This window comes from Amphiprion ocellaris, chromosome 6 (genome assembly GCF_022539595.1).
Source record: "Amphiprion ocellaris isolate individual 3 ecotype Okinawa chromosome 6, ASM2253959v1, whole genome shotgun sequence".
Taxonomy (NCBI): Eukaryota; Metazoa; Chordata; class Actinopteri; family Pomacentridae; genus Amphiprion; species Amphiprion ocellaris.
The window spans coordinates 25,591,371-25,703,298 of NC_072771.1; the positions used below are offsets into that span (position 1 = coordinate 25,591,371).

Here is a 111,928-nt window from a genome sequence, read left to right on the forward strand (position 1 = left end):
TGATAAGAAAAATGAGTGTACAGTTCTGTTGTTGCACTAAGGACCTTTATAGTTACTGTCTAATGGAAACATGGAATTCATGTTCAGGTTTTAGCAACCCACACAGTGCTGACAAAGAGAATTATTTACTTTGTAAAATGCACCTTATGAGCTCAGCTACTCTTTCTGATTGTTTACCTATTGCCATTTTATTCTTATTTCAGTTAAAAGATAATACTGTAAGTGACTATATACATAGAGAAAGATATACTGATACACATAGATGTAAAGAGATGCAAGAAACAGACAGACCACAATTTGAAAGGGAATATATTATTTCTTTGGACAGTGTTGCACTAGTTTTTGGGTTGGAGAACAAAGCAAGCACCCCTCAAACAACCTTCTTGCTTATCTAATCAGATGATTCCACAGAGTTAAATCATCCTCATAATAGGCCACAAATCAGTATCACACAGTCTTGCTATATTTTTTGTAACATCACTCACAATTATACAAACACCTGTAGACTAAACAATCTACACTTCTCACAATAAAAGCAACATCTGAATTTATTAAGATGGAAACAGGAGAAATCACCATCTCTCATCATAGCTCCTAATAGAAAAGAAAATAATTCTCAATATTCTGTGATATATTTTGACATTCCCATTGGAATAATGCTCCCTCACTGGCCAGCAGAATTCAGGCTCATTTAACAGTTAAATAAGAAAATAAATACATAATTTAAGTAAAATAATCTTTGTGGCATAGATTGTCTATTTGATATTTTCTACTATACTTAATATTTGTCCTTTACATACATTTTCTTCTATTTTAGCCACATAATTACAAAACAATAACATTCTGTAGACATTTCTTTTCATCAACATTTCACAATAGATAGACACTGGTCATGACTGCAGTACCAAACATATGTATCTAAATGATCTAAAGTACCACAATCTTTTTTTAAACGTGTTATTTTAAACAAAGGTCCAGTAGATTTTTGATTTCAAAACCAAGAAAATACATGAATGCACTATGAAATGATTCAAACAATTTCAGATTTATGCAAGTATAACTACCCTGCATTTCTTCACCTAACGTTTACACCGAAGTTAAATTTTTATACTGTCCTTACCATGTTTTTCTAACAATTTTCACAGCCACGATTATGACAAAGAGGAGTCAAAAACAGCACTTTACGGCACAAAAACCACAGTACCGGAATGTACAGTATGTCCAGCAGCAAACCATGCAAACACAGTCACACTCCATTCACTGCCACTGCTTGTTACACACAGACACACCTCCATCATCCAAAACACACACACACACACACATGCATCCTTCCAGAAAAACACATACACAGAAAAACTAATTACTGATATACACACTGAGGTTACAGCCACAACAGTATACACTGTCCTATGCTATGCCCAAAAGTACAAAGTGTCTAAGATGGTGGATCAGAGGTCACACAGTAACAATGTAACACGACTACTGTGACGATCGTCACTGTCAGCTAATCACCAGGATCATTAACGGAGGATCTGAGCAAGAGAGGAAATCAAAACACTCTGAACTAAGAGGAGAACGCAAAAGTCAAATCATAAGAAAAATAACCAATTATATAGGACCATTTCATTTATATGAAATATCACATTATTGATGTGATATTTCACTGTCATGGAACATGCCAGCTTTGTATCATACTAACTATAGTATAATACAAATCCCTGTAATAACTCTACATAGTAGAGTTCCTGCTCACATTTGCATGAGATATTCAGATTGAAACTGTTGTTTGGGGTTTTAATGTTGAAAGCACCATGAAAAAAGTAGTATTAAAAATTAAATCCAAACAAGAAGGTGATTTTTGTGTTATGGATGCATTTGTATAATTAACAGCATGTTGCTATGCAAAGCAACCATGAAATAAGGCTTATTAACTCGCATCAAGGTATGTGTGTAAAAGCAATTAGCGCTGGGTCAGGTATTGCTGTAGTTGTTACCACTGCAGTTGGCCCAGCAAAAACAGTGGCCAACAATTAATCAACTAGTTCTGGCACGACAGCAATGCTGTGTCAGCTGACAGCTAGCCTCCCACACCCATCACATCCCACTGCACTGGTACGGCGGTCTATTTAAAGGACTTTACGCTCACACTCACTCTCCACACTGACATGTGTTGTGCTGCTGCCATGGCTAGTGGCTGAGCCCCTGAATCCCAGTCTCCACCTACTTTGGTTCTGCTCTGTTTTTATGCAGCCTGGAGGAATTTTGCTCCCATTGGTGGATCACTTGAAATGCTCCCTGCACATTATGTATCATGTGTTGATGTGCGCTGAGTTTCCAAAGCAGGGAATGTCCACTAGGTTAGAACCATATCGCCAAGTCAAATTGCATGGCTATCTCCATTTGTAGAAACTTATAATGTGAGAGATTGCTGACAGAGCTGGCAATGACTTCATGGATGACTTTGAATGAAATATGTTCCACAACTACAGTGAAGAGTGGGTGATTCGTGGGAAATGTCTGTGTCAAGTAATGTCACAACCCTTGTTGCAAAAGCTTATATGCAGTCTGCTGACATGACTGCTAGGTACATCAGTGCAGAGGTTCAAACCACTGTTGCAAAATAGGGAAGATGGTTTCTAAAAAGTGTTAACCACTCTTTTACTCTACATGACCAGAAGTCCTTGAGTGTTTCCTAATGCAAGGTGTCAGCTCCCTGTACTGTCCACACCTGAGAACGGACAAAGATAGAAGGACAGAGTGAAAGGTTTCTGAATAAAAAGCATACAATGTGCACAGCTTAATAAAACAACTCAAGGCAAAGTAAACCCCTGGACAAACCAGATGGTTATTCCTGAAAAGGATGGCATCAGAAACTGTACGTTTTCATGACAGAAAACATACAGTGGAGTGGATGACAATGATAAAAGACACAACAGTTGGCTATGTGACCTGTGACAACAGCACAACTTCATGGTGCATCACACCCCTGAATCCTCTGTGTTTTTGTCTTTCTCTGCAGCTCCAGACTGCTGGTTGCTGCTGCCCTCTGCTGAGCATCCTGTGGACTCGCTCTCCATCACGGTGCTTGATGGAGGGACACCAGTGATGTTGAGCTTCTTCATTTTGGCCTGTGCGGGACTGCTGGAACGGCTGCGGCTACGACTGCGGCTGCCACTCTGGCTGCCGCTGCGATGGCTGCGGTGTTTGCCCTTACGTGGACTCGGACTGCGGGACCTCATCTTCATGAGGACAACAGTGCTGTCATCTTCTGAACTGAAGTCAGAGCTGTCTGAAGAACTGACGCCACCACCTGTAGTGGGAAGCTGGATCTGAGGATAGATTAAAAAAAAGAGGATATGAATGGAATAAAGGGGGAGGATATAGAAAATGAGCAGCAAAGTGGGAATAGAGTGAAAAACATGTAAAAATGAAGATGGGAACATCAGAAAAAACAGCACATGATTGTTCTCACATCAAGAAAGCACGATTACCTGAAATGGCTCTGTTACACCCACAATGGTGCTCATGTTGTTGCTATAGTAACCCAAGATAAAGTCCCCTGAGCCTTTGGGCAATTCCTCCTCAGTAAAGGTTACCTGGAAAACAGATAGTCAGACATTTATTAAATGCGAAGGAAATTTATCTCTGAAGAGAATTCATCACGCACTCAGGTTACCTGATGTTCTTGTCGTTGAAAATCAGCCTCCTCCTGCTTGGCCCACACATATCCCACATAGTCCTTGTGGTGCTTGAAACCCACCTGTGGCGGCAGCAGCAGCAACGTCATGATCACTGCCTGCTTGATTACACTTGCTAATGCACAGACATTCGTTATGCTACGCCTACCTGATTGTGTGCTAACATGGATTCTTAAAAATCTACATGATGTTTTGTGTGGTGGAGATAAGATTACCTACCTTGTACAGTCCGATCCAGTCCCAAGAGCTGCGGGAATAGTTGGGCGCCACTTTGAATATAGCTGTGGCATCAGCAATGCTGTTCCACTCATCCTCCACTATGAGTGTGACCAGGGGAACATCCACCTTGTACGGGAACTACAAAGAACATATACCACAAATATTTCTCTACTGCGAAAAAGCTGTAAAGTCTCCAAAGTGAGCTTAAATGATAGTGAGGGCTGAGTATAAAGCATCAATTGTCAAAAAGTGGGAAAGGATGCCTCCAAATTAGTTGTTCTTGTGTGTATATTCTTTAAATATTTCCTGATCTTAAATATAGCTCTGTGATGTTTAGACAGTTTTTGTGAAAATGTCAGGATTATAATAATTGTATTAGCACCACTATCAAAAAGCCTTAATGATAATCACGGGCCAAAATCATCTTCATAGTGTGTCCTAGTGTGTCCTAGTGTGCCTCACCTGCAGGGTGAAGATGGAGGAGACTGGTTTGTGGTCACTGACGATGTACTCCATGTGACTTCGGTAACAGTGCTGGGTCACTTTGGTCCCGCTGGTCAGCCCTGAAATGGATCCACGCTTCCCTGCATTCAGAGCGGCACCGGCAGGTGCGGTGGCTCTCAGGCGCCACAGGATCCGATCAGTCCAAGCTGGTTTACGTTTCTTCCCACTGGGATGGTGCCAGAAACAGAGAGACAACGTGAGACAAGAAAATACCATCTTGAGGACAGAAACGAGGACTTTCATGGTCGCTTAGGGCTACTGAGGACCTTTCAGAGGGTACAGTGTATTAAGTATTACTGAGTTCTGTGGAATCTGGTCAGTGGCCTAGAATAAATAAAAGCACCTCTGGCATCACCAACCTTGTGTCATATGTATTTGTTCCAACGTCAAACTTGTAGGTAGGAGAGAATTTCAGCGGGCCCTCTTGGAACCCTTCCAACACCGTCTCACTGTCTTTAGCCATGTTCAGCTGTAAAAATGACATTATGTAGACATCACATAACCTTTGATAATTACAGATGCCTATAAGAACAAGAGTGTGTTTCTCTATTGCCCTCTAGTGGCATTACTTAGGAAACTACTAAACAATCTGTTATGTACTTCCAGAATTTTAACATATTTTGATCATTTAGAATAATGAGAAGTATTCACAAGCATTTTGATACAAAGTTTAAATTTTAGAGTGGTAGAGCTTTTTGGAAAACAAGTCTCAGTAGGAATCCAGTGTGTAGACACAAAAGTCCAACAAATTACTTGCTATGGCTATAGACAATGTAAGGCACAGCTTCTATCTAGTGTTTTTCAAGGAGGTCAAACAAATTTACCTCCTTTGCATGTGGCCTCCTTGAAAAACACTAGATAGATGCTGTGCCTTACATCCTCTGTAGCCACAGCAACTACATACATAAAGCAACCTATATTTTTACCTGATCCTTTTCCCACAACATGGAATACTTGTTGTTGTCAATGGCTGATTTTACCACTTGCATTTCCAGGTCATCAATGCGGAAATTGAGATCACCAAACCAGAACACTACACTGAAAAAAAGGAGCAGCTTCATGAATTCAAACACTTTTTCAATCCTGTAAATTTTCATCGCTCAAGCTCAGATACGAAGGGGTGTGCATGCATGTGTGTGTGTGTGTGTGTGTGTGTGTGTGTGTGTGTGTGTGTGTGTATGCCTGTGTGTGTACATGAGTTTCTATGCACTGACTTACTCGTGGTCAAGAACCCCAGTGGCAGCCTGGCCCTCAAACTGCTGCTGCTGCAGGATGCTTTCAAAGTCCTCCATGCGCTGATCCGAGTTTTCCATGTGAGCCGGCAGGTGGCAGTTCAGGAAGCAGATGGTATGGCCGAACACTGACATGCGTGCACTCACTCCACCTTTATTCCCCTGTAACATGAGCACACAGAGGAGAAGTTAAATACTATTAAAGAAAAGACGGCAGCCACTGGTGAAAAAACAAAAAAAAAATTCAATGAGAGAGAGAATGAATGAAATTAATATTGTCAGTGATAAAGAAGGCATCTAAGGGCTGTAATTATTATGTTTGTGGTTTCTCTGCCACACTGGAACAGGAAGTTTCCTCATTAAGGACCACTGAGGAACAATATCAATATTTAATGCCAAAGGTGAAGTGCACAGTGGGGGGACAAGATGAGTCGGCGGATTTCCTTCCACTTTTCTCTTAGCTGCTCTGACCCACTAAAACACAAAGGATGTTTCATTTTAAAATCTGCAGAATGTGCTGATGCCTGTCTGAGTATGTACCAGGAGAATTTCACTTATTTACTCACTGTAACTGTAGAAATCAGTCTGAGGCCTGTGATCCCATGCAACAAACCTCTTTTTCAAGGAGAACTTATGTTTGTGTGCATACCACTTAAAATACCTCCAGTGTGTAGTCTGCCTTTGGTTCATTTTTGTTATGCTTGGTTTTCCAAGCATTAATAACTACTGTGTGTGAACACTATCTCTTTCTTTATTCTTACAAAACTGGATGAAGCAGCATTTGATTAACAAATAACAAGAGCTGATATGATGCAGTCTTTCATGCATGTGTTCAGTGTGCCTCAGATTTACATCATTTCAGTGAGAGCGACGCGAGCCTAAAACTAGTACAGAGATGCTGTCCACTTCTCCGTATTGCTGTGTGTCCTTGTGTGAAGCTTTCACAACACAGTGTTGATCACAGAATGGTGTCAGTAGCCATCTCACCCAGTAACCCCCCAGGCCTGTGCGTGTGGTCTCAGTCTGGACTCCACGGAGGAAGGGCAGATGGAAGTATTTGGCAAAGACCAGCAGTAACAACCCCTGCATCCGCTGGGATGTCACCTAGAGGAAAGACAAGTGAGAACGGACAGACATGAAGAACTAGATAGGATGACATATAACAGCAGGAGAGTTATGAGGAGGCATTTTGCATGATTCTTTAATGAGGACAGCTGTAAGGTTCAGTTGCACAACAGGGTAAATGTTTAAATATAAAATATCTTCCCTTACAGTTCCATTGTGCCCTGCAGATCCCTGTGGTCCAGCTCTCCCGCTATATTACATGAAGCACTGGTCATTAAGGATGCTATAGCTTGTGGTCGACCATCACTGTAGACCACACACTACAGCATTCCTGTACCACTTCGTAGAGGCAAGTCTACAGTGTAGGCACTTGGTAACTGCATCTTTCTTTTCTCCAAGTCCTCTAACATCCTCCCAAGCACTTCTTGTAACGCTACATAATAATATGTAGATTGTGACATTTGTGCATGTCACATTTGTGATATGTGCATTTGATAAGTGGAACAGGACAACGCATTTGCATGCTATGTCGACCCCCTTCCCAGATATAAATTTTCATGTCTCTCTCTCGCTTGTTCCAGTTGCCAACACATCCCAACCCCCAACCACAGTCTGAAGAAGCACAATCACACCCGGCCTGAAATGCCCTGTGGACAGTAATGGAGGCATAAATCTCCACGTGACAGAAGACCCTCTTGCTTGTACACTGACTGGCTACTGGGACGACTTTGTTGCGTAATGGATTCTACTGAACCATAAAGTGGACTGACTTTATTTTGTGGTATGTGTGTAGACATGGAAAACGAGTGTGTGTATCTGTGTTGCTGAGTAAAATCAGAGGGAATGTACCTTTGCCTGCGTATACCGGGCATGAAAAACATTTCTTATCAACTTCAGTGAACATTGGCAGCTTCTGAAGGCTGCCAAGCTACATTTAGCCTTAGAACAGAAAGACACTTAAGCCCAAAGACAAGTGTGTGAGAGACAGCGGGAGAGAGAGAGAAAGATAGTATGCATGTGTGCAGCTGCATGTGTTGACCTTATTCAACACACACATGACCGAAGAAATGAGCTGTGAGTAACAAGTGTCATATTAGCAGGGCAGCATGGAAATTTGGACAAAGTTCAGCACAATAACAGCTTCTTCATCCTATTCTCTAATACTGATGTCCATAGAAATATCAATATTTTCCTCCACTATTTTACACAGTATGAACTTAAATCATTTGCTACTTGCTGGATTACCGAATAAACCTAAAGTTAGATCAAGCAGATGTACAACCTACAATGCTTCCTACATGTTTTCTACTACATATTGTGTACTTTGTATATGAAACTGCATTATTCTAAGTACAACTACCTTCAGAAAGTCATGCTATAACACATGTAACAGATTTAACATGTTGCAATTACAGATTGATGCTAGAAAAAAAACTGCCTTTGCTGATACGTGCATATAAATTGTAGCCTACTTGAGCTGAATTCATGGTGGCAATCAGCAGCATGTGTGACAAAAAGCTAGAATACAAGGTTTGTAAGCTCTGTGGTTATGCAGTGAAAGCCTGATTTGAGTAAGCTTTCTTGTGCTTGCATCAGGTACAGTTTAATTCTAATAGTGGGTCCTGGTGAGCAGACTAGGTACTACGTGTCTGTCCACTATGTTATAACTGGACAGATTCCTACTGGCACAACCATTTACCTCAACTTAATAACTTGACAAACTCCAAACACACTCCTAAACCGTTCACAGCATTAATATCCACAAGAAGCGCACAAAAAGGTCACATCGAGATGATTTTAACGAGGTTTAAAACTAACGAAGCACACCATGAAATAGCTGGAGGACAGCATCAGTCTCACTGTCAGGGGTCCATCAAGACTGACAATAATGTGATCCAAAAATAAAATAGCACCCTGGGAGGCATTTGTCTAGCTCCGTCTTTCAGCTCGACAGCTGATTCACGCTCTGCGGCTCACCATGCCAACTGAGCCAGGCGTCGTTTCTGATGCAGCCTGACGAACACCAACCACAGCTGCAGTGTATGATCTCGACAAAATGAAAACATGGAAAACACCAACACACCAGACAGATTGTAAGACATTTTTGATATGATACATAATTGTTTTATATAAGTGGATGGCTAAATCTGTGCATGCTGTTATTATCTTTGTGAAGACACACTACCAGATTATTAAATTCCTCTGGCACTTCTTCTTGAATGTGGGGCCATAATGCAGACATGCATATAGACACAGCCCATAGATCCAAAACAAAATTTCCGGTGTTCACAAAACATTTTACAACCAAGTTCATGCAGTTGAGGTGATTGGATATCACAGGTGTTCTCAATTTTGTCTCAGTCATCACAGGTTTTCTAATTTGTGCGTCAGTGATTACAAGTGTATTTGATATTGTATTATTGAGACTATATTTTTAATAGAGTCATTACAAAGAATTTGCTTGTGATTGTTCATAAGAACAAATACTCCATTTGTCAATACAAGAATAATTTAATTATTGAGGGATAATACAATTTTGAACCATTTTATATGTAAACAGTATTGAACAGAGGTGTATTCACTTCTGTTGAAACATACTCGATTTCTTAGTCGTATACACTGGGTATGTATAGCCATTATGAAATGAAAGCATAGAGAAAATGGGGGCAGTATACAGGTATAAATGTACAAAGAGGGAAACCAAGAGTCAGCGAGAGCTCGACTTTTCATGATCAGCATACAGACAGCGGAAGATGGCAGATAGGCTGACATTACACGCCTCTTATAAATTATCACCTCATCCGTTGCTCAGGGAACAAAATGAGCCGAAACAGCAAGAAGCAGAGATCTCATCAGCGATCACGTGGTGCATAATGAATCTAAGCTGTTTAGCATTTCGCTGAGAGTGTGCATATGTGTTCACAATAAAAGCCATTACTGACCAGCACATATCCAAAGGGGCTGAGTCTCTCCATGCAGACCTCGCTCCACTGGTCTGTGAAGAGGACATCTTTCAGTCTTTTGTTAATCATAGAGTTCACTTCCTGCAGCCTTGAAGAAAAATGACACACAACAGGGCAAAAGGGTCAACAGCAGACAGAGACGTAAGAGGAGCTAATGAGAGGGAGCTTTGATAATGCAATGTTGGATTAATAAATGAAAGACAATTTTTGGCCACAGGGACAGAACCACTAGAATCTGAGCCCGACTGCTCATTAGTGGCATTCTCTGCAGCGTTGATGTGGGACAAGTGAGCACAAATGGACAATCCAGCTATTATGTTGAAGAGACATGGAAACAAGGATGACTGGCCACCACAAAACACTCACCCGATAATGTACATATCTGTGTTCCCATCACCCACATTCAGCCCCAGCAAAGCAGTGATGTCATCAGGCGGCTGCGCTGAACCCACATTCCAAGTGATGATGTGCAGCCTGTTGGAAAAGGGCGTTACATAATGTCTTAGAAACACTTATCTCCTACACACCTGTGTCACAACCTTCAGACTTAGAATGAGACTGCAGAACCCTTGTATATCCCAAAGCATCATATCTGCCCTGATACCACTGACATAGTTACCTCACCATGATGTGTGAGGTCTTGACTGTATTCTGTCTTTTGATGTTATGCCAGAGACAACTGTATGATCAAGCATTTGCACGTCAATTGTGCCACACAGAGTTATTATAATGGAACTGAATCAGCTTGTCTGACTCATATGCAGGTGAAACTGCATTTAAATAATGAACACAAACTGATTTTAGGTAATAAGAACAAACTTAGAAAACACCAAGAATATACAGATTATGTTCATTTACAGGAGATGGTTCATAACAAACACATGTAAGGTGGGCAAATGAGAAAATCTAAACTTGCCAATGTCCCAATGTTTCTGTTGTATGTGTAACATATTTGAGAACTTTTAAACTCCTTCTCTGGTCATTGATTAAATCCCTAAAGCTCATCTCTCTGTATCAAACTTACATACTGATCTTTTTTTTATGTGAAAATAAAGCCTTCCTGCCTTACAATGGTTGTAACATTGGAGTAATTCAGTCATACATGTTCAACTGGAAATCAAACCTAAAAAAAAAAAATTAGACGCAAAACCCAGCTCTGTAAGTTGACGGGACTGGTTCTTTAAGTGCGTTACGAATGAAACCCTGGAAGTCTGAATCTGTGATTTTAAGACGATCATTGTTACACTAAGGTTTTAAGGTGGAAATGCTCAGCCATGGTTTTGACTGGGAAAAGAAAGATTTTCATTGGAGATGGTCGTTAAATTTGATGTGACATTTGCAGCATCCAAACAATGTTTTCTAAATTTCCTTTGGGAATGAACAGACATCGTCTTTCTGTTTACTGACGAGACCATGATTGTGTCACAAAATATAGGACATTTAGGTGTGAACAAGTGTCATAACTGATTAGTCCCAACTTTTTAACATATGCATGTCTCTCACATCTCCCACTAATTAAGCAGGTAGTAATCTTCCCAGGGAGTGAGTAATTTTGTCTCTATGCTCACTAACAGTGACATGATTAAATTTCCACCTCATTCCCCTTCTTACAATTAATCTCCTCACTGCACTAGAACATGCAAAACACAACTGGAGCTGACATAAATGACAAATTGTTAATTAAATCATCTAAGTAAGTACCTTCTGCAGTTGCAATTTTTGTGAAAAAAGTCTCATGTAGGTCAAGTGTCCCCTGAGAACCAATCTACTTAATGCTATAAATCTTAATTTTTGATTTATATGCTCCCTGACTCTAAATATCTTTACGAAATTCTGGCCTAGGATTGTGTCAAAAGGTATTGACTCATTGCGTTCCAATCTTGATAGACTCAGCAACATCATTTACAGAAATCCAGTTTAGCAAGAAAAATGATTCACTGCCTACTGAAATGTGTTAGACACACTTCCAAAGAAAAAGAGTACCGGTAAACACCCACATGTAGAGAAAGATGCAATCCTTACACAGGAAATTTAGGCAAAAATATGTTAATCTTCTGAGGTTTAGAAGTGTTTCAGGCCTTAAAAAGGATCATTTATGCAGTTTTTAAATGTGGGAAAGAGGGAAAATATTCATCTGAGTTAGACAATTTGGTTGTTCAGTTTGTAACAACTGATGTGTAAGTTTATGACACAGAAACAAAGAACTGTGCTATAATATGATTGGTATCAGTACATGCTATAATTATGATTACAGCATTTACCAAAACCACAGTTGAGCCGCATGTCCACTGTGATCATACAGTGTTGTGCACCAAGGCTGATATTTCTCATCTGTCTGGGAAAGAGAGGCCCTGTGGGGAAGCATGCTGAGACATGAATAAAGCGACACGCACAGTTCAGGAAACTTGCCTGAAATCTTCCATGATCTGGGCCTGAGTGTCAGCTGTACCTGCCACAGAGAGGGCTCTCTGAGCATGAGGGTTCAGGTGAGGAGGCACAGGCCTGCTGGCAGTTGGGTGGGGCACTGAGGCAGCCCTGACCGGGTGGCCTTTAGGACCGATCTTAACGCTGGGCCCTCTGTGCTCGCCCAAAGGTTTGACTGCTGCCGGACGAGAGGGTTTGTGACGACTTGCCACAGCGCCATCAGGAGTGCTCTCATCCTGGTTAGCTTGTGGAGCGGGTTCCGGTTTGGGCTGAACTTTGGGTTCGGAGATGTCAATAGAGCCCTCTACTCTGGCGCTCCTGTGGGGCCGCCGAGGCCTGGCAGCACCTGCAGGTTGGCCGACTGGGGGATCAGTGGCTGGAGTTGCTGTGTCCGATGCGGGAGGTGAAGCTGTTGCTGAAGCTTCTGCTCCTTTGTTTGGGTTGTCTTCTTGTGTCTGGCTTTGGCTCAGATTATCTTGGTCCATTTTGTAAGATTTCTGTGACAACAAAAACAACAGTAATGTTGCTTAATGCACATTATTTTTACATTTTAGGAATGTAACTTCCAGAACATCTTTTAACTAACCCTGAAGATACCCTGTCATAAGGAAAACACATTTTAAAGTAGGTGAAAAGGCACAGAGAGGATTTATAACACTGGAAAACTGGACAGCAGAACATGCAGCCTCTTTCACTAGAGTCAAGTCAGTTCTGCTGATGAGAGTAGGGCTGTCACGAGATTCTATTGACCTAGCAAGACAACAGAGTGAGTCATTCAGGCTCCTAACATCATGACTGTTCAATTACCTGCCTTCACAAGGCCTTGGAAAGGACTGAGTGTATTGATTAAGGAAAATCTGAAAGATCAAAATTCATTTTAAAAAAGAACAACAGCTGGAGACCAAGAAGAGACATATTCCCTCTGTGTGTCCTAACTGCTACTGGATGAGGAGATTGGAGCAAAACAAAAAAAAAAGGCTGGACACAGTTAATCATCCTCTCCAGTTGTACCTAAGCTGCCTGCCAGTCCTCCAGTAACCAGGGAGATGCTCAGTCAGTTGATATCAGCTCAGAGCACCTGCCACACACTAACACGAGGAACCGCTGCATGGTCCAGAACAGCAAAAATCAACCGCACGGAATAAACAACAACACAGACAGACAGAGCTGCAGAGATATCAGACACAGTGAACAGAGGAGGACAGAAATAAATGAGGATTTTAAGCCAAAGAATTCAAGCAACAATCCATTCAATTACAGTGTGAATAAATGCTTCCTCTGCATTTCTATGTTGCTGACACAATAGCAATTCACGCTATTGGATTGCTACTGATTGTCCAGTTTCTGATTTAAATAAACCTCACGTGCAGCATCTTGACACAAAAGAAACCCATAACTGAGTAATTATGGTGAGATCCACGATGGCTGAAGACAAAAGGTGTGTCATGGAACTTCAATGAAAAAATATGGCCATGCAATTAATGGAAAATCAAAGGGAGAAATAAATTAGGCACCATGTAGTCCATGATTGTTCATCACCAAAGCAACAACTCCTCAGATGTTCAATAAAATTAGCCACATAATTGGGGACACAGTGTTGTGCTTGTGGAGCCTTAAAACAGCTGATTTGGACACAAAACGGTGGCAGCCCGACCCAGAAACATCAATCGGCGGTGGCTGAAATCTAACACGAGAAAAGGGCAGAAAATACTACAAGGGAGAGGATACTCTTTGGGTGCAAACCATGGTAAACATTAACTCGTCACATTCTCAACACTGCTGAAATGACACCCTGCACTATGGACACATTTTGGTCAGTATAAGGAGAGAGGGCTAGCTGCCTGGGGACACAGAAACAACAAAGCTCTCTCATAATTATTCACATGACCTTGAACTGACGGAGGCCATGACTTTCAGGCAGTGAGGGGAAGGCTGCCTCTGTATTCCACATGTGCCTGGAAACATGGTGGTTTTTCCGTCCACCAATAACCTGGTGTCTGGCTGGGCATAATGTATTCCTATGGTCCATGTATGGCATTTAGTGGGGAGGGGGGAGTGTGGAGGAGGGTAGCAGGGTGAGTGGGCACACGTGGGAGTGGGTGGCTGCAAAACGAGCTGAGGGGGGAGTGGGAGGGAGACGAGACAGCCCATTCAGTGGCAACACTGTCTCTTTGCAGAATGTCTCCAAATTGATCCTCTCACACTTCCCTCTGGCACCGTCTATTTTTCCAAGCTTTAATCCCTCCTCCTCTCTCTATTTCTTATCGTCCAATTTCTCTAATCCTTTCGCTTTCTCATTTTTTCCCACCTTTACCGTACGGCCATTGAATCACTCACCCCCATCGATGTAGTTTCTCCCGTCCTATATTTTTCCTTTCACATCAATCTATTCCTGACCTAAAATCTCTTCATTCCTTCCCTCTCTTATCCTCCTCTGCACTCTGAGGTGACACTTACGCTCCTCCTGCAACTTGCTCTGTATTGTTTCCCCTCAGCCAACCGCCTCTCAGTCACTATCAGTGATGTCAACATGCCACAGTCCCAACGGCCACCATCACAACAACCAGACATGAATCACAATCAGTGGGAATGCATGTTTGTGTGCTTGGCAACACGCTAGCATGTTTAAATCATGTATAAGCAAATGCACAAAAGTATCTGGCGACCTGAGAGATATGTGGGCAATTAACATTGTGACTTTGTATAATTGATAATGAAAGAATGAAATACTAAAATGTGAGACATGCAGAAGTTCTATGTTTGTATTGAGGAAAACATTTTTTGTATTTTCCTGCAAACCAAAATCAAAACACAGAAGAGTTCCTTTTTTTCTAACACCCTGAATGCTTATTTCCTTTATGCATGCAATTGCAAGAGACACACTTGCCTTTCTGGGAACTGTTATGGCAGACAACCACTTCATATTCTGCTCACATTCACAGAGGAGAGAGAGGAACGATTTGATACTAACAAATGTGTCATAGTTTTTACAAGCATCCTCCTGGGGGGGGTGAGAGCGCAGAGAGCCAGGAAGGATGTAGTGTAACCCAAACAGCAGACTCTCGCCAGCCGTCTTGGCTCCTTTGATGGGATTAACTGACAACACAGATAGTTTGGGATGATGGAGTCAGAGGCCATATTGTTACATTCTTTAGGGTGACAGGGAAATTACGTATAGCCTCACGCTGAGTGACCTTTCATCATACATCACCGGCTCTGCGTGGCTGAGCTGCATTGACGCTGTGATCCCCGCCTTAAAGCTGACCACATTTTGCCCCCTTCCAGTGTTTAATGTTGAATTTACAAACCAAGTAGAGTGATGGTGTAGAGGGCCTCTGGAGCCATATGCCCTGTGACAGGGATACTAATGATGACCCGGACAGAGACGACACCGGCAGCTGCTGCCACAGCTGTAAATGGCTCCTCCAGGTCCTACCGCCACTGAGCAACGCTCCCCTGTGTCCAGGGGGCTTCATCTTTCCGATCAGGTCACAGCCAAAATTGCAGGACGTCAAAAGGATTTTGCTTACAGTCGAACACTTAAGACACGTGCTGACAACATACAGTACAATGTGTGCACTGCAAAACTATGTTGTAACTTGCGCTGTCAGATTGTGTAAGCTAACAATTACAGAAATCAGCCAAATGGAAACTCATGCATTCCGCTTAAAAGGCTCTGTGTGGAGAAAAACGGTCACTGAGTTGTTATCGGACACAAAAGCAATGTCTCATTTATCAAATACAAGCATAAGGACATTACACAATGACAAGTAATTAGACTGAACTAGCTATAGAATCAAATTCAATGACAAAAACTCATTAGGGACAAAAAAGAAAAAACAATCATTTGTGCTTGCATGTGAAACAGCCCCCATGCATGCATGCTAATATCTGCATGCGCATGAACTTCAAACGCTGTCTTATTGAGGTTCATTGCCCACATTTTCCTTCCTGTCTTTTCACTGGTTGTTAAAAAGGAGTGAAACAACACAACTTGGTCAGAGCTGCAACAGCAGCAATAGTTACTTTTCCAACAAATACTGAGGAAACTAGTTAGGTGAGTAATAATCACTGCATTTGGACTAAAATTACTTACACTGTTTTGGAATCCAGTGCAGATGCTGCTAGAAGCATATACTTAAGTGTATCAACATTTAGGGCATTTGAATCACGTGTTTACATATGTTTAACATGCACGAAGAAATGTATGACCATGTAAGTGAAATGTAATGATGGTATATAATCAAAAGGTTGAAAATCATGATATGTGAGGAAGGTTCATGTGCTTTAATAAGCTCTCTGTGTATAATTCCACCTGCTCAAACAACATTGTGCACAATGTTCAGGACACAAGATAGACTGAACAGACACATCATAAGGTTTTGAGATAAACATGACATGCATCTCCTGAACATGACGGTAGAATCATGTGATTATGATCAAGCACATTAAGCGGGGGAAAGAATTTCATTGAAGTTAATGCATTCTGTGGCAATTTTTAGTTACTCTCCAAACAAGCTGGGTTTGTTTGCAGTTTCTGCTTAGTGTGCAATAAACCTGCAAGTGGGCCAAAGATCACTGACACTGCTCATTTTCATTGTTCTCAGGTGTGTAAAAATAATTTTCCACTACACCAAACATCATTCCTTGTAACTAAATCCTCACTCGGGGCCAAAATTACATGTATGACAATGTAAAATTAGAGGTACAGGACTACATTTCTAACATGACTTGGTTATCTGAAAGAGATTTTGGACACATATATACATGCAAATATACCTGACAGCCAAAAGAGGACTTTATCACAGGATGTGTCATTTGATATCTGGTGCACAGTGTATATGTAAACACGAGAATACAAGGTCTACATTGTACACTTTGATATGTGGTAGATATTTCCATAGTGGGACAGACATGACTGATACCTCGACTGAAAAAAGGAAAACAGCAGCAGCAGGAGAGCATTTGGCCTAATTACTTTCAAGGACAATTTTTATGGCTGTAAAACAGGATGAAGGTCAATTTAAGTGTGTTTTGCATCAAATATTGTGTCATGAGTGTGCATGCATTCATGTGTATATGTACAAGAGATCATTGAGAGCCTGTGTGATTCATCAGCATGATTTCTGGTATTGCAAAAGGTGGGGAAATAGAGGATTTAGACAGCTTTATGTCACAAACACATCTGTGAGAATCAGGTTCCAGGGTTTTCTTTGCAGCTGCCGTCTGCATGAAACTAAAGTAGACAACAACATCTCCTGTCTTGGTTAACAGAAAGCATGTGCAATTAACTGCAAACAGCCCTGATAGGTTTCAAGCCTGAAACACAACGCATGCGTGCAGCTGATTAATCATCACCTTTACCTGTTTGGGTTCTACTCTGTTGAGGATTTTTGCAGCTGAACGGTTCCTGCAGATGTAGCGATCGATTAGAAAAGATGTGGATTCCTACGAATTGCTCTCTTCTAACCAAAAACTTTCCTTCTCAGCCGCCTCCCAGATGAAACCATCGGCATCTCAGCGTCTCCCTTGCTTCCTTCCTTCCTTCCTCGGCGGGGGTGACGGCAGAGAGAGGGTGGGGGGGAGCAGGTGGGTTTGAACGAGGAGAGGTCTGTCAGTCAGCCTACATGTCTTTAGAAAACACACTCGTTTTCTCCTCCCGCGTGTAAAGACGCAGCCGCAGCAGCACGCCCGCTCCCGGTGCCCTTCAAATTACAGAAGACGTCCGGGACGACACGGGAGGCAGCGCTTCCGTAAACGAGCAGCCGCTGACTGCCAACGATGTCGACTTGATGATTACAGTACAGACTCTGGAGCTCACAGAACTACGGCAACTAGAACGGACGTATCATGGCAACCGACCAACATGGCCTCCCTCCGCCTCCCAACTGATAAGTCGCTGGTACACGCTCGTGCACCGACTCGACACCGGTTTCCATGAGAACGTATGGAACTATGACGTAGGCCGGCGCCAGGGTGCGAGCCTGAGTAATCCTGGTTAGGAGCTGCGCTTCTACATGATGGCAGTCTATGCTGAGGCTCTGCTGCCGCCTAGTGGTCGCCGTGGTGGAGTCACAGAGCAGCAAGGGTGGTGGATGGCCTTTAAAGGTCCCGTATTGTACCTTTTTCAGTCAAGTAATGAAAGTCTCACATGTCCCCAGAGTGTGACTTTCATTTTTCAGCTCAATATACTACAAAGACGGTGTACTATTTAGCTACTGGTTTTTAGCTCTGGTTGCTTCAGTGTCTGCGGCTTTAAATGCAGCCGAGCCTCTTCTGTCCACACCCCCTTCAGGAAGAAGACTCTCTGAGTCCGTGGGTGATTTATTATATCTTAACATAAATTATATGGTATGTCAAAAGTACCAGGATTGAGCCACTGAGAGCACAGACAGATCATGCATTTTCTTTTTACTTTCAGCACGTACTACAACTATGCAGTATACATACAACTGAGGCATAGTACTCCATCATAATACTGTGCCTTAAACTTTGACCTTCATAGTCTGTAATGTGAACTGAACCCCTTTTCATCAAGTTAATGAAAGTCTCACATGTCCCCATTTCTTTTTTTTTTTTTCAGCTCAATTCACTGTAAAGATCGTTCATTTCAACATGACTATTTAGCTACTGGTTTTAGTGTCTGTATCTATAAATGCAGCTGAGCCTCTGCGGTCCACGCCCCCTTCAGGAAGAAGACTCTCTCTGAGTCTGTGGGTGCATTCCAATAGCCATACTACCACACCGTATAAACATTCAGTATGTCTCAGTATCTAATATGTCAAATATAGTATATCCAAAACAGCAGGATGTGATACTATATTAGGTATTCCAGTGTGTAAGCTAACATTCTTTTCTGGCCATTCTGACCCATAATCCTCTGCACAGTCATATTACATCCATAACAGTGTCTCATATGAGTATAAAAGTTCAAGCCACTGAGAGCACAGACAGATCATACTTTTTCTTTATACTACAGCTGCCCTCACAAAGTCCACACTATGCAGTATTCATACAACTGGGACATACTACTCCATCATAATAAAACTTTGACCATCCCAGTCTACAATGTGAACTGAACCCCTATTCCCCTTTACATCAAATGAATGAAAGTCTCACATGCCCCCAGAGTATGTTTTTCCACATTCAGCTCAAAATACTAAATAGCAGCTGCAAAGAAAACCCTGAAACCTGATTCTCACAACAGTGTTCTGCAGTGCAAAGCCAGTGGACAACAGTGGAAATGGCTGACAGCAACACATCAGTAATGGTGGTGGAGGGTGCTAAAAAATGTATGCTACATTTATTTAATTATATTTTACTTTACATTATCCTATATGGCTAAAATTCATTTTCATTGTGTTTTGTGGTTTTTACAAACTTGGATGTGTAAAGTTTAGGCTCTTAAGATATGAATACGTACACTTCTGTCATTACCTAAAACCCCCCACAGCTGGAAAGCCTCCCAGCTTTACAAGCGAGTGAGAATTTAACCTAAGTGCTACATATGACTGTGAACCAATAGTTGACTCATTCAAAGTAATTTATAATCCTGCCCACCCACTCCAGGAGCCATTCAGTATGAGCGGCTGCCTCACAGTCCGCCAGGTTATTTTTTTAAATGGCCCTCTGCAGTGACACCTAATCAGAGAAGAACCCAGCTGTGATTTATTTTGTTGGTGGATGTAAGATTTGGCCCTGTTCCCATTTGATCTAAAGAGTTAGAAAAGTAGAAGAACAAAAACAACATGCTGGTTTAAGGGTCAAGATGTGATTTAGCTGTGTTTTGGATTACATGAAATCAGGGGTATGTAATCAGATTACAAAAAGGGAGTTATAATGGCCATAGATTGCATTTTAAGGTGCAATTAGATTATAGTTACTTTGTTGAGGATTATTGATTTTTTTTGTTTTATCCTCAAAATGTAACCATTTTAAATGCTATGAAACTTTTTCAGATTCAGTTTAAATTACCTTTTTTTGTAACTCGTTGGATTATGTCTCTAATTACAAAAGTCGCCATGTAATTTGTATTCAGCAGCTAAACTACATTTCAAGGTAATCTCACCCAACTCATGATTTAAACACATTTGTAGGAGGACCAAGCCTAAAAAAACTGCTGTGGGCGTGTCTCAATACCAGAACAACAAAAAAACAGAAAAAAAAAGCTTTGTCAAAACTTTATTAAAACCCCATTTTTAAAAGGTCTTGAGCTCACATTCTACTTGGCATTTCAGTTCAGTTTGCAATTACATAGATGTAGTTTTAATTACAAAATAATATCATAACATGCTCTTTGCTGTAGATTTCTCTTTACAAAGTAATGGAGTACAGTGGTGCATCTTTGTGTAAAGTGATCCTTGATTTGAAATTAATATAATTACATTTACCACACATAAATATACCACAATAAAGACTTTGAGCTGATGTGCCTAAAATTGTGTATTAAAACTCTTGTTAATTTGTAGAAGCTTAAACACCTTTACACCTTGCCAAAGCATGGGATAAGATGTTGCTGCGGCAACACCTGAGGGTACCTCATCAGTCTCTGTGACCTCCTAAATGCCTGTGGCATTTACAAAATTAATGAGTCAAAAACTGTACCCGCCTAAATGTGTGTGTGTGTGTGTGTGTGTGTGTGTGTGTGTGTGTGTGTGTGTGTGTGTGTGTGTGTGTGTGTGTGTGTGTGTGTGTGTGTGTATGTGTGTGTGTGTGACCTTTCAGGCCAAAGCTTGCTGGAGAAAAGCCATGTGCTGCAGTTAATGTGGTGAGCTGCATGTTTTCCTGAAGCTACTGGTGGTTTGTAGAAGTAATTCAAATACACTTATTGCACATACTGTACATAGCTGTACCTCCATATGAAAGTAAATTACTTATAGCATGTCTATAGTAGGGGCTGCACAGTTGCTCAGTGGTTAGCACTGTTGCCTTGCAGCTAGAAGATCCCCGGTTTGCATCCCAGTCTGTGCCTGGGATCTTTCTGTATGGAGTTTGTATGTTCTCCCTGTCCATCGGTGTGAATGTAGTGTGCTTGTTTGTCTCGATGTGTAGCTCTGTGATAGACGGGCAACCTGTCCAGGGTGTCCTCTGCCTTCACCCTAAATCAGCTGATAGGCTCCAGCTCCCCGCCACCCTAATGAGGATTAAGCGTTGTATAGAAAATAGATGGATATCTATAGTATTTAACAGCTGTAACATTGTCTGTAACAAACTGCAATATATTTTTTATTTTATTGCTTTTGTAGTCGGGCTGCACAGTGTCGTAGTGGTTAGCACTTTCGCCTTGCAGCAAGAAGGTCCCTGGTTTGCGTCCCGGCTTTCCCGGGATCTTTCTGCATGGAGTTTGCATGTTCTCCCTGTGCATGCGTGGGTTTTCTCCGGGTACTCCGGCTTCCTCCCACAGTCCAAAAATATGCTGAGGTTAATTGATTATTCTAAATTGCCCGTAGGTGTGAATGTGAGAGTGCTTGTTTGTCTATATATGTGGCCCTGCGACAGACTGGCGATCTGTCTAGGGTGTCCCCTGCCTTCGCCCGAGTCAGCTGGGATAGGCTCCAGCCCCCCCCGCGACCCTAGTGAGGATTAAGCGGTGTATAGATAATGGATGGATGGATGGATGCTTTTGTAGTCATTCAATAAAACAAACACTGAGACATTCTCGAGATTGATATATAATAAGAAATTAGCATACATCCTGTATTATTAGTATTCACAATGTATAAAGTATGTCGTACATTACTGTAGAGGTATACCAGTAAAAAAAAATGGTGTCACTGTCTGGCCTAGTTGGGGGCTTCAGCGTCACCTGGTTGATTTTTGTCTGTTTTTATCCTGTTGGTTGGCCTCATAGATCAGCAGTGCTCTTTTCCTTTCTCTTCTGCACTGCTGTGAATCATGGTGACAACAGCACAGGTTTTTGTGCAGTATATAGGTCAGTGTTTGTGTCATAACCAGCTGTCGCAGTACCCTGCTCCCTTCATTACATCCTTTTGGTGTTCTTCCATCTTCTGTTCCTTTGCAACTTATCAAATATTATTCAGATTTAATGTTTCCACTTAAACTGAGCTATATTATTTAGAAAAATATATGCAAAATTAGGCTATTAAATGTTTATTAAAAAAATAAAAAGCATTTACAAAAAAACTACTTAGGCATTTATTGAGTCACTAAAATACTGTAGAGTACAGACCACATCAGCATGATTATAAGCATCCTCTGGTAAATTAACAACCAGATGATAATAATAATAATAATAATAATAATAATAATAATAATAATAATAATAATAATAATAATAATAATAATAATAAATTTTATTTATGAAGCGCTTTACAAGTAACTCAAAGACGCTGTACATAAAATACAATAAAATAAAACAAAACAGTTAATTAAAATCAATAAACAGTAAATCAAGTTCAAGATAAAATATAGTATCACTTAAGGAAAGCAGATCTAAAAAGGTGAGTCTTTAAAAGGGATTTAAATGTGGTGAGGTTGGTGCAGTCACGGAGGGCATGGGGGAGTGAGTTCCAGAGTGTGGGGGCGGCAATGGCGAAGGCTCTGTCCCCCCAATGTCGCCGGCTGGTCCTGTGCGGGATGGAAAGGAGGTTTGTGTGGGAGGAGCGGAGATTCCTGGGGGGGGTGTAGGGGAGGAGCAAATCGGTAAGGTAAGAGGGGGCAAGATTGTGGATGGACTTGAAGGTGAGGAGGAGCAGTTTGTACTGGATGCGGTGTGAAATGGGGAGCCAATGGAGGTTCTGCAGGACGGGGGTGATATGGTCATGGGAACGGGTTTGGGTGAGGAGTCGGGCAGCAAAGTTTTGAATGTATTGAAGTTTATTGAGAGCTTTGGAGGTGGAGCCGAAGAGAATGCTATTGCAGTAGTCAAGGCGGGAAGTGACGAAGGCATGAATGAGGGTTTCAGCGGCTGAGAAGGAGAGGAAGGGGCGGAGACGGGCGATGTTGTGGAGATAGAAATAAGCAGTTTTGGTAATCTGATTAATGTGGGGTTCAAAAGTGAGGTTGCTGTCAAATATCACACCGAGGTTGCGGATGTGAGCGGAAGGAGACAGGGTGGTGTTATCAATGGTAATGGGGGAGTGGGGAAATGGTGTGAGTGATTTAGGTCCAATAAAGATGAGATCAGTCTTGTCGCAGTTTAACAGGACAAAATTTTTCCTCATCCAGGATTTAATGTTGGCCAAGCAGCTGGAGAGAGAGGGGAGGGTGGTGGTGGCGGTGGTGTTGGTGGAGATGTAGAGTTGGATATCGTCGGCGTAGCAATGGAAGTGTAGGTTGTGGCGGCGGATGATGTTGCCGAGGGGGAGGAGGTACAGGATAAAGAGAAGGGGGCCAAGGACTGATCCTTGAGGGACACCATGGGACAGGGGGGTGGTGGGGGATGTGCAGTTGTTGATCTTGATGAATTGTTGTCTATTAGTAAGATATGATGTGAACCAGGTGAGGGCGGTGCCGGTGATGTTGATGGAGGATTGAAGGTGGGACAGGAGGATGGAGTGATTGATTGTGTCAAATGCTGCAGAGAGGTCGAGAAGGATAAGGATGGTGACTTGTCCAGAGTCTGAGGAGAGGAGGAGGATTATTATTCTATGGGATTTTTTAGATGACATATTATACTCTGATGTTTTCTTGAATTACATACTATTTTGACAATATACTGCACTATGACATTTTTTGAACCACATATCATACATGACAATTTTAGGCAACATCCTATCATTTTGCACTTTTTGAACCACATAATAATCTATGTTTTGGTTTTTTTTCTTGCCAACATGCTGTACTATGAACTACAGGCCATACTATGTTATTCTTGAGTAAAGCATACTATACTTTGACATTTTCTGAACTACATCCTATACCATGGCGTTATACACAGAGTGCTTTGGTTACATGTTGATTTATAATCTAGATTTTTTTTTGTTTTGTTTTTTGACGGGATTACCACAGACCTGACCGTGAACACCGTTGACACCCACTTCAGGGAGACGCTGCCTAAGATCTCAAGGCTGCTTGGTCGTGGTCTTTGTGGCACATACTCTTCAAAGATGAGCCGGGAAGTTAAACACTGATGGAATGACACCAGGTCTAAGCCGACAAACTTCCAATTTCTCCTCAACCCATAGTCTCTGGGAAACCTACATGTAGTAAGAAAAGTAGACAGAGAAGTAATTAAGTCTGTACACAACATATTAAAAAGAAATCATGCTAACAAATTAAGTACAAATAACGGAATTCGCCAATATACTGGAGACCAGAGCTATTTAATTTGATAAGTATAACCTTGTTTAGTAACATTTCAATTATTTGAGAGCAGTCCTAAAGAACTGCCTGTAATCCCAATCATAAAATGGGTTTGGAGGAAGAACATAGATGGTAATCTGGATATACATGAGTTAGGCTTTATAACTACTATTGGTAGTACTGGTGGTAGTAATAGCAATGTGACTACTACTAGTAGTATTAGTAGTACACTCACTACTGCTGCTGATACTGGCACTGCTACTACAACTTGTAATACTATTACAAATGCTGATACTACTTCTACAACTCTAACAGCTGTTTATACTACTACTGCTGCTTTTACTTTTAGTATTACTACTACTGCTTGTACAACTATACTATCGCTACTATTAATCGTCTGGTATTTGGTTGTCAAGCTGCTAGCTCGCCTTAGTGTTTTGCTAGTGGCTAACTAGTTAGCTCTCATAGACTGGAAGCTCTCAACAAGATTTCATAATGAAAAAAGAGCCAAAAACTATTCTTACCTATGAAAAGTCATTCCAAGTTTCCTTGTCTCAATCGTACGACGTAGTGTGTAACTGTATGCAGCACAGTCAGCCGGCATTCTTGTTGTTTCCGTTTTCACGCCGTCTACATCAACGGAATGCACTGAAACTTTGCCCCCACTAGCTTAGCCTCGCCGTAGCACGCAGCTCAAAGGGGCGTGTCCTATCTACTCATTCATATCTATGAGAACAACGATGGCTACACATAAGGACGCCTGACGTTGATTAGCTGCGTAAATACCATTATATACAGTCTATGGTAAATACGTATGTGAATCGCATCATTGGCTGCAGCAGCCAGTCACCGGTCACTCACTGACTCACATTGAAAAATAGTACAGAATGAATTGTTACGTGTTTATTTTATTTACAATTTAGGTTGGATTTTTTTTGTGCGCAGCGCAGATTTTCTGTGCGCGGAGACCGTGTCAGCAGTGCTCAATTGCGCACGCGCGCAGCCTAGAGGGAACAGTGGTGACAATATATATCTGAAACTCACCATCAGTCAGAACTGAACAAGCATCTTAGATGAGAAGTAAAACGTCTTGAAGAACCAAATTCAGAAGTCCAGCTGTCCTCTGCTAAAGCTCTTAGGATCCATATTTCAGTCACTCTATTCAGCATTTAAAAAATACATGGATGGAACTTCTGATACCACACATCATCACTCTGTAAACTGAATTTCAGCGGTTTAGAGATTTATTGCAACTGTGTCATAGTGTACATGACACTATTGACTACTTTCAGAAGTGCAATTTTAACTAGTGTCTGCCAATATAGATTCTCACTGTAGTTACATTGGTCATTCTTCACTGTCTTGTCTGCAGCTGCTGCAAGACTCCTAACTGGTACCAAAAACCACCCGTACTAGCATCCCTGCACTGGCTACCTCTTAAGTACAGGATTATTTAAGGTTCATTTGCTTGTATATAAATTCGTACATGGGTGGCACCAGATCACATTTCAGAATTTCTCTTTTCCTATCCTAGGTGAAGGTCTTTTAGTTCCTTGATTTCTGTTAACATTGTGAATTGCTCCTCTTCAGTCCCAGTCAGACTTGGAGTACATCAAGGTTCTATGTTAGGGCACATTTTACTATCCTTGTATTTGCTCTTTTTGAGCTCCGTCATCCACAAACAAACTGAACTTTCATTGTTATGCTAATGACACACAAACATATTTACCTCTAATTTCACCTACATTGCATCTATTTTAATTAGTCTCCAGGAGGTGAAGTACTGGACGGACAAAAAATATCTTTTGCTAAATGACAATAAGACAGAGGAAAGTGGTGTTTGGTCTTCCTAACAAAACAACAACCATCAGCAGTCACTTAGGACCTTTTAAAGGCAACCTTATATGACCATGCCAGGATCCTTAGTGTCATATTTGACTCCATCCATCCATCCATCCATCCATCCATCCATCCATCCATCTATCCATCATCTATACACCGCTTAATCCTCATTGGGGGGCTAGAGTCTAGACAAACAATCACACTCACATTCACACCTACGTACAATGTGGAGTTACCAGTTTCCCTCAGCATGTTTTTGGACTGTGGGAGGAAGCCGAAGATCCCAGAGAAAACCTATGAATGCACAGGGAGAAAATGCAAACTTCATGCAGAAAGATCCTGGGAAGGCTGGGACGTGAACTGGGGATCTTGTAGCTGCAAGGCGAAAGTGCTAACCACCAAGTCACTGTGCAGCCCCCATATTTGACTCAACTTATGAAACTTGACAAACAACTGCAAGTCTGTGGTAAAAGGGTGATACTTTCAACTGAGAAATATTACCAAATTGCATTAATTACTTCAAAGCTTAATGCAATAAGTCTGCAAGTCTGTGTAGCTGGGTAATAGCCACTCTTCACTGTTTCATCTGCAGCTGGTGCAGGGTGATGATGCAACACTACTGAGACTACTGAGACAAAGAAAAAAGGAAAACATTGCACCTGTAGTAGCAGCAATGCACTGCTACTTACAGAATCATGAAGTTGTTTTGTTGTTGTTGTTGTTGTTGTTGTTTTGCTTTGTTCAAGGGTTTGGCACCCAGGCACATTTCAGAAATACACTATTTAATGGCCTCTTCGATTCTCAGATCAACTGCTTTTTAGTTTTTTTTTAATTAATTGGGGCTGAGGGGGTCAGAAATATTGTGCCTTTGCTGCAGCAGCTTCCAAATTTTTCAATAGCCTTCTTTTTATCAATCAAATGTCTCTCCTCCATTGTTGTTCTCCATTCTTATTAAAAAAGCTATTATGTACAGGTTTTCAGTAGTTTTTACTTGCTCTTGATGGTCCTATTTTAGTATTTTAGATTTATTAAAACAAAAGATATGGCCCTGTTTTTCCTTGAATTTTTTAGTATTTTATGTTTATTTTTTATACTTTATTATCTAATTTTATATATTTTATTGTCTAAGTTTAGATTTATTTTTTAATACGTTAATATCTTATTTTGTTTTGCAAATTTAGATTTTAAAAAATCTTTAGCTTGTCTTGATTCTTGCGCATTTTTTTTTTTTTTTTATTCTTGTCTGTCTTGTGACATGGACAGATTTTTGTTCAACTCAGGCTGTTTTAAAACTTGTTGTATAAATAACGTTGATCTGATCTAATGGGCAGGATTTCTATCGACACTGACCGTGTAAGTCGACCTGAAGCCACCTGTCACCTTGCCTGAAAAGAGTAAGCAGGCATTATCTCAGCTTTATTCTGGTTTTATGAGGAGATCTGCTAACATTACGGAGGATTAAGCACAGTTTGCATATGGGATCTGTAGGATTAAGTTTGTATCTCGATGGGAAGCAGTGGATAACCAATGAGCGCCCTCTGCGCGCCTCCTGTCGCCTCTGGAGAAATATTTGACGTGGCAAAGAAGTCCGGACGTGACATAGCTGCTCATCATCTCTCCTCCTCTTCTGGGCTCAGTTACCTTCAAACCTCTGCAGGTCCAACACGGGAGCTCGCCCTGGTCCTCGATCCGAACCAGGACAGAAAGAAAATGTGGTTGATCGTGTTGGCCGGGTTTCTCCAGTGCGCTTCAGCCTACGATGTGGATCTGAAGAAGCTGGACGGGCTGGCCAAAGCGAGGGTGGAGGTACAGTAATCCTGCCTTATACTTCATAGAGGGCTGAATTAGACCGTGTTTTTACAGTAACACTGGGCCGATGCGGTGTTTTCTGAACCAGATTTGTTAAAACGTGTGAATGGGTGCGCTGCTTTACTCGAATTTCCATGTTGGGCGCATGCGTGAAGGAGTCTTGGAGGCGAGTAGGACGGAGCTGTAGTAAGATGAATGGATGCGTATACAGGATGGTACCGAAACAAGCACATATGCTGCCATTTTACCGTTACAGTAAGAATAAATCTGCTGTAAAGCGACTAGGTGATCAGTTTACGTTTTAGGGCAGAGTCGGGGTGTATAACTGTACAAAACCTCTTGAAATCCTGCCCCTCTTTTTTTTGTGAGAAACTGTGCAGTTTTCTCTCAGGGTGTCACCCAATCACCCAACTTTGCCAGCATCACTGAAGAAAAGCTTTATCTGTTGCTACTGTTGTGGCAGCCACACCTAATACCTGAGGCTCAGATATCTGCAAAAACAGGTCAGGCATCCTTTGCTTAGGCCTGAATAAGTCTGATACCAGAACATGACCAAGAGGTTTACTGAAGTGTTACTGAACCTTTGATTCTAACTACAAAAACTGCAGTAAGAAGCTGCTGTGTGTGGGAAAATCTGCATAAAGACACGTCAGAGATGCAAATAAGGACTGTTAAGTAACCTTATTTCCTAAACATGAGAGCTGTTTGCAATCTTTTCCTGTATCTCACATCTCCATCTCTTCCAGACATGCGGTGGATGACAGCTGAACAGGCTCAGGGAGGTGAGTTACCCAGCTAGGAATAAAACAGACGCAACATCGAGAGCCAGTGTCAGACTGAAGCCTAATCCCTGCCTAAAAGTGTTTACTCTCCGAGAAACATTTTACGTCTAACGTTTCACTTAATCCCTGATAGATCTGTCACCAAAACCAGCCTCTAAGTGAAAAAAAGCATTAATCTCCACTTCTGTCTGCAGGTCAAAGCCTTTGTGGTCCAGGATATTCCGCTCTAGTATCCTTTGATTCAAGTACTCAGTCAGTTGCTTTTTCTTAAATATGTTTGTTTATTAATTGCACACTGTTATTTCACATACACACACACACACACACACACACACACACACAAAAAATCCTTGACCATCCCTACCTCAGCCATAACCTGGTGATGAAGCACATTCCTGGAGCTGACCCTGAGCTTGTCCTCCTGAACCACTATTACGAAGAGCTGGATGTAAGACTTGTTTGCTGTGCATTTGTTTTATTGTATTAAATGCATATGCAAAACATACGTTAAATGCAGCAACACTACCTCAAGAAATATCTCCTTAAGGGGACAATAAAGTCTGCTGTATCATACTGTATAATATCTTCATCTATAGAGCACTTTTAAAGACAAGTCTTGTGACAAACAACATGAAAGCAGGATGCCTATAAGTTATGTCAGGTCGCCGTCACTTTAAAGTGCTTTCCAGTAGAGAAATAAGATTGGGTTTACAAATGTGCCTGTTAAATTGAAATATTATTATAGCCCTACAGTATTGTAAATTATGTAATTGTACCTGACAAATTGAAATACTCAAATTTATACCCTACAGTATCATATAAAATATATTATTTATCATATGTTAAGTCCCAGAATCGGACCTTTGAAATCCAATGAATTCTCAAATCCTGCACATGCACATTTTGAGCATCGTTTTAAAGCAACTTTGTTTTGTCATATTGGAGAACCCTCCCCACATTGTGGCAAATGTTGCAGCAAATATTTGTGTATCTGCTCAGCTGACATGGAGCAAATGAAGCATTCATTTAGAGCGATAATATTAGTTCTGTTCTGGTCTCCTGAGGGTAATATCTGGCTCGATAGTACTCTATAGTTGCAAACTTTGTCTGGATTTATATAAGAGCTTCTTCACCAACAATAATTGTCTATTTCAACATTAGTAATGGCAATGAGGCTGAACCAAAACAGGAAATCTGCATGCAAGAAAACAACAACAATGACCCAAAAAGCATGTAAAATGCTCTGCAGAATTGGGGGATAATTCTTTGCAGATTCATCAAAATGATTGACCTTTTTGTATTACACGTAATTGTTAGTTGCTTAATTCAGATAAGAACGCAAACTGTTCATTCTTAATTGATGTCTGCAATTTTAAATCCACTAATGTTCATCCCAGTTTGCATTAAACACAGTGCACTAACAATATATCATGTTAGCACAGTTTTACATGCAGCTTTCAGTAAATTCCCAGTTAATTTATTCTCTAACGCTTGTGCGTCCTCCCCAGCGGATTGCTCTGTCTGACATGACCCGCTCTGAGATTAACGAGCTGCTGGAGAAACTGGGTTTCTACAAGAAGGCTCAGCCAGAGGACGAGGTGCCGGAGGAGTTCCGCTTCTCGCCTGCCAAAGACTCCCCGTTCAAAGATGAGCCTCCTTACAAATCCTCCACTTCCTCTGTAGCCACAGAAAACGCCTCCTCAGAGCCCGATGCAGAAGTCAAGCACACTGACCTATAACCAGTAAGAGTGGATGAAAGTAGGAACGCTAACCCTGAGCCCCTTAGCTGCTCCATGACCCGCTGGTTCCTGCAGCTGATCACAGAGATGTTTGTAATTTCAGAGTGAGGCCAGCAGATCCTGGATCAGCTCTTGGGGACGGACTGAATCTCACCATCAGCAGAAGGCCTTTAAAAAAAAAAGTCCAGTCTGAATTTGCACATAAGATATTTTTCATGCCACTTGTTCCTTTCTTTTGGCAGCATTATAAACCCAGCAGGCCGCTTTGTGAGTGCTTTTCTACGCTCCACACAGAGGCTGGATGTGTGTGTGTGTTTTACTTTGTTTTTGTCAATCATGTGTCAGCCATCTTCAGGATCTTCGCCTCGTTTGAGTTCTTTTGTGTGGCTGTCTTTGCTTCCTACCTACTGTGAAACTGAATGAAGCCTCGGGCTGAAAATCGTCTGACTGGCCTGAGGCTGATGCTGCATGTTCTGGTGGGTTGGACTGATGCACACAAGAAGACCCAAGTGAAGGGTAATAAAATAAAATATTTGAAAACACAAACATGTCTCTGGTCCTTGCTTTGTTGAATGTTCTTATCGTCCTCTTTTACACACCAAAGTGTAAATATGGCAGATTGCAGACTGTAAATTCCCTTTAGGTATAAATAACACTTGATATTCAATAGCAGAACCGCACGTTCAGATAAACACAGGTATCTATTACACATTTAAATATCTGTCAAAGAGAGTTAATGTGAGTGTTAATAGGCCTACAGATGTCCTGTTTGCTGCACACGGCTTTTTATGTGACTGATTCATTGAATTTGACATTAATAAGCAGCAGAAATGATAACTCTCCTATGATTTGTAATGTTTTGCATTCCTCTAAACATCTGACAGATTTCAGGTTTATATGGAGGAATTATTTACAGTAAAGCTCCCTCCAGAGCTGTCATTACATTTTTTATTAACATGATCATCATTATGCATGAAATTAAACTTCAGTGTTTTGTGTTACAGGACTGAAGCTGGTGAACTTTTCAGCAGCTCTAATAAAACCAGGTTTAAAACAGGAGTGTAATCTTCTGTCAGACACTGAAGGGGTTCAATGTCTGACAGAAGATTACACTCGTATAATTCGGTGTGGAAAATGAAAATGTGCTTTGTGAGATGATTCAAAGCAATAATCGCCCCCTCAAATACATTCAGTTCTTCAATTGGTTTAATTGTTAATTCACATTTAACTGTGGTGCACAGAAACATGAAATTATAACGTGTTTAAGCTCTTATGTACAACACTCACTGCTTCATGGAAGGCTTTGTTTTTCAGTTGGCAGCAGTTGAGTAATATCTCAAATAATTTCTCAAATCTACCAGAAACAGAGCTTTAAGAAATACGTTTCATCAAAATCAGAATTTTAGACATCTTCTCAAAAGGAACAAAGAAATAAAAATCTTCATTAAAACTTTTCTTAGCTTCATGCCGATAAATATACAATTAGCAGGTATCAGTCATGATTACTGAAAGCCGGCTTTCAAACAAAAAGCAATTGGTTTCAGAAAACATTGTGGTAGCTTAAGCTTATCGACTTACTTTAAACAAAACTTGTAAAAGCATAATGTACACACTAACAAAAGAAATTCTATATTTTTAAAAAAGTCTACTCAAGCATAAATAAGGAGTCCTCTAGAAGAGCTGTGTGTGAGTGTGTTTGGCAGGGCGACGTCAGCAAACATCAAATAATGATACAAATCAGCTGTACGATAGACTCACTCCTTTTTTCTTTGTACTTACACAAAAAGCTTGTTTAACTGCAGTCGTTTTTGCAGTCAAACAGTATTATGATGATAAGATCACAGAAGACCATAAAACCTCCAACATGTTCTCAGTAGCTCTGTGGAGTTTAGAAAAGAAGTGACATTACTCAGCACTTGACTGCAACAGTAAAAAATCCACTTGAATAATGACGACAAAACATCCCTGTGCTCATGGATTAAAAAGTAATATGCTAATTGATTACATCAACACGAGAATATTAATAATAACTTAATTAAAATACTTCAAGCAAACAGAATTTGGTTTGAAATGACAAAGTACCGACATAAAGATGAAATAATGCATCATGCGGATGGGTGCATTTTTCTCTTTCAGTGGAATTGCCAAAAGAAGTGCCGGCAAATTACAGTAATTTGAAAAGAGCAGAAAAGAAATCTGTAGGTACAAATACTTTAAAAGGGGAAACGCTATAAAAATGTCACTCCTTTCTCTTTTAAGCAGTTCTTTAGTGTTCTAGAAAAGCGACACAACTACTTGTTGAATATAACCTATTACGAAGTGGAGTTTGAGTATAAAGAAAGACGTAAAAATTTAAACCTTAAAAGGTCTTTTAAAAAACTTTGGCTCTCACTGTCTGGAGGGAGTTCTCTTCTGTATCCAGAACAGAACTGCAATAGTCGATACACGTCACCACTGCCAACAAAGATAATAAGCAAACTGACAAAAACAAACACACACACACACACACAATCCCCAATTTGTCCATTAGAGATGTGCAACTATTTGACCCAGCTTGTGAGGAGAGGAGGACCGATGCCACCTGAACACAGGTCAGAGGTCACAGGGTCGACCCATGGACATCTCGTATCTGCGCAGGTGGTTGACCAGAGATTGTACGTAGGTGAAGACACATTTGGAGTCGGGTTTATTACCCATGATCATCATGTCCTCCACTTCCAGCAAAGGCATGCAGTTGGCGTGGGTCCTGAGGAAGAGGCATACAGGACAGTGTATGAGGAAGAGGAGGGTGAGATCAGACAGGAGAGGAGATAAACCACAGACTGACTAAGCACGAAACTCGCAGATTTCTAAACGATCATGTTCGGTCATGATTACTCAAACTTCATCATCCATCTAGAGATTCTCATGATCACAAACCAAACTGGTTAAGCAACAGATAACAAAAGCAGTTTAAAGAACGTACATGTCGGCCCTTCTTTGGTGTGGTTTCGCTCTACTCATACTTTTTAAAATCCCCTTTTATCTCAATTTTCTCTAAACCACTTTATGGAAAACTCCTTAAAAGCCTTGTATAAATAAACTTCAGTAATGCAGTGCGTTTAAATAAACAGTTTCAGGAACAAAGACCTAACATGTGAGTTATGCAGAGAGTGACCACAGGGTGGCGTTATCTCCACACACTGTGAACTTTCTTAGGTCTCCAAAGAGCAACAGGAACAGCACAACGGTAAATCTCTTAGACAGGAAAATAAATGCCAGTGACATAAGATGCGTTCTGTCATTTAGGGAACTGTAAACATAAGTCATTCTACATTTTATTACTACTGTCTCTCTAATAGGGTTTCAAAGCCAAGTATGTAAAAACCTGTAAGGTCCCACTTTATAAAAAGTCAGCGGACAATGCAGCAGTTCCGTCCTCTGCTTTGTTTCTTAACTCCTCTGTTTGAAACGCCGTGATACAGCAGTTCCTTTTAAAGTGTTGAGCTGCAGATGGTCCTGGCTCTCTGCCTGGCCCATAGTCTGGCTATGCAGAAATGCACACATGGACACACACACTGACATACCATGTTTGGTACTTTGGACTTCAGTAGCTTCAGATTAACATGAAGGTTCAAATATCCAAAAAAGCAGCCAGTAAAGGAGTTTTCTGAACCACAGTGTCTGCTATAAACCCTATCAGCTGGTAAAAACATGCAGTTACACAAACTCTCTCCATCCCCATAAGTCTGTCAGAACCAAAGTGAGGTTCCCTCGTGTTTCCTCTCTCACCATAGGTTCAGTTTTAGGTGGGGGTGCGACTCTAGGAGGAATTTTTGGTTTTAACCAGGCCCTTCGTCACCAGACCCCGGTAGAACTCCTGCAGATACGTGTACACACACTTCCAATCCGGCTCGCGCATCTTCACCATGTCGTCCACATCCAGCAGCTGGGGACAGTCCACTAGTTTCCTGCACCCACCCGGCCAGGGAGAGGAAGGAAGGGAAGACCCAAACAGAGAGAAGAGGACAGGAAAGACCAAGAATGAAGGACAGATAAAAAGAGACAGAAGGAACATGACAGAGATAGAGGACAAAGTGTGGGAAAGAGAAAAACACAGATAAAGCAGTGAGCAGCCAGCGAAGAAGATTCACAGTGAAATAAAACACAGCGAGAGAGAAAGAACACAAAAAGAAACAAAAACATTACATTCTCTGTGTTCACAAATATATCCATGAGTTGACATGCATCATGAACATCACGGTACAGTCTGTGGCACATACATAAGACAAAACAAAATGTCAAATGAGCGTCATGTGATGCTCATTCAGCCTTTTTGTTTGTTGTTTTTTTCTGTGCGCTACGACAAGAAAATGTTGACCATGTATCAATACAACTAGTGTAAACACAAGACGCGATGAAAAAAACAACAAGAACTCTGCAAAAACACAAAGCTACAACCACACGGTGACTCTACAAACACACTGGTGCACAGGATGGTGTGTGTGCTGGAGTGTGTGCTCCAGATAACAGCAAACTCTTGGGAGGGTTCGGGGGAAGTGAGTGATAGTGCAACACAAAGGTGGCAAGACGGGGGCTGTGGTTGGGTGACAGTCCAGTGCTGAGAGAATAAATCATTACTAGAAACATCAGGACGAACATTATCCGACGAGGAGCATGTGAACACACAGGTGGGTGGGTGGGTGGGGCGTCACAAGTTGTGTGATGCAAGAGGGATGAGAAAGAGAAAAAGACAAGAGAGGTACTGGGAGTAAAATAGAGGAAGAATATCTGAGAGCTCGTCCATTTTTTTAACCTGTTGGGTTTTTTGGGAAGGGTTTGCTCATGGGTCTCTGGTTTAGAGCAGATGGAGGATGTCGCAGCAGTTACTCAGAGTAGAGGACAGATGTTAGAAGTTATTAGAGTAGTAATGGGCTCACTCAGCCTTGAGGGGGCTCGATACACCTGGGAGAGACGGGGACAGTTAACACTGGGACGTCGGTCAAGGAGCTTCCACATACTGGTCCGACTCAAGCAGATGTTGCCGCTGAATTAAGTTGATCTTACAGAGAAATGAGAGAAGGATGGAAAAATCTGTACTACGCAAAGAAAGGGAAATGTGTTTGTTTGGTCTGGGGCAGCGCATAAACCCGACCTGGACGGTTTGATTCGCTCTGTGTATTCACTCTCAGACTACATATCTTTAAACCACAGAGGACAGCAGTTGCATCTTCCACGGGTTTCTCCACATTTCCTCTGCCAGGCTGACCAAAACAAAGCTTATTTGCAGTTGATGTGGTTTCTCCGACTGATTAGTGCATGTTAACAATGTTAACGTGTCCTCTGTGTTTACTCACTCTGCAGCGCTGAAGGCCACCTCGAAGTTTTGCCTGCGGTTGCTGGGGCTCAGTGAGCTGTAGTCAAAGGCATCGGGGAAGAAATTGTGCACAAGGGCACAAAATGCCATGCCGTTGCTCCAGCTGGATGAAAAGTTCTGAATGTCCACATGCTAGGAGAAAAGATAAACAAAACAGACATGGAGGTAGTGATAGATTAATGATGGAAAATCTCCCAAGGTGAGAAAACATCATCTAAGTCCAGAATATCTCAGCTCAGACCCAGCTACAGCCTCATTGGCTGACATTAAAGATGAGCACTAAACACAGAGTGTGGCCAGTTGGCTCACCTCATATGAGCGGGTCTTGGCACGACACCAGTCGAGCAGCATCTGCTTGATGGAGTTTGCATTGGGTACACCAAAGCTGGTGGAGCGCTGGACCTTGTTTACCTTGGCCACCGCCTGATTTCCAGGGCTAAAAGAAAAGTCAGTTTTGTGTTAATATTTACATGCTTTGATGTGCTCCTTTCCTTTCTTTGGTAGTACTACCTCAGTGTTTATCCTTACCCGCCTCCTTCCTTCTCCAGCTTCTCTATCATGGCTTTACGGGCCTGCATGGCAGACGTCTTTGGCAGCGTCTGAGCCCTCATCAGTTCTTTGCGTCTCTCAGCCTGCCGTCGCTCCACCGCCGCCAACCCACTGCTGCCACTCCGAGACGACGTGTCATCCTCACGATCAAACACACTGAAGCAGTGATATTCACAGCAAGGCAAATAAAGTGAGCGCGCAGGGATTTTAAATTAATTGTGCTGATGCTACAACACCCACCTGCCCACTTTTTTGCTTGTGTTAGAGGAGGAGGAGGAGGTGTAGCTGTATGATTTTGACTGAACTGTGCCTCCTGAAATGATAAACAAACACATATTAATGATACTGTAGCTAAAACTGTAATGATCACTATAATAAACTGAAATACGGAGAGCAGAATATTGACTCACTGTCTGTTTTCGTCACATAACTGGCCTCAACAACAGTGCTGCGTGTTGATCTGCTCCCATCGTCTGAACACACACAAGAACACTTAAAATTAATAATATTATACTGGAGAGGGTCAGTTTTGTGGCTTAGTGTTTTATAAAACCCTTACATCCATTTTCAGGTTTGCTTTTTATTATTCATTGTGTTTTGCTACCCTATTTTCCCATTTTTACTCACCAAATTGTCTAACAATTAGTTTTGTGATGACTTGAGTGGTTAAATACAGGCTTAAGAAAAGTTTAAAGAAGGCTAAGAAAGGCAGAGGAAAAGAAAGGAAGTACCAGACTGAGTGAAGCGGTCTGTCTTGGTGACTTGGCTGAGGGTCGAGCCATCTGCTGACTTCTCCACCTTCCTCATCACCACCTCTCCGGCTCCGGCTCCAGCTCCGGCCCCAGCGCGACCTTTCTGTGCTCTGTCTTCTCTCTGCTGCCGGAGCTCCTGCAGACGGGTCTCGCGCTCCTTTTCTCTCTGGTCTGGGGTGGAGGAGAGAGAAGGAGAGGAGGTGGGGAAGGTAGAGAGATGATGTCAGTGGAAAAAGAGGAGGAGGAGGACAAGAGGTCCTAAACAAGCTGACAGCAGCTCATCTGACTGCCACAAAGACGGATTAAAACGGGGCTTCCAGATTTGAGGCGATACATTTCAGGATTCTTTCCACAGTACCGCAAAATTCCTCTCAACACACAAACACACGCAGGTGGGTGGCTCACGCCAAAGCTGTCAAATTACGTGTCCTGGACAAACATCATACATCAGAGAGAGCAAACACACCATGATCGTCCTCTGTGGAAGAGTGAAATAAACCCAACAATGTCCAAAATACTGATATCTGCACTGCTACCTCTAGCTTTTATCTGAACGGGTACATATATTTAACACACCCTGTAAAGTTAGTCTGAGACACCTACTCTTAAAGAGTTAGTTTTATGTGATACTTCCCCTCATTTTACAGCACTAAGGACAGTATTGGGCCTGCTCAATGTCACTGACTGCGCTGAACTTTTACAGATTTTTTTTAGTGTAGACTAAGATCAGGGAATCCAATTAGGTGGTTCAACTGTCAGCAGCTCAGAGCAACCAAGTGCCAAATGAAACCACACGGTGAGTGCTCACTGAAAAACAGATAATACACTAAATGTGCCAGAGGTTTCAGTGACCATGTTCAACACTCCACATTAAAAAAAATAACACAGGGTTCATGCACATTAACAAAACTGTCAACATATCCTTCATCATCCACCAAATCTGAGAGATTCAAATTTGCAGTGGTCCGACAATGACAGGACGGTGCTCACACAGAGACAAACGCAGGCAAATATCAATTATTAATGCACACTGCACACCACCTGTCCTACCTATTTCCTCTTGAGTACATCCCAGCATGGCCTCTGAGGGCAGAACGGACAGGAATTATGTGGAAATTGCAAGTTTGTTTCAAATGAGTAAAGAAAAGACAGAAAAAAGTAATGAAAACTATCCATGAGATTTTATTTTAAAGAGTTGCCTGCCTGTAATGGACTGAAAGAAGGCAGTAGTCATGAAAAATTTTCACCTGGCTGAAGTAACAGATAAAAGATTGGTTTTCTGTATGCCGTTACCTCTCTTTTTCTTGCGAAGGTCTCTCATGGCTGCGCGGATCATCTTCCTCTCCTCAAAGTCTTTTGACTCATCGAGCTGTGAAACGGAAACAATGGGAGGTCACTCCTTGGTAAAAAGCCAAAATGGTATGACGCTATTAACACATGCACTTCTAACACTAGCGTTTTGCAGACACAACGTAGAGTTCCATTTTTTTCCAAATGCACGCTTGCATAGCTGGCAAGACTTAATGTTGATAAACAATCGCTCTGCATGACTGAAGCTGCTGTAGTCAACTCAAAGTGGTGCTTTTGAATTGAAATCATCCATTATAACTTGGGTGTGAAGTACCATTTTGTCGAGGAGCTCTTCGTCCTCGATCGCAGCCAGCTGTTCAGCGGTCAGTTTGCCGGAGCAGTCGAGGGGTTTGGCCTGAGTGCTGGAGCCGTTGGGGATGGCTGGGACATGACATGACGATCCTGCTGAAAACACTGGCTCGGACGCAACAACGGGCTCCGCCTCCATCTGCACAAGACACAACAAGACAGCATAAGCCCAAAGATATATGTATTCATTCATCCGATTGTAAAGACGTCTGAGATTTGTCTATACAGTACTCATTTTAGAAAGAAAACCTTAGTTGGATACATGCATTGCAGTTGAAGAGCTAAATCAGTACTCAGCCTCTAAGCTATGTACTTACTAAACAAGAACGAAGGTTTAAAAAACATATTTCAGGCTGGCTGACATTCAGGACGCAATAAGCACTGGAGGATTTTGGTCAAACACACTGCAGCCATAATAGGCCTGAGTGTGAAGTTACCCGCCCTCTAATAATCTCTTTTTTGTACCAAGACTGCCCACTCACACTATCTCATAACTTCTTCCATCACCTCTATTTTCCAGCGTTGCCAGAGAGAGTGACAGTAAGCACATGAGAGCAGGAGAAACCCTGCCAAGTTACTGTTCACTTAGTTCATGGAGTGTGACTGACATATGGAGTGTCTTAATGATACCAAGCTGCTGCCAACTGAGAGTTTATGTGACAGGAATGGTACACCACTATCGCTGTACAATGGGGACAATGCATTAAGAGACATAAATCTGAGGAAAAACACCCAAAGCCATCTCTCTCTCTGGTATGTGAATGAAGGAGGATGCTGAAGAAAAAAACAGAGCACCATAAGAACGAACACAACATTATAGGTTGTTAAGTGAACCTGGCTACACACTGTGAGTTAATTTCATATGGTGCTGAATGCCTGTGGTGGACTATAGACTCTATAGACTCTATTTGTGGCTTCAGTGCTTTTGTTGTAAGATCCAGATTTAGCTCAGACAGTTGGCCCCATCCCTGTCCACAGCTGCACAGCCCTCCTCCCTGAAGGCCCCAGACAGTCCAGGTCTCACCAGGGAGGAACGGTGCCCAGCACAGTCATGGGGCTCTATGATCAAAGGTGGTCCCTGGGTTTTAGACTTTTCTGGACGCAGAGTTTTCACCCATGGGACGGGCTGGACTGAGAGCCACTTGACCGATGAAGAATGTTTAGGGACACAACACGGCCAAACAAGCGCTCCGAGTCAGGCAATGACGGAGGGTGAGAAACTCCCAGATAACCTCAGACTCTGAGTAAGTGAGCTGTAACATATCCCTAAGCATGTGAGTCACTGTGGCATGAAAAGCACTTTTTGTTTACTATTTCTGTAATGAAAACTGTTTGATTAACTGCTTTGACCTGCAGTACAGTCTCCACCAGCAGAATCATAAACAGCTGACATGAGAGAGAAAGCACATACTACACAAAGACAAAAGGAAATACATTCAGATAAGGTCACCTCTCATTATCACGTTTTTGCCAAAAGGATCAACACTTAGAAGGAGTCAGGCACCTTGATTGAAGTAGCTGATTGGCAGACCCAGCTGTCTTTGCAGGATTAGAGAGGAATAAGAACTCTAGATGGCTGAATAACTGAAGATGATGCTTAATACTCAATATCCCCTCAGAATGTCATCGGGTTTGTTATAGGCTTTTAGGAGTACATAAACCAAATGGGCCAAGGCATGAGCGCCAAATGGTTCTCGTGTCAAACATGAAACTGCATTGGTTATATAATAGGAATGTACAGCCTTCAGTCACATCTAAAACCTGTTCATCTATGGTTCATCTCATGGCTGGCCTGACCTTTTCTACATGACATTCTCCTGCTCTCTTTCACCCATATTATGTCTATTGTTGCTGCAACTTCCTATATAAAAAGGCAAAAAAGCTTGAAAAAAATAAAGAAAAGAGAGAAACCTTCAATTAAAAGTAAATGCTCCTGCAAAAGTGAGTATTATGGATTATGGGAAGATGAAGAATTACAGGCTGAGCCACTGTTACCGTTGAAATGTTAGCATTTTTCTCCTGCAAAAGGAAGTGCATCCACTTTACACAACACTTTCATGCAGACACACATATGATTGTGATCTAGGACACAGTTAGAGACGCATGGTGTTACAGGACTGGAATACCTCCATGACAGACTGCAGTGAAGTCCTCCACATAAACACAATCTGTCAAAACTGACTGACAGCTGAGATGGACAGGCTTTTTTCAGTTGAAGTGACGACACAATGTGAGATTAAAACCGGTGGAAAGCTTAGAGAGGTGAGCTGCAGGTCAACAAGGACGTGAGCAGAACACAGAGTATCACTGGCCTGGCATGTAAAAATCATGGTCAGCTGATCCACAGGTATTGTCAACAGTGGAACAAAAGACGTTCCCAGCTTATGTAAATTAATCAGAACCGTTAACAGAGAGCAGTACCGTGATGTTGTTGAGAGCAATGTTTGCCATCAGAGAGGGAGCAGAGAGGGAGCGGCGGCTTGCAAAGGTCGGCGGGTGAGGGACCGGTGAAGGCACTGACTTCTGAGGTGTGTTTGTCGCAGTAGATACAGAGTCCTGGGGGCATGATGTAGCTTCCTGGGGTTCACTTGGCTGAGTTTGCTGAGGAGTGCTAGCAGACGTATCCTGGGCTGCACTGGATGGAGAATCTTGAGGGGTGCAAGATGAATCTTCATGTGCTGCTTCAGCTGAAGTCTCCTGTTGTGTGCAAGGTGAAGCTTCACTAGATGAAGCTTTGGTTTCACATGGAATTGAACAGGAGCTTCCGTTGCTGTCAAGTTCATGCAGTAATGGATCAGGTAGGCCCATTAGCTGACACAAGGCCTCCACTTGCCTCACCATCTTTTCTTGCTGAATCCTCAGTCTCAGGTTTTCCTCCTGCAACCTAGCACAGGCCTCGGCCAGAGGAGCCACCTGAGCTGCTGCCTCCTCCAGGCGAACATCCACTCGCTTTCCGAAGGCCTGCAGGTCGCTGTGGATCTCCCCCACTGCACACCGCAACGTTAGCTCAAATTTCCTCTCCCCAAATTGCTCTTCCTCATCCTCAGTTTCCTCCTGAGTGAGCAAGTCACCGATAACCTCCTCCAGACCGGACTCGGCACAAGCACTATCTGGGCTGCCCAAAGCCTCTGGAGACTGTGAGGCTGGGAGGAAGTCCAGGTTCACTCCAGGCATGACCAGACAAACTTCACTCAGTGTAAAACCGACCAACGTCCTATAAGCTTAGGAGAACTTAAGTGTCACAAAAAGTGTTTGAGCTGTAAGATTGGAGAAATCAAAAAGTTGTGGCCTTTGTCTCTGTAGCAGCTGTCCTCTCTGTCAGAGAGCATCCAAACCAATGCACGTCCTTTATACCCCCAGCAAATCTCCCCTCTTTACAGGCCACCAACCTGACAGCCAATGAGCATGCAGAGAATCCCGTTTCCCAGGCAGCCCCCACCCACTTATTTCCAGGTGTCCTGAGCGTGTATATTTATCTCAAACCCCGCCATTATTCCACTGAGACAGTCTGTCCTGGGGCCCTGGTGGTGGTGAGGGAGGGGGAATGCTAGCGACAACAATTTAGAAAACTCACCCCTCCCACTCCAACTTTCCTTTTATTTAGCTCACGTCCTTCACACCTCGATTGGAAGGCAACAAGGGTTTAGATGTGGCTCTAGGCCTGGGCTGTGCTCAAAGACTGTTTCACTCCTCTTAAAACTGCTTTCTAACAAAATATCCTGACTAATCAGGCCGCTTGTTTTGCATGACTGTGATTCAAGGCAGATCTCCAGAGGGAAGATCAGCCCATGAAGGGCAAAGTGTTTAGGGCCATGATGGAACATGCTGGAAAACCACTGAGGATGACCTGTTCTCCCTAACTCTGGGGAAGGGTGTTGGGAAGGACATCACAGCCCTCCCAATATTTAGTTTTAGCCCTACTGACAAATCAGCTGCTGCTCATGTAGATGCCTCAAGTGCTTTGTGTTAAATTAAGGGTTCTTGAAGGGCGCTGACAGAGGTCTGTGCTGTTCTTCATACTATTAGATGCTTAAGTATATCATTGAAATGCCCACTGTAGATTTCTCGCCACTTATACTCTGTGAAGAGAAATCTGATGGTACTGTACATACTGCACACCTGAATGCAGTTTAAATACAATCATAAGACTACACATGACCACATGTAATGAACCAATAATTCTTGTTGATATGCAAATACACCACAAGCACCAACAGTGCAAACAGAATAGAAAACTTTGCTGTAAATGTCTGTATCTTAAAATGAAATACTGTGACTGTATAAGCAATATTTCTATTTATCTAAACACACTAAGTCTATCAGTCACAACAACTAAACAGAACTGCTACCAGGAAGAATCTGACCAGGCAGGAGAGTGGAAAGAAATGCCAACTGGCAGCAGAGAAAGTGGGTCAAGCCCTTTCCCCACAATAATGTAAAGCAAAGTGAAGTACAAAGACAAGGTGGACAACATATAAGCACACTAGAAAGCATTTAAATATTACAACTTTCTGCAAGCATATTGTATTTCTGATTATGTCTTTGAATGATGATATTGTCACTCTTAGATGTGACAATGTGTGGCTATTGTGAGCCCTCTGTTGGCATTTACAAGAGTTTCCAAAAATAGTGATGCACAACATCCTGCAGAGTCCAAACATGAAATAATGCAGAGTTCTAAGTCTGAAGAAGAGCCACAGAAATCACAATCAGTTCATCCAGACATTAGTTTTTTTCTCAAAACCTTTCTCCCCGGTTCGCACCTCGATCTGCAGACCAGGATCAAACCCGTGACACATGTGAACTGGTTGTGTAATTAGCATGTGTCATGGATCTACAGCATGTTAACAATGGGGTCTTTATCCCCTCTGTGTGACAGTGAGACAACCTGTCACTGTCTGTGGGCCTGAGTGTCCATGTTCATGCAGCAGCACTTAACCAGCATGACCCAGAACTTGGCAGTAATCTCTGTGACTTCAGGAAAGACTGACTGTCCTGTCATCACCCTGGTTATAAAGCTAAAGCATTATTTATATTTGTGCTCAAGGCCGAGCGCAGCGGTCGGCATGGACAGACTGCTCAGATGAGCAGGAACAGCTGTGATCTCTTGGAGCAGGAGGCATCAATAATAAGCTGTCGGTCTCACCTGCCTGAAATGAACTTTCATCACCACGTTGAAACACGACAAGCATTCTGACCTCGCCATTAACTGAATCGTTGTCTTGCTTTATTATAAATAATAAGAATCCATTTAATTGTTTGTTGATCTTTGTATTGCCTCTATCATCTAAACCTTTCCCTAGTTGAAGATTCTGATTTTAAGGCGATCCAGTGCAAACCGATGTTATCAGCAAGAACATGTTTTATTGGGGGAAAAAAGTACAAGTAAGGAAAGAGCGGTGTTTGTGAGTGTTCATGTTAGACCACCAAGGAGAAGCCCAGACCACCCAAACAGATCAGACTTTCAGACGGGAACCACTGTGGTCAATTAACGACAACCAACAGCACTAAACAGGAAAAGCTTATTCAGACTCATGTTACACCGTGTGCTGCCTCGGTATCTGAACACTCTTCCTCACTAATGTGGAAAGAGTGGGCTGCTTCAAGACGATCCCCCTCTGACAGGTCACCCTCTTCCTCACACACAAAGCAGGGAAAGTCAGACAACAGGTGGACTCTGAATCCGTCTGAATGTGATCCAGCTGATGCTAACCAACAGTGTCTGCTGCTGTTTTTACAATCTCATTAGCCGAGTCACTCAGGATCAGTCTTTGTATGGTAAAACTTGAGCAAATCTGGCAGAAGCAGCTGAAATAGCAGCTTACGCAAGTGATGAAAGCACTGAAAGACTTAATGTCGCGGTCGTGTGGTTTATCAATGAAGGAATTTATGTTGAGCTCAGACAATTACATTGCAGTTGTTTGTTTGACCGTGATTGTGACCTGCAGTCTAGCAGTGCTGCATGCAGTCACGCCCGCTATGGTAGATGCTGCAGTCAGTGTTAAGGCCTATTGTTAAACCCACGGTTATGAAAGAGAGTTAGCACTGAAGACTGATGACTGATACATGAAGCAAGCTACAATCCACAATGGTGGTTGCCGGGGTAAACAATGAAAAGGTCCCTGTCCCACCAAGTGAAAAATGCAGATATTTTTATGCAGTTTCTTTAACTAGATGCTTATAAATAATCCTGCACACTCAAAGACATTACCTGCATGCTGTAAAAGTGAGATCAGTCAAAAAATAAACCTCATCTCCTGCAGTCTTTATCTTCTTCCTGCAAAATCTGCTTTTTATAACAGAGTATTTTGGTTTGTACCTGTCCTTGTGTTTGTGCTTCTCGACAAGCACCTAACTGATGGAGACAGCCTAATGCCAACACCTTAAATCCACCCTGCAGTCTCCTCCCAGCCATAATTAACCAGCTCCCTGACCTCATAACCAGATTACCACAGAAGGGGGAAATACACAGCCATTAAAAAGTAAACAGGACATCACGTCTTGTCTCCTCTCTCCCTAAATCCCCCAACTCTCTTTTCAGGAAGACACTTGCTTTCATGGAGGAGCGAAGAGTTCAAGGAATGAGGCAAATGGGAGTTTAGTTGTTCTTCCTAAGCTCAGAGGTCAGTGGGAGGTGGGAGGTGGGAGGGAATTTGTGCTCTTTGCTCATCCTGACAGCAGTCAAAAGTCTCCTTCAGCCAATCAGAGGGCAGAAAGAGGTGCATCTTTCAGGTTTTGCCAAGAAAAGACCAGGTGATGAAGGACTTGTGTCAGCATGTGTTTAAAGGCAGCTGGACAGTAAATAGTGCGAACGAAGACAGACAGGTGTGATTTAGGAAACATTTCCCAGATAGATCTCAGTGGGCAAGGGCCTGCAGAGAGAAACCCAGGAATGCCCAGAACACCTCCCTCAAGCTCCCCTCTCTCCTTCACATACCCTACAAGGACAGATGTGACTGGCTACCCACTCTGTGTTTGATAAACACTGCTCTTCCCTCCTCTCCCTCCTTTTCTCACACTCTGTCTGTCCTTCACTCTCCTGGCTCGCTTGCTTTTCAGGCCTTTATAGGTGATTGCTGTGACAGGGACGCAGCAAAAACACCAGAGGAATTCAATTAAGTCGGTTGCAGATGAAATAGGAGATAAAAACAAAGCATTAATCTTAAATCGGGAACAACTGGAAACCAATTTCTTATGTGTGTTTGACAAATTCTGTCAAGTTTCTGCCTCGAGATGTTCCCAAAAATGTTGCAGAATGTACCTTGATGGAGGGTCCAGAGGTGATACTGGATGAGGAGATCTTGAAGGGTGTTGCTCTTAGACCGAGGGTCAACTCTGCAATAGACACAAGAAGGCAAAGATTTACTTGACTTTCAAATTTAAAATATGTATTTTAAGACCTTAAGTATGGATGAATAAGAAAGAACCCCCAAGGGCCGAGAAAGGTGCTGTTGCCTATAAATATGTGCAGAATTGAGATGTGTGCATGTTCTTGCACTGTGATGGTGTTAGCCATTAATCAGTTACATAAGCTGCCACAGTGTCATAAACAACACAGACTCCCGTCTAATGACAAGTGAGCAAATTGAGATGACGCCACCTTTAACATAAACAGCTTTCTTCATTAGTCTCCAAGGGCACACACACGGAGGAAAGCTATATCATAAAACACAGGATTGATGCACACCAGCGTACATTTAATAGCCTTTGTAGTGCTTTTGAGGGAAACCGGAGACACAATCGCAGGCCGCCTCTTCTCTGAGTGAGGCAGGCAGGTTCCCAAAAAAGGAGCCCAAAACTATTAAAGCAAATTGAGTCGAAAAGATCCCATGTGACCCTCATGATGGAGCCCAGTAAAGCTCCCAGAATGTGTCCTGGGGTGGGAGGGAGGGAGATTCGCTCTAGAGGTGAAGAAGCTGGAAAGGCGCAGGTCCAGTTGGAGTTTTAAATAAACTGTTTGGGTTGTGGATCCCAGTTACTGAGAAGAGCTGAAACTTAAGACATCTTGTTTGGACAGACTGTAACAGCAGCTGTAGCAGCCCTGCCTCTGGAACAGATCACTTCATGTTATAGGTGTTTTCGTTTCATGCATTTAATGAATCTCGGCCGGCACTGTTTGAACTGTTGTTATACACTGTGCTGACTATGTACAGTACTTGATAGGAACATTGCTGACGTCTTATTGCAGGCACGTTTTAGTATGTAACATTGTAAGTTGTTTTTGTTGTTATTCAATATTCACGCAGTAAATAGTCACATACTCCTCCCTGAATTCAGCTAATAGGACAACATTTCAGGTGAGTGCAACATTTCACCTGCGACACAGTGACATTTTTAGATTTTTTCACCACTAAACATTCTTTGTTAAACTAGAAAAGTTAATGTCACAGGAGGCGCTGGATAGAGCCCATTAACTGTTCCAATAGATTTTATACCCTCCATTCAAAAATACTACCTCATTGTTTCATGTAAACTACAGGTGTTCAGGGAGATCTTTAATCAGCTATCGTTTCCTCACTTTTAACGCACTACGTCTCAACTGTGTCCTACCACTGAACAAAACATGGACTAAACTGTTGGAAGGAAGTAATTGAAACATGGACACTGTTTCTTGCTATCTGACAATAGAGAGAGACAGAAAATGTGAGCACAAAGGAAGGTACAAAGGTAACTCAGGATGCTGCAGCGGCTAAATCTGCGTGTCTTATCTTTTATTGTGACAGCTTGGCAGGTTTCCCAGAAACATTTTTCTCATTCAAATGGACACCCGAATGAATGATGCCAGTAAGTGTGCGTTGTTTTAGATAAAGAGGGAGCAGACAACATCTACAGAATATAACAAACAAAGCAGTACACTGTGTTTGCTGCACTGTGACAGTATTGCCATTCATATTTGGCCAGTTGGTGCTTCCCTTGTCTGAATTCACTCTCTGCTGTTGACTTGTGACCTCAACCCCCCCCCTCCACACTGAGTAACATGCCCACTCTAGAACAAATACCCCTTAGTGCCACCATTCCACATAATATTCTGCCCTAACATCCATGAGCTTTGTTTCTTTAGCCTCACAGAAACCCTTGTCATCGTCCCACTTGTGACCGATTGCTTGGCTCTGGTCACTTCCCACAGTGATTCCAGTGTGACCCACAGGCTGGTATTAGCAAGAAAATGCATACAGTTGCTAAACCGAGATTCAGACCATCTGAAATACAATGTAAGTGGTAACTAAAAAGCAAGGTATTAATAAACTCTAGAGCATACTGGACCATGTCAAACTGGCTGTTGACTGGGAGAACCTAGTGTGCTACAAGCTGCTGCTGTCAGACGGATGCTCCTACCTTGTCTTTGCCCGAGAGCATTGGTGGTGATGCGCGGCGTCATGGTGGTGATGGGTACGATGTTGCCTCTGGGGGCCGATGCCGTGGACGTGGTGGTGCGCCCATCCTTGATCTCAATGGTGAGGAAAGTCTTCATGTCCGGGTCTGCCTCTCCCTGGGTGACCTTTGTTCCAGCTGCTCTCCCTGGGGTCCCGTCTTCCTTTGAGTTACTGGAGGCATGCACATCTTTTTCAGCTGGATGCCTCGTCCCGCCCATGGAGTTCTGCGATTGGCTGGCTGAGGACAGAGGTTTGCTGGCCACACCTCTCGGCTGAGGTGTGGCCTGACTCTGGGATGCAGCGGAGGTGACAGATGTGGAGTCCACACGAGGCCTGGCTGGCCTGTCTCCAGATGTGCTGAGGGATGCTGCCGTGTGCGTAAACAGCTCTGCAGCTCTGGAGAAATTTGTCTGGCCGCCGCTGGTCCCGTTCCTCAGCGGAGTTTTCTTTAAAGGTGGAACACTCGGGCTCTGGGGTTCTGTGAACTTGCGCATTCGATCGCGAACAGAGTTGGTGCGGCTGAACTGTTCCAGTATAACATCTTTCTTCTCAGGTGCTGTTAAGACAAAACACAGAAGTGGACTTGATATCACAGAAAAATACTAAATACCTCAACACAGAAGAGGCACAGAGCCTAGATCTCCTTCACTATTCAGGCTGAATTTAGTACAGTTAAAGCCTCTTGCTCTTGTCATCTCCTCCTCCACCTCTAAAGCCTTCTACAAACCCCATTCCTCTCTGCCTCCTCTTTCTAGGTTCTGTTCCAGTGCTGTTTTTTTTGCTTGACTTAACCTCCCCTGTCTCACCATTTTTTTGGTGCAATTTTTTGGACTTTTCAGGTCACGTTTCTACCCCTCGTGTTTTTTCTCCTTGCATTCTCAGATCGTTAATAATGTCAGGTGAGACCATGCGTACAAAGCCCATGGAAAAAATGCTAGTGATTGGAGGAGATATCCACTGACGTCATCCTAACAAAAACAAAAAAGAAAAAGATCAGCTGTTTAGGAGGGAAATCCACAATTTACATTACTGTGGACACAGGGAAGAGCATCGTCTTGTATTTATAACATGCCCTCCATCCTGTAAGTGGTCCGATACGGTCACTCTGATAGCTCTAATTACTTCCACATACTGTCGTCCTGCAGAATGTGAACCATCTGTTGTGTTATCATAAACTATATGCCCATCACAGTTTTCTCAGGATCCAAAATGGGAAATGATGACTGTTCCTCGAAAGATAATAACATCTGATGCTGATTAATTTGCTTTTGATTAATCAGCACAGAATGATGAGACTTGGACTAGTTTCTTACCAGAATCCTTTACTTTTCCATGAGTGATGGACAGGTCGCTGTTAACGGTTATCTAAAAAGTAAAAAAAAAAAAAACACAACAGAACAATCAGTAGAAGAAGCAGATGAGATAAAGGGTAAATATGTAATGTGCCTGGACTGACAGAGCTGCTACACTAAACAGCTCCATGTTTATGAGGGCAGCAATGGACATTCACGAGGGGCTACAGTGTACATGGACACCGTGGTGACAACACACACACACATACACGGAATCCTGTAAAGAATCTACTGGTGGTGTTTTCATTACATAACATTTGTGTTTGGAGTGAAGCTGTGAGCCTCCGTTCTTTTTTTAGCAGTGGGGCCACGATGGACCCTAGAGTGTTTACATTACTCTCAGGAGACGGAGCATCAGCGCATATCGCAGGGAACAATAAAAGAAGCCCGGGGCCGGCCTTGGGTAAACACATTTAGTGGAGCGACTCGATGGCGTCATGGTGACCTGAGCTCCCATGTTGGGAAACGTTACAGTTTTACAGTCAGCGCAGAAACAGAAGCTCCGTGTGTTTGTGGGATAAAGAGACACAGAATCTCTGGCCTCTAAAGTTGTCAGTTCCTCTCTGACGCCAGGTGAGACCGACACTGAGGCGAAGCAGAGACAATCAGGTGTACAGTTTGTTTGTGTAACCAGGTTACAAAAGCTAAACAGCATCTAACAGGAGCTCAGCTTGGTGTGTTTATGGATGCCGATGAGGCCTGTGTGTCACTAAAGAATGAAGTGTCGAGAGTTTCTTGTAATAGATGATGAGATGGAGAGAAAGAAAAGGAGAACTTGGACTGATGGCGAACTTGACTGTGACTGTGCAGCTCAGCACCACACCCTAGTGGTGCAGTTCATATGACAACATAAAGTGTATTTTAGGTCTCCAGAACGGCTACATTGTACCTGAACACAGACTCTAAAAATTTCTGCAAAAATAGTAATTTCTCCCCATTGGTTTCAGATTTTTGTCCCTAAAAAAACATGGAAAGTGATTTACAGAGCAGACACTCAACTTAATTTCAGTTGGGATTTAAATGTTTGCCATTGGGTTAGATTACTGTGATGTTTTTGCCATTTTCATGTTCATCAATCCCATCAGTGACCTGCCCTGCCCTGTATGGAAGGTGCAATCATTTATTACGATTTTCATTTAATTTGTTATCTGTCTGAATATTTGACATGCAAACACATCCTACATTTGTCCGATACAAGGGTTATATACTCCACCTTTTGTTTCTGGAAGTCAGTTTTTCCCTTTGTGTTGCCGTTAAGCAGCCCAATCGCAGGTTCTCTTCGAGATAAAACAGCCCCATCAGGCTGCTCCTGGTCAGCAGTCTGGTTCTGGTTAGACTCAGCCTGGATGTTGACTGGATCTTGGCTTCTGCTCTCGCTTTCTGAATCTGTGCTGTAAGTTGAGCCACTTGTGGCAACTTCCGCCTCCTCTGCTGGACCCCTCTCCTCAGAGGACATACTCACACTCTGGTCAGATGTCATAGAATCCGTCCGTTTCCTTGACAACAAGCCGATGCTGTCTGAAGTCCCAGAGCCGAGACGAGGTCTGACACATGAATCAGAGACATCTGAGCCCAGTCTCTGTCTCATGTAAGACTGGGAGCTGGTGCTTCGCTCTGATGCCCCAGAGTCCAGCCGACCACGCTGGGAGGAACTCTGGCTCTTGTCGGAGGCTCCAGAGTCCAGCCGGGCTCTGAAGGCTGAGCCCAGACTCTTGTCTGAGCCCACAGAATCCATATTGGATTTTTTCACGCTGAGGTCTGAAGCTGAGGAGTCTGACCTTTGACGCTGAGACAGAACCAGGTCAGGCTCTGTGGTCACAGCGTCGCGCTGATGCTGGATCATCAGCGGTCCAGAGCCATCGTCCTTTACCAGCTGATCAAGTACCAACACCATGCCTGAGTTGGACCCTGTTATAGAAAACACAAATGAAAGATGAGGATTAAGTGTTTTGCTGAACCCTGTGACTTTTCTGATTTTGTATAAACTCATTTTCATGTCACTCCAATCTTCTCACAGAAAAGCAGCAACAAAAATGAACTAAAGAGGGAGTTTCTGTATTTGAGCAAAGGAAACAGTAGGTGGTGAAGTTACAGACTGAAATAATGTAAATGAAATACTTCCGCAGCTCTGAGGCCCCAAGAGAGGCCTGGCTAGAAAATATCAGCCAGGATCACAGAGAAGGCATGTGGAGACATGAGGGGATGTAGACATTTCCTCCAGACTGGCCTCAGTTCCTGAGCCAGATTTGTGAGATTGTGATGGTGGATGTGAGTAAAAGAAGAAAGTAATTTACAAGTGGAGAAAGGGAGCATGAGACACAACCACAGGTGGTTACCAGCTACAAGGAGTCAGGGAGAAAGTGGAGGTGAAATAAAGCCTAGGACAAACACTTCCCCTCCCGTCTGTCCTTCACTGCTCCTTCTCTCCTCAGGAAACCACACTCCAAACAACACAGGGTGCCCACATCCTCCCCGTCCGATAGTTTCTACCTCCATCACCCCATGAAGCTGCCATACGATCGAATATCTGAGGTTGTGTACGCACCACAGATAAGGAAAACAGAGAAAACCAATAGCATATCCAGTTCCCATGTCACTATGCACAAAGCAAGGCATGAAAACACTTCTGAATGACCTTAGTTTGCACCAGCTTTACAACCAAATGGGGTTCACCAAGTATGCATGTCTGTCATTTACAAACCAAATCAAAGAGGGACTCCAGTCTGACCGGAGGCAGCCAGCAGCGTTTCTTTCACATTTCACATAGACAGGATCAAGGGTGAACATTCACAGCCTCATTTAAAGCAGCTGATTTTTATTTAGCCATTATTGCGTAACACGCCGCAAAATGAGGCTCGGTGAGTTCTTCACAAACGGTTTATAATTGTTTATTTGTATGGCACTTTTCAAACAACAAGTTTACAAATTGCTTTGGACACGAGAATATAAAAATAGCAGCTAGTTGTTGATTAAATAGAGCAGATGATTATGCAATTTGGTCTAAACAGAAAACGTGATTATGATACTCAATCAGGACAATAAATTGCTGCAATTCTCACATGTGACACTGAACGGTTCACTACACGGCAGCGTCTATATCCAATGATGCACTCAACTCAAATTCAATTACTGGTCAGCTGTAGCTGAAGTGAGAGCCAAAACACACTGCTTCTTCAGCAATCTCTCACATTATTGTTCACGTCGTTGCCATTGGGAAGCTGTCGTATCTATTGTGTGGCAATTTCTGGGAAAATCCCCCACTGCTGCTGTATAATGAGAGGCTTGCTCTTTGCTTCAAAATAGCTACAAATGCTGCAGCCTGCTGCCAGTCAATATATAGAGCACAAACAAAGGACAACCAAAAGTTTTATATAAAGGCTTTACAATGAAGCACTGAAAGACCATATTTGTCCTCGTTGCGAACTGGTCAACACAAGTTTTTCAGTTTTGCCTCAGTTTAACATGGGTCCATCACACCTCAGGTTTGCCTCAACAGGTCGAACAGAGTTTTCTATAGTAGATACTAATGGTGGCTTCTTAGTCGTAAAATCATCTTATACAAAATTGTGACATTACTTTCCCATTATGTTACCAGATAAATTAAAATTCTGCTCTTTGCCGTAAGACTAGATTCTGCAGCACTGCTAGCAACTCTGAGAAGCTGCATTTGAGCTGCACAAACTGGTGATTTTTAACTTACTGCTGATACACCCTCACAGTGACAATGCTAACACACTGATGCTATGCAGGCATCATGATAAAAGTGTTTAGAACGCTGTACAGCTGTGCCTGTGCAATAATTTTCCTATACTATAATTTTTTGAGATAAACCAACTGGTGCTAATCAGGAGAGAAACAATGTTAGACTGTATGTAGAGGGGAACATGAATGGTTGAGCAAAATTTCACACCAATCCATCTTTTATGCAGCAATATTTCACAAAATATCACAAGTTTGAATCTCATTCTGCACCAGAAGAAACTTCAGAGGATCATCAAAGTCAGATGTATTTGTCTTCTAGAGACAATGAGTGTTGCACACAAACTCATCTCAAACCATCTAGATGTTGCTGAAACATTTCAGTAGGAAACGAAGTGGACTGAAAGACTCACAGGTGAGCCACTAGCACATTTAAAAACACCACTTAGGCAACATCAGATGAAAGTGTCTGAGTAATTTGTTTCTGCAATTTACACTGGGATCACAGCACTTCTGTAAAATATCAGTGAGTTGTTTGGTGCAGACCAAAGACTGACCTGAAATTTACAATAACAGACAAGAGATGTCTGTGTGCAGTTCACTCCCTGGGTTATTGTGTGAAATTGTAATTAGTGTGCTAGTGCTGCGCTCCAAAAAGAGCAAGTTTCTCTCTTTTGGGAACGTGAAGCACAAAGTACATTCCACGGAGAGTCTCTGAAAACATTTAATTTCCTAAATCATAGCCTTACCTGTTACAGTTTGAACTTGAACACAAACCAGCTGGACACATGGTCATTGAGGTAAAGTATATAAATATCAGCTTCTTTTTTCTAAAAGGTAGAGGTATGAGTTTGAGCTACATTCAGAGACCCTCCAAAAAAAGCAGGCACAGGATCCTCCAAGTTAATCCCTTATTTTCTGCCACTTTCACTCTGCTGAAAAAATAACCACCTCTTCAGGAACCACAGACCCAGCTGGGCTACACTATCCTGTCAGTCTGCAAAAGTCTCATGTCTTTGTTGATTGGTAGCTGCTTTAAAACTCCTTCACTTTTCCATGGTGGTCTTTCCCTTTTTTGTTTTTGGTTGATCTAAGTTTCACCCTGGCTTAAATTGTAAGCCAGTGATAAATACAGAACAGTGGGGAGTTTCTTCACCACGTCAAGCCTTAGTTCTGTTCTGGTATCCGCTTTATTTAGCAGAGGTGTGGTTGTTGGGTTTCCCTCTGTTGCTTCCCATAACCCCACCATCAACCCCCGCTGCTTGTGAAGGTCACCAAGAGCCAAGCCCAGGGCAGACCAGGCCACACAGAATGACCAGCAGCCTCAGGACAAGCTGCAGTTGCCAAAGCATGAGCTTCAAAGATGAGCCACAGACGATTAAAATTAAATGTTGGTGCTCTAAATGAAGAGTATTAATTTTTTTTTATTTTAATAACCATTTTCTTAATTAATTTTGTAGCAATGTATTCATTACTGGTCAATAATGCACATTAGTAGTTTTACAAGCTGCTCATTGTTTGCTCCATAAGTGTTCCTGCTGAGTTTTGAGGATCCAAGTGAACGAAGTACATTCATTCCTTCCTGAAGGCCTGCATTCACGTGTCTTTATTGATGGTTGGACTAACAGAGTGGTTAATAAAATTACTTCACACTTCAGAAGCCAAAGTCATTAAGCCTATGGCGGCAAGTGACTCCAAACAGTTAATAAAGTTTGATGAAGGAGCTTAAAGAGCCTAAACTAATATGACCTCCTGACTGCCACCACAGGAGAATGGCTCCTTTGGCTGACTATATCAACAGGCACTGAAGAGGAAAAGGCATCAGCAGTCTTGTATGCAGTCGCAGCTACATGTAACAGAGGTGGTCAGTGTTGGTCTCAGATTATTAGCCTGTCGACCTTAAGTTGACCTTTAGGTGAATGTTTACAGCACATACAAACTGTTGTATTTCATAAATGCCAGAAGTGTGATGTGATTAAATATGATGCAAGTGTGAGGGTGTGTGTGCTGTTGCAAGTATGAGCGTGCAAACAAAATGCAGCCTTTTCAACACTAAAACAATAGCTCACTATTCTGAAGAGAAGTCGCATTCAGTTCGGTGCTGAAAGAGTGTTTCTTACTTATTCTCTGCAGCTCTCTGCTTTGTTGTGTCTGCTGGCTGCGCAACTCCTGGTTTTGAGATCTGATACGCTCACTGTGACTCTCCAGCTCGGTCTCCTGAAGAAAAAAAGAAAAGAGAAAAAGAAAAGAATCGCATCAGCTCAGTGCCTTTTAGTTTCTCAGGTCGTCAAATGTGTTACACCTGCCGCTGCAGCCCTTTCCTCAGATCACAAACAAACATCAGCTTCATCATCTGTTTGAAGTCAGCTCGTGATCACAACAGTCTTTTGTCCGAGGTCGAGGTCAAACACTCCAGCCATGATGAGCAACACACTTAGCCAGCTGGAAAAGTAAAGGTCTATTTTTTATTTTCCATTGTGTATGTAAGAGGAGGGGTGCACCCTGAAGGCCACAAGGGCCAACATATACATTCAGCACATGATTCAGAAATGAGTTACAGGATCTGCTTATAGGTAGCACCTGCAACCTGATTACAGTCAGATGCAGCACTCTGGTCCTAATCTGTGATGAGAGAGAGCAAAACTATAGAAAGAGGAAGATCTCAGGGGAGAGGCAGCAATATTTTGGCATATGGGGAGGAAATGGGAGATGTGTGGCGGGAAGGACGGAGGGGGGACAGATGTAGATGCCAACACTAGTTTAGGGCCTCTGGTGCCTGACCTTGAACTACTCCACAGGAGAATCAGCTGCACAAATAAGACTCCTCTGAGCATGTGCGCACACAGTCGCACACCACGTTTAAATCACTCCTAAACATATTCTTAATAGACAACAGTCTGAAGACCTGCAAATTTTACTATTAAAGGGCAAAAACTGCGGAGCTTTGGGTGTTATGCATCACTCTGTAGCTCATTTGAAATGATGAATGACCTCATAACACATAATCTCCTTAAAGGTGTTTGACAAAAGGCATCTGGGTTAAAAATAGTTCAACAAAAGGATGGGTGGATCCTGAAAAAACATACAAGACATGACCTTAAATACTGAAAATGTGATACTTAGGCCAGATTTACAGCCTGCTATTACTTCAAAACGCTTCTGAAAACACATTCAAAGCCTCTCAAGCAGGGAGAGACAGGACACACACCCAACCACAAAGTTACACACCACAATCAGTTCACCGTGTATAAACAATGTTGTCCTACACAAAAGACTGACATAGTTGTCAGCAGCATGGTAAAAATGTTATAAATGGCACTTTAGTGTTTTTAAAGGCTTCTAATCATTGCAGTGTGTGATCAGAGAAGACAGACAGGTTGCAAGTTAATGTGTCGAAACCAGAAAGCCTGCAGAGGCGAGAAAAGACTCAAGGCTTTCTGCTCTATTGACTGTGACCTTCCCCACCTTGAGCAGATCACAAGGCAGAGTGGCTCAATCACTGAAGAGAAAATGTAATCAGACACTGCTGCAGGGAGACGGCAGCGTAAACAGGTAAGGTGAAGCTGGAATGACACAGGTTGAGTAAGTGATTGAACTCATATTAAAAAAAAAAAGCTAAAAATCAACTAGACGAGATCAATACGTTTCCGCAAAAGAACAAAAAACTTCAAAAAAGGGAGCAAATGTGAAACCATAAAGATGTAAATCTACATAACAGGTGCTCCGATGTCACATTTTCCAGCCTCTACTTTTTCCATATGGAGAAAAAGAAAAAAGCAGCGCAGATTCTGGGGCGTAAAAATGTCGTCTCAGCCTTTTGGGACAAGAGTAAATGCTGCTGATACAGTCTGGCACACCACAGTGGAAGGAAAAAATTTAGTAGAATGCTCCTTTAAAAGAGTCATTAAAAGTGTCTGATGAGTTTCACACAGTCGCCAACAACAACACCGCAGTGCAATAATGCGACAGGACACACAAAGGGCACCTCGGAGTGGAGTCACTGAGTCAAAGAGTCACAGGGGGAGATAATTGTGTTTGAGCCATAAACACAATTAAAGAGAACGAGCCTTCCCTCACCCGCCGCTCCCCCTCACCCACTACTCCTGCCTCTACCAGGAGTCAGACAGACAGCCATCATTTCAAAGCTCCCACTAAACCACAGGGAACATATTTCTCACAGACAGTGAGGCAGAGTGGTAAAAAAAAAAAAAAAAAAAAAAAAGGAGAAGATATAGTGGAACTGGAGACCAGAACGCCGGACCTGCTGCCAGCCACCATGCTGTCATTAGCGGCTTCGCTCTGGTCCCAGCAGCGAGGACCTGATAGAGTGGAACCAACACCGACACCATCAACCACCACTCGGCCCATCTGGAGCGTTTGTGTCGGACTATAATTGCAAATTCTCCAAACAACAAAAACAACTGTCCTCACTTGTGACCACAGCGAGGCGTGGACCATCTGGACTCCTCTGAACCCTCGGCTCCTCAGAAAAAACACAAAACAACAATGAAGCTGAGAATGAGGCAAACACCTCCTTCTGCAGCCGCTTCAGACAATCGCTGCTCCAAGTTTTCCATGAACGTTAAATCCATCACATTGCTGGTGAGGTCAGACCATTTGAGGGTCTTCCATGCCTCCACGTGGAAGAAGAAACCTGGCGGCTCACTTTCCATTACTGCAGCCTGAGGAACCACACACTCGGCTCACCTCCAATAACTGAAATACAGTAGCTGGAATGAAGTAGCAATCATCTCCATATCACACACACACACACTCAGTCTGCAGTGTGGAAACCCACAGAGGTCTTCAGCCCAGAGTCTCACTACCATTTTTACTTACGGCAAATCATCACGTGCCAATCTAAGCTTAGTTTGTGGTCTTTTTTTAAAAAAACGGTCCCATTGTGTTTTTCTTCCTCCAGCACACTTTCTCAATTCCTCTCTAAAGTCCACTAAAGCCTCTGTATTGCAAACACTGGGCCCAATTTTAGACAGTTAAGCTGCTCTTTCCTCTGGTCTCTTCTTGCAACATGTTTATGATGAGCTCCAGTGAGCAAACGACGGGAGCTGCAGCAACACATCCGACCTCCCAGCAGCTTACCTGAGCTTCCCAACGCACCTCATGCAAACGCTGGCACAATTAAATCCACAACAACGCCTTAAATGGAAGTATTAATTATCAAAAGCTTTGTTTTCTTTCACTTACACATCACTTATGCACATCTCAATGAATGTGATGTCATGTATCATAAATCAAGCTGGAACTATAGAACCTGTCAGCTACAATAAAATGAGATCTAACTCAGTAATAAACCATTAAGTACACAAACCTGAAATGTCAACACAGAGGCAGGCACATCTCATTCTCCAAACACAGACTGATGACTTTTAAATGACTTTCCAGTTCAAAATTTAAAAAAAAAAAAAAAAAAAGAATAAACAAAGTCAGAGGAGCGTTTTGGTCTGTGACACACAACAGCAGGAAAATCAGAGTGACATTTACCTTCTCCTCCCTGGACTCACTGCCTCCCTCCTTCTCTCTCTCTCTCTCTCTGAGCTGTAACCCTCCTGGAGGCAGGACGTCCGCTATTCTGCCGCTCTGCTCCCTCAGCCACATCATACACACTCCCACACAAACATTTACACCACCACAAACACCACACACACTCACACTCACACACACACACACACACACACACACACACACACACACACACACACACACACACACACACACACACACACACACACACACACACACACACACACATATAATACCAACAAGCCACTCCCTTGACTTCCCCTCCCTCCCATTCTGTCTCCAGAGGGATCTGACCCCCACCACATTCACACAAACACACACACTTTCCTCACAGGTTAATGAGTTGCCTGGTTGACACATTAACTTCTGACACACTCTGCCTTTGTTTTGACCCATTTTTATACCCATATATTCCTTGAAACAATAAGATATTTTAACATTAAAGCACTTCAATTGGACTATTTCATATTTTACAATAATAAAGACTCTATTTTTAGATTGACATTTTTTTCCTGCTACATACATATAATTAAAGTTTTTTTACAAGCTGTTACAACAGGAGTTTCTTCCAAATGAGCAAAAGGAAAGTTTAACTGTACCCTCAGCTCCAATCCCTGAATGTCAACTATTCCCACTATAAACTTCTAAATAAGATTGGATTCAAAATTACAGATGAACAGCCACATTAATCCACTAATTAAGCACACACTTTCCTTTTCGTCACACAAGCTCCTGACCTGGTATTTGTTTCAAACGGCTACCAGTGGACACATGTTGCATATTGCGTGCGCCCGCATACATCTGGCTGCTGTGGAAGGCCTATCTCGGACCACCATCTTCCACAGCACAATTGCAAACAGCTCAAAGAGATCCGCTGCTGTGATGTGAGTGGAAGGAGCCCTGCTGCTGCTGGTTGATGTTGTTTTTGGCCACATCCCCATTCCAGCGCAGACCAGACTGCTGGGTCACAGCTGGTGGGCTGCCTCTCCAAAACTCACCACCTCACGGTCGTCCTCGCCTTCAGTGCCTCCCACCCACCCCATCATCCATCACACCACCGGCGACTCACAACCCTGCCGCCACACCGTTCAGCTGTCCTCCAAGGAAGTGAGGTAAAAAAGCCTGAATGTGAGAGCATCCTGTTACGCCAGCATGCTATCATTGCTTCCTATCTGAGGAGAATACACACACAAACACAAAGGAATGCATGCAAGCAAAGCGCAGACCGCAACAGACAATGGGACTGACACCCACAGCCTTTCGTTTCTCCCCATGTATATCGCCATGTTGAGAAAAATGGGTGCTTTCAAATGAACCAGCAGAATTCTGATAATGTGACTGATTGTATTTTTCTTTAAAGCACCGATAAAGGAGGCGCTCACATCACTTAGAAGCTTAGTTTTAAGACCAGTGACTGCATACGATTTTGTTTTTCCTTTCACAGAAATCCCATCATCTGGAAACAGGGCATTCATCAAAAACTGCAATCAAAACCAGCAGACAAGATAAAAATCTGGCCCCAGGAAAGCACTCCCAAACAAGTAAGCCCCACGTCTTCACATCGTAAGACTCTGCCACTAGAGGGCAGGTCAGCTGTGAGAGTCATCTGAGCAAGGTTTCAGACAGATGCAACACAAAGTGTTTTAAGATGCTCGATTCTTCTGATAGTATGAAAAGCTGTACAGTTACATGTGTGTGAAATGACTGAATGAATGTACGGGCTTCATTAAACACTAGAGTCAAAGTAAGTTTCTCCTCATACAAAACTGAATGAGGATCTAAAAAACAAAACACACTCCTAACTCCGTGGCAGCTCAGGCATGCGTTTTGTTTGCGTGTGTGTGTGTGTGTGTGTGTGTGTGTGTGTGTGTGTGGTGCAGCCACATTCGCGACCCAGTGCATGATTCAAGTCACAATGCTTGTTGTTGTTGTTTGCTGCATTCTTCATTGCGGCAGCAAGGAAACCTCAGTGGTCGCTGTTGCCATGCAAACAAACTCTGCACCCGCAAATTGGCCTGTGCTTGGTTCATCTTTCTAAATGGGAGCTGACATGAGGGCAAATTAGATGAGGGACAGTTTACCCATCAGTTGCAATGGTGATGTTCAGGCTTTATCAGGGGAAAGCTGTGACATTCATAATCATTTCAGTTCTCACAACCGACACTAATCGCTCCATTAACTCTGATGTACTCACAGTTCCCATGCTGCTCTGGGGCTCCACATTCTCAGGTTCCAGGCAGCGAGCGGAACCTTTACCCAGATCCACAGTCCCTGAAAGCACACACAGCAATAATACTCAGACAATATGTACAGTGACATAGGTGACTCATTATCCCATCTGATGTTCACCTTCTGGTCATGTGTGAAATTAGTAGAAGCGCAAACACAGATGGAACACAAGCTCAGGAGCCAGATTATCTGAAATGTCCTGACGTGGCCTCAGCTAGAGGTTGGTCATTCTTTGTTTGAGTCCTGCACATACATCAGAGGGCTGCAGGATGACAGGGGCCTCACAAAGACCAGACAGCGCTAAGGAATGACAGGAATCCATTATCTGATCCTGCATCGTAGGTAGACCTGCCGTAGTAACTATGGCAACAGACTGATACACACACGCACCTCATGGTCACCGCACTGATAATGTAAATGTACTTTTCCTTTTGAGTTTAACCTTCAATAAACAAGTAGATGGAATTGTTCTACCTTTAATTTTGGTGCCCTCATCAGGCCAAAGAGTGTCAGCACCGAATTACACCATCAAGAGTTTCATCAGGATTTGTTTGTGTGTTAATGGTCAGATCAGAACTATTATGTTGTCTTGAGTTCAGTGGATTTTTTTTTAGTGTCCTTTTTACATTTATGGATGTTGCAAGGGATCACAGACATTTAACTAGACCATGAAATTCTTACATTTTTAATTTATAGTATTCCACCAAACTTATCATTTTAGCTGTTTAATCAACTGAATCCTAAAACCTTCTGGTGGGTTTGGAAGGCAGGACATCTTTCAAACAAAAACCATCCAAATTACACCTTTTAGGAGAGATAGAAACTGTAATAACATAACAATTCCACAGACTTCCATCTTTCTGATGGTTCTTGAACTAATCATGTGTCTCGTCCCTCTCTGTCTGGAAAATTATCACATCTAAGCTTAAAATTGTGATATTCCATTAAAATCACTTTATTGTACATGTTTCATTTCAAAATTGCCCAAAATGAACCGTGTGCACCAACCAGATCCTGTAAAAAAAACTAAAATTCTGCACTTCCTCGCACAACCATGAAGCCATGAGCTGTGACCAACAGTCACCTGACAAAAAAATCAAGGACTTTTCAGCTGAACTGGGCTGAACTGCAGGCTGTGTTTACACAGAGCAGATAGGAGTATGGAAACATATTAAAAATGTAAGTGGTAAAATATCTACAGTATGTAAAGACACTATTTTTCCAGTATTTATAACACCTGTGTACACTAGAACTTTGTGCATGTTCATTTCGGTTGCTTTTTTTTTAACCTTTGCTAAATAAAAAATCAAATAAATTCTACTTTATTTTAGTCTTTAGATTTATAGCATTGTAACTGCGTCGTATTACACAAAAGACATTTCTGAGTTCTCTCAACTTCTAGCCATGCTGTTTCCATAGAGGTGCAGGACCTAGAAACCACTTAGGGTTCGGAGGATTGAGACGCCACAATATAGTAAAAAACACATCACCCCAACTTGTTCTGTCACAATGAGACAACTGGTGTCTGTCACAGTTTAAAACCGTTCCAAAATCCACAATCTACAATCAGCACAACAATAACCTTCATTTAAACATATGGTGGAGGCTTTAACAAACAGCCAGACTCACCTTGCTGCTGTTCGTCTCTGATTTGTCGGATGGTTGCTCGGATCATCTTCCTCTCTTCATACTCACTGGCTGCACGGAGCTACAAGCAAACAAACACAAAAGTTCAGTGCATCCACAACACAAAGTCAAATTTTCAGTGATTTCATTTAATTTTTTATATTCACCATTTTCGTGAGCTCGTCAATGTCCCGGATTGATTGTAGTTTCTGTGACAGAATGTCCAAGTTGTTGCTCGATTCAGACCTGACGTAGACAGACCGCAAAGCGGAAGAAATTTCAACAGAACATCAACTAGTGCCCAGTCTGCATGCGACAAACCAGAAATCCTAATCTTCTGAAATATTAAATTATAAAACTTAGGCTTCAGTGACTCTAATCTGTGGCTACTCTGTACAGTCAAACGCAGAAAAAGACAATTTATAGATAACAGTTTTCTTGGCCTGGAGAAAATCCAGAGCAAACACCAAAATCAAGGGTGGAAGAAGTGACATTCTAGCATAACAGATTGGAGAACAATGACACAAACTGAAGGAAAAAGGCTGCTCTCATCCTTGCTTTCTTTCCCTTATATTTCTCCATTTCACTGCCTGTTTTAATGGTGTTTTCTAGAACTCATACACTCCTCCAGTTCTCTCATTATCCTCGCTTTTCTCCAGCCGTTGGTACTAAAGGATGTGTGGCACATTGGAGTGGAATATTTCACATTCCACCATTAGGAGGCATGGGATAATGCAGCGTTCAGATGGGCTTTGTGTGTGTGTTTTAACACGTGCATATGTGCGTGCATGTGCAACAGTAGGTATGCTTTCTTTAGCAGCTTCAATGAGGCACCTCCTTTGTTTTTATAACCCAAGTCATCTGAGCGCAGCAGTGAATGGAAATGATTAGGTGCTGCCACTGGTCTTATTAGGCTTCAGTGACAAAGAAAGAGAGCAGCAGCAGAAGGCTGGGAGTCCTCTTCACATCAAATAGTGTTAAATCCTTATTTTGCTATAGACCAGATGCTGGGATTGTGCTACAGCCTTGAATTTACCCCAAAACCTGCTGGTGGGTTTGACAGTCATGTTACTTTTGAAAAAATGCTAAAACTACACCATTTATCAGAGACAGAAACTGTAGAAACAGAAAGAATCTTTAGATTTTCAACTTTCTGACTTTTGGGTCTGTCAGGAAAATCTACCACATCTAAGCTTAAAATTTGAATATTTCAGCAAAAATTACTGTATTTAACATGTCACATTTGAAACAGACAAAAACAAAACCAGTGGCTCTAACCAGATTCTTTAAAAAAACATAAAAATACTGCGTTCCTTGGTGCAACCAGGAAGCCATTCGTGACTCGGCTGCAACCAACAGTCACATAACAAAAATTTAAAGACTATTCAGCCAAACTGCAGGAGAGAAATTAAAAATGTAACCAGTAAAATATGCATAGTTAAGAGTCACTATTTGATTACTGTGTTGGTAACAACTGTAGGCAATTGGGGGAGGAAGAAAAGAGATTAAACTTAAAATTTTTCTTATAGCATCAGAACTGTGTCATATTGCACACATTTTTGATTTCTCTCTTCTTCTAGCCATTGCTGTGCCGTTTCCACAGAGGTCACAGAGAAAACTGAGCTCAGAGTGACTGAAAATGTGACAGGAGCAAAAGGGTTCCAGGATTAAGCTACCCCTTGCAAAAGGACTTGGGGTAACTCAAGATTTTCAAGTTAATTTCATTGTTTGCTGACTCTGTTGGAGTGTAAGTGTATAGAACTAAACATGCATTTGTTAAGTGAGTTATATATTCTCACTGACAGAAGCAGCTTCTCTCATCTTATAGATTAAAATCTACAAAATTTTGACTATTTAGTTTAAATGCTGCAGTTTGGCTTTATTGGACACATTGTATTATTTCTTTAATGAGCAAAGCAAATACACAAAAAATCAGTAGTGTTAAATTCATCAGAAGCAGCCTGCAGTGAGCACCAACATCACATAAAGCAACCCTCAGAAATAAATATCATTGCTGAAAATCTGTAACCTTGTAAAAATGCCAATCAGTACAGTGTTTACAGGAACAAAAGAAAACATCTTCTTCCAGTTTCAAGCCCGTTTTTCCAGTCTCTCATTTGATTTGACTGCAAAAATGTGTTTATTGACAAAATGGCAGAGGCAGTGTAGCATTACAGCTGAGTGATCACTTTATCCACATTCCCCTGCTGAATGACAACTGCTAAGATCTTATTTACTGAACTGTGAAAAACCTGAGAGAACTCTAACTGGAAAATAGAAAAAAAAAATACTTCAATGTGACCGTCGTGAGCTGAAGGCTTCTCAAAGTGAAAGTATTCATCGTAAAATAAGCACACATGATGGAAATTGGAAAATACACCATGGTTGCAGTTTTCTGTCCCTAATGATTTCCTGACTTGACTTTTCCAGACTTTTCCCACTGGAGTAGAAGAATGCTGCATCTTGGTTTGTGAATGTTTTCTCAGCATCTCCAGTTCACCTGGTTGGCTGCACTTTGTCATCAAGACAGATCTGTGTGTGTGTGTGGTCTCACCTGTGCTGGTTCTCCTTGTCCTCCTGCTGGTTGAGGCGTGTGGGTCGAAACCTCTTGCTGGCCAGGGCAGCCTCCATGTCCTCAATCTCCCTCCTCCTTAACTCCCGGATGGCTGAACGGATGAGGCGTCTCTCGTCCAGGTCCACGGTTCCATCCAGCTGCACCGTAAAAAAAAAAAGACAAACAGGGCATGAAGACGAGGGTTAAAAGTGCACCAGGCACAGCGGGATGACAAAGATTAGCCACCTGTCACGCTGATATTTGCATCTTTGAGTGAATGCGCCACAGACACACGGTCACTTGTGAGGAAATGGAGACACAGTTACATAAGAATCTGCAGCTAAAAGGCCTGTTCTCGGTGTAAGTACAGGGCGGTGAATAACTGCAGGGGCAAAGCACTGTCAAGCACAAGTCGTAGCCTTGACTTCTGACAGTTGTCATCTCTTGCCTTCTGTAATTAACTGTTGTTTACAAGAACATGCAGACTTTGAGCCAGTCGAACACACAGCTGTCCATCCAGAGACAGACGGTCTTAAAACGTTCAAGGGAACTCAAGTTTGTGATGCCTAATTATGTCAATCACAGTCACAGCAGATGGGTAATAAATGTCAGAAACGCTCAGATGTGTGATGTCCAGACGGCATTGCACTAAAGATCCCACCTAGCTCAGAGCTACAGGGTCAACAGGGCCGACGGACGGCTTATGGATTGGTGATGACAAGTGATCCGAGCTCACTAATGTGAAAAGACAGGAGCACCTGACCGAGGAGCGGCAGGTACGACAACAGCTGGTGCTCAGCTTTAAGAAAGAAGTTTGCAGAGCAATCCAGGTCGACCAATCAGTCAGGTGTCCTCCTCTCTCGCTGTGTTTCATCCTGGTTGAACAGGAACCAGGCTGCAGGAGAGACTCGGATGTTGAAGCCGCTCACTTAAAACACTCATTGAGCCATTTCATCACTCAGAGTGACGATTAGTTAAAAGGTTTTCGAGCCACAGAGGAGTAATTAAAGCGTGTAAGTGTGTGTACAAAAGCACACCTGCAGACAGACGCACCACCTCAACAAGCTCGGATGCTTTCATGTTAGCGACAGCCCTGAGCACAGGAGCGAAGAGGGAGCCCTCTCCTGTCATACGGTAGATGGATCTCTCTCTTTTGGTCGACAGCGGGAACCTGTCAACACATGCAGAGATGAGCTGCTCCTCCGGCTGGCTTCTCTTATAAACCTCACGCTCAAGCACACTCTTTAAGGCTTCCTGCTGCACCAGTTAAAACCTGCAGAGTTGAAACACAAACCTTTGTGCGCCTTCAGCTAAAGGGAGCTGGATGTGGTTGTTAAGCTAAAGCCGTACATGCTGATGGACTGGGAAAAAAAGGGGGCTGCTGCGCCTCACTGCTGGGCCCAGAGGATGATGATGGGGAGGAGGAGGGTCGTCTCACTAGAGATGAAGAAGGACGGTGGTTTTGAGGTCTCGCTGTGGTTTGACAAAATATGCAGGCCGAGCTGCACTAGCTCAGAGGGACTCTTCTATATACTGTAATTTGTGGAAATTTAAAGTGCTGAGCTGACTGAAAGAAAAAAGAGGCACGAGGAGAAAGCGCCCAGAAGCAGCAGGGAGAAAAAATATGAGAAACGAGGAGAAGGACAAGAGGTTAGAGTAAAGCGTTTAACAGAGATATAGTATGACAAAGTGAAAAAGAGAAAAATGAAAGGGAGGCTAGACTTGGGTATGCCTAAAAATGGGCAGATGAGAGCTGGGTGGGAAAGGGCCAGGCCTCGCACAGGTCATTCCTCACATTCCTGCTGACTCACAAGGAAAAAAGACAGTCGTGAAATCAGCCAATCAGGAACTGGGGTTTGGGTCCAGTCCAGCACTGAGAGGATACGATGACCCGGAGCGACAGTGGCAGGTTTTTGATAGCGAAACAGGAAAATAATGAGAGGAAATGAGAGCACATTTGCACATTTTTCATCACTGGCAACGGTCTTATTCACACACACAGACACACAAACCAAACAGTTTGGGCAGCCTGCTGTTACCACACTGTCAAGCTGATTGTTGAGAGACTGTCATGATGTGACATACAGCCAGTTCGCTCGCTGCCAAGTTTTAGGCCTGACTGATTTATTTGTTCATTATTGAGATATAACAGAACAGCCTCAAGCTTGGGCCCTCACACAAAAACGTCTGCTTAGCATTTCATAACAGGCTGCATTTTTTGGCTTATGTACTGTGCACATCAGTTTAAATATAAAGTCAAAATCACATGAAAATGTTCTACAGTGAAACAAAAACAAAAGTCAAGGACAGCTCCTTATTTCGGAGCATGTGGCAGGCCAAAGAACTGTCCGAACGGTTAAAGTAATCTTTTCAAGCATAAAGACAGCAAAGGGAATTAAAGTCATGATCTGATGACAAGAGATGAAAAACAATTGTTCCATGTTCACGTCAGCACTTTGACTTGGCTCACTCAAACAAGATGACTTCAAATATCAGCATCTGATGAATGCAATTAGTTTTAAATGAACCAATCAGCTGACAGATGCAGCATGTTGAGTGTGTTTGGATTGGTTGCAACATCTACAGGTTGAATTCAAACAGTCAACCCAGCTGGCACAACGCCAGCGGCTGTAACTGACTTTTCCTTCGCGTATCTGAAAGGAGGAAAATAAAAGTCAACCAATAACTTCCCTGCACAGGAAAGTAATAGGTGGGCGTACCTCCAGGCAAATAAAACACACCTTAAGTCTGGTCAGCTGCCAAACTAAACAGAAGGACCGTTAAAGAATCAGAGATGGAAACACACACTCGTGCAGAGTCCAGCTGACCACATGACAGTGGCCTGAACAGAGAGCCAGTTGTGTCAAACGAAGTGAGAAAGGAAAGAAAAAAAAATCAATCCACTTACACAGTGACAGCACAGGCATTTTTCAAAACCAGACCACAGACCTCTGGGTAGCCAGCTGTCACTGTGGCTCCAAACAACAACATGATTGTGACCCAGAGAGCAGCGTTACACCCAGACAGAAAGCTCTGCTTGTGCTGCCAACAGACATATGAGTCAGAAATCACACGGAGCACACAGGTCACACTCACACAATATGTTTTACAGAAAGAAAAAAAAAAACAGGCAGCCATGAAGACGTCACCAAGCTGTCAGCACCTTTAAAGACGGAGGGAGGACTTTCGTGTTACCATCACTGGCCCTCGGGAAGCTGCCGGCACACCTGTCTAGCCTGAACAGAGTCAGGTGAGTCAGTGATGGAACAGGATGGAGGAGGTGGATATGGCTGAGAGGATGAAGAGAAAAGTCCTGCAGAAACTGGGGCAAATGCTTCAATTCAAAGCTTGCCGACAGATATTACCAACTCTGTATTCAAATAAACACACTTACTCATTGATATACTGGAAACATTAAATGATTTGTAAGGAATGATACGGACGTGAGGATCAAGATGCAAATAAATGTTTCACAAGCAGGCCTGCTAAGGCTTGTGAGTGTGAGTTGCTTTGAGTCACGTCCTGCCAAGCAGCAGCTTTCTACGGAGCAAAAACCTCAAAACCTCCAAAGACATTCGACTGAAGCAGCTCAATCGATCACGACCAATTAGAGAGCGCTCACGGTTTACCAGTAATCCCGACCAGCTGGTGACACACTTCCCGAGGACAGAAACACCCTCAATTTTGCTGCACATGAGAGAAACACATTTAAATGCGATTTCAAGTTTGGGAGGTTGGTTTAAATTTATATTGCCAGACACGAAAACTCAATCAGAAGCGGTCAAACATGGCAGGAGCTCAAGGCTGTTCAGGTAGTCAAAATATACCAAACCGCTATTATGTGGGTCTGAAGTCAAAGCTGAGCTAAACGTACACGCTGGAACAGCTACCTGTGGGAGCAGCGCTTAAACAGGATTAAGTTAGAACTGTGGAAGTGAAAAGAGACAGACCACTCTAAATGATTGTGGAAATAGAAGCCAAGTAGTGTACAAGTTCAGATTTGTCCTAACTCTGCTCCCTTCCTGTTATTTATAGGATTATGGAGAATTAACTGGAGCTGCTATGGTCTCAGAGTCTTTGGACACTTAGCAACTGCAGCATGAATTAATGTTAATAAACCACTTATAATACCCAATTTCTGTCTTTAAGTTGACATACATCTCTGTAAACTGGACTGAATGTTAATACATGTTGGTTTTCATTAAACCTGCAGCTAATGATTGTTTCACTGTTGATTAATTATTTTCTCGATTGACCGATTAGTTTGTTGGTCTAAAAGAAAAAAAATGTTAAAAATGTGTTTTCCAAATGCAAATATGACGTCCAAAAAAGGTCTTGTTTTGTCCAAAACCAGAAAATATTCTGATTTCACAGGCAGGAAGCCAAGAATTTTGCCCTTTTTTAGTTAAAAATCCCTCAAACCAATTAATTGATGATTAAAATAGAATAGCTGACAATAAATTGATTAATCGCTGCAGCTGCAGTTTACATATCATTAGGACTGCTTACACCAAAGCACACGCTTTCTAGGTACCGGTTTTAATTACTCCTAGTCAGTTCTGTAATCTAGTTTAAGTGTTTTTTAATCAAATATTTTGGGATTTCAATCCCAATTTTGCCCATACTGTCATAATTTGTATTTTTTTTTGCATGTATTTAGGCAACTTTCAGAAAGTTTGGCTTCATTTGCTGAGCAAAAAATAATAAAAACAATCAATTGGCGTGTGAGCATTAAGTCTAAAACTCAGGTTTTACAAACTATGGGTCGCTCTCCTGTTGTGTTGTGTGCTGCATTTCACAGAGGTCAGGTCAAACATCACAGCTTGGTGTACAGACGACATCTACCTTCACCCTCCAACCCCCGTCTGGGAGCACAGCGACCCCTCAGGCCAAGTCTCGACCTTTTGACTCCCAGTGGCAGTACATGTGCTCGTCTCATTTGCTGTTTTTGTACTTAACACTTTCTACTTTGTGACGTGCCAATCCTGACACGAGGGATAATGTATACTTTCTGAAAGAAATATGTGTACAAGCGTGTGCATCCACGTGCATGGACCTGACTGAGAGGTGGGGGGTACTGTGTGTTTGTGCACGAACTGAGGCCTACAGTAATAATTTCCAGAGGAGGCTGAGGTTAGAGTGCAGCCAGGCAGCAGATTGGATCAGTGCTTTAAACTCACTTGTGTCAAGCCCACAAGTGAGTTTGCCCTTATAAGGCCAGACAGGACACTCCTTATAGCAGAGCTGAAATGGATTATCAGCCACCACTGAGGAAGCCGGACTGGTAGAGACACAAATAAACAATCTAGAAACACTGAAAAGGGTGAGAAAGTTCAGAAATATTTTACCACCCTTAAATCTCTTTATTGCTTTTCTTTGGGGCAAAACTCCAATCTAAATCTGGTGGATCCTGTAAATCATTTCTCAGTGCCTCAGGAAAACAATACATACAATACAGTAGGCCAGCACACACACACCACACCCAATGAAAAATGGAAATATAATGAGGATATGTGAGAGTCCTGCAAGGCATGAGACTCCTGGTTTCTCAGAAGAGGGAGTTTCAGTCACCTGCCGGCTAGAAAATTAACAAAGAATCAAACCAGGACTGAGGTTAAAGCTCATTGTGTTACAGTGTGCACTGAGCTTCCATTGTCTGTTTTGCAGAAAACTACGGTGTATCCATGAAATATACAAGTGAAGGAGAGGGATTATAGTGCATGTGCCAATGTGCTTTCTGAGAGTGCGCCTGCACGTGTAGGAAAGCTTAACCCCGACTACTAACTGGCTGGTGGGACACAGGCCTGGTGCAGACCTGGGAAAACACTGTCCCCCTTTACACTTGAGGTAGCAGGCATAAAGAACGGACACACAGAGGAATGCATGCGGGTCAGAGGGGGGTAAAAGCATGAGCCATGTCCTATAGGGCTGTAATGATGAGCTGAAGACAGATCTGAACTCACATTATGTGTTGCATATGTTGCCGATTCATGCTCAGAGCACAAAGTCTTACATTAGTGCATTGGATACCACATGCTGACGGATTAATCAGTACACGCTTGGTCAATGCTCTGATCTAAAAGCTAAAATATTGACCTTCCAGCTCTGTGCAGGACCTCAAAGTTGTTCCTAATCTTTGATGCTTTGTTGCATATCAGTCCAGCGACAACAACTCTAAATCTTCTGCAGTGGAACATAATTCTGCTGGGCCTCTTTCGTTTGCCTCTGTGAAGGTTTTGGCCTCTTTCACTTGTGTGGTTCCACACAATCTGTCCCCTCCGAGTGCGTTTCTCTTCAGACCTGCCGACAGGTCGCTCTGAGGTATCCAGGTCAGTTGTAGCTTGATCAGGACAACTGTGGCCCACATTTGGGAGTTGGCCTCACGACAGGGTTTAAACCAGCATCAGCGCAGGCAGAACGCCGACTCACTGTTTTCCTTTAATCATCCAGAGCTACTGTAAATTATTACCAAAATGATCAAATTACTCAGCAATCTTTGCTTTTGGTCTTTTCATTTTATGTTTTTGAATCAAATGTTGTGTTCATTTGAGAATATCGTGTAGATCTTTGTTTGAATGTCTTATTGATTCAAGATTACACACATAAAATGCCAAAAATTGGGGAAAATCAATGCAAGAATCGATACAGGAGAACTATAGATAACATCCTTTTCACTCCATGCACTCTTTTTCCTTACCAAAACCAGAAACCTCAGTTTCCACAATGTAACTAAACCAGTGACACTTGTTATGGTAGTAAAGCAGCGGTTCATGCCGTCTCAGGCTACAGAAGTCTGGTACCATCACTTCTTTCTCCACACACCCAGACTGTATAAAACTTCTAATTTTTAAATCTTATTTAGTGTTTTTTCTTTTTTCTATTTTACGTTTTTATTGGTCTTCTTTGACTGAAGTTTAAATTGAAGGCAACTGAACTGTCTTCAGTCCTAACCAGTATGATTCAATGGACATAGTTTGTGGCAATTTACACAGTTTTCCATGTGTTTGGCTGCCAGGATCTTCACTTTTTATTTCAAGAACTGAATTTCAAATTGTACTTTCGCCAAAATCATACCAAAAAAAAAAACATTTTTCCCACAGAAGCAGAATTTTCTTTTTTCCTTTCACTGTTTTGTCGGCCAAAGTTTTGATGTCATTATACCCAATAAACAGAGACCAGCACAGTCTGGAACAGTCTGTAGCTTTTAGTACAGTGTATTGGTATATTCCCTTGGCGGTTAAGAGCAGAAGATCTGATACGATGTGACAGATTTCAGGAGGAAAGAGCCTTCATGAACAAACAGATAAGAAAGACATCCTGCGTTTCAACCAGCCCAGTCACAGGCAGAGCTAGAAGATGAATCCTCACCAAATATGGGACATCACTGGTCAAATGGAAGCCCTGCCTGACAAAGTCTTTTGGTTTGATGACGGACGAGCCAGAAGGTGAGAGGAGTGTCCCTCAGGAGGGAAATCAGGGAGGCACTTTGTTAGGCTGCAGAGAACAAACTGTTCTAATAGAGCCATGAGAGCCGCCATGCTGACACCGAAAATTCACATCTACTATAACCATGGGACAGACTGACGGGCAGACAAAGCCAAACAAAATTTAACAGATCAGCTGTGTGTATATCTCCAGAGTGCCACAACATTAACAGCAGCAAGCAGGAAAGCAAAACATCAACATCCGCCTGATGATTTTAGTGGACTTCAGGAAATGGCTCCTTCCTGAGGGAGTCGATACAGAAAAAGCCAAAACCACAGTATTTCTACATTTCTGACTGACTACATTTAGTCTTTTTGTCTGTTTTATTTCCTATTTCAAAAACACCATTCTTTCCCAAGTGGGTAAATAGAGATATATTTATCATTTTTTATTGGTTTCATTCGGTCTGTGACTTGGCTGATCCTGCAGACGGCTGCGTGTTGTTTCCTGCATGCTATTTTTCTCTATAAACAGAGCCACACCTAAGTATTCCAATGTAAAGCCAAAAACTGATGAAACTGGACCGACGCCCTGCTCTGGTACCTCACAGCTGAGAGTCTGTGTTTGGGAAAAGCCAATGGCCACCAAACATTAAAGGCATCTTGATAACATCTTAGGGGTGATATGAGCTTCAATTTTCTCTTCCCCTGTGAGAAAACACAGCTTCCTTATTCCACACAGTGACCATCAACCAAGTTTTATACTAAAATGTAAATTTTTTTTGCACAAATTAAAACACACAATTTGCAAAACGACTGTTTGTTTGGGAAATGATATATCAGGCATGGAGACCACTGAAACGGAGGACGAAAAACAGGATTTAACAGGAGTCTGAATGCAAAGAAAACTCTTCAAGCATCAAACTCAGGGGAAGGTTTTGCTCGCTGTCCATCTTAGAGACGCCTGGTGGGGCTGAAGGAGGTGAGGGGAAACAGCACACCTTAAATCCTTTATGCAGACCCTTTCCATTTGGCAGAATGATGATCCAGACAGACAGAGATCGGCCTCAGAAACCCTCTCTGCTGGATCACTTACCACACAAACAAAAAGACCAGAACAGCTGTGACAGCAGAGTCTGTCTCCGATCTGATGTTTAAAAAAAAAAAAAAAAAGAACTCAGTTCACCCATCAGTGGATTCACACTTCACAGAAAGCAGCTGACGTTTGTCAAGTTCTATCATTCTCAAAATTTTACCATTCACTGCGTTTAAATTCAACTTTAGGTAATAATTCTTCTGTTGGGTTCTTGACAAGTAGCAGAGCTTAGGAGTTGTGTTTTTATGAGTGGATCCCCGTGACAGCTTGGAAGTAGGGGGGCAATGCTACCGGTAAAGAGCCAAGAAGCGCAAATGAAGGAGATGATAGCAAGCTGCTAAACATGGATGTTAACACACATGATTTATAGCATTCAAAAAGAGTGCAAATAAAGGTAACGTACTCAATACATTAAAACACACCGTGTTTTGGTGAACATTTTTTAGTTTGATTTGTGTTTTTTGTTACAAAAGAACTCAACTGTATTTCATTCTCCCGCTTAATCATTCTAAATATGTTAGATCTTTGGATGATTTCCATAAAAATATCTATTTTTTTTCCATATATGGGCTCACACAGAAGGGCAAAATTCACAGACAGTGAGTGTAAGCTGTGACATTTAATGTTTACACCCTGAAACCCAGAAGACTATAATCACATTACAGCACTGACACTAATACCACCCCCTCTGAGCACCACTTTTGTTGATCTTACAGCAACATTAGGATTTTATGACATTTTAAAATGACAAAACAGCGGTAATATTAAAATACTGCTGCTCTGATTCAAACGGCCGCCTGCGTTTGAAATATCAAACTTTTCCAAATGATGAAACAATACCAAGTGTCTACCACTGAACTCAGTTTCAACTTACACATTCAAACAAGCCGTAAATATTAGCTAAAATAAAGCTGTGTCAAGTTCACTCTGATTTTCCGTTCTGCAGCAGCAACCCACTGAAAGGCCAAAGACCAGACCATTTGAAAGTTCACGGCTTTTCTTTTCTCATCCATTTCAGAGCCAAAATATGACCGGCTATTTATAGCAGCATCCAGCAACAAGACTTTCCCATTTTAGCAAACAAACATGCAGCTTGTTATCTCTCTGCCCCCTCAACATTCATGTGGACTGTGATGGACTCGGTAGAAAAACTGTGTCAGTTTACAGAGATCTACCCTGAAAGTTAAACCGTTCACAGCTCAGGTCTTCATTACCTCCTCGCTGACACCTTTGAAACTTAATCATACAGGAAGTGCTGGTGGAGTAAATACCTGTGGGAATGATGACAGGCTGGGTGGAAAAAAAAATCAGGTGTGCAGCGTGTGAAACTGTTTTTATACTCCACACCTACAAAAACCACCATGTAAACATCCACAGAGGTCAAAGGGAGCTATGTTCATAAATCCCAACGCAGAAGGCGTTATCAGGAGCAGAAAGTGCTTCAGACTCTCTTTTCTCGCCTTTGTTTGTTTATGTGGTGACGAGAAGGAGGCTGTATTCAGAGGAAGATCTGCTGCATGCAACAGCTTGTTAAGAAGGACTTAAGGCAACTTTGCAGCATCTTTGATCAAAGCCAAAACCAATGTCAGGACTTCTGATGTCTTACGTTATCATCTACAATTTCATTTATATATCGATACAAAAACAAAGAAGATGCTTTAACAACTGTAGCACCTGATAATTTTTCTGTTTAAAAACGCGCTGCATAAATATCTGAAAATGTCCCAGACAACAGGTATGTAATGTCGCATAAAATTTCCGATTTATTCCTGATGATGAGGCTGACATTTCAGCTCCCGTCCTCAAGAGGGTAAGAAGAATCTGGCGGCCATAGCAAGATCCTACAAAACAAACCCATTCGTCCTCTCTGACTGTAACCGTTGAGCTCTTGTCAACTCACAAAGGGTCCAGAGAGCCATAAAACCAGGGCCCAGGGGTCCCATACATCAGCGAGGCTGGACCACAGAGTGAAACTGCCCTATTTTAAACATGTGCGAATGCCTCTCGCTCACCAGGGAGAAAGGACAGTCACAGGGCTAGCAAGACTGGTTACAAATCATTATGTGATTCATCCAGCATGTGAAATGAGTCCTGCAGGCGCCACCAGCGGAAAACACTCCAAGCAGTCAATTCAGAAATATAAAAAGGCCAAGTTGTGCACTACCAAAAGTGCAAGACAATGGGATTTTATGCCAGCACTTATGTCACACATTTGGATTTTTTTCTGCATTCCTCCTGGGTTGCAGGGCAGCTGGGGCGTTTCAGAGATAATTAGAAGGGAGATGATGGTGTGGCTGACAGACGCCAGAGTCAAACCTTATTCTTAGCTGTGCAGGCAGAAGCACAAGTGCCACAACAACAGACACCTGCAGACCCGACTCGTCCTGCAGGTTTCACACGCAGGAAACGGTTTCCACACAGCCCGATTCAGAGGCGTAACAGCTGATAACAATCACCCTCCAAGCTCACAATCAGCTGATAAAGTCTGCTATTAAGTGACAGTGGTTGGAGCGGTTCGGCTGGAACGAGCTTTTCTCCAACTGGCCTCGGCAGCTTTAGTGTCTTTGTGGCCACAGAAGCTCCATTCAGACAGATGACCCACAGCAAACATCCTCTCAGCTCCTCTCCCAAGGAAACTGGGACACCAACTGCTTATTTTTGTGGATATTTAAATAATGGTGGCAGCCAAGAGAAAAGAAAAATGCTTTTCCTGGTTGCCATGGAGTGGATTAAATGAGCAATATAAAAGGCAGCCTGCGCTTTGAATAGAAGTGTAGAGATGGGATTAGTGGCGTTAGAAAGGCCGCCATATGACCTTCTGACTGTTTAGTTCATTAAGTACAACACAGGACTGGAGTGTGTGTTCGCTATCCAACCGTTGTTTAATAGCAGCTCCTCCACCCGGATTTACTGCCAGTTTAATTAAGCTCGGGCATCTCCAAATGTCCGTCATCTTTTACTAGTGTCCTGAAAAACAACTCTGAATTCACACAACGCCACAGAGTACGGCGTTATATTTCATAAAATAACTAAAGGCTTCATTCAAGCCTGTCAAGCTGGATTTAAATGTCATCACAGCCTCGTATGAACTTCCCCTCTGCGTAACAGGAGTTTGTTTCCTTTAAATCCCAGTTCACTGTGGAAAACGCTGACACTCGAGTCACCGCAAACATCATCAGTGAAAATGTGGGATCTGGGTGACCTTCTAGCTGCTGGTCACATGTGAGGGAGGGAAGCTGTGGGGAGGCTCCACGAACGCAGCATCAAGCAGGGAGATGAGGCATTTAGAATCCATCTCGGTACTGGCTGAATAACGTTTATCACGTGAAGATAAAAGCCATAAATTCCTGTGTCTGCGTGATGCGAGTTGCAGAAAGTTGTCGCAGGACGGGGGCCACACAGGAAGATTCAGTGGAGCTCTCCAAAAACAATAAGTGGAGGTTTGATGTGTCTCTGAAGTTAAATACTGCAGAAGGTGGTTCTCAAACACCTGTCAGAGTGGAGCTCTAATAAATCAAATGTAATGCAGTAATATTCTTTTTTTTATCTGCAGTGACCATTTAGTCTTTCCTCCTTTGTGCTCAGTTTGACTCACTTTTCCTGCTCTGCTCTTCTATAAATAAACTCATAAATCAACTGATCAAAGCCACCAATGTTCTGGTTAAAAGTAAATCATTTCTCTGAAGGGAAAATATCAATTCCTCGACATTCTCTTGCTCTCCCACTAGTATAATGGCACTTGTGGTAGAAGTTTGTCCTTTAGTAACTTATGGGAAGAAAGCGACTGTAGATCTTGGCCAGACGAGTCCAGACTTTGGGGAAATAATGGATACGGTTTAAATAGCATCACGCAGGTCAACTAAACATTACATTTATGCGCTGCATACATGGTTCCAAAGTAAACAGCCTTCTCTTGTCAGGTTTACTGATCTCCAACAACAGCAATCAAAATGCTTTCTCTGTAACAGGCTCCTCTTGAAGTACACATTCTTAGGAAATCAGCTAGTGAGGATAATGACTGAAAAGTTAAGTTACAAACAGAGAAGTGTAGTTTAACTCTCTGAATCCCAAACCCTGAAGTTATTAGAGTCGAGAACTGTAAGAAACAAAGAATCAGTGGATGTTCAACTCTCTGATTATCCTCGAACTAATCATGTAGCATGTAGAGTTCTACTGGGACACCTGATGGATAAATATCAATACAGAGACCACAAAAGAAATAAAATCATCTTTTTTCTCTCTACATTAGGCAATACCAGAAGTATGACTACTTCTGCCAGATGCTTCATGTTCAATTGTTGCGTATGTTTAGTGATTCAGACAAACTCACTGTAACGGCGTCTGAACAAGGACAGGTTGACTCATGCGTCCTTGTAAATGTGTCCGTCTTGCAGGTGTCATGATATATGTGTTAGACGGATGAACGCTCGCCCCAGGAAATAATTACAACGTGACTAATGTGACTGTGAACCGGCCAGTCTTACACTTCCTAGACTTTCTACCACATGACACATTCTTCTTATCAGTACTTTTGTGTTGTTCACACATCGGACATGTTGTCTCATAATTTCAGTAGCAGCCAACTCCTTTAATCTTTATGTCATAGAGTTTGTTCATTCCAATGCTTCAACCAACAGCTGTTTTCTTTACAAAACAATCTGCAAGTTACTTATTTTATTTTGGGCTACTATTAATTATTATTTTCACTGTCAATCTGTAGTTTACTTTCTCAACCAATTAATCAGTTGTTTGGTCTATGAGATGTGGCATTTAAAGCCCAAGATGACATTTCCAACTGTCTTCTATTGCACACAACTAAAAAACATTCAGTTCAGTGTCATGGAGGAGCAAAGAAACGATTAGTGAGCGAGCGTAAATGGGTGAGAAACACAAGATTACAAACATTACATTTCACAATCACTGAGCATTTACCATGAAAACCAGGAAATAGTCACATTTGAAACTAAGGAATCCAAGGATTTTGACTATTATTCCTAAAAAGTGACTCAAACCAACTGATTGACTATCAAAATAGTTGACAATTAATTAAGTGACTAGTTGACTAAAAGTCTGGAAAAATGCCTATTAATATTCCGAATCAGCTTTTCTTTACCTCAAAATTTTCAATTTTACTGGACAAAAATTACATAAAAGCAGCAGATTTTCACATTTAGAATGAGCAAATGTTGGCATTTTTGCTTGACACACAATCTAAGCAGGTACCCTATTGCAAAAAAAAACAAAAAAAAAAACAAAACAACCTCCCAACAACTATTTTTTTCAGTCTGCTCGAGGTAAACACTGAAAATATACTTCACACTTTTCCTGACCTGCACTGAGACAGGGAGGATGAACTGTGCAGACAGAGCTAATAAAGCAGCAGTGTATGTGTGCAGACCACCTGTCAGGATTAACCCTAATACTTACACATCCTACCTGTCAGGTGTCAGTACTAAAAGAGAGAGACTTCCAGGGGACAAAAAAAACAAAAAACTATTATACTCTATCACAGGGGTAAAGTGTTGGCTGCTCTTCAGTCAACATGTTGTATTTGAGGATATTTACGATCCCTAGAAACACAATTATGAGCATTAAAGTGCACATTTCTTTCTAAGATCTTCTCCCCAAACAAAGGAATCACCTAGTTTGACTTAAATACAAGGTGCAGCTGCTGTGGAGGTTTAAAATGATAAACAGAAACACAGACTAGAGCCACTTTGTTAAACTCCATCCATGTACTCACCAGGGCTCGCAGGGAGGACTCGTCCAGCGCTGAATATGTCTCTAGGGACATTTTAGTCTTTCTGCTCGGCCTCAGGTGAGTCGAGAAGCTGTGATGTGGTTCCCCGGTCAGCAACGTGTTCCACCTGCACGACTCGCTATCTTGCTTTCTTGTCTTATTGTCTCTTTTTTGCAGTTTCTCTCAAGTTTTGTTTCTGTTGCGAGTCAAAAAAAAGTGAAGCAGTTTCCGGCTTGTTCAGAGCATATTTCGGTCCTCTTCTGTTGTCTCTGGAGCAGCAGTGAAAGCAGAAACACTCATACAAGTGGACGTTGGCAGCTTTTTGAACAGAGGATTCCCACTCAAAGGTGTAACTCCGCCCCTCCGGGTCTCCGGCTGCTCCCGGCGCTCATTCAAAGCGCGCCGCTGTGTGGGAGGACGTGAAACAGCGACTCAGTATGGAGGGTGATCAGTGCCACTGTTTCACATCTACTCAAACTCTGTTCTGGATAATGTTGTCGGAACATTTTCAGCAACTCTATTCAGACAACAAAGAAACACTTGGATTTTTCATTTTTATTTACTTAGACAGTACAAACTGGGAATCACACGCTGATCAGCCACACCACACACTCCTGTGTTGCCTAGTTGAACAGTCAGACCATTCTCTAGCACTAACAGCACATTATGCAGAATGGGCTGGCTGCACTTCATTATCATTCTTATAGAGGGAGAAATTAATCCTCTCTTCCCCCTCTTCCTCCATGTATTTTACACAGATTTCAACTCTCCTATCAAATCCCCTCCATGGCGGGAAACAACCTTCAAGCAGCACCCTGCCACAATGACAATGTCAAGTTTTGTCAAAGATATGGATCATGCAATAAAGCAGCGCTGCTTGTTTTATAGAATGTTTCACCACAACAATTTCCCCATCACTGATTTACAAGGGCGCCATTGCCCAAGACAAGTGTTTAAAAAAATACAACGGGCCAGAGTGTTTTTTTCCCCCGTACAAGAAAACAACAGCGAGGTCTAGCCAAAGCAAAGCAAAACCCCCGTATGACTAGAAGGGAGCTACAGGAGGGTTTAGCAGCCGTAGGAGTGATGGTGCAATGTTCCACTCTGCACTGTGGATGTACAGCCAGGACCTATTAGTGTAAGTCATCAAAGGGAAACTCAAGAGTGATTTCATCACAAGAGACAACGTGTGCAGTACATCAATATAGCCAGAGCTGTTTTGGAAACCAGTGCTGTGCACAGATGAAGCTAAAACTGAGCCCTTCAACCACAATGATCAAACAAGTGTTGAGAGAAAAAGTTAGCAGCATTTGATTAACGTAGCACTTTGCCAACGTTACGATTAGGAGTATAAATATTCTGCTATGGGGCTCTGTGGAAGAAGAAACAATGCCCTTTACAGTACCGTATGAACATTGCTAGAAATCTGTGGGTCGATTTCACAAGTGCTGCAAGTAAAACACCGACTGAAAATTATTTTAGAATTTAAGATGATCTGTAAGGACAAGAAAACACCGAAATCAAGATAATAAACTCTCTTATCTGGCTGCAAAAACTTCTGCAAATGGTGGTGTCTGCCTAAACAGATGCCCTATTTACGGTGTAATTTTTGATCTGCTTTTTAGGTTAAAGAAATAAAAAGTGACAGTTTTAATGTTTGCTGCTGTGTTGTAATTACCTGTTTTCACTTCAAAAATCCACAAAACATGTAATTTGCCCAGGGATGCCCCGGCTCTTACAGAGAACTGTATTTCCAGGAACCTTCCTAAGTAAAGTGAATGGAAATTACAGGCCTGGAAAATACACCAATGGCATTTTATTTCCCATTATGGAGGTTTGACTACTTCTTAAAATGCTTCTCCATGTGGCCAGCTACAGAATTCTGGTGAACAAACACTTGCTACTTTATTTTCTTTGTCTATTTTGTTGGCCAAGTGTGAAAATACTGGAATTGGTTTAGTAGAAATAAAGTCTGGAAATTCCCACTACAAAAACAGAGTGCATGAGATTAGTGTATTTTTCCTAAAAATATGTTTTATGTTGATTCTTAAAGACATAATAATTCAAACACTTGCAGTTTTGTTGGCAAGACATGATCTCAACTATTTCAGATGACAGCCACTTTTAAATGCACCGATGCAAAATCCCTCCAATAACACTCAGCATGTTGTCTTTTTCGTGATTGTAATAATCACAAAAAAACCAATGTGGGACTCTGGCACGACAGAAATACTGGTGTCCTGCAACATCAAACAGAGTTAAAAATGTATCTCTCTTGCAGCATGTATAATCCTTCACGTAGGTAACCACATATAGTCAGAAACATGAAACAAAGAAGCAGCTCCTGAGGGGTTAACTGGCTGAAAATATGAGAAATAAAAAGAGACAGTTGAGCTATACTTCTTACCACAGCTTGGTAAAATCACTGGTTAACTGAGGTTGTTTAGATGTAGGTATGAACCAACGCTGACTAAATACAAACGGCTGCCATGAAACCATTGATACCCTCATTAAAACATTTAATAATCACACAAGAGTGGGAGCATCAAGACAGTTGTTCTGAAACAGGAGGAGTCAGCTGTGTGCCTGAAGTCCAACTAAACACCACATCAGGTGATTTCACTACTCAGCTGCTGCTCTCTACTTGAGGTTGTTGGTCAGAAAAGCAAACACTGCAGACTCAACCATCTGTGATTGCCTAGTTTATATGTATTTCTAAAGTGGACCCTATATGTTACACACAAAATACATCTTATCAATCTTAAATCTTATTCAGAGGAGCAAAACAAAAGTTTGTCATACTACTGAGAGGAACATTAGACAGGAGACAGGCTCCAAAGAACATCTCAACATAACATCACATATATAGATATGTAGGTACAATTTTAAAAAAATCTAAATATTATTGAGTAGTTACAGACAAATTATTAAAGACAAATGTTCAACAGTATAAAAAGACAAATGTTCAATAATACCGTTAATCTGTTCTCGGTCAGAGATGCATAAACTTATCAAATCTGTTCCACAAGCCCTTTTTTTAACAAAATAATCTATCAAAGTGCTTTAGGTTACACAAAGATGCAGAAACCGATGGGAACACTGAGGAATACTCTGAAGTAACTGGAGAACAGAGGTGAAAACAAAACGTCCTTGGCTGAAGTAACAAGGTAAAGATTAAGTTCGACAAATGCACACCGACAAAGTCATGTGTCTGTCTTTGATGTTCTCGGCGTTCTTAATCAGCCGCGACACAACTTGTAGAGTTAATACAAAAAAATCTAATTCAGAGTAAATTATATCCATCTTAGAGTTTATCTGTTAAGGCTGGAAGTTAGACAATTAAACAATTGTAACAAGCCTTGATATAAAGCAGAATATGCAGGAATAAACCAAATTACTTGCTTCAGAGCTGATAGTAAAATTCTTCAAAATATAAACTGTAAGTTGCTGATACTCCCACAGGCACTTATCAGATAGGTAAAGGTTTCATTTTCAAAAGTGTGCAAAAAAGATACATGAAAAGCAGAGCAGGAGATTTGGTTTGTCTATTTCTCCATGAGTTACAGCTCTCACTCTTCCTGCTGCTCTTCATTCTGCTTCTTGGGTAACTGCAACCATAAAAAAATACAATTAAAAATCATCATTTTACAGACAATTAAAAAGCCAATGAAGAAAAATTAAAGCAAAAAACATTACAGAAATTTCAGCTTCCGATCAATTCCGACAGAGTGTATTTACTTGCAAAAGAATCTTAACTGCTTTTAAATTTCGTATTGACTTGCACCAGATTGTATCTCTGTTCTTCATCTCTTTTCCATCTCTGGACTTTCAGATCTGCATATTTACCACTGCTCGTCATTCCACTGAGTTAAAATCCAAAAGTGATCTCGCATTTTTTATTACAATCCCAAATACAAAAGTTTGTCATTCACTCACATACATCTTTCTTCAAATACCTTTAAAAATCCACCTAATCATCAGTTTAGATTCTTTTTTTTCCTTTTTAATAGTAATTAGGGGATGACTGGCCCGTCTTGTGCTTGCTTTTACTTGTTTTTGGTGCTATTAATATTTTACAGATATTCTATGCTAGTATCAATTAACATAGATCCTCTTATGTCTGTGTTTTTATTGAACTGCAATACATGAAAAAAATCCCCCAAATTTTGACTCTCTGTTAAGCACTTCGGTCAGGATTCACTTTCAACTTTATATTTATGATACAATTGTACATAAATACTTTATATCCTAACTATTTATGCTACATTTTTGAATAGTAGTACACATGTCTGTGTTGTTTTTGTCTGTGCTGGTATTTTTATGTTGCTTGAATAATTTGTTGTTAACAGAAGGGACTGAGAATACTTAATAACTGGTTTAAAAAATTTGATTTGGTAAGGAAAATTCCAAAATTTAGAATACAACTCCTGTTAGCTTTTGCAGTTACTGTACACAAAGTTGAAACTTGTTTAACGGTGTTAAAGCTTTGCCCAACAGAAGTGATCTGATTCGATTGATACAGGTGTATCAGACCTGCACAAGTTTTTAATATTTCACATCAACTGGCATCGAAAGGAAGTAAAAGAAAAAATTAAGAATGGCAAAAAGGAAAAATGGCACCACTGCAATGAACAATTTCATGCAGGTGTTCATATTTCTCCCCAACTTAAAAGCTTGACTATACAGAAGGTGATAATGTTTTTTCCATTTGGACCACGACCACAACCCACACAATGATCAAATCCACAGGCAATCCTGTTCATCATCTGCTGAAAACAATACAAAATGTAAGTGTACCTTTGCTATTGGATTCCTTCTGTTCCCTCTCCCTTCTTTATTTTCTGGGAGATGAAGTCTGATGGACACACAACATTAAATCAGAATGTTTATAATATGCTAAAAACATCTTTAAAATACAGCAAAAATAATATTCAAGAAATTCTAAAGTGGTCCAGTAGAGCTAAAGTAATTCCAATGAATTTATTGCTTTTACCCCTTTAGAGATGCAGCACCGGGTTTGTCGGTGTCACAGAACAGTAAATGAGCTCCTTCTGCTTCCCTGCCCTGCTGAGGTCTGTTTTTCACAGAAACGTCACAGTTGGACGTCTTTCTTTGACTCGGGAGGCCGATGTAGCCTCTCTGCTGTCCCCTCAGGTTTTGTCCTGGTGCTGTGTCCCTGTCAAATCCAAAGTCCGCCTCCAGGAAGTCGGCTATAGGTTTGAGAGTATAAACAGGATGCGTAAGTAAACACACATGCAGACAGTGATCAGACAAAACAGCCAGTGCATGCTGTGCCTACTGACCCTATAATGCAATCCACTAAAATAGCTTTTCATGAAATACGAATGTTGTGTGTTCTGAAGTTTCCTGATGCAATGTCCAAAGTGTTTAAAAGTTGTAACTTTACTTTTTTGTTTAGAATTCTTCTGATTGAACATTTTGTATCTTACAAATTTATTCAACTGCATTTAAACACATTTAAAAAAGAAAGGACTAATCAAACTTAATAATAACAGACAAAAAACTCCACATACTCAAAAAGTTTAAAAAATTAAAAATTAAAAATTTAATGACATGCAAGTCTCTCCAAAGGCAGAGATTATGAGGAGGCAACTGCACTAAACAGTTAACTGACTGTCAGACTGAAACACAATTCATCTCCCTTCATGTATTATTATATATGATTTTTCATACTTAATTCTGTTTGATGTGCTGCACAAATATGTCAAGCAATGCAGAGATCTGGAGCCATGTCAACGAGAATGGATTTATTTTTAATTCATTTTTTGTTCATGCACAATGAGAAGTTATTTCCTGTTCCAAGAGAACACTCTTCTCTGAAGTTTCCACTTAACAGGGTTTTCACATCCCATGAATTATCATAAATGTCTACTAGAGACACTATATCATGCCTGCGTTGTCCTGGTGTAACACAAAGTTATCCTCTCTATCTGTGTCTCTTAACCTGTGCTGTGAGTGAGGAATAAACCTGAAGTGGTTGTAAATCAGCCACACTTCCCTTTATGTAAACTGTTTAAACACTGTTGAGGTACAAAGTCTGTTCAGTATTTGTATCTGGTTGTGCTTCTGCCACACTGCACAAGGTTTCATCAGATTTCTCATAATTTTTCCATAAATAATTTACTTTCAGCATTACATTCTTAAAATATTCTGAACAAAATTCATATCTTACCTTGGTGTTTTATTGTCCTCTGAAAATCTGGAGACATCTGCCCAAAGGCGTCTTTTGCTGGGCTTAGTGGTTTTTTGATGGATGGTTTCGTTATATTATTCAGTGGATGGCCAGCCTGAGGACGCATATCACATTTGTCCTGGACACAAAAACACACAAACAATCAAATATCACATGACCTGACAACATGTATTCTTCAGTATTCTTGAATACATACTCAGGAATGAGCTTTAAAGGCGGATTCTTTAAGTTTTAAAGTGCAGATCTCTACAGATGAGCTTTTCAAAATGTATTAAACTGCCAGTAACAATGTCACATTATTTAAGATAACCCAAGGCGTGTCTGAATAATTTTCTAATACGGTCATTAACATCCAGTGGCTCTGTAACATGACTGATGACATACCTGATGGTGAAAGACGACAGCCTCTTCCAGAGCAACGCCACAGAATTCACAGGGAATGACCACATCGCCCTCTAGTGGACTGGCTGGGGGACTGTAGGAGGCCGGGGACACTGAGCGAGGGAAGGTGGGGATGTTGGAAGCCAGAGTGTCAGGGAAGCCGTGCATCAGCCCTGGAGCATTCCTGCCCATCCTGTCCTCTTTGGGTGGAGATGAGGGCTGCTTGCTGAAAGACGCAAAGGCAGAAGCTGGACTGCAGCCAGTCTGAAACAAAGAAAAGTTTACAACAAGTTTACATCTAACATTAAACTGATCTGAGTTGAACCAGAATGTTCCACCTACATCAAGATAAGGCCCATTTGTTCAAACAGGCAAGTGCGTGAACTGGACTGTGAACAGTAAAAGATAAAGAACGGTATGCAAATGCTCGCTTGCTATCTGATAATTTAGGGCGGACAGGTTTTAGAACGTTAAACAGAAAGCAGTATGAATGTGAGATGGAAGACAAAATGTCAGCTGCAGATAGTCGGCAGGGGGAAGAAGGCCGTTTTTTTAACTTAATTTACTTTTTCTTTAAACAGGAAATTATCACGTTACAGTAACTGTACCAGATATGGCTAAAAGCTAATTTCATCTGTAGTTGTTGAAGGAGATCACCAGTGATGTTGCAGAAATTTAAAAAAAATAAGAGGGAGATATGGTGAATTATAACCTGACTCTTTGAGAAACAACAATGAATAGCTCCAAAACAACAACAAAGACAACAGAAAAACAATACTAGTCTCAGTCATTGAGCAGACGACCAGAGTCAGGCTGGTTTTATCTATCAGTCTGGTTCTGGTTGTTTTAATGCAGCTGTTGTTTGGTCATGCATATGGACATGATGCACTGACGTGGAATCACAAACTGTCTTTTCCTAGTATGATGTGTTGTAGACTGAAACAGCTTGGCAGGCTTTTCTCAGACATTAAATGTGTATTCTACTCTAATATAGACAAGAATTGTCAATGGAGAGCTAGTTTATGATGTTTATGTTTCACTGGTAAAAGTCTTTTAAACACAGTTACCTGGCTACCAAAGTTAACTAGGAAAAGGACAAAACAATAAGTAAGACAAGCTAAATGCAAATAAATCCAAAACTACAACATGAACAAAGGCTCCTTACAACTAACAAGCTTTTAATTATTGGCATAAAGGTTTAAATGTAAATATTACCTTTTACTTTGAGCCCCTGAACCCCAAAATTTGCTAGTAGGTTTGAAAGGCATCTTATCTTTGAAAAAATATCCAAAATTACATGATTTATCAGAACCAGAAACTATAACAACAGCAACCAAGAAACCATGAACGACTCACGTTCAACCAGCGATTCTAAGACAAACATTACGGGACTATTTGGTTGAACTGAGGCCTGTGTTTACACAGAGCATATACAAGTATGGAAAGAAAGCACAAATCTAAGTCGTAAAATATCAATATCACTTAGAGACATCATGCGATTTTAGTAACACTGTTGGCACTTGGAAAAGTGATGTGTATGTTGATTATGAGGGTTTTTTTCCCCAAAGATTCGAATGTAAATTGTAAAAAATAAATAATTCATGATGTATGGCATTATAGCTTTAACTGCAATACACAAGAGACATTTCTAAACTCCTTCTAGTTTTAGCTATGGTTGTGCTGTTTCCATAGAGGTTGAGGATTATAAATTTCAATGAATAATGAGCCCACAATGAGCAACAATGGGACGGGGGCAAGTAGTCTGGAGGATAATCAGCTGCTCATTTGTATTTTTTTCTATTGTTGAAATATCTTCTGGGTGCCATCCCAACAAGAAACATTTGGTTTCTAGCTAATCTGAACCATGTCATCTCACAGCTGAAAAATCGGCAAAAAAAAAAAAACAACAACTGAACAGTCTTATTAACACTGAAAGTAAATATTCCACTAGTCTATTAATGTGACACATGGTAGTCTTTTAGGCAATCTGTTAATCTATTGTGATTGTGGTGCTTTTGTTTATATGAGATTGAGCCGAGTGACAGTTTTCCAGAAGGCTGACTGGTTGTAGGCGTGCCGTTCACATGTTTAGACTCTGGTCTGCTTCAGTCTCAATTTAATTCCCATATTTAAGGTATGTGTGCCAAAAATGTTATTCTAAACTACAAAAATCATAGCATCATGCATTAGACATTTAAGCGATGATGTAGCAAGAAGCATTCTCAAACCTGATGCAAAATGAGGTCCTCTTCTGGAAACAGCTCTTCGCAAAACTCACAAGGCAGCATGGCATCTATAAAAACAATTTAATATAATTAACAAACTGTCAGAAGAACAAAGTGAAGCATTCTAATCAACACTTACTTACCTGTTTGATCGTGGTCCTGGACAGCACTTGAGCTTGTCCCTACAGAGAAGTTTGGGTAGTTGTTGTTGGGCGGAGACAGTGGAGAGTTCACGGAGGTGTTAGACTTCCCAATCTTGTGATCCCAGATGTCGTTCCACATGTTGCCCTCGATGCCTCCCCCCATAGACTCTCCATCACTCTGCAGGCTGAGAGCCAACATGTAGTCGAGGCCCGACGAGTCCTCATCCAGTGTGTGCTCGCTGCGTGGCCACATGCTGCTGCTGCTGCTGTGCTGGAAATCACTCTGCCCCAGCACTAAAAGACAATTTCAGAATCAACTCAGAAAAGATTTGTAGCTAAATTAGCATTAGCATCAGGTCCATTCAGAGTACAACAATACATATTTAAATTACGAGGATTTATTCTGTTTAATTTTTTTTTTCAATCCTTTCAAGTCAAATTCCTACTTTTACATCACATGGTTTAAGTTCCATATTGCTGACACTACAATACACACAGTCCCAACTTGGCAACATGTTCAGTGCATTCTTTGGCCCTCTGCCAATGACCACCTTTGTGTCTATTGCTGAGGCTGCAAAATCTCTCCAAATTAATATTTTCCAGGGGCTTCTGCCTGCAAAACTCATTTTGAAAGACTTTCTCACACAAGGAAAAATAACACTTCAATGAACAACTCTTCAAGGCACTTTTAAACTGCTGGTACAATTATTTAAAGCTGGCAGACAGTGGCAAATTAATTCCTGTTGCCACATTTTCCTATTACACTACAATGAATTTTAAAAAAGTACACTCACAGCGGCTAAATGGTGTATTCTGTGGTGCAGGATTCTTCCAGTCTCCTGAGGCCTGAGGTGCCCTTGAAGCGTTATAAACTGGGGGATCAAATGGGCGAGGAAATGACTGATGCTCTGCTGCACTGATGTTGTTGTTCTTGGGGCCTCTTTCTTGGGCTCTTAGGAGGTTTCGGATGGAGTGGGCTTCAAACCATTGACCCGGAGACTGTTCCACTGGACTGCGGCTCATCCTGCTGTTGTTCCTCTCTTGGGGTGGCGTGAGGCTTCCACATAAGACTGGATGCACAGCTTGTTCCCTCAGCATTACATTGCACTTGCAGTGAGGACAAGGCTCAGTGCGTGTGCCACAATAGTCCTCATGCTCTTTTGACTGACTGAAAACAAGCTCTAGTTCACAGTACTGGCACGGGACCAGCCGCTGAGAGCATTCAGAGCTCTGAAAGAGACAATCATCATAAGGAAACACATTTAGAGGGTTTTTAGTCAAGGTGGTTAAATATTAAATTTATAAATAGGGAAGGAAAATGGTCTTCAGTACCTGGTGAGCTTCAATGTGATTCTTTTCGATCTTCAAGCCACACTTGCATGTAATCTACAATGAAAACACGGTGATATTACAGTTACCATTATACAGTCTCAGTTTGACATTGCTTTGTCGTTAATCGTTTACTTTAAGACAAAGACTTGAGGTCACTGGTGACTGCAGTGATTTTTCATTGACAGAACTGCTGCATTAGCCAGCCTACAATTAGAATAAGCTGAGGAAGATTATAAAGAGTAACTGATACTGAAAATAAACATCCATCCATCCATTATCTATACACCGCTTAATCCTCAGTAGGGTCGCGGGGGGAGCTGGAGCCTATCCCAGCTGACTCAGGTGAAGGCAGGGGACACCCTGGACAGGTCACCAGTCTGTCGCAGGGCCACATACAAAGACAAACAATCACTCTCACATTCACACCTACGGGCAATTTAGAATGATCAGTTAACCTCAGCATATTTTTGGACTGTGGGAGGAAGCCGGAGTACCCGGAGAAAACCCACGCATGCACAGGGAAAACATGCAAACTCCATGCAGAAAGACCCCGGGAAAGCCAGGATGCGAACCAGGGATCTTCTCGCTGCAAGGCGAAAGTGCTAACCACTACACCACTGTGCAGCCCCGAAAATAAACATACTTTATGCAAAAAATGGCTTGTAAAATGAGGAATAAAGCACACATGAGGTCCCCAAATACAGTGAAATCATATCCAACAGACTCAAAAATATCCAAAACATACAAGAATTCCCTCTATAAAGTCTAGTGTAGTGACAAATTGCTATGACTTAAAAATAGCAGTCTGAACGCATAATAATAACAGAGGTCCCTGGTTCATTTCACAGTTTACTGGTTACTGGGTTTGGGAGAAATAACTAAGGTTCACACATATTCATTAATTTTTCATGTTGTGCAGATTACACACGTTTTTCCCTCTTCTGGCGACAGACCACACTTAAAAGAAACACACATCTATGGCTGATTTTTTTTGTTTTAAGTTATTTTCTTGGCCTTTTGTTGGCTATATTGGATAGGTTAGTAGAGAGGCAGACAGGAAAGTAGGGAGAAAAAAATGAGGGGAAGACCTGCAACAAAGGGCCATGAGCTGGAATCAAGCCCTGGCCGCTGCATCGGGGACCACAACCCCTGTTCGTGGGTCACTCGCTCAACCAGTCGAGCTACCTGGGTGCCATCTATCGCTGATTTAATGTTTAAATCTCCAGCACTAGTGTTCAGATGTTACCTGTGTGTGCTCCTGCTGCTTGTGGTCCTGAAGGTCTGCCCGGGGCACTGGTTCCTGGCACACATCGCACAGCGCAATGTTTCTTCTGCAGTGGATCTCATGGGTCGTAAAATTAGCCTCTGGAATGTCATGTTTGCTAAAAAAAAAACACACACACAACAAAAAAACAAAAAACAAGCAAGATACTGAAACAGTGGTCACAATCAATTCAGTTTTGAGCTGTAACAATTAATCATTAAGCTGTCATACTGATTCACTAGTTTGAGTGCATTTTTTAAATTTTTTATTTACTCCTGCCTCTTAACCCTCCTGTTGTCCTCATTTATGGGCACTAAAAAAAATTGTTCCCTTGTCTGAAAAAAATCCAAAAAAAATCAGCAAAAAAATTTTGCAAAATCTTCAGGAAGAAAATGCCAAAAATACCTTCAAAGTTTCCCTTAAAAGTTTTATTTAAAAAAGAAAAATCCCCAAATTTGGCAAAAATAAAAATTAAAAGAATAATTTGAAAAAATTGTAAATATTTTCAAAAAATGAATAAAAATCTTCCAAAAAATCCTAAAAATATCTAAAATGATTTTTTATTTTTATATATATATATATATATATATATATATATATATATATATATATATATATATATATATATATATATATATATATATATATATATATCAATCAGAAAAAAAATCAACCAAAATCCAGCGAAATTTAATTTTTTTCCGAATGTTCTTAAAGAAACTTTTTTTTAAACATTACTTTTTTCCCACCAAAAAATTTTCAAAAATTTCCTAAAAATGTTGAAAATGTGGACATCAGAAATTTCACTGTGAAAATATGTTTTTTTCCACATTTTCAAACTTTAAAACGGGTCAATTTTGACCCGCAGGACGACATGAGGGTTAAAGGTGAACATTTGTCATCTTAGGCATTGGGGCAACACTGATGGACATTGTTCGCAATATTCTGACATTTTCCAAATCAAACAATCGATTAATAGAGAAAATAATCAACAGATAAATCAAGATTAATCGAGTTGCAGTCTTAATCAAATTTATTGATCAAATATTGTAACTTAGTGATATTTACCAGTTGCCACAGAACTGTGTGTTTTCATCTGCCATGACTTGACCAAAGTCTGTGGAGAAACTGTGAGTTAAAAAGACACATCAGCTTGTCTGGAATGTCAGAGGAATGTAGCATTTAACCGAGCTGGTCTTTAAAACAGGTAAACGTGCACTATTTGTAGCAACAGAAAGGAACTCGTGATTTATTAGTTCAACAAGTGGTATCTGAGATTCATGGGGTCAAGTTAATCGAAGAGGCAGCAACATCTAAGCTCATGTACAGAAACCCCCATAGATCACCATGGCTAATGTACACACAACTACCACTGTTAGCACATTAAACTGATTCAAGCACTTTCGGTTTGCTCACCCGGTGTTTCCAGACAGGGAGCTAGCGTTAGCCGACGACGATAGCCTGGATTAGGAAATGGTTTCCTGTTCAACCTCAATCAACAAGCATTTTGAACTACCTCAAAAAGTTGTACAGTGCTAGCCTAGCTGTGCGGGCTTTAGCTAGCTACGTAGCCTAGCATTAAATGCACGGCTAGGAAACACCACGTAGCGACGCCAGCTAACTAACTTTATGTGCTCTTTCCGGAGTCCAGTGGCTAACAAAGCGAGAAGCTAATGTAAAGTCCGGCCGTGCTGCTCCTGCCGCCCGGTCAAAGCAAAGACAACACCACCGTGTCGACGCTACCTTTAGTCAGCTGATGATATTTAACCAAACTCACACACGGTAGCTAACAACTCGGTGGTAACTACCGAGAAAAACAGTTCGTTATTTCCTCCTTGCTCCGTCCTTCCAGTAGGTGGGTGATGCCCAGAGTCAGGCCTGTCAGGCTGCAGGAGACATGGAGGAAGCTGCCGGTCGGTAGTTAAGGGACAAGTTAAGGGAAACTGAACCTGAAGCACCGAGCGACCAATTTTTCACCTTTTTACCCGCATTTTGTTGATGTAAATACATGTTGTAAGTTTTAGTTAAACCCTTATTGCTGTATGTAACCCGCTTTCAATTTGTGAAATCCTATTTGTGGAAATGCAAAAAAAAATAATAATTAAAGCTGCAAGCAGCGTTGGACGGGTCCTCGCATCCGTGCCGGTCGGCGAATCCACGCACGTCCACCAGGCGGCGCTGCGACTGAGAGTGCATGTCGGCCTACCGATGCGATGAGGGCCGGACTCTGATCACACACGTAAAATTTCAGGCAGATCGGACCATGTACAGGCTAGTTATAGAGCATTTCCTTCCATCCAACAGGTGGCGCTATGACTGTGGCTGTATTTCAGCATGTGAATGTCATCAGGGCAGGACTCTGATCATACATGTACAGTTTGAGGCAGATTGGAGCATGTTTAGGGCAGTTACACAGCAGTTGATGTTTCATGGCGAAGCATCAAAGTTCAGGAGGCCGCCATGGCCACGCCCTCAGACTTTTGCGGAGCATTTTGATAACTTTTGATCACCCATGCCTGCTGTACATCCTGGCCGAATTTCAGCTTTCTCGGGGTTAGCCTGTTTGAGTTTATTGCTTTTGAAAATGTCTAAAAATGACCCAAAATCGTCAAAACATATGACATATAATTCAAAATGGCCGACTTCCTGTTGGGTTTTGGCCATGGGTGTCAATTACATTTTTGTGCGTGTTGATGAGTTACATACACCTACCAAGTTTCATAATTCTAGGTGACACGTACTGGCCGTAGTAACTGTTTGAAATTTTCCAGGTGGCGCTATGGAGCCATTTTGCCACACACATGTGCAGTTTCCCTAAAATATGAAATGGGTTGCCGGTACAGATATGTGTGGTAATTTTGGTGAGCATTTGAGCATTTTTAACCTGTCAAAAAGTACTTTGTTTATTACGGCAACATTGCGTTGCCATGGTAACAGCGTGTTATGAATCGTCAAAATCTTCACACTGTGGCATCGTCAACGTGTAACCACTCACCTGACCAATTTTCTGAATGATATGACAAAGTTTCTGGCAATGGCACGTGCAAATGTAACGACAACTTCTTCCTGTTGCCAATAGGTGGCGCCATTAGTATTTCTAAATTTATGAGTGTGGATGTGTTCAGACCCCGCCATTAGAGCCGGGTTCTGCTCGAGGTTTTTTTCCCTGTTAAAAGGGTGTTTTCCTTGCCACTGTCGCCTTTTGGCTTGCTCTGGGGGTCAGGCTTATGGGTTCTGTAAAGCGTCTCGAGACAATTTGACTGTAATTGGCGCTATATAAATAAAATTGAATTGAAAATTGAAATGAACTGAGAGCTCTCAGCAGTTTTCTACCCATTTAAGAACAGGACAAACCGAACAAGCTGTTGTATCGATTTGTCCACGATTTCCTCTCATGTGTCCATTTTAAGGAGTTTGCAGTCAACCAAGGCCGACTCAGAATCACTCCCACCGGGAAGATCTGTGAAGGAAGGTCCACCCGGCTGGTCCAGAAGCTCCGGTCCAGCAGAGCAGCGTCAGGATGGAGACGTAACCGGGTGAGTTAACTAGAGAGGCGACACATTCACATAGAAAATCCAACAATTCCTTCTGTTTTTACAGTTTGTGACTCTGGTAAATGGTGTCATTTTTCAAAGCTGGTGGGTTTTGGGCTTCACAGATTGAACCTAAATGCTTTTCTTAAACAAACTGCTGAGCTGCTGCACAGTGAAATGTTTGAGTGGAGCTCAGGATGAAAGCATCAGAGCTGTTTTACATGTTTTTATGTTCAGCTAATATCATTTCCTCTGGACAATGTTTGTGGTGTTAGAAGTGGACGTTTGTAGGGAGTTTTCAGTTGTGATACTTTAATGCATAAATATTTGCAGTGGTGGTTTCACTGCAAGCATCTACTGATGTCACCAGTGAAGTAAATAAAAACAGCATTTGTTGAACTTTACGCCTCTCAGTGTCTGCAGTTAGTTTAGCTGAATCAATGCAAAGATATTTCTATTTTTCTACATGACAGGAATGTCAGTGAAATCCAAATGCTAAGAATAAACAAGTGATCTGCCTGGTCACAGATCCCACTTTAATCCAAAATAAAGACTTTGCAAGGAAATGAACTTGAAATATGAGCCACCAGTAAAAGTTGTGATCAGACAGAAGGGCCTGTATTTTATCTTTGGAGAAGTTTAACATGTAAGTTTGTGCAGCTGATCAGTGGTGAGGCCTGTGGATGACTGGAGATGTGTGTGGACACTTAGACGAAGCAGCAAATGTGTTGAAAATGAGTTGTCTTCTCAGAGTCTTGAAGATGTTTTGTCAGAGCTAAGAAAGAAGTAAGAGATCCTGCAGGTGATTGTTGAGTGGTGTTGAGGAATTTGAATGTAGAGGAATAGCAAAGAGATTTTGAAGATATTTAAGCCATAAGTTGTATTTTGTTTGCTGTTCTCTCCCATTTGTAGTGAAGAGAAGTGATTTGACATGAAGAATGTGATTTGTGTGGCTTTGAAATTGTGTTAAAATGTAAAAATGAGTGATGAGGAGAAGAGTGTGACTTTTTAGTATTGTGTTTTTTAGCGTGTTCTTTAAAAGTTGTAGGTAGATTATGTTCTTTTTTTGATTTTGTGGATTGTTTTTTTTTTCTTTCAGTGTTGATGTCACCGCCTTGACGAATAGAAGAAAAGCCTGTATTTGGGTATGTAGGACCGGTAGTCCAGAGGTAGTGATGGTGGTTTGGAACCTGGAGAGTGCAGGTTCAATCCCCCACTCTGCTCAACCTTTTTTTTCACATTTGGGCAAAATTCACCAAAAATCTACTTGAAAGACAGTTTGCGCTCTTTGCGCTCTTTGCGCTCTTTGCGCTCTTTGCGCTCTTTGCGCTCTTTGCGCTCTTTGCGCTCTTTGCGCTCTTTGTTGAGTGGTGTTGAGGAATTTGAATGTAGAGGAATAGCAAAGAGATTTTGAAGATATTTAAGCCATAAGTTGTATTTTATTTGTTTGCTGTTCTCTCCCATTTGTAGTGAAGAGAAGTGATTTGACATGAAGAATGTGATTTGTGTGGCTTTGAAATTGTGTTAAAATGTAAAAATGAGTGATGAGGAGAAGAGTGTGACTTTTTAGTATTGTGTTTTTTAGCGTGTTCTTTAAAAGTTGTAAGTAGATTATGTTCTTTTTTTGATTTTGTGGATTGTTTTTTTTTCTTTCAGTGTTGATGTCACCGCCTTGATGAATAGAAGAAAAGCCTGTATTTGGGTATGTAGGACCGGTAGTCCAGAGGTAGTGATGGTGGTTTGGAACCTGGAGAGTGCAGGTTCAATCCCCCACTCTGCTCAAGCTTTTTTTTTCACATTTGGGCAAAATTCGCCAAAAATCTTCTTGAAAGGCTCTTTACGCTCTTTACGCTCTTTACGCCCTCTTGTGTTGCAGGTACATGGGCCAGACGTGGCCATCGAACAGGCCGGGGGGGTCTGGCACCGTGTAGTTCCTAGAGCACCTCCTCTTTTTGCATTCTTCATTTTTCCTTTTGGTAGTGGTTTATACAAAATTAGCTTTTTAATCTCCACTCGCATTGCCTCAAGAGACAAATCAACCTCAGCACAAACACATTTAATGTCGTGAGTCTTTGGCTGAGAGCTTCTCAAACTTTACAGTGCAGTAAAATAAAATCTTTACGCTCTTTACGCTCTTTACGCTCTTTACGCTCTTTACGCTCTTTACGCTCTTTACGCTCTTTACGCTCTTTACGCTCTTTACGCTCTTTACGCTCTTTACGCTCTTTACGCTCTTTACGCTCTTTACCTTTTTCGGGCAACTTCTCGGTTTTGCAGGAACCACCCTTCAACTCCAATCCACTGACACTCCACACCACACACCACAACCTTTCCACTCCGCTATCATCCTCCACAAGGTTCCCAGTGGGGATTCAAACCGTGACCCTCCACATGACAGACACACAACCTATGTGTGAGCTATCTTTCACACAAGGTCCTTCATGGACTTTGTTGTAATGATGGTTGAAAGAGGTTGTCATACAGCCAAAGTATGTATATATTGTAAATAAAGCTGCTGTAACAATGTACATTTCCCCTGGAGTGGGGAAAAATAAAGAACTTTATCTTATCTTAAAAAGTGTCAAAAGAGCCCTGGGCTAGATTCGAACCAAAAACCTCCTGGATGAGAGGCAGATAACTTACCACTGCGCTATCCTTCCTACTGGGTGTAACGGTTAGTTTTCGTAAATGATGGTACACAAAACTATTAAGGAGGTGAAGATAATAAAGGTACTAAGGTGGATTTCAACCGGGGACCTTCAACATGCCAGGCAAAAAACTTACCTCTACACCACCTGTCCTACAAGATGCTGCTCTAAGTTTGCTTAAATGATGCTAGCAATTAGTACTGGAGCATCCAAAGGACACATAAAAAGTGTGAGTGGGGATTTAAACCATGGACCTTCAACATGTGAGGCACAGAACTTACCTCTGCACCACATTTCCTACAAGGTGTTGTTGTAAATTGGCTTAAATGATGGCATCAATCAGTACTGGAGCAATCAAAGGACAAATAAAAGGTGTGAGTGGAGATTTGAATCATGTGAGGTACAGAACTTACATTGCAGGTTTGTTTCTGAGACTGAATACACCCAATCTCATCTGATCTGCAAAGCTAAGCAGGGTTGGGCCTGGTTAGTATTTGGATGGGAGACTACCTGGGAATACCAGCTGCTGTAAGCTTTTTACTTCTCCTCACAACCTGAACAAGACACTGCTGGTCATTCACTAGAGACAGCTATCAACTAAAACCTCTTGGTTTCTTTATTATACACTCTATGAGGTGGATAAGCTGCAGCTCATGCTGATTTATTGCTGGTTCTGGTTGGAGCCAAAAAACAAAGGCGTCACCTGTTGGAGCAGCTGATGTCCTGCAGCCTCTTCACCACAGAAAGCCTCTGACAGCTTCAATTCTTTACACTCTGACTGCAAGACACCAATCACATAGGAACATATACATGTGTGGAACAAAGAGCTGAACTGACACTCAACATGTGTTTGACCATTTATTGATAAAGACATTCAAACATGTCTAGAGATAGAACACCAACGCACGGTGTAAGAAAGGTCAGAACAGACTTCACCTGCTCAGGAAACTGAGGTCCTTCGGGGTGCAGGGAGCAATTCTGAGGACCTTTTATGGTTGTGTGGTGGTATCAGCCATCCTGTATGGAGTGGTCTGCTGGAGCAGCAGCATCACGGCTGCAGACAGGAAGAGACTAAAGAAACTGGTTAAGAAAGCAAGCTCTGTCCTGGGCTGGTGTTAGACAGGAGGATGATGACAAAGCTGTTGTCTATCATGGAGGACATCTCCCACCCCCTGCAGGAAACAGGACCATCACCGGCAGCTCCTTCAGGGACAGACTGCTTCACCCACGATGTTTGAAGGAGGTCCTTCCTTCCTGCAGCAGTCAGACTGTGTTCAATCAAACCTGCTCCCAGTAGTTCAGATCACCCATGAAGTAACTGCAATAAAATGTAAATAAGTCAATATGTGCAATTTCACAAGTTTTTTTTTTTTACAAGCATTTCTATTTCTTCTCTAAGGAGAAAGCATCTATTTATATCTGTGCACTGAGTGCTGCTTTTCTTTTTACTTTTTTTCCTATCTGCTACTGCCACACTGAAAATTTCCACACTGCAGAATCTACCTATCCATCCATCTATCTATGGTCCATCTACCTCCCTACCTATCTATCCATCCATCATCCATCCATCCATCCATCTCTCTCACGGGTGTGGGGGTTGATTCACCTGTTCTCAATCACCTTAATCCACGAAGGCCCGGTTCTTCATTCTTCCGCTCTCTGCCAGACCAGAGACTTTGAAACCAGAACCTTTCTCCTACAATTAGTCTGGTTTCCCCTTTTTGTTTTCACCTTGGTTTAGTTATCCTTTCTGTGTTGGTTTTAGTTTCATTCGTTAAATAAACTCCTTGTAATCTTTGACCTGTGTCTGCAGATGTCCTGTGACACCAATGATCCCATCTGATATTTAGCATGTTTTCAATTATTGGTCCCATTTCTTAAAAAAAAAAAAAGCCCCCTGAAATCTGATCAGATAAATGAATGTGAAACTACTTTGGGTCTGCTGCAGCTGCCTCCCTCTGATCTTGTTCCTGCCCACAGCATAATCTGATCAGTGAAACACTGAAGGACAACTTCAGCATGTAAAACATAAATAAGCAAAGGCTGCAACTCGTGATTATTTTAATTGTAACTTAACTTTATGTGCTGTTCAAAAACTTTATTTTTTCTGCAAATGTGTAGTGATTCCAAATCTTGGTTATTGATCTCCTTGATTACAAAAAAAATCTGTATTGACCCGGAAAAAAAACAAACATGTCAGGCACCCTATGATGTTAACTGTTTGCCTGAATGTTTTTGTTTAAAATCCTCAGTAATAACCTTTGACTTGTTGCTCTTAACCCTGTAAAACTCACTGCTGCAAAAATACAACATCAGCTTATTTTTTAATTACTATTTTCTCTTATATATATCTGAAATAAACCCTAATCTGGGGTCTGACAGCAGCGTGAGGTCAAAGAAACTGCCATCAGCTGCTGCACTTCTGTCCGTCCAGCAGATGGAGCCATGGAGCTGCAGTGAAGTGAAGAGCAGCACAAGGCAACCACCACTTCCATCCACTGACGCATTCAATTTGACTGACGCTAATGTTTTATTGACTTCCAACCACTAAACCAATAAAAGCTGCAAGCAGCGTTGTACGGGTCCTCGCATCCGAGCGGCCCGACTGGCCCATGCATATCCACCAGGAGGCGCTGCAACTGAGAGAGTAAAATTTCAGGCAGATTGGAGCATGTACAGGCTGGTTACACAGCACTTCCTGTTTCATGGCGAGAAATCCAAAATGGCCGCCAAGTGGTGCAAAGATGTGATTAGGGCCGGACTCTGATCATACATGTAAAATTTCAGACAAATTGGAGCATGTACAGGCTAGTAAGACAGCACTTCCTGTTTAATGGCGAGGAATCCAAAATGGCCACCAAGTGCCACAAAGATGTGATTAGGGCCGGACTCTGATCATACATGTAAAATTTCAGACAAATTGGAGCATGTACAGGCTAGTTAGACATGACTTCCTGTTTCATGGCGAGAAATTCAAAATGGCCGCCAGGTGGTGCTATGACAGTGAGTCTATATCGACCTATGGATGTGATTAGGGCTGGACTCTGATCACACATGTAAAGTTTGAGGCAGATTGATGCATGTCCAGGCTAGTTAGACAGCACTTCCTGTTTCATGGCGAGACATCCAAAATGGCCACATTCTGCTGGTCACCATGGCCACACCGTCAGACTGTTGCAGAGTATTTTGATAACCTTTGATCAACCATGACTGGTGTCCATCCTGACCAAATTTGAGCTCTCTCGTGGTTACGGTGTTTGAGTTAATAGCTTTTTAAAATGTCCAAAAATGACAAAATGTCCAAAATATGAATCATATTTCAAAATGGCCGCATTCCGTGGCTCGCCATTTCCACGCCTTCAGACTTTTGCGGAGCGTTTTGATAACTTTTGATCACCCGTGATTGGAGTACATCCTGGCCAAATTTCAGCTCTCTTGGAGTTACGCTGTTTGAGTTTATAGATTTTAAAAAATGTCCAAAAATGACACAAAAATGTCCAAAACATGACTCATAATTCAAAATGGCCGACTTCCTGTTGCATTATGGGTAATGATGCAAGAGGCTTTTTTGTGCGTCTTGATGAGTTACATATGTGTGCCGAATTTCAGAAGTCTAGGTCGAACGCTGTCCGGGGGCTGAATTTTCGTAATTTTCTAGGGGGCGCTATTGAGCCATTTTGGCACGCAGGCGTGCCATTCCCCTAAAATATCAAATTTTTCGCCAGTCCTGATGTGTGTGGCGATTTTCATGCGTTTTCGTGTATGTTTAGGGCGTCAAAAATGCGTTTTCCCCGTCCGTAGAAAAAAGTATAATAATAATAATAATAATAATAATAATAATAATTCCTAGGGTTTCAATAGGTTCCTCGCACCACTTCGTGGTGCTCGGACCCTAATAATAATTCCTAGGGTTTCAATAGGGTCTTCGCACCATTCGGTGCTCGGACCCTAATAATAATAAACCCACGGGTTTCAATAGGGTCTTCGCACCATTCGGTGCTCGGACCCTAATAATTCCTTGCATTCCAATAGGGTCTTCGCACCGTTGGTGCTCGGACCCTAATAAATAATTCCTTGCATTCCAATAGGGTCTTCGCACCATTCGGTGCTCGGACCCTAATAATAATTCCTAGGGTTTCAATAGGTTCCTCGCACCACTTCGTGGTGCTCGGACCCTAATAATAATAATAAACCCTAGCATTTCAATAGGGTCTTCGCACCATTCGGTGCTCGGACCCTAATAATAATTCCTTGCATTCCAATAGGGTCTTCGCACCATTCGGTGCTCGGACCCTAATAATTCCTTGCATTCCAATAGGGTCTTCGCACCATTCGGTGCTCGGACCCTAATAAAATGGAAATTTCACTATTTGTTTGCATATGGACCATAGTTGACCTAGCTCAGATCTAACTTTATAAAACCTGTATTGTATCTATGAAAACACACACACACACACACATAGCTAGCTAGCTAGCTAGACAGAGCTGTGAAATCTCCCTTTTCTGTTTTTTTAGATTTTACAATTTGGACACTAAGTTTAAAGAGTATTAAGCCTCTCTGGCAATATCTACTATAAAACTAGATATGTCCAGTGTGTAGTATGTAGTGATTTTTGATTTTCACCTGCCTTTATCTGCCATTTCTGCCCCAAAATACAAACAAACAAACAAACAAACAAAAAACCCACTTATTTTTAGAACTAGCAAACAGAAAAAGGTTTCACAAATCAGACATTATGTTGGGACAGGTTAGTCCAGATTTGACTTGTCTATATAAAGGGTTTTTTTTGTTTATTTGCCATTAGTTATTTTTCATCTGGACCTGTTCTTTGAAGTCTACATAGAATATCTCATTTTCTTTCTTTCATGTATTTATTTTGCATTTTTACAAACAGAATAAATGTTTTACAGATTTAAAAATGAGTATCAGACAGCACTTAAAATGTCTGACACGGTTTTACATGGTTAAAATGTGAACTCGGTTCCTCTGTGCTGTCAGTTCCCCTTAACTTTCCCCTTAACTGCTCAATCGGAAACTAACTGCAGCGTCGTTGTGTTACTATGTATCGCTATTTTCTTAATCAAGTACAAAACCAAATCCAATCCCATTGCAACAAATTATAACACTACGGTCTACATCCACTGGGAGGGATGTTAATCTAGACGCGCACAGGCGGCTGCATACGTGTTAATGTTAAGGGTTAAAGCTGCCCGTCAGTCTGAACTGAGGGTGAAAATGCTTAGCGACTCTCCAGGCTCCATTCTGATTGGCTGAGCTTCACTGTGCACCCCGTGAAAACGTCTCGGGTAATACTGCTGCTTTAAATGTCGATCCTATATTTAGAAACACATTTCTCCCAAATTGTAGTAAAGAGGTCAAAAATCTATACATTTTAAGAACTGTACAGACTGTCAATTTACATACCGGTCTCCATTTTACACCAACGCACACAAAATGACAACACACCACCGTCCTTTCAGTGTTTATTGAGTTTTTGATCTGTCAATACCGTCTTATTAGACATTTTCGTTAATGTAAGGCACAGTTTTGTTCAGATAAAACACTGATCTTATTTACAGCAAATGTGTGGACGTGGTACAGACATCCTGTGACTCCTCCCAGTCTGAATGACCACCTGATGATTGGACCAATATTGAAAATAAACATAAAAACTTTTAATTCATTTCAAAGCCCTTGTTTCTTATACGATTCAAAAGAGAAAGCCAACATTTTTACAATGTAATATGAAATGTAACTCCATACCAAAAGCTTACAAATAAAACTGTGAGAAAAGCAATACATTTCAAAAATATGTAATCGAGTATAGATTGAAAGTAATGGATGGCCTGCAGACATAACTTCAAGGACGCTGGCTTGATTTCTTATTTTTATTTTTTGCCGAGCAAGTTGTGGACCTTAAAGTAGATAGTTTTTTTCACATTATGAGAAAGCTTTCAGAATAGTCTAAATTATAAAATGAACACTCTGCTGCCTCTGATTCCATAGGTTATTTCCCGGTGATACATTTTAAGATATTAATTCGTCGTAATTGGTTACACGATTGTCTGATATTAATTTAGGTCCAATATGAAGCAGGTTATGAACCAGTTCCTTTGATCACACTTTGCCAGGTGAAACGTTCATCAAGAATATTAGCTGCATCGGTTTTTGAAAGGATGGCAGTACAAACAGCCCTGCTGCTGTAGCCAGAACAAGCGAAGGAAATTACCGTGAGAATTATAAATGCACTAAAGACTAATAAAGACTTTGAAAAACTACATACATCTTCGGTGTACAGGTACAATAGTTGTTACTCTACTTTCCAATCCAGGGGGGAATTATCTAGTGGAAAAAAAGTACCAGCATTGAAACAACAAAATAAAAAAGACACTAAAAAAGAAATCCATAGCTGGTCGAAACCACAGACCTTAAACTGAAATGATTGTAAAAATAAAAATTCACATTTGACTACTTTTGCTGTTAACAAGATGGACACTGTACAGCTTTTAGGGCCATTTTATGAGCTTTAAGTGGCTATTAATAATTACTAAATCGCAGATAAAAAGGTATCACTAAATCTCACATTTTACTATTTAAGAAAAATAGCCAAAAAAACTGTGCAAACACAATATTGCATGACCAAACTGAAATAGCTGTATGCAGTCGATGGTGAGTTTTGTGGGGCGAGAACAAAGGCCTCTCAGAATTATCTGTCACTGAGCGAGTTAATAGGAATCATGTTAGCACATGTAGGATATCAGGTACAGAACCAGCTTGTGACAGAGATTTATACTATATCCTGGTGTGTTTTTGTGCCTGCCGTCATGCATTATTACGCGTACAAACGTCCACCCAAGACCTATTTAACGTCACTACTTTTCTTGCCGTCATTCCTACTACTCTCCTCTGTACATCAATGACAGACATGTAAAAAAAATCTACGACTGGGATATTTGGTCAGTCACTGTAATTACAATAGCTCAAAGTTAACAAAAAGGAATCAACTAGCAAGTGTTTAGACCATGAAAACACTGTCCAACAACTTCTGAAAAGCTGTTTTTCACTTTAACTTCCAAATGTCCTTGGTCCAATATAAAATTCAGTAGGTTGCTCTAACAGAGTCGTTAACCACAGTCCTGTGATAAAATATTTTTACTCCTTCTACACTATTTTATATGATCTAAAGAGGCTAAAATGGAAAAAAGGGCTCAAAGACAGCATCCAAGAGAACGGAAAGGAATAAAAGGAGAAGTACAGTACAAACATTAAGGAAATGTAAAGAAGAAGGCACAGATTTTAAGAGCTGAGGCTAGAAGTCATAGAGGTAGAAGAGGTCACAGACAGGGACAAAGGAGAAAAAAGAAACTGTTTTTAAAAAAGACACGTGATGAAATGTCTATCTGTCCTTGGACCCGAGCTTCTCGATCAAGTCCTGCAGAGGAGCAAGCTCTCGCCTGTCAATGAGGTTGAACTCCTATAAGAAGCACAACAAAAACTTACGATTAAAATGACATTAGTTACGTAGTGATCACAATTTGAAATCAAGACTTTTTTTTCTTTTCATACACAAGCCGACTAGAGGTCTGTTGGTGCGTACAACAGAACTGAAAGCACAGCAGCAATTACAAATTTAAAGGCTCATTGAAATGTGAAACCAAAAATATTACAGCATTTTAGCTGTTTTTACAGTAATTATAATTATCACAATACAGATATCAACAGTCTGGCATCCTTTTTCCCCCTTTTTGAAATTTCTTATTCCATTCCTGCTCATCAATTCTACTTCTTTATGAATCTTGATTCTGATTCAGGGTGGTTAAGGTTGCTGCACAAGTAAAATCCTCAGTCACGGGAGACATTTTTCTGCACCGAGTACTGTCACTTTTATTTATTTGATTGTCCTTATTGTTACAGCCCTGGGACGCTGCACTCCTTTGTTATGATTTGTATTATGAACAGCTACGAGCTGGTTAAACATCTTCGTCCACCTCTCCTCCATAGTTTTGCCCCGCCTACAGCCCACAGAGCCGTAGATGGATTGGTCCCGGACAAACACCCTCCTCCAATCATGATGTGCATGTGGGGCACTAAATGCTAGTGAGTGGTTCTTTTGGCGTGTTCAGAAATACTTGTTGAGAATTCACTGTTGGTTCAGTCAGGGGTGCTACTGCACCATATTTTGGTTAAGAGATTTTTTCTGCATTAATTATTTTTTATTTTCTTCTAGCATGTTAATATCAACTTCTGGGTAAAGTTCATTTTCGGTTTTGTTTTGTTCTTTTATTTCAGTAGCACCCATTTGTGTTTAACCCCCTTACTTTTTGTATTTTATTGTGTATGTACCCCTTTCAAAATAAATTCCAGCCCGTTACTCTGTAACACAACCGTGGTTTTACTTTCTTTTGTTGTCATCCGGTTACCCTAGATAGCCGGGGTCGCAACACTTATACAGTTTTACTTTGGGTATAATTTGCAGGACTTTTACAGTGTAGTACTCCTACTTTTGGTACTTTTCTCTAGAACTGTCCAGCTCCGTCTAAACACACACTCAACAATTATGTGAATTAAGACAGTTGCTGTGTATTTTCTAATAACTGAGATGAGCACATCTACAGCCTGACTGCACATCCCTTTAAGGAAGGTGGTAACACAACAAGAAGTGTTGTGGGAAGCGAGTCTCTCCTGGTGTGTGAGAGAAGCAGCAGCATGTTGCAGCAGTCACAGTAAAGTGTTGCTGTAAGGGAGCGTAGAAATGCTACTTTAATCAGCTGCAACATGCCCAGATAAGAATTAGTCACTAAAAGTCTGTGTGTTGTGTGTCACAGAGGATGAATAAAGAGCCCCTGTTCATAACTATGGTGTCCTCCTACATTCCTCACAGCAGAGTTGTGTGACATGCTACTTACCACGGATAAATGTTAGCAGCAGAAAGCACAGAGTTAGATAAAGTAATCACAACTATAGCAATGGTGGTCTTTTTTCTGGTTTCTTGAATGTTTTGGGGTTAACTTCAGCTATGTCTCTGAATCCATTGTTGTACTTACTAAATGAACAACTTGTGCTGCTCACCTGCTAATCAGGCAACGATTGAGCAGATCATCTATAATGGAAGACTCGTGATTTACTGAGACAAATTTGGTAGAAGACAGGAAGACACAAGCATTCATGATTAATGGTGCAAACAGATAGTGGTAGATACATGTGAAGTGTTTGCAGAACACTGTGTGACTGAACTTTGCTGACAGAACCTATAAAAAGACTTCAAATTCAGTTTTCTTAATGGTTCTCATGGAATTGGAATAAGTAAATCAAATAAAAAGTTTAGTTAAATTTTGAGTTAATAACTTGATACTCTCCACAACCAGCACGGTCTATTGTTGTCAATGTTTTTGAGTGTACTTTTTCCTGTAACAACGATCAAGATCGTTTTACTGCCTGACTTAACTGAGCACTCTGGATAAAGCCCAACATGGCAACAGTCTTCCTCTTGTGTCACAATCTCTTAAGCCCTTTTTAGATATATAATCGTGAGAATTACACGCTTAATCGGTTTAAGTAATGACTTTTTGGCTTTCATGTTGCTATGAAAAAAAAACAATGTTGACTCTGTTCAAACATGACAGGACTGCTGCAGATAGAGTCTCAGTGCCTGCATAACTGGCATTTGGCAGAGACGAGACTAGGGCATTATGCACAATGTATGAAACACGATATTATTTACTCTACATCCTGCTAACATGTCTTATTATCCTGTTCTTTGCATTGGGGCAGAGCTGACCTTTCACTTCAGTGTTGGAGCAAAGCCACGGCTTTGTAGAAAAAGAACCACACCAAACAAAAGGGTCTCTCTTTAGAGTCGCATGTGTTCATTCGAAATGATCGATGAGCTGAACAAGGTTCAGCATTTAAAGCCTTACTTCTAGTCCCGGTTTTATCTACACAAAGTTGGTATTACTTTGTTGATGCTTTGACCAATATGCTTGTTCTTATTCACATGTGATTAGCTTTTATTCTCATACTGTAATAGGATGATCTCACCTGAACAAAGAAAATGAAGTGCTTGAAGGAGGTGTTGAGGTGAGCCTCCTCTTGCAGCTGCATCACGGAGTCAAAATGTTGGTGGTAGATGTGAGCGTAAACTCTGAACAGACGCTTCAGGATGGTTTTGGCCACGGACATGAAATTCTTGGGAAAGGGGACTCCTGTTGGACAGAAGGTGGTGGAAAATACTGATTTCAAGAGAACAGCATGTGCCGTTTCAAGGTCTACACAATGCCTTTCAGCCAACATCAGTGTGTAACTGAAATTTATTGCGCTTGTGCTCTTTGCTTATTTGCCTAATTAAAATTCAAGTGCAAGTATGAACAGCTGTTAAAAATGTTCACCCAAGCACACCACACACAGACTCACAAAGCAGGTTTACACTCCTTGCAGAGCGGAGGTGCAGTACAGTCAGACAGTATCAGGACAGCAACACATTTTTGTTGCGTTTCCTCTGTGATCCACTACATAGAGTTTTAGATATAAAACAATGACAGTGACATTTAAAGCTGTAACTTTCACTTTTGATTTGATAGTGTCACATTCACACACATAAAGATGGACTGTGAAGACCTTTTAACCCTTTAGAGCCCAAAAGAAACTGGACAAGTTCGCATAAACTAATACCAAGTTAAAACATTTAGCTGCAGGAAACAAACAGGCACAAATACTTGTAAAGAGGCTTGTTTGTTCTGAGGGGGGTTTTTTGCCTTCAGTTTGCTCTTCAGCATGCAAGACACACTGCAGCTGGACTGAAGTCAGGTGACTGACTTGGACAGTCAATAACATGACACTGTCGCTTTGTTTTAAAGTTGCTGGACAGCTGCCATCTGACGGTTACGTACACAGCTCAAGTTCCTTTAAAAGTACATTTATCTGCTCTTTGGTCTTTTTAAAAAGCTCAGAAGACAGATTATGTCACTTTCAATTCTCAAAGGCTGAAAGTAAAGTTTAAAAAAAAGAGAAATGCCATTATTGTGTGAAAAGATAACACTAAAATAAAACCAGAGGTGACGTATGTAGTTGTTTGGCCTGCTGGAGAACAAACAGCCTGTTTGTTGTTTAGTTCTCTCTCCCACTCAGTAATATACATTCATAGCCATGAAACTGCAACCAAAGTCACCACAAAACCTTTAGGCAATCAATCAAAACTCACCAATCTTGGAGGGGAAAAGTGTCTCATCGTCCAGTTGATCCTGCACCCAGGTCATCAAATAGTCAATGTACTTGGGCGCAGAGCATTTGATAGGCTTTTTAATATTGGTGCCATCAGCCCAGTGATATTCATATCTACAGAGAAAAAACAAAATTAATTGGCAGCGCTCGTAATATAGACTTGATTTAATAGATACAGCAGACCTACTGAGGAGATATGAACAGAAAAGGTCTACATCGAAGACGCATTCATCATGGCTTTCTCTCAGGACATGAAAACATCACTGGGAAGCAGATAAGCTAAAAAAAGAACAGAAGGGGAAATGCAAAAAGCATGAAGAGTCTTATTCTTGATGGCGGCTATGTCAACAGGAAGTGAGCCCCCATCTCTTCCTCCTGATTACAGGCTGAACATAGAGAGTCTTGGCAGGAGAGGATAGAGGAAGTGCAAGACCTAGATTCTAACTAAACAACTTCTACAGGGTTTAATTCCTGTTTTCCTCATGTGACATTCAGATGACAGATTCCAATTTAATCTACTTTAACCATCTCAACCGTCTAAAATCTGAATCCACAGTTGGGCTCCTTGAGAATTCTAGGTTTCCACTTCTTACCAGAAGATCAAGCAATGTCTCAGAAACGGCAAAATACGACAAAGTGAACGCACAATCAAGTCCAGTTCACAAGACTTCGATTCACACACATTTTGGCTGAGTCGGAACCAAGACAAGAATCTACAGCAGCTGCTGAGGTTTACTTGTCTGGGAGGGTAATTACTTCCCTTCATTTCACACGTAGTTGAAAACATAAATTTAGTTGTTTTGTTTTTTGTTTGTTTTTAAAAATCTCCCTGCAACTTTCTTCATCAAAAACATTTTAAACACTAAACCAGGCAAAGTGAGAATCTTCTTCAAAGAACATGATCAAATGCGTTTTTTCCAGTGTGGTACTGTGCCTTTACTGTGTTATAAACAGTATAATGTTACTGAAAACACTTGAGCTTTGTGTGCCATGTCTTTTGTCTCCCTAAAATTTCACAAAAATGCATGCAGAACACAAACTGTTCTCAAAAGGAATATGTTCCTGCCAATGGGTCAGTTACAGACAACAGTCTCAGTAGGCCATGGCAGTATATCAGGAGCCAAATAAATAAAAATAAAGGTGCCAAACTGAACTGCTGAAGTTATTATTTACACCTGTACTTTCCTTAGGTGTCAAAATGTATTCTGTGGAAAATTAGAAGCTGTGTGCATAAAAAGGACCATGTTTGCGGTTACCTCGGTCCTGCAGACATCACAGAGCAGCTTGTCTCGGTGCAGAACTCAGTGATGGTGCCATACAGCATGTTGATCTGGTTGAAGAAATCCACCGCTGAAGGAAAAGGGTAAATTATCAGTTCTGTCCTCTAGAAATGATGCTCATTATAATAATAAAGCAATACTTTTCAACTGATTGTAATCTACATTATACTAAGCATTACACACTTGCTGGTTTTCCCCGCCAGAGTGAGTACATATCCACCATGTCTCCTGTTTATAAACACAGTATATCCTGCTTTTTTTTCATATTTTACTTTCAATATTTTTATTAAAAAGAAGTATATCAAAAATATATGTGGTGCATTACATGTAAGTAGGACCCAGCTACTCTTACTAGCCCGAAGGGTGGTACAAGTGCTCAAGCTCTATACAAGGATTATTTGTATTTAATCACTGACAAAAAAATTAAATAGCTATTTGTACACTAGGTGTGTGGGTTTATTGCATTAATTCCCTCACTGTTGACTGCAATCCATTCATTGAGATCCTCTCCCTCTGGCAGCATGACAGCCTGTCTCAGGTTGCCACTGCCCAGCGTTGCCTCGGCATGTTTCAGCAGCTCATACTGGTGGGAGCCCTCTGGGATGTTCTTCTTCGGCTTGAAGGTTTTAGATGAGCGACTGCCACTGTAAAGAAATAAACGTGGAGCTAAGCAACTGTGTGTCAACAAGTGAAGACAGCATCTGTGTTCTTTATAGGTTTTCATGGTGATCATGCGACAGACAATCTAAAATTATGTTACCTCAAGCATATATATATATATATATATATATATATATATATATATATATATATATATATACTGTTGATATGCTATGTTGAACACATCTATTGAATGTAAGTTCATCTTGGAAGAGGGATCTCTGCTCCGGTGTAATTCCTGAGGTTTCATCCATTTATTTCTCATGGGTGTTTCTGAAGTTTATCCTTCTTCAAATCAAGAGTTTAAGGACACACAGTGATGTCTAACATAATGATTAAAAAGTCCCTTGAGGCAAATCTGTGATGTGTGACACTGGGCTACAAGAAATAAGCCTGACTTGGCAGTGACATTTTTAAAAGGCCTGTGTAGGACTAGATGGTTCTCTTGGGCCTTGACAAATGAGGATGCTTCCTGTCTGGTTTGTGCAATCAGCAGCTGCAGGCTTCAGGCTGAACATCAATGAACTTATGTCATGATGTGTAATCACTGCAACATTTGTCATGTCAACGTTCAAGCTAAAGAACGACTTGTTTAGACTTGTTTTCAATGTGACTCTCTACAATGTTGTGTCGCTATAAGCAGGTTACAGTTGCTACCCACTGGGTGACAGGATCACGGTGCTGCTGTAAACAGCGGAAGAGTTAATTAACCGCATTGCACGACATCTGCTAACTTCCAAAAATGAGCAGACAGCGAAGGCGTGGGTGATGACGAAGGTTAGCATGGGTAGACTAGTCTGAACAGATGGAAGAGTGAGGCTAAGTTGGCTAATCAACGCGAGCTATCGTCAGGCTAGCCAAGTTAGCAACTCACTAGTTAAAAAAGTTGCGAGGGCTCGGAAACTATAAATAAACACAGCTCGCAGATAAGACTGCGTCGACGAATGGTGAACCTAGTTAAGAAAAAGTCGACTCAAGTGTAACCTAGACTTATTAGGACTGCAGTGCGGTGAGCTGACTAGTTTTCTGTAACGGTGTCTTATTTTAACACCAGTTACTTCCCTTGATGGAACTTCGCAGAAGCGCAGCTAACGTTAACCGCAAGCTGCGGCTGCTGGTGGCCTTCATGAAAACTGACTTTACTTACAACAAGAAGCTCATCTTGGCGCAGCAGTCGTCGGAAAGCCTCGATTACACCCCTGAGTGTAGCTTAGTAAACAGAAATGTGTCGTAGAACTGCACACTAACCACTTGTCAGCGCTGCCTGCTAACAGCGACGCTCGGGCTAACATGAACTGCACCCACTGAGACTCTTCCTCTGTCGGCTGACTGCAGCAGCTCAACCCGCAGACTGTCGCCCCCTGCAGGCTGCCTGTAGGTACGACAGCTCAGACACTACTGGAGTTACTAATGTGGTACACTGATCTAATTTAGGTGTTTACGGTGTGTTTAATGTTCTTTGAAAAAAACAAAACGACAAAAGATCTGTTAAAAAATGTAAAATAAATTATGGCTGTCAATGCGAGAAGGAAGATTCA

General features: G+C 41.7%; 5 protein-coding genes across 13 annotated transcripts; 1 reads left to right on the top strand and 4 right to left on the bottom strand.

The window, feature by feature from the left end:
* Window positions 1-291: 291 nt before the first annotated feature.
* Window positions 292-18,013, bottom strand: inpp5jb (inositol polyphosphate-5-phosphatase Jb). The gene is made up of 13 exons (XM_055011620.1): window positions 17,470-18,013; window positions 12,091-12,602; window positions 10,048-10,155; window positions 9,661-9,769; window positions 6,641-6,757; window positions 5,640-5,815; window positions 5,348-5,459; window positions 4,781-4,890; window positions 4,380-4,587; window positions 3,918-4,055; window positions 3,672-3,760; window positions 3,492-3,591; window positions 292-3,329 (listed from the first exon to the last, which is right to left on the bottom strand). Exons 2-13 carry the CDS (start codon window positions 12,588-12,590, stop codon window positions 2,979-2,981), a joined length of 2,118 nt encoding a protein of 705 aa, XP_054867595.1. The 5' UTR covers window positions 12,591-12,602; window positions 17,470-18,013; the 3' UTR covers window positions 292-2,978.
* A 9,710-nt stretch (window positions 18,014-27,723) lies between these two features.
* Window positions 27,724-31,087, top strand: selenom (selenoprotein M). Its single transcript, XM_023282415.3, has 5 exons — window positions 27,724-28,017; window positions 28,767-28,802; window positions 28,997-29,031; window positions 29,172-29,250; window positions 30,311-31,087. The coding sequence occupies exons 1-5, from the start codon at window positions 27,739-27,741 to the stop codon at window positions 30,539-30,541; spliced, it is 660 nt and encodes a 219-aa protein (XP_023138183.3). The 5' UTR covers window positions 27,724-27,738; the 3' UTR covers window positions 30,542-31,087.
* Window positions 31,088-31,729: 642 nt separating this feature from the next.
* smtnb (smoothelin b) lies at window positions 31,730-79,795 on the bottom strand. Of its 8 annotated transcripts, XM_023282380.3 has the most exons (21): window positions 79,496-79,793; window positions 65,233-65,390; window positions 62,846-62,924; window positions 62,682-62,760; window positions 61,018-61,094; window positions 55,403-55,499; window positions 50,797-51,491; window positions 49,545-49,596; window positions 48,194-48,787; window positions 46,119-46,192; window positions 38,823-38,996; window positions 38,492-38,567; window positions 38,249-38,281; window positions 37,178-37,369; window positions 36,857-36,919; window positions 36,687-36,759; window positions 36,426-36,602; window positions 36,207-36,333; window positions 35,878-36,029; window positions 34,313-34,491; window positions 33,146-33,287 (listed from the first exon to the last, which is right to left on the bottom strand). In XM_023282380.3, exons 1-20 carry the CDS (start codon window positions 79,544-79,546, stop codon window positions 34,344-34,346), a joined length of 3,171 nt encoding a protein of 1,056 aa, XP_023138148.2. In that variant the 5' UTR covers window positions 79,547-79,793; the 3' UTR covers window positions 33,146-33,287; window positions 34,313-34,343. The 8 variants fall into 8 exon arrangements, with proteins under 8 accessions (XP_035809718.2, XP_035809719.2, XP_035809721.2 ...); XM_035953825.2 differs by lacking the exon at window positions 34,313-34,491 and having other exon boundaries at window positions 31,730-33,287; window positions 79,496-79,794; XM_023282381.3 differs by lacking the exon at window positions 38,249-38,281 and having other exon boundaries at window positions 79,496-79,794.
* A 2,199-nt stretch (window positions 79,796-81,994) lies between these two features.
* Window positions 81,995-92,907, bottom strand: trafd1 (TRAF-type zinc finger domain containing 1). 2 transcript variants are annotated; one of them, XM_023282431.3, is made up of 12 exons: window positions 92,468-92,907; window positions 92,120-92,168; window positions 91,034-91,169; window positions 89,788-89,841; window positions 89,250-89,685; window positions 88,456-88,749; window positions 88,316-88,380; window positions 86,091-86,351; window positions 85,686-85,824; window positions 84,486-84,702; window positions 84,290-84,347; window positions 81,995-83,100 (listed from the first exon to the last, which is right to left on the bottom strand). In XM_023282431.3, the coding sequence occupies exons 2-12, from the start codon at window positions 92,152-92,154 to the stop codon at window positions 83,062-83,064; spliced, it is 1,734 nt and encodes a 577-aa protein (XP_023138199.1). In that variant the 5' UTR covers window positions 92,155-92,168; window positions 92,468-92,907; the 3' UTR covers window positions 81,995-83,061. The 2 variants fall into 2 exon arrangements, with proteins under 2 accessions (XP_023138199.1, XP_023138198.1); XM_023282430.3 differs by having other exon boundaries at window positions 92,120-92,179; window positions 92,468-92,906.
* Window positions 92,908-102,703: 9,796 nt separating this feature from the next.
* On the bottom strand, window positions 102,704-111,707 carry mob1a (MOB kinase activator 1A). Its single transcript, XM_023282400.3, has 6 exons — window positions 111,538-111,707; window positions 110,208-110,374; window positions 109,707-109,800; window positions 108,431-108,564; window positions 107,272-107,435; window positions 102,704-104,707 (listed from the first exon to the last, which is right to left on the bottom strand). Exons 1-6 carry the CDS (start codon window positions 111,549-111,551, stop codon window positions 104,630-104,632), a joined length of 651 nt encoding a protein of 216 aa, XP_023138168.1. The 5' UTR covers window positions 111,552-111,707; the 3' UTR covers window positions 102,704-104,629.
* Between the last annotated feature and the right edge of the window lie 221 nt (window positions 111,708-111,928).

What these genes read in the sequence shown, in the direction of transcription:
- inpp5jb (XM_055011620.1), bottom strand. Translation starts at nt 12,590, where the DNA reads ATGGACCAAGATAATCTGAGCCAAAGCCAGACACAAGAAGACAACCCA. An exon ending in ACTGGGGTTCTTGACCACGA is followed by an intron (nt 5,460 to 5,639) that starts GTAAGTCAGTGC and finishes CCTTTTTTTCAG; the next exon opens with TGTAGTGTTCTGGTTTGGTG. An exon ending in ACAAATACATATGACACAAG is followed by an intron (nt 4,588 to 4,780) that starts GTTGGTGATGCC and finishes GCACCATCCCAG; the next exon opens with TGGGAAGAAACGTAAACCAG.
- smtnb (XM_035953825.2), bottom strand. Translation starts at nt 79,546, where the DNA reads ATGTCCCTAGAGACATATTCAGCGCTGGACGAGTCCTCCCTGCGAGCC. An exon ending in TGGAAAAGTAAAGGATTCTG is followed by an intron (nt 48,788 to 49,544) that starts GTAAGAAACTAG and finishes TTGTCTTAACAG; the next exon opens with CACCTGAGAAGAAAGATGTT. An exon ending in GTGGCCTTCAGCGCTGCAGA is followed by an intron (nt 33,288 to 35,877) that starts GTGAGTAAACAC and finishes CCTCTTCCTCAG; the next exon opens with GACCCACGCCAACTGCATGC.
- trafd1 (XM_023282431.3), bottom strand. Translation starts at nt 92,154, where the DNA reads ATGGCAGATGAAAACACACAGTTCTGTGGCAACTG. An exon ending in AGCAGCAGGAGCACACACAG is followed by an intron (nt 89,842 to 91,033) that starts GTAACATCTGAA and finishes TTTTCATTGTAG; the next exon opens with ATTACATGCAAGTGTGGCTT. An exon ending in GAAGGAATCCAATAGCAAAG is followed by an intron (nt 83,101 to 84,289) that starts GTACACTTACAT and finishes TTATGGTTGCAG; the next exon opens with TTACCCAAGAAGCAGAATGA.
- mob1a (XM_023282400.3), bottom strand. An exon ending in GTGATGTCTGCAGGACCGAG is followed by an intron (nt 108,565 to 109,706) that starts GTAACCGCAAAC and finishes TTTTCTCTGTAG; the next exon opens with ATATGAATATCACTGGGCTG. An exon ending in ACTTTTCCCCTCCAAGATTG is followed by an intron (nt 107,436 to 108,430) that starts GTGAGTTTTGAT and finishes TCTGTCCAACAG; the next exon opens with GAGTCCCCTTTCCCAAGAAT.